The following is a 131,361-nucleotide window of genomic DNA, read 5'->3' as shown; positions in this document are numbered from 1 at the left end:
TGACAGCAGCAGATACTTTTTTCTAATAGTTCCCAAAGCAGGCTTGTACCAGCATAGTTGAGAGGCAAGTGAAAGGGACAATTAGACAGAGGGAGAGGCAGGGAGAGAAGCAGGTGGAGTGATTATTGCCATTTGTCAAGTCTTTAGCATGAAGACATCCATTAATATTAGGCAGGTTCCTTTGTTGTGTTGTTTTCAACGTCTCCTGAAGTTTTTTTTTTTTTTTTTGCTTAGGCAAACCTACCCAAATGTATATTTCACTCATGTTGTCCCCCACCCCATGGATGATTTTTTTAAAAAATGCTTTTATTTTTTATCTATGCCATTTCAAATTGTTATTGATATTAATGTTGTATTTTTAGTTTTAGATTTTATGATTTATGTGGAAATTGTTTTCCATTTGGTTCTGTACCTTTTGATGTGTTTTATTTATTGTTTATGACTTTTGTTATGTTGGTAATGTAAACCGGGGTAGGCAACCTAAGGCCCGTGGGCCACAAGCGGCCCACATGGGTCATTTAACCAGCCCACGAGTCGCCCCCGAACCGAGCTGCCCACTCGGCGAGTCCCCATGCACTGTGCTAAACAGGCGCAGCGCAGTGTGGGGACTCACTTCCGCAGTGCTGGAAATTGCGTCTGCGCATACTCAGACACTGAAAATCGCATCTGTGCAGACGCCGGAAATCATGTCTGCGCAGACACCGGAAATCGTGGCTGTGCCACTCACACGCGCACACATCACCTGGCCCATGGAGGGATCTCTGCTGGAGTGAACTAGCCCAGGCGAGTTCACTGCTTTTGAATTCTGGTGCTGGAGGAGACTCTTGAGAGTCCCATGGACTGCAAGAAGATCAAACCTATCCATTCTGAAGGAAATCAGCCCTGGGTGCTCACTGGAAGGACAGATCCTGAAGCTGAGGCTCCAATACTCTGGCCACCTCATGAGAAGAGAAGACTCCCTGGAAAAGACCCTGATGTTGGGAAAGATGGAGGGCACAAGGAGAAGGGGACGACAGAGGACAAGATGGTTGGGCAGTGTTCTCAAAGCTACCAGCATGAGTTTGACCAAACTGCGGGAGGCAGTGGAAGACAGGAGTGCCTGGCGTGCTCTGGTCCATGGGGTCACAAAGAGTCGGACACGACTAAACGATTAAACAACAACAGCCCAGGCGAGGTAAACCTTGCCTCCCCCTGATGTAAACCTTGTCATGTTGTAAGCTGCCCTGAGCATTGTTTTAACAATGGAAAGGCGGCATACACATAAAATGATGATGATTGTATCTACAGTTTGATCATCTTGTATTGACTGGTGTGTTTTTTACGTCTATTGATTTGTCAGAATTTCCGATTGGATATGTTCTGTTATTTTGTGTGTGTGTGCCTCTTTAGCAGAATAAATAAAACTGTATTAAAAAGAGAGAGTTCGGTTTTGTAATAGAAGTGGCAGGCTTGCATTCCAGAAAAAAACCCTAAATGTTCTCTCGGCCTTCCCATGCTGACGCTTAACCATTTCGGTCATTAAAAAAAAAAAAATTGCTTGTTGTCTTATTTATAATAAAAACAACATTTTTTAAAAAGTGCAAATCGCACCAGGTATCAGGGACCTTTCTTGGCGACACCTGTCCATCAGCCTTACAGGGCATTTGGTTTCTGCTACAGTCTTGTGGAGTGGAAAATAATATTTAGACAGAACACAGGGCTGCATCTTCCAAAATAGCCTCTCTCCTCTAAGATCCTTACATAACTACTTGGCAGGGACCTCTCAGCCCAATCCCTTGGGCTTTCCATAGCAAAGAGCTAACTCTGTTTCCATACCTACTGTGTAGCAAAATAGCCCTCAAACATCCTCCATGCACATCAATTGTCTCATTAAAAAGAAGAAGAACGAAACACTGAACCTTATTTTCCCTCTCTTCTTTTCTGGATCAATAGCTGTCTTTGCTGCACTGTCTGATGATCAATTGCTGCTCTCAGCCCATTTATCTTGTCTGTCCTAGAAGCACCCCCTGCAACCTGGCTCCATAAACACGGGAAAGAACCTCTTGAGTAATGCTGGGGAGAGTGAATTGCACAACGGAGAAGCACCTTTACCAATCAACCTCATTCGGTTTTGCAAACAGGGCAAAGGCGTGGGACTAGAGAGAGAGGCCCTGGCATATATACTTGGGAGACCAGCAATTTCCAAACTGTGTCCAGAGATAAGGATCGCAATGAGCTGTAGCATACCTGAAGGATGATTAAAAGCAAACAGAGATGACTGGTGCTTTATCATCTGGGAGGGGTGATTCCAAGAATAGCAAGGAGGCGCTGGGAAGCAAGAGTCTGTGGTCAAAGTATTACAGGCGAATAGAAGGGATGTTCCTTGTGCAGTTGTAAACACCGCTGCTAGGGAGATAGGAAGGTGGTTTTCAAAAGGTCAGACTAACTGAGCACCTGAGCCCAATCCTGCCTGCTCCGACTGGCAGAAGCACTTCAAGGTCTCAAGCAGGGATTTTCCCCAGGGCAACTTGGAGATTCCAGGAATATGGGAGGACCTTTTCCCCTGCAAGATATATATCAGGCACAGACAAACTTAGCCCTCCAGATGTTTTGGGACTACAACTCCCATCATCCCTAGCTAACAGGCCAGGGATGATGGGTGTTATGTACTGAAGTTCTCACCCTGGGCCAGCAGGGGGATACTGTAGATAGTTCAGGTCCACATATGCAAATAAGGGATCGAAAGTGACGTTCAGTGATTGGATAGTTACAGAAAGTTGTTACAGTTACATTGTACTGGAGCTCTATATAAGGAGGCTGGCTGAACCCTTCAGTTCAGTTCTGTTCTGGCCTGTGAATAAACAAGAGCTGTTTGAAGAATTGCTGTGTCGTCTGAGATGTTCACCCACAACTTAACAATGGGAATTGTAGTCTCAAAACGCCTGGAGGGTCAAGTTTGCCTATGCCTGATAATATACTCTACTGCTGAGCCCTTCTCACACTTAGGGTTGCTGCTTGAGTTCCTCACCTTCTTCAGGGATAGGGAGTTTGTGTACCATCATTGTTGGACTCCAATTTGGAACCATCACACAATAAAGCCACATACAGCAGAAAAAATAGGACTGGTGATGCTAAATTAAGGAACAATAGACACCCCCCCGGGTTATCACTCTAGGTTTGGGTCACAGGCCTGTTTCTCACCTGGCTAGTGGGGCTTCCCTTGCACTCGTGATTCTCCATAGTGGCAGCAGGGCATCATCCCATTTGCAATAGGCTGGGTTTGTTCTTATCAGCCAAGCTGAGGCTGAGGCCCATGAGCACACTACTAGCTGTAATCACTCAAGCCAGCAAAAAGGCTCTTTTCTGTAAGCAGAAGCTGTTAAACTGATGCAGAGAACAAGCACCTTTACTGGCTGAGAGGGAAACTGGGCAGGCACCAGTATTTCCCAAACTTCTGATAGGGTTACTCTGAATCACAGGCATGCTTTGTGCTTAAAGAGGTTGACTTGCAGAGGGTGTGGCAGAAGAATGGCCTAACGTCAGAGGAGTCTCCCATTTTTCCCTCTGTGTGTCACTCCTAGTTGGAAGGAGGCAAATCTAGAACAGTGACTCATGCAGAGACAAGCAGGGGTGCAGGGGGTGACCAATTCTGCTGTGTCCCTGTATAAATGCTCCAACTTCAGTCAAAGCAGACAGGTTAGCATTATTATTGCCCAGCAGACTTTGAGAAGACACAGGGCTGGTAAGAGCAGTGACTCATGCAGATACTCAATGGGCAGCTCCTCTGTGGGTTGAGGACACTGGGCTCACACTGACCACTAAATTGCTTTAGTTTTTCAAAAACTGTCTGCTAACCACCTATGAAACGCAAAAAAGAAAAAGGAGAATTGGCGATATATGAGAAAACAAATTGTCATCTAGCACATTAGCGGTTTTCCCGCCACAATTTGGGAGGGGAGCTGCTGCTTCAGTCAGGGCTATGAGACCAATTGTATAATTGAGGAATTGATTAAATTGTGCCCTAGGTGGCATTGCAGCACATGCATCCCCGATGCAAACTTGTGTCTCCTACAAGAGCAGTTCCCCTCTTAAAAGTTCCAGTTGGAAATTTGTATTTTCTTTGACCTATTGTTGCATCAGTATATGGGTCATCAAAAGAAGCTGCCCTCTCAGGGATGTTATGGGCACTTAGAAACGAGAAATGAAAGCTTTTTGGCTGGGCCTCACAGTATGTGAGAGAGGAAGGGAAAGTGAGGCCTTCTCTTTCCATGCTCCCAAATCTTAAGTGAAAAACAGGCACTTGCGTACCGAAGAAGTCCAATGTGACATAATGGAGTTTACTCCAGAGTAAGTACATCTAGCCTGCAGCCTAACTCCAAGGGAATAGGTTAGTCACAACTAACTTATATCCCAGAGCTTTTCATGGAACAGCAGCATGATTTACCTTTGCTGGCATGGTAAAGGTAAAAAGGTAAAGGACCTCTGGACGGTTATGTCCAGTCAAAGGAGACTATGGGGTTGTGGCGCTCATCTCACTTTTCAGGCCGAGGGAGCTGGCATTTGTCCAGACAGCTTTCCAGGTCGTGGCCAGCATGACTAAACCGCTTCTGACACAATGGAACACCGTGACGGAAACCAGAGTGCACTGAAACACCATCTACCTTTCCGCTGCAGTGGTACCTTTTTATCTACTTGCACTGGCGTGCTTTCAAACTGCTAGGTTGGCAGAAGTTGGGCCAGAACAATGGGAGTTCACCCTGTCATGCGTATTCAAACTGCTGACCGTCTGATCAACAAGCCCAGGGGTCAGCAAACTTTTTCAGCAGGGGGCCTGTCCACTGTCTCTCAGACCTTGTGGGGGGCTGGACTATATTTTGGAAAAAAAATAATGAACAAATTCCTATGCACCACAAATAACCCAGAGATGCATTTTAAATAAAAGGACACATTCTACTCATGTAAAAACACGCTGATTCTTGGACCGTCCATGGGCGTTAGAAGGTGATTGGGCTGGATCCAGCCCCCAGGCCTACCCATGGGCAAGCCCAAAAGGCTCAGTGGTTTAGACCACAGCACCACCCGCTGGCATCAGGCCTTCCTCTGTGGGTGTATGCATGGGCACAAAAAATAAGCAGCACACACCTCCCTACATGAGAGGTACATGGCTCTCCACTACTCAACCACGGACAGCACAATGTGCAAAGAGGAAGCACATTGGTTTTGTTGCTTTCCCATAATACGAAGCTGCCTCTAGCCTGCCTCAGGTATGGACTGAAAGTCTAGTGCTCATCTTTTCACCCACCTTCTACAATGGGGAAAAAATATGCCCATGTCTATGTGGTTATTTGAAGGATTAATTACACTTACAAAATTGGCTGTGCATGCCAGAATTCCAGGTTATTTCAAGGGCTAGGTGGAGAAAGACTAAACAGCAATTTGCTTGCAAGGATTTCATGGTACTGCCTTTTCACGCTGATTCACAAGTAGCCCATGGGCAGTCAATGTGTATATTCTTGGAGGCTGCTTTAGGCCCCATTTTATGGGTATGGCTTCATAAGATAGTAGTAGTAGTAGTAGTAGTAGTAATACCTTTGTTGTCAATGTACAACCTGTGTACAATGAAATTAACTGAGCCTCCCCCCCCACAACACTCAATCTCATTGCACTCTGTGTGCTTGTCATACAACACACCAACCTCGAAAGTCAGCTGCACAAATTATTTTCCATTCAGCAGCCTAACAGCACACGGATATAAACTGTTTTTTAGCCTGTTGGTATTACTGATTATACTTCTATATCTCTTGCCCGAGGGTAGAAGATTAAAGAGGTGCTGGCTGGGGCATGAATCGTCCCTTGGAATTTTTCTCGCTCTCCTAAGGCAACAATCCCTTGTGATGCCATCTAGCGGGTTCAGGGGACAGCCCATGATATCATGTGCTGTGTTCACCACCCTCTGTAAAGACTTTCTGTCCGTGGCTGTCAAGCCAATGTACCACACTGTGATACAATATGAGAGGACACTTTCTATTGTGGCCCGGTAGGAGGTCATCAATTGTTGTTTAACATTGTTCTTTCGCCAGACCCTGAGAAAATGGAGTCTCCATATATATCGAGCATATGTTGTGTATATAAAGTGAGGAATTCCTCCCTCCCAGCTTTTCTAAACAAGCTGATTTCCCTTCCAGCTGAAAATGCGGGCGAAATCTTTACCACATCTCAATGGAAGCATGACAGAGTCACAGGGAAGGTGGATGAGAATACAAGTTCCGCAGGCCTAATCTGGCTTATGGGCTGCTTGCTAGCAGTCCACACTGAGCCAAAGTCATGGCAAACACTTGATCCGAAGGGCACTGCCAACAATGCGACATCCCCACAACCCCCTTTGCTTTCAGATAAGAAACACAAGACAAGTTTAAGTTTTAATGAGAAAATAAGTGTATACTTGCATTGTATGCCTCACAGTCACTATAAAACAGAAGCAGGGTACAGCAATGAAGTGGTTAAACATATACAAGAAGCCATGTTATTTTGCAGCGAGAGTGGTTGGTCATTTGCAACGACGGAGTTGCCACAGTATTCTGCAATGGATCCTTCTGGACTGGGGGTGAAATGGTCAGAACTGGTCTGAGGAAACTGCTCTGCAGTTAAGATTTTGGGGATAGAATCCTGGACATCGTCACAAAATTGCAATCCTTAACTATTAGTCAATGCGCAGTTCAATTTTATCAGTATTTCCTTCAAAAAAGTAATAATTCTTAACTCTTTGTATGTGCCTGGAAGCAAAGCTTATTCTGCATTAATTTGTTGTTGTTGAATATATTCACATGTACTGGCATATATTTAAAGACATTAAGCAGTGGTGGTGGGAATAATGAAGAGATGAGTCCATTGCTCCATTATCAAAGCACTTGCTGAAAATGGTAGCTAAGGTTCCGTAATTCCTGAAAAAGAAACTGTCCTTTGTCAGTAGTTTACAATAATAACCATCAAAAACTGTGTTGTGGGAATAGCATAATGAATCAAGCCTCTCGTTCCTTTTAGCAAAGTTATCCCATGATGCCACGATATTCATCTCAGATTTTGCTGCTGGGGTGAAAACACCGGGGGGAGGGGGAGGAACAAGATACGTAGAGACAAATGAAATGTATGTTTTGAAGTGGCTTTTTTATTTTTGCTTCTAGAAAAAAAGGGGATTTCCCCATAACAACTCCTTGCTCTTTTCACCTTGAGTTAACTACAACCTTGTAACGGAGGAGAAAGCATCTCATTCCAAGCAAATGTATTATATCTTTGGCTTTACCTCCCCTGTAAGAAAACCACCATTTCTCAGCAAGGGTTGTGTGTAATGTAAGCTGATCACCCACCTTCTCCATGCTCCATCTTTCAGAGCATTTTGCCTACTGCTGGCTTAAAAACATCTTCAGCACAGAATCCACCTGCTTCGTCATAATCCTGAGAATTTTTTTTTTTTGTAACCTCCCTTTGGAAAGACACAGTCTTTTGGAGTAAAAAAATAAATAAATCCCAACTTGATTGTACAGACAGTTTCTGCTAAAAGGTTCAGAAAACAGTGAAAAATGTTGGGTGGCCCTTGCAGGCAAGAAAGAAAGAAAGAAAGAAAGAATTTTCTAAATTCTGGCCTCTGGCTTTTTCTGGTTTCGAATCCACTGTGTTGCATCTCTCTCCCTCTCTCTTTCAACATACCTATTTTTCCTTTCATCCCATTAGCTGGATTCCTCTTTCCTGTGCAGCATTTAAGCCTCGGAAAACACCTATTGCACAACCCAGCCAAAATTAAACACAAAGCAAAACCCTCCGCTGATTTAAATAAGCAACAGCTAAATGCGTAGTCCTATGGAAATCTACAGGACAACAGCAACTAACTTTGGCTGGTTTGTGCCCCAAATTCTCATTTTTTTAAAAAAGTAATCAGAAAAGTGTGCTAACCACTAATATAAAGATCATTTATGTAAAATATTTTCTGACTGGATTTTCTGATTACAAAATCTGCAAAGGGAATAGGATCCACCATGTTTTCTAATGAGGTAAGCAGAGGATAAGCAAACCCAGGAGTGTTGCCGATGCACAGAATGTGGATTCTCCTATTGGCAGGGAAAGCTCCCGTTGTATATGCAAAACTCTTATCTTCAATTCTTTATGACTGGCTCCTCCATATACGTGAGGAGCTTGGTTTGGAGGTTTGCATCAGAATTCGGTACAGATGTTATCCAAGCAGCTGGTCTGTGTTATAGCCAAATATTTCTACTTTAGTTTCTGCACACAGTACAGAATCCTTGCCAAGGCTGTTGTGTTCATACTACTCTGTTTATATTTAGACATTTACCAGGAGGAAATTAATGTATTTCAACATGAAATCTCCTTGTTCGTCTAAACAGCAGAATACAAAGATCCTGTACATAACATGAAACATAAAATAAAATGGAAACAGAAGAGAAACTTGTGGAGGGCTGGCTTTTTGTTTTGCCTCCTCTTACAAATCAATGAAGAGTAATTTTTAGTTAAGATGCATGTACCATTCTTGAGTTGCCTAAAATGTGACAAGCTCTAGTCCAGAATTTTTTTGGGATTCCATCACTAAACACATTCTACTGCATTTCTTGACACAACAAGAGAAAACCAGCAGCTTCTAACACTACGCCAGACAGCAAAGCATAAGAATAAATACCGCATTTCTTTTCTAAATGTCAAGATTACAAAACTGTTCAATACTTTTGGAAATGTTAACTCATGCAAATACCATGTCAGTTCAGCTTAGTTATTAACAAATACTGCATCAGTTTTAGTGCCTTTTTTATATCCCTTTTCATAAAAGAAAAAAAACACACACGTTTATACCCCTAGAGCTGGCAAACAGCTTTGGAGAAAATAATCTCTACACCCACATTTCTTTGTCTTCACCATTCTACTTCACAATCACACAAGCAAACACACTCACAACCACTCCATATTCCTTTGTCACTGATTCCCACCTTACACTCGAACTAAAGCTGCAATATTATCTTTTAGCTCTGAAAACACTGTTTGAACAGCAAAAATAGTCCTTTGGCCCTGGCTCCCCTCTTCCCAACTCCCTCCGTTACCTTCTCCAACTTTTCATTTTCCTGGTCACGCAAAACATTTCTGCCCTTCCCGCTCTATTAACTAAGACCTTTACATAGCATAAATATAGTTAAAGATACCATTATTTTTCTTTCATTCCTTCTCTGTAACATTCTGACTCGATGTGTCAGTTATTGCCTCAAGTAAAAATATTTTCAATGGTTCAGATGCTCCCCATATCTTTCCAACTCAGCCCAACTCTTCTTCCAATGGTCCTTTTCATGTTAAACACAGATGATAATGCCAGTAAGCGCTGAGAAACAAAGAGGAGGCCAAACTGCTCACTTCAAGCATATAGACCCACTAAAACTAAGATAACCTTATTTGGCATTTCTCTCTTCTATGCTACCTATGGATTGTGCAGCACTGTTAAAAGGAAACATTATTAAGCATACTGATTATGTGAGGAGGAATAAATGGGATGGCAAATCTTCAACAAAAACCACCCCATTATAAGTTAAGAGAAAAGCGAACAATCTGCCATCTTCCCCCAAAAACCTTTCAAAAATAAACAGAAAAAAAAATACATTGTATTTTATGGCTAAATGTATGGGATTGTACATTCACATTTGCAAGTTAACAGCCTCTGTTTTGTTGCTTTCTAAAAAAACAACAAAAACTTTTAAATTAACAGAAAGCCTTCCGAATCCCCCCCCCCATTTGTTAACAGCAAAAATAAAAATAAACCTTGCTATATTATGGCTGTCTAGGATATATCAGAGTAATAGCCCTCTTCTCAGCGCTACACGTGGGATGATGAAGAGCTGCTATCAAGCTCAAACAAATAGCTTGAACAATTGTTTGTTTCCATGTGAGGTGCCATCTTGTGGTGAAATACTGTCTAGGCCAAACTCTTCCTGTTCCACATACAAGGCTGGGAAGAAGACAATATTCAGAAAGGAACACGTGTTCGTTCTGCTCGCTCTGAAATGTGTCCTCTTGGGTTGCTGCTGCTGCTGCTGCTGCTGCTGCTTCTTCACGTCCTTTTTCTTTTTGGTGTGTGTGCGGGGGGCGGGGGGTGGAGTAGCAGATGGTTTTCCTTAGTATAACTTTTCTGCGTGTTTTGTGCGTATATCTATGCATATATGTTTAAACATGGGTTGCAGAGATCGATACACTTGTAATAAATACCGGATTAAAATGCTGAAGCTTTCCTTTTAAAAAAATTAAAACTTTGTTCTTCTATTTGGTTTCTTCGTCTCTGCATTGTTGTTTTGTTTTTAACTGCTCTTTTATTTTGCCAAGAGAACTATTCATTTTCTTCTCGGTTAGCATAAATGCCTGCTTCCCACCGCAGAGCCAGGGCACTCTTCCTGCGGTTGACTCTCGTAGCCTCAAGGACCTGAAGAGGGGGGGGGGAAGAGAGCAAGAGAATAGTTTATTCGGTTACCAATCTCAAATTCTCCTGAAAAGGGCAGCCACTGAACAGTTCTGTGCACTTAAAAAGTTTGCATCAGTAGAGCCTGGTTAACTTGAAAGAGATATCCACCTTGCAGCATTCTGCATTTCTTACTCCCTGGTATGAAAAAAGCATGTCCGCACAGCTACAGGCTAAAACGTTTGAATTTAAGCACGTCAATGGAAAAGCCAACATGCAAGGAAGAGCACAGCAACATTGGGATGAACTGCATTTTCATTGTGAAACAACACAAGCAGTGGCGGGCACAAGGCATTTTGCTGCCTGAGGTGGAACAGCAAATGTCACCCTCGCCCACCGCCGATCCTGTATCAAGTTATTTTGGCACCTGAGACAGAACAGCTAACAAATGCCTCTCTTCTTCCCCGGCTGTAAAAGGCAATAATAATATATTTAAGTAACTTAACAATTGGCTCCCCTTTCCTGACACTCGAAAAAAAGCTGCCTGAGGTCTGCAGCTCATTTTGCCTAATGATAGGGCTGTGGCAGTGTCAGGCTCAAAGAGGAACCCAGAGTTGCTGTGGCCTTAATATACAATGAATGCACTTCATCCGTAGATGATCAAAGCCCAAGACGAAGAACAGCAGAAGGCTTTTCTCTCCCCTGTTCCATCTGTGACTTTACAAAGCCTTTTGGAAATACTCGATCAGGTCTTAATCATGCTCAATTTTTTTTGATGATCACAGTTGCTTTTGTTTTTAAACCATGAAACGAACTTCTGAGGCTGGGACAAAAAAGTAAGCAAGCATTGCGTCTACACACTTTAGAGGAGAGCTGAGCTGTTTGCAGATGGGCAGCTACTAGCATAACTAATTATTGTTCTTCTGCTGCAAGCTAAAGCTGACTTGCAATTGACCTTCCATGCTATTTGGGGGATGCTGTACTTTTTCTCTGTGTACAACTATGTTCCATCCATGCCAATGGGTGTGCAATATCGGCTGTGGCTGGAAAGTGGGAGGTCCAATTCACTTGAGTGGCCATTAAAAAAGAATACTGCAAGAGACTATTATTTTTTTAAAAAAATTAACTACTGTACTGCCCAAATACTACTTTACTGAAACGTGATGGTAAGTGAGACTGGCAATGTTTAATTGCAGGGGTGTGTGGGAGTTCTTAACACGTCTCCATTGGTTTATATGGGAAAGGAAAAGGCTGTATCTCTAAAAATGATGGTTGGTGGGACCAAAACTCACCATCCAGCAAGGAACTGCTTGTACCAAAGGTCCTCGCTGGTTTGTGGGTCTTTAACCCCGTTTGCCATTTTCAGGGGCACAGCCTCCTGGCACCCAGTGGATACGAATGAATGATGGCATCATGGGGATGCCCCATGGGAAGTGAGGGGGTAAGGGGCATGGCAATGCTATGCTAGTGTGTGAGGAGTGCTATTTCCCAGTAGTGATGTATGGAAGTGAGAGCTGGACCATAAAGAAGGCTGATCGCCGAAGAATTGATGCTTTTGAATTATGGTGCTGGAGGAGACTCTTGAGAGTCCCATGGACTGCAAGAAGATCAAACCTATCCATTCTTAAAGAAATCAGTCCAGAGTGCTCACTGGAAGGACAGATCCTGAAGCTGAGGCTCCAATACTTGGCCACCTCATGAGAAGAGAAGACTCCCCGGAAAAGACCCTGATGTTGGGAAAGATTGAGGGCACAAGGAGAAGGGGACAACAGAGGACAAGATGGTTGGACAGTGTTCTCGAAGCTACAAACATGAGTCTGACCAAACTGCGGGAGGCAGTGGAAGACAGGAATGCCTGGCGTGCTCTGGTCCATGGGGTCACAAAGAGTCGGACATGACTAAACGACTAAACAACAACAACGAGGAGTGCTAAGAAGTTGGAAAGTGTTATGTATTGAAGTTCTCACCCTGGGCCAGCAGGGGGATACTGTAGATAGTTTTCACCCAGGTCCACGTCAGTTATTTTAGGCGGGAAACCCTGGGTTGTTGTTGCTACAATGTTGACAGCCGGCTGCCTATAAAAGCAGGCCGGCTGAGCTGTTTGCTGTTCAGTTCTGTCCAGCTTACAAGTAAAGAGCTGCTCTGGAGAAATCGCTGTGCCATCTGCTATGTTCGCCCACAACTTAACAGAAAGTTCTGGCTTAAAATCTATTTTGACCCACAAAATCACTTGGAGGCCTTAGGTAAGCTACTATTTCCTCAGTCTCAGCCCTGGCTCCATTTGTAATACGGGGGCAGGGGGAACCCACTGACTTATTTCACAGAGTAGTTGTGAAGGTTACTGAGTCAGTACCTAAAGTCCTTTAAACAGTTCAGAGCACCATATAAGTTGTTAAGTACTATCATGGTCTAAACACTTGGCTGGATGGAAACAGGCATTTGCCTTTTTGTCTCTGGAAATTTCATTTTAAACTCCGGTAGTCTCTCATTTCTATTATCAGGCCATTCACTTTAGCCAGCAACAAAGCAGAAAAGAGTTGGGATGAGGGCTGGAGCCCACGGGATCCCAAGATATGAAAACAGGTAAAAACGAGAACGAGGGATGTTGCCTGTAATAGCTTTGTTATAAATGTTACACACCCCTGAGACACAACACCCTGGCATTTTCTTGGGAATTTCCTGCGAGGGAAGTTCTCTAGGGCAGCTTATTGTATTGAGAACAGCTTTTTAAAAACAGGAGACCGACAATGCTTTTCAAGATTGCAGTTCTTAAAAACGGAACTTAATCTGGGCGAACGTTTGCAGGATTGCACTGTTAGTATCTTAAAAGGTGGTTGCTCATGTGGTATGATCATCTCTGGTCAAGCAATAAACCTGGCAAAATCTTGCTGAAATCGCACGAGCATGTGCGACCTTGCCAGAAACTGGTGTGACCTCATCCAGAATTGGCGCTGATGCTGACGCCAATTTCCATTTGCCTCATGCAGCGAAATGGGATGTGTTGCCCCCAGTGTGTGTGTGTGGGAGAATAAAATTTTAAAGTGGAGGAATGCATTTCCCCCCTTTTCCCCCCTAAAAACAATTTGCAATGCTAAGCTGGGAAAGCTATGAAATCATACAATTTGGAAAACAAACTTTTTTTGGCTCATTGTACCTAAGTGAACTTTGGGTTTCTCATTGAGTGTGTCATGTAGAGGAAGTTGCGGCCAAACACAGCTTCCAGTCAAAGGGACCTGCATAATAGGTGTGCTTGTAGACAAGTTGCTGTCACACATTAGATATTTCATGGCATGCTTAAAAGCATCTAGGTTGTGAACCTTGAGCATAATACATGAAGCTGTCAAAATAAAACCATTTGGTCTAACTAATTACACTTGAGTAATGGAAGTTTTGTCGCCTGTTGAATAGATTGTTCTGCCCTTTGAAGAAGACTCAGATGCATCCTTTTAGTAACATTTATAGCTTGTGGCTAGAAGACTCAATAGAATTGTTGAGTTGTAACGGGACGCAATGGAATGGTCACCTAGTCCAACCCTCACCCAGCAATGCACAAATCTTTTGCTCAACATGGGGCTCAAACCCACAACCCTGAGATTAAGAGTCTCATGCTCTACCAACTGAGCTATCTTCTACGTATGTTGCAATGCAGTCCAGCCACAGTTAAGCAATGAATGAAGTCCCATTCATTTCAGAAGTAAATGCATGCATTTAATATCTTCCATTACAATCAATGGTGCTTACATCTGGCTGAATTGTGCTTATGTGTTGTTGGTTTTTTTTACATTTTCAAAATGCTGCATTTAGCAAAAGAATACTACTGTTTACTATATGTGATAAGCTCTAAAATTAATGCAAATAACTATAAGGTACGATTAAAAATTCAACAGCAAGCAGAAATGTTTCTGAGAGGGAGGGCCATAACTCTGTTGCATAATTATCTGCTTTGCATGCAGAAAGAACAGGTTCGAGCCCTGTCATCTCCAGGCAGGGCTGTGAGAGACCTCTGTTGGAAATCCTGAAAGAGCCACTGATATCCCCAAACTCGGCCCTCCATATGTTTTGGGACTACAATTCCCATCATCCCTGACCACTGGTCCTGTTAGCTAGGGATGATGGGAGTTGTAGTCCCAAAACATCTAGACAATACTGAGTGAGATGGTCTGACTCCATATAAGTCAGCTTCCTCTGTTCTTGATCCCTGCTGCTCATAACCTGTTCAATGAACAAATGAGAAGGTTTGGCGGTTTGAATCCCCGCGACGGGGTGAGCTCCCATTGCTTGGTCCCTGCTCCTGCCAACCTAGCAGTTTGAAAGCACATCAAAGTACAAGTAGATAAATAGGTACCGCTCCGGTGGGAAGGTAAATGGCGTTTCTGTACGCTGCTCTGGTTCGCCAGAAGTGGCTTAGTCATGCTGGCCACATGACCCGGAAGCTGTACGCCGGCTCCCTCAGCCAATAAAGCAAAATAAAGCCGCAACCCCAGAGTCGTTCGCGACTGGACCTAAAGGTCAGGGGTCCCTTTACCCTTTTTACCGGCCATAAATTCATATTTGTGCCGTGCCCTGCAGTTTGCTTCCGCAAAGGAAAGAACGAGATAGCTCAAACAAACTGCAAAAGGTTGGTTTTTTCAAGTCTGTTGCCTGGTGGCAGTATGGAGACAATGCAGATGAACCCTGGTGGTGGAAAAAAACAAAACTTACACCCTCACCACCCAGCAAAGCAGTCCAACAGGTTATGAAAAATAAAAATATGGAATTTGACATTTGAGGCCCGATTAAAAAGTCGTTTGTCGTTATACCTTTTCTGACGTTTAGGGGATTCTGATTTGAAGAAATGCTGCAAACTTAATCCATCTAATTTAGGTTGGGGCAGAGGCTTATAGGCTTTTCCACCAAACTCCACTGGAAAGTTCAGGATCCACCCCCCCCAAGACCTCTGCCTTTCCATTGCCCACATATATGTGAAGCCTACCAGAGTTACTGTAGTAAATCACAAGAGAGGAAATGGACCTACACAATCTGAAAAACTCGTGAGTTAGCAATGCAGCATTTCAGTTTCAGAACTGAAGAGTTGCTACTCCTGCTGAGAACTTTTGAGAGCAGAGAGGTACCAGACCTGGTGACGCTGAGCTTTGTCCAAAAGTGGTGCTCAGCCCTACCTCCTTCATTTCTATGGGTTGCCAGGATGCTATGTAAGTGAAGTGCAAAAATCTTCTGCTTGAGCCACACGGCTTGCCCTTTAAGGACAGCTATGTTGCAATAAGGGCTGGGCAGCCATTAGTAATTTTAATAATAATAATAATAATAATAATAATAATAATTATTATTATTATTATTATTATTATTATTATTATTATTATTATTTACACCCTGCCCATCTGGCTGTGTTTTCTTAGCCACTCTGGGTGGCTACCATTAGCATGGCAGCATCAGTGATTGCTACGACACTGCGGTAGGAATGCAATCAAGTTCAAGCACTATCGCAATGACAACACTGGAGCTGAAAACACTTTAATTACTTCGCTGGATGGTACACATGGGGCTGTAAATCTAGTGTACAGTTTACAGACACACACCCCTCGCTTTAAATTGGGGAAATCAAGGCAGTGCCCTACAGCTTCCAACAACGCCAGCCAGTATGACAATCAAATAGCCAGGAATGATAGTAATTGTATTTCAGAGCATAAGGAGGGCATCACTCTTGACCACTCCCCACATTAAGTCATGAGGATGAACACCACAGCACACAACACGACTGCAGTCATAGTCATAATTCAAATATTGTGATCTGAATCTTGAAAGTGGTCCTATGTTCTTCTTGCCCCATCGTAAACAGAATCCCAAAACTGAGGCTAGGTACTAGTTGCCATCATCGTTTACAGCAGACATGGGAAACCTGTGGCCCTCCAGAGATTGTTGGACTACAACTCCCATCATTCCTGACCACTGGCCATACTGGCTGGGACTGATGGAAGTCCGAGTCCAAGTATCTGGAGCGCCACAGGTCCCTAATGCCTGGTTTAGGGGCAGTTATACCTGGGAACCAGCTGCACTTCCCATCACACATTTTGTTCAAATTCATTGCCTAGTCACAAAAAAGGGGGGAAAAGAAAAGAAATTTAAGGCCCAGTTGGGTGAAAATGCTCGGTGTGGTGGTGGAACGGTATTTTGGACAAAATAAAGGCCTTCATCTTTCAAGCCATCACTTCAGTGGTTATGCAAACAGCAATGGAAAGCGAACTGCAGCAGCATGCATTTGAAATCCTCATGCAAAAATAAAAAAAGATGTTAAGCAAAGGCAAGTGCTTGAAAAGTACCTCAGAGGTCACCTTGTTAGACAGTAATTTACAGGTGTACTGCCAGAAAGGGAAAAGACCATCATTAGTTCATAAAGAAAAGACAGAGAGAGTTCAAATTAAACTGAGAACTGGCATCTATCTCACAGTTCAGCTAAATTAGCTTTACAGTGCAATCCTATTCATGTCTACTCAGATGTAAATCCTACTGAGTTAAGTGGTGCTTACACCCTGGTAAGTATGCACAGGATTGCAGCCTGGATTGTTACCCCCCCCAAAAAAAACCACCAGCCTAAAAAAAAATCCTGCTTGGACAAGCAAAATAGTAGCCAATTTAAGAATAAAAACAAAACAAGGAAGCTGTTTGTCAGTCACCACTGCTTTAACTGTTTTGGCAATCTAAATGATGAATTCTGGTACAATTAAATTTATTATTTTAGTCTATTCATTATTTGAAATAATAATAACAGTAGTAGTAGTAGTAGTAGTAATATGCCTTGTACCATTTTATCTGATTCCTACAGAAAAGGCAGGCAGAGATCTCTTCCCTTTAGCTATGGAAGTGTTTCAAATGTCCAGTATGTGCTTTGCATCCAGCTGGTGCTAAACATATTCTTGGTCTTGCTAATTGTGCCACAGCAGTTATTTCTAACTGAACAGCACATATAAACAGGGGGTCTGGCGGATGGACATAGCCCAGGGAAGACACATTGGTACATGAGCTCCCCGCTCTCAGGTGCATCTCAAAATCTACTTCTCATGAATCATTATATTCACCAGTTCCACTCACCTCCACGAGGAGCACATTTGTGAAGCTCCCTGTGCCAGGCGGCTATTGATTTTGTACTCACTAGACTTCAGCTGGCACTGTTCAGAAAATTCGCTGTCATTCTGCCAACATAAAAAGCCAACTTCCTACAAGTAAAAAATCACCAGCGACTGCACAAGGCAAGGAACATGCAGCAAAACCCTCCACTGCTGCTCAAGTATAAAGAACAGAAGTACGGATTGCGTGCAGTAAATTTTAAGGTCAACAACGGCTCTGCTGCAGTTTTCAACTTGAGCTTTCAAGAAAAAGGCCATCTCTATGGAATTTTGCCTTGAACTTAACACTGGGTGTGGTACAAGCTGTGATGATAAAACAGGAGGGTTGTTTGGGAGGAGGTAAACAGACAATATTTGTGCTGTAGTTATGTTGCTCACGGCAGGGTCTCGTAGCTTTGTGCCTCGGTCCCAAGCGCCCCACTGATTTCACAGAAACATCTAAGCGAGAGGATCCGTCTGCATCTAAGTATGGCATTTTAGCTCCACACTGGAGTCACGAGGGCAGTGGAGAACACAGTGTTACTGCTAGGACCCCCTTCTGCCCTGCACAAAAGTACACAATCGTGGGGGGGGGGTGTCAGCCATATTCAATGTGCACTCCTCATATCTGAGAGGGAGAGAAAGGAAAAGGGTTCCTTGTGGACATGCTGCAAGGTATGGTTAAGGGACCAAATAAATTCATACTTGATCCTACAGCCACAGGAGATGGCTTTGATTAAGAGCAATGTCCAATAACCTTGGCAAGCTTTTCAGGTATTAGTGCTATCACTGCTTTTTCTTTATAAAAGCTCCCAACAAAAGGGTACCGTTTAAAAAGACCCTTTTCAGAACGGAACGCATAATAAGTGTGCCTGAAACTGGCCCTGCACATTGCCTTCTTGTGCTGAATTCTGGAAAGGTGATTTAGAAAAGTTTTAGAAACTTGTTAATTTTTATTTTTTAAAAAACCCTACTGCGTGCAAAAAAGGGGGGGCATTGGGGACGGAGGAAACAGAATATGCTTACGCTGCTCTCATCCATCCTCTCCCGCCTCTTGGTTTTGTGACTTTCATAATCTTCCATAAGAGTCTGCATCAGGTTCTTGGGTCTTTGGGATCCTCCCGATTCGTCTGATGCGGAGTCGGAATGCGAGGGGGGGCCTTCAGCGGTTGGGGATGGAGGTGGCTTGATCTTCTCTATTTTACCTGCAAAGACCCAATCAGAATTTCCTTCTCTAGGTAACAGACTCGCAAGCAAGATTCTGGAAAAAAAAATCCCCCAAACAACACCACCATATTTCCAAAGGAAAGAGAGCTGAAATTAAGCATGGGCTGAAGAGATAATTACTGAGTCAAGGTAGTTTGCTCTCCTGAAGAAAGAAGGGCCAGGACAGAATTTTTGCATTCAGATTCTCAAGCTTTTTTTTTTATTTAAGAAAAGTTTCTGTGAATCTTGACAGACGCTTATGGTAGTTTAGATCAGAGGCAGGGCTGCCTTTGGAGTTGGTTATGGTATATAGGCCTTCACTCCTGCCTTCCCCTCAAGTACTATGCTACTGTTCCAATGCACTTTCATATACAGTGGAACCTCAGTTTTTGAACTTTATCTGTTCTGGAAGACTGTTTGACATCCGAAAACCGAGGATGAAAGAGCTGGCTGCAAAGTCAATGGGAAAAAAGGAAAAATGCGCCTTGGAAGCCGTTCGACTTCTGAGGCATGTTCTTAAACGGAAGCAATTATTTCCGAGTTTTCGGTGTTTGGGTTCCGAATTGTTCAGCTTCCAAGAAACTCGACAACTGAGGTTTGACTGTACAATGGAACCTTGGTTCTCGAACGGCTTAGTTGATGAACAAATCAGGTCCTGAACGCCAAAAACACGGAAGTAAGTGTTCTGGTTTTTGAATGTTTTTCGGAAGCTAAACCTTCCATGTGGCTGTTGGCTATTGTTTCCGGGATGCCTGCGCCAATTGGAAGCTGCGCCTTCGTTTTTGAATGTTTCGGGAGTCAAACAGACTTCTGGAACAGATTAAGAGAACCAAGGTTCCACTATATACCAGAGTGCACTGGACTCTGCACTAGATGTTGCCCTCTCAATCAATGAATTTGGCATGCCTGCCTGGAAAGTGGGCTACCACTGCTATAATCTAGGAAATACCAGTCACAGTAAAGTCTAATGTACACAGCCACAAATGGATAGAAGTGACATTCTGCCACCAAGGTTGAACAAGTTTAAATGCCACAACAAAATTTGCTGATCGTATCACAGCAGGGGAAACACCACTACAGTATTTTCACTGCTCTAAAAATGATGGATTGTTGTGGATTTATGCTTCCTGGATAGGACATTGAATGTGCTTTTGTGTGTGTTTTTTTTTGCATTTGAGCATATAATAACTGCTTGCTAGGTTCATTGGCCTCAGTGTAGGGGAGGCCAAGTTTGCTAGCGAGGTTTATTTCCCTTATGTTGTTTATATGCTAGGCTAAATTGCAAAAAATGCAATGTATGCAACATGCTACTACTCTTTAAATAGTAATTTGAGATGCTGGTAAATCTGAGAAATGGAGTCTGAAAGAAGCGGAAGGGAAAGACTCTTCCCCCTTCCCAATATGGTGCCCCTGTTGCCTTGGTCATCAGCTTTTGCATCAGTGGTGGGAAACCTGTGACCTTCTAGATCTTATTGCACTCCAGCTCCTATCACCACTGGCCATGGTGTCTGCAGCTAATAAACGAGTTTAGAGTCCAACATGATTAGTAGTTCACATGGTCAAAAAGGGATAAAAGAGTTTGGATTTGATATCCCGCCTTTCACTCCCTTTAAGGAGTCTCAAGGTGGCTAACATTCTCCTTTCTCTTCCTCCCCCACAACAAACACTCTGTGAGGTGAGTGGGGCTGAGAGACTTCAAAGAAGTGTGACTGGCCCAAGGTCACTCAGCATCTGCATGTGGAGGAGCGGAGACACGAACCTGGTTCCCCAGATTACGAGACTACCACTCTTAACCACTACACCACACTGGCTCAAGCTTCCATTACATTTCCCTGAAGTTAACAGCAGACATCTATCTATCATCTATCTATCTATCATCTATCTATCTATCTATCTATCTATCTATCTATCTATCTATCATCTACCTGAATAGGTTAACAAATTACCCAAGCTACATTTTCCTCATCTCTATGCACCCAACGTACACAAAAATCTTAAGAGAAGCTCATCCAATGAGCCAGAATGACTATGGCCACTAGAGGTCAGGGACAGAGCAGAAACAGAGAAATATCTGCTTAGAATGAATAGTCGGTTTAAGAAAGAAGTGAACATCATCATGACTTACAGCTGAGGTTCATTGCTTTTATTTACTACCACAATGGGAAGAGCTCAGCTACATTGATATAAGGTTTCAGATAATCTGGATGGAACTAGCAAACACCATGGTTTTAACGAAATGCAGCCTTGAATTACATAGGAGACCCAGCGTGCTTATGTTTTAGTTTGTAGATCAGATACAGAGAGCCTACAGATGTTGATGAACTCCCATCACCCCTGGCAAGCATGACCAATAGCCAGGGATGGTGGGAGTTGTAGTTTTGCAACATCTGGAGGGACAAAGATTCCCCACCCCTGCTACAGGATTTTGAAATTTTGCTACCAGAAGAACTGCAAATGTCATCTCCTCCCTGCCCCCACCCCCACCAAATCAATCAATGGATTATAAACAAAGCAAGTATTGGTACTCATCCTGGGAGGAAACTTGCACAATATCTTTAGAAGATTTGCCTGGGAATTAAATTAAATTTGATTGACACAAAAGAAAATCTGATTTTACAGAGATCTTGGGCCATTAAAATTGTCTGTTATACTCTGCCAGTATTATATCTGTGTTTTTGCAGAATCTAGCCAAGGTTAAGAATGTTTAAGTGCCACAGATTTCAATGGGCTAAGTTCATGCTTTGTTTCCCCTTCCAACTGAAATTAACCAAACTTTGAAGTGTTCAACCTGAAATGGATTGTCTCCATTGGGACTAGGATAAAAATAGCAATAAAGGTGTGTATCACATTGGCAAAAATATGCAGAGATCAACCACTGGAGGACCACCTAGTTCTTGCTAATTGCTGGGATTCTTGGAGAACAGAAGAAGTCTAGCTTTGGTGTTGAATAGTAAGGGGAACCTGTGGCCCTCCAGATGTTTCTGGGGTACAGCTCCCATAAGCTTTGACCATCAACCATACTGTCTAGGATTTCTAAACTCCTACAACCTCTGGAAGGGCCAGTTTCCCCATCTGTGCTGTACTTTTGCATAGTATCATCATGATCCACTGATAGGCATTATCCTTAAAAAGCAAGAATACGTAATTAGAATGTCTTGACAGTCTAGGCAGAAACAAATCTGCATTTAAGTGGTCCACAGTATGCAACTCTTGCTGAAGGTATTAAGAAACACTGCAGTGGATCAGACCAAGGTCTGCTTAGACCAGTATTCTCTGCAAGAATCCCAGCAAACAGAGGGCTGTGCATGGTTTACTAACAGCCTGAAATATACCTCGTGCTCACCTCCGCGGCAAAGAAAGATGCATACAAGGGAGACGTGAACTCGTTCCCATCATTTTACATACCAAAATAACCTAGCAAGAATGGAAATTCAGCAGCAGAAAAATAATGTTGAGCTATGGCTGAATGAGCTGGTTTGTTCAATGCACACCTAAGTTACCTGGCAAAATAATGAGAATCTTATCCCTGTCCCTTCAAGACCCTTCTGGGAATTTACCTTCCACTCGCATCCTTTGATCTCTGATCTATTGGGATGGAGAATGGCAGTCCCAGGGGCCTCAGGACTCTCCCCAGTCAATTAATTAATTTATAGTACAACAGGTGTCTACTGGGAAGTATGCATGCTTGAGTTCAGTGGGGCTTTATCCCAGGTAAAATGGGTATATAGGATTTGCAGCCTTAGATGTATGTACACATGGGGGGTGAACTGAAGCCGAAGCGAAAACGGCAACCTGCTTTCTGTCTTTGTGAAGCAACTGTTTATTCATGAACACTAATAGGGGTCATAAATGGAGGCTTGGGGAAAGCTACAGCTGCCATGAGGCATCAGTCATTTCCTGTTAGGAATTTCCTGGTGTTCACAGATGAGACATCTGGTACACATGGATGGTTTCGTCTCTCACTGAAAGCTGCACAATGCCCTGAGTGTAACAAAAGAATACAGGGTAGCAAATTCTTCCTAAGCTCAGTTATATCTGTGAAGAAAATAATACCAAGATCAGAGAAAGTAGCAAAGGCGTGTTATGCGGTTAGCTGGAGGGTGCGAACTCTATAGACACCGTAAAATGTAGTCCAATAAGAGCAAGGCACTAAAAGCAGCAAAGAACTGAAAATGAAATAAGGGCTTATCTGGTTTTCTGTAGAAAATTATACTAAAATAGTCAACGTGTTTGAGCTGGAAGTTGTAGTAGTTCAAGCTGCACCTGAAGAAGTGTCACGAGAGTCCATGAAAACATCTTTCAATACATTTGCCAGCCTTTAGATGCCAAAAGGCGCTTGGTTATTATTACAGTGCAATGCACTTGATAACATCTTCTAGACATTAACTATTCTAAAATAATTATAAATCCCATCCCGAAAGCAATAATAGACACACACAAAAAGAACAATAATTTCTAGTGATTCACAAGATTTCTAATAAGCTTGTCCCAGTGCATAACAAAGGCAATTTTACATCAAAACTTCTATTACTTTGTGTCTCTTCTTGGTGTTTAACAATATCAGTAAATTTTAGAATATATGCTACATCCAAAATTATTAGTATCCAGTTTCTCAGTGTTGGGTTACCTCTCTGCTTCCAGCAAGTTTTTTTAAAACATGGCCAGCATGACATTTAAATCAGGCCTGTGAACGACTACGGACTCAGCTATAATAGTAAAAAAAACCCCAACAATTTGAATGCACTATGAACATGCAACACCAGATGGTGACAGAGAGCAGGAAATTTTATACGCGATTTCCCATAGGGATTTTTTCTTTGATTATAACAATCTAATTTTTGACTTATTTATAGCGTTTTTTCCCTGTGTCACACAGAACTTCTAAGGAATGCTACAGAGGGAGGATAAAAGCACTACATACAGAGGTATAACCACCAATATATACATTACTTTTCTGTTCACTTCACTCTTGCATTCATCCTATTTGGGTTTGTCTTTCTAACCAACCTGTATATTTCCCCAGAACCTTCACTGTTCTCTAAATAAAGATGAATCCAGGTTTACTTCCCTTTCAACCGTATCTCACATTTCACCAGCATTTTACTAGCATCTAGGTTTCCTGCAAATTGCAAAACAAAACAAAACAACCCTTCCCTGACTTACATAATCTGTGCAGTTCACCACTTTCTTGAAACCTGAAAATATGACTGAGCAGCAAATTCCATTCCCAACTAGCAAAGAGATGTATGAGGCTTTATAGTTAGCCATTTGCCAGGGTAAAAAAAAAAGATGATTTATTCACCTTCTTTGTTTTTTGCAAAGTTGTGAAATAGAGTGAGAATATTTATTAGCTTAAAGGAATAATGCAAGCCAGGGCCGGATTTAGGTCTGATGAGGCCCTAAGCTACTGAAGGTAATGGGGCCCTTTATATTTCCAGCTGCCTTTTGTCAACAATAAATTGTCACTGGTTTTTTTGTGTTGAATATATGCTATATGGTAATTTATGGACCTAATAGGTATCTAAAGCCATTTGCACATAATGAAATATGTATTTTATTGAAGTAATTGTTGAACTTAACTTATATTTTGGAAATGTACATCCAGTTTTTGTTCCCTTTAAATTTTTTGGGGGCCCCCAAGAGAGTGGGGCCCTAAACTATAGCTTGTTTAGCTTATATGTTGTACCGGCACGGATTCAAGCACATGTTTGGAAATGCTATTGAAGATGGATCTAGCAGTCTTCCCAAAGTTGCTGACACTGAAATGCAGCCAGCCAGCTTGCCCACTTTTAATCAGGTTTGTTCTCAAAGCAGAAGCTCGCAGTTCCAATTTCTGGAGGTTCCTTAAAGTTGACATCTTACAACAGATGACATTAAGGTCAGGAGTGAATGCCACATGGAAAAAATAACTTTGAAGACGCACCCACTCCTTTGTAGCCTATTTCCCTCCCCTCTATCATTTGATCTACAGTGTACACTATTGTTCTACATCTACATCATTTATCTTTTCTAGGAAGTAGCACAGATAGTTATTAGATCTACTGATATCAATAGGAAAGTTACGCCCATGCTTTCCATCCCCTACTGGAATCAAAGGAAACAAAAGTACCCAAAATTATTGGGATGGTGGACCACCACTTATTTACATTTCAAAAGCAGATGGCAATGATATAAAGTGCCTTTCCCATATGCACCTTCCCATGCCATAATATATTCAGTTGAGGCTCTTCTTGCAGTTCCATCATTCATACAGGCAAGATATTCAGCAGTACGCAACAGACTCTCTGGAATTCCTATTCCTAGGGAACTCAGAGAGATCCCCCCACCCCACTGCAGATTAGCCTACCCCCTGCCATAAGATGCAGTGGGTGACTTCAAAAAACAAAAGCAAATGCAGTGATCTATCAATGGCAACCAGCCATGATCACTCAACAGAATGGCAGGATCAGGGCCAGATAATGGAGACAAACAAATATGGAGGGGGAAATAACGTCATGTTCTGTCATGTGCACCCTAGAGGCACCTGGATGCCATTTTTGCTAACAGGATGCAGGAATAGGTGGGACCCTTGGTCTGATCCAGCAAAGCTTGCTCTGCTAGAGGAGTTCTTCGTCAGGGTGAAAGTTTGCAACCAAACAGAAAGGCTGTAGTCTGAGAGCAACCTAGTCTCCACCAGCGATAGCCAATCTGCTGCCCCAACCCAGATGTTGGAGGACTACAACCCCCATCATACATGGCCATTCTGGCTGGAGCTGACGGGAACTGGAATCCAGTAACAAGCACATCAAGGGTACCACGCTGGCTGTCACTGGTCTGCATCTATTTTGCTGATTAAGGAAAAAGTTAGGCTCTTACCTGGTGCAGTTCTGTAAGACACAGTTCTGGTGGGTAGAGGAGGCGCACTCTTTGCAACAGGGCTGCGTGCCAGCTGCATACCCTGCCTTTGTCTTTTCAGTTCTTCCTCTCTTTCTTGGGCTGCTCGGATTTCTTCTTCTATCATAGACAAAGTCCTCTGCTTTTTTGACCTTAGTTTGAAAGGCCCTACTGTCACCTCCGCTTCTTGCATAGCCAGAATGGAAGCCGTGCTCCTTAGCTCAGCGGCTTCTGAATACTTGCTGAAATAGCTGACTTCTGGCTTGGTTTCCTCCACAGTGACTGGTCTGGTGGTGTGAGCAACAGGAGATGGCTGTGGAACTTGCCTTTCCCTGAGTACAGAGTCTTGAGCTGCAGAAGTCTTTGGTGCTGAATCTCGCTTTTCTTGCACAGGAGAGGACACCTGAGGTGGCTGAAATGTTGGATTGTGCCGTTTCTCAGAGCATGGTGCCTTGACCACCTCCTCCTCCTGTTCCTTGACTTGGAGGTTCTTTTGCTCTGCAGCGGATTGCTTAAAACTTGCTTTGTCAGCCTGCTCAGCTATGGCTTGCTGAATGGCGTTTTGGACCAGTAGGCCAGCCTGGTATTCCAACTGCTCATCAATGAGCATGGAGTCAAGCAACGGTGAAGATGGAGAATAAAAGCCGTGGTCGCTAAGTGACTTGAAAATACCGTCTCCTCGACAGTCGGAAGGAGTGTTAGCCTGAGGGGTCTGGGGCAAGGAGAAATCGGTGAGCGAATTTTCTTGAAGGGCATTCATTGTCTCATTGGAGGCACCACTGTCACTTATATTGTCCATGCTGAAGTCATTGGAAAGTGTTTCCAAAACGGTTGTATCCTGAGATCTCACTGACAATTCATCCAGCCCAGAGTCCAGTTCCTCTGGAGGGGAAGACACATTGACTGACCTCGAGAACTGATCTAAGGTGCCCTGCTCATCATCTCTCACCACTGTAAAGACTGCCTTTGCACTCATGAACTCGCCATCATCTGACCATCCCTTTGTAGAATGGCCATGTTTCGTGGCATCACTGTATGGAGAGACTCTCACTGAGTCACCAGAGATGTTCTGAACGCTATTGTCATCTAAGATGCAAGACACCTTCTCAGCTTTTACAACAGTAATATCGTTGTTACCAACTAGCAAAGTCTGCCCACACGGAGAGACAGGCTTTGTAACTGAGGCTGTTCGCCGGTCCATTTGAGATGGACCTATTGGTTTGTAGAAGGGTTGTATGGTGAACATTTTGGGGGTCCCTGATCTCTTGGGTGCTGCTGTTGTGTTATTTGGCGGGCCTGAATTTTCCATTAACTGGAACTGCTTCCGTGCAGCTGAAAAATCTATTTGCTCTGTGACAACATCAACCTTTTTACTGCTAGCTGGATCAGGTGCTGCAGACAAATGTGAGACATGTTTCACGGGCATTGGTGGTTGCTGCTGCTGCTTCTCTTTGCGTTCCTTGTATTTTTTGTGAGACTCCAAGTGTTCCTCATCTAGCTGCTCCTCCAGCGTCTTCTCCTGGGGTGGGTTCCACCACTTTGCTGCTATACCTGGGTTCTTCTTGACAGCCTGGCTTCGAATGAGCTCCCGCCGCTCTTTCTCCAGCTCCATCATTTCCTCGGAGGGCCTCACTTTACGCACTCTGTAATTCTCCCTTGGATCCTCCTCCTCAAAGAGCTTTGATGGCTTCTTGTCTTCATGAAACGCTCTAAGCTCAAACTTAGCCTCTTTCTTAATGGTGGCCAATGTCGCTTCTCCATCCTTGGAAGACCTCGAGCTTGTGGAAGAGCATGGACTCACTGGCACTTTCAGGCTGTCACAGTGTTCCTCTTGCAGGGTGCCCATGGAGTGGCCATTTGGCTTAAGCTTCCCAGGCGCAACGTTTATTCCACTGTGCTCCACAACTGGAGCCGCTTGCCCACGAACTACAATGGTGCTGCTTTCGTTGGGTGCTCTGGAATCATTAGCAAGGTGAACAGATGGACCAGAGCCATCCACAACAATGGATGGGCTTGGCTCAGGGGAGGAGGAAGTCATCCCATTAAAGGGGTTATCAGAAGCCGAATCGCAACAGTTTGCTTCTAGCACTTCATCAAGGTACCTGATCTCTTTAGCAACCTCACTGTCCAACGATTCGTGCCTGTCTTTAAGTCCATTGTGGCTTGCAGCAGGGGAAGTGAAGTGAGTTTGGTTGTCCGCTGCGCGCGCTGAAGTCCCCACTGTGATGCTTCTACGTTCGGAGGCCAGGGCTTCTATTTCCATCCTCTCTCCCTTTGCCGCATGCACACCAGCAGGGTCCAGGAAATTGGCACGATATCGGTCTGTCTCTTTTCTCAACTTGATGTCATCCTCAGAGAGTCTAGATGATTTCTAAAGAGGAAATAGAAAGGGAGGGGGAATCAACAATGAAGTTCTGTGGAAAAATAAGATTCCTTGTAATGCAAAAAAATGCCTAAAGCAACCATCACCCCCCAGCAACCCCCCCCCCCTGTAAATCATTATATGAGAATGGGAAACAAATTCTTCTAGAAAAGAAAGAGAATATTATGCTTTTCACATGATACAGTGGTACCTCTGGTTACAAACTTAATTCGTTCTGGAGGTCCGTTCTTAAGCTGAAACCGTTCTTAACCTGAGGCACGCTTTCGCTAATGGGGCCTTCTGCTGCGCGCATACCTCTGGTGCGTGATTTCCGTTTGCATCCTGGGGCAAAGTTCGCAACCAGGAGCATCTACTTCTGGGTTAGGGGAGTTCGTAACCTGAAACATTCGTAACCAGAGATACCACTGTACATGCAAAACGTTATAATAATTATAAAGCCACACTTGAAATCCAGTAAAATATCCACCTTCATTATCTCCCACCTGCGCTCGCTATTGTTGCTACTTACTAATTGCTAGGTGCAACAGCTTGTTTTGTCACTGAGCGCCGATATGAGGGTGCTGACCAACTTAAAAACAAAGAACTGTACAACAACAGTTGACTTTTGCATTTCAATATTTCATAGCATTTTTGAGAAGCAGTGAATTAAAATGTGTTCCGCAGCTGAGGAAGAGGAAATGCACACAGTTCATTGTTTTAAAGTGACAGTGAGATGCAAGGCAACTTTTTTTTCTTATTCATTTCATTTAAAGGCATTTATAAACTGCTCATTTTTTAAAAAACCAACAACACACCTCTAAGCAGTATACAACATTAAACCAATAAAAAAGATTAAAACAGAAATATAGCACAAAATTGTTAAAACAGCAGTATAAAAAACAGAAAAACAGAAAAACAGAAAAACCTGTTCTTATAGATCAGGGAAAGCCTGGGCAAAATAATATGCCTCCAAACGAGACCTGAAGCACCTGATGCTTCAGGTATGGTAGAGGGAAACGCACCCCATAATACAGGGACAACAACAGGAAATGCCAGTTTTCAAATCACCACCTACAACATACCATATTTTTCCATGTATAACATGGCCCCATGTATAAGATGCCCCGTTTTGGGGGACTACAATTTAAGAAAGTTGGGGGAGATGGCCCAGAGTTGTTGAATTTTTGGGGTGTGTGTGTGCAGATAATCACTGACACGAATGGAGAATGCTGCAAAACACACCACCATCTGCAAGATCGTAGGCAGCAGCTGCCAATTGCACGCCCACTGGGCGCAACGGAAGCCAATCCACAGCAGCCCTTGACACAGCCAACAATAACCCACCCAATTGCCACAGCAACAGCCAATCCAAAGCAGCCCTGGCCACATACACCATTCACCCAGCCAATCACCACGAAAAAAATCCTTCTCAGGGCTGCAACCAATTGCCTGTCCCAACTCTGCACTATCCATGTATAAGTCAGAACACCCTCCCCCCATTTTTAACAATCTTTTAGGGTAAAAAAAACCCGCTCATCTTATACACGGAAAACTACAGTACCCTCCAACATTTCTCCAATAAAAATAGGAACGCCCCATTCAAGAAGAAGAAGAAGAAGACCCCATCCATCAGAATGGGTTGCCCCAGTCACTCTGGGCGGTTTCTTTTATAAAAACGGAATAAAACATTAAACATTTAAAAAAACCTTCCCTATACAGGGCTGCCTTCAGATGAATTCTAAAGGTTGCATAGTAACCTATCCCCTTGGGTCAGGAGTCACACAACTCCGAAACCCGCCAACATTTCTCCAATGAAAATAGGGATGTCATAAGGGAAAGTGGGAAATTCCGGGATCTAATCAGAAACCAGGACGGCTTCTGTAAATCCAGCAACATCCCTAGAAAACAGGGACGCTTGAAGGGTGTGCTTTAATATTTTGTAGAGTGCAGTGCCACAAAGAGAATTTCCCCAGATGATATGTGAGATCTTACAGGGCTATGGGGCAGCCTTTCGGGTATTGTCACTTTGAGAAATTACAACTTGGGTTTCTGAACTTTTGCATTATAGCATGGATAAATACAATAGGCCAAAATCCACAGTACTACTTTAGGCACACCCAAATTCTTGAACACTTTCTTTAAGCAACAGGCCTCTATCTTTCTCTCTCCCTCCCACCTCAAACTCCATCACAATCACTTTTGAGCACTCATGCAAATTTCAAACGTGGTTTGCTGGGCTGCTGTTCAAGGAAGGTAAGCACAAAGCTCCTCTGGGCAAGTGGATCAGTGGTCAAGGATGATGGGAGTTGTAGTCCAAAACCAGCTGGAGACCCAAGTTTGGGAAACCCTGATTTAGAAGATTCCTCAGAACTAGAACCTTAATTTACACTTCACAAATGAGGAAATTATTCCAGAATACGGGATAAAGGATGGGATCTGATTGTTCCATTCTGTGAATGGAAGGGCATTGTGCAAAAGAGAGGTAATTTTCACATTCACCTTCCACTTGTATCATCCTCCAGACCCTGAAAACCAATTTCATGGGATTGTGGAAGGTGGTGTAAAAGTCTGCAGAGGAAGTCAGCAAAGATCATTTCCCCTTTCAGTTAACAGAGGCATTTATTAAATCAAAAGCTTTTCTGTTTATGGAAAGACTTTTTCCTTTCACATAAGGGCACAATTAGATAGAATGCATTGCAAGCACTCACCTATCTGGTCACCTGTGGTGAAAAACAAAGTCTCCAGGTGACCAAGCAGGAAAATTCTATTTATTCACTTCTCTCCTTCTTTAAGGCTACAAATGATTAAATTAAGTATAGGTAGGTTGGTTTAATGAAACTTTTTAATGGGCTGATAACATCTGTTTACTTATCTGAAAGACTGGTATTGAAAATGCTGCATTTTGATGTTCGGGGAAGAAATATGAGATTATCAGGATAAGCACTCAAATATAACTGAAAAATAGCACATGCTGAAAAAGAATTAATCTTTTAGTGTAAAGGTTTAGAACCCACTACAGATTTATTTACATCCTGAGGGAATTTGGCATGGCTAAGGAATTAAAAGGTTTCAAAATTAAAATGACAAGTTAGGACTGTGAACCACACTGCTGATTCACAATAGCTTCTTTATTATGAACTGCGACTTCTGTAACTATTAATAAATATGGCACAAGGTCTGAAAAACACACACTCTCTCCTTGATTTATTATGCCCCTACTAAATAGAAAGGAAGGGGTGGCTGGTGTTTTTTTTTAAGGCAATGAATGAAAGACCTATATGTTAAAAGTGTGCAGTAACTTGCAGAAATCAGGACATAAATTAAACATTGCTCTTTTGAAAAGTTTTATTACAAACAAAATAACAAAACTAAAAATGCGGCTTGAAATTAGAACCGAAACAAATCAAGGAAAAAACCTGCAATTGCAGAATTTGTTTGCATTTAAAATATTCAATTTGCAGTTGTCACATTCTTTGGTTTCCCCCCAGTTTAGATACTGGATGCCAAATATGGCTATGATCTAGCGACAGTTAGCAAACTAACAGTTAAAACGGACATTACTTTTATTTCATGTTTAGCAACCATGTCTGGGATTTAATTTTATTTGTAGTGCTGAGGGAAGATTCTTGTTAGGACAACAGTGTTGGAGAGGGGGGGCGTTAACCTTCCAAAGCATATTCCTGACAAAAATCCCCCCTCTGCAATGAACATAAGAAAAAAGCTGCATTTAGTGCAAATGGGAGCTTTTAAGGGAGGTTCCCCCTGCCACCGCTTATTGCAACAGAGCAATTTTTATCAGTTTGAATGCTGCTCATATAGCTCAGCTGGTAGAGCACAAGACTCTTAATGTCATGGTTGTGGGTTTGAGCCCCACTTTGAGTGAAAGAGAGGTTGAAAAGAGATTAACTTTGTGGTCCTTTCAAACTCTAGTGTTCTGTGATTTCTATAATAACGAATATATAGTCTTGCAAGATCTGAGAGTTCTGACGCTTCTACAGATACTACGACTATAAAGGACCATGAGGGGTTATTTCCCTGTATCCTTTTCTGGACATGTTGCGTTACAGACAAACCTGCTTCCGTATAAACATTCACAGTTTTGACATGTTCGCAGAGCTCCCAGTGACGCATCAAACATCACCTTAGCCTCTGGCCAATAAAGCTATCAGACCATTGTTTATATAGAACTAAAACTCTCATCAGTTTAGAACTGTGATCAAGAACAGGCACACTGCAAGCTGGAAAAAATATATGCTTCCTTAGCGCTTGAACACACTGCAGCAAAGGCGAATGTGCACTGGGCTGTAACACATTACTTCTCTGAGCAAAAGAAGTGATGAATGCTATTCCCTCTGCTGCCCACTGTTTGGCCAGTAATATCACTACCTAAGGACACTAGAGAGAGATGCGGGTGGCGCTGTGGGTTAAACCACAGAGCCTAGCGCTTGCCGATCAAAAGGTCAGTGGTTCGAATCCCCGCGATGGGGTGAGCTCCTGTTGCTTGGTCCCTGCTCCTGCCAACCTAGCAGTTCGAAAGCATGTCAAAGTGCAAGTAGATAAATAGGTACCACTCTGGCAGGAAGGTAAACGGCGTTTCCGTGTGCTGCTCTGGTTTGCCAGAAGCGGCTTAGTCATGCTGGCTACATGACGCGGAAGCTGTACGCCGGCTTCCTCAGCCAATAAAGCGAGATGAGCACCGCAACCCCAGAGTCGGCCACGACTGGACCTAATGGTCAGGGGTCCCTTTACCTTTACTTTTTAAAGGACACTAGATGAGATGCTTCTCAAGGTTCCTTTCCTCCCCGCAAAAAAAACACTGAATGATTTTTATGAAGGACTTCGGGGTTTGCTTATATATACATATCAATGGACTCTGCCTGCAAGAGACCTATGGACAAGCGGAATCCAACTGGTGGTTCATACCTAGCATGGACATAGACAAGACACAGCATGTGTAGGCAGTGGCAAAGGACTTGTGGATGCACCCCTTATGACAGGAGAAGCAGCTGAAGCAGATGTTAGGTACAGTAAGGAGAAAGAACTCTGATCAGAATAAGCACATGCACACATAATGCTAAATCATGGTGAAGGTGATGAAAGAAGCAGAAAGAGAATTTACACCAGAAAGGGGAGGAGGGAGGGAGAGAGAGGGAGCTTGCACCCCACTCCCAATCTCTTATCCGTGGGGGTGATCTGGAATGTTATGTCTTTTTTCCCATAAGCACCCTCTAGATGTTCTCATCTACAGCACCCATCAGCCATAGCGAGTATGGCCAATGAACAGGGAGGATGAGAATTATAATCCAGAACAATTGGAGGGTATCAAGTCGCCTACTGCTGCCGAATACTGTTCTTCTCTATCGGTGTGACTACACTCAATAATTACATTGACAGAATTACAAGTTACATACATGGTGTGTGTGTGAGAGAGAGGGAGGGAGGGGGGAGAGAAGGAACCTCCTCCGACCACCATTCCGCTCAAAATTGCCTCTTTCTGAAATATATTTTCTCTAAGAAAAACAACCATGTAATACGTGGTTTCATCCTAACAATGGGAAGACAAGGCCACTCTGTTCACAGAGAAAAGGTCATCTGCCCTGCTACCCAAGTCTTGGTGCAATATGAACTATTAAAATAAAACAGATGTTGCTTTGCAAGCTTGTTCCATTTCCCTGATTGCTCTTGTTGCCTTACTAAAATATGATGCTTTGCGGTCATTTCACAACTTTTGCTGTGTTTAGCACACAAAGCAAAAAGGTAAAAGAGTTTGACTACTAGTTAGTGAAATAATTAGAGAAGAAACCTCATACTGATAATATTCCCATTACATAATTTTCTCATACACATCTGACTACCTAAATTTTAGACCCTAAAATCAGGACATGCAATTATAGCATTACACAGTTCCTGAAGGTCATGCCATTGTGACCATCCTTTTAATTAAAACATATGTTTACAAATCCAGATGTACAAGAGGCTAATGAAAATAGTTGCCCAGAAACCTCTAACCAACACAAGATTAAAAACAGCAGATACAGAGGTTGAATGAATAAATAAAACACTGGTTTTTTAAAAAGCAAACATGAAGCAACCAGAGTTTTCTATGTCATTTATTTCAATGGGAGTGTTTAGGGCATGTTTAGCCATTGTGATGTCTCATAGATTTCTATGGGAAAGATTTAAGTCTGACTCGACCATGCCCCATATAAATGTGACATATTATTGGGTCAAAATAAATACCCAGGTAAAGTGAGAAAAATAGGTCCTAATATTAGCTATTAGAACCCAGTAAAATAAATGAGAATTACTTCTGCATAGTAAATCAGAACTCAGCTATAGCACCATTAAAGCAGCTTCTGCTATATATATATATAGGCAAAGGACCTCTGACAGTTAAGTCCAGTCATGAACGATTCTGGGGTTGCGGCGCTCATCTCGCTTTACTGGCCGAGGGAGCTGAAGTTTTTCTGCAGACAGTTTTTCGGGTCATGTGGCTAGCATGACTAAGCCACTTCTGGCGAAACCAGAGCAGTGCACGGAAACGCCCTATACCTTCCCACCAGAGAGGTACCTATTTATCTACTTGCAAATATTAAAAACACGATAAAACATCAAACATTAAAAACTTCCCTAAACGGCTGCTTTCAGATGTCTTCTAAAAGTCAGGTAGTTGTTTATTTCCTTGACATCTGATGGGAGGGCATTCCACAGGGCAGGCGGCACTACCGAGAAGGCCCTCTGCCTGGTTCTCTGTAACCTCACTTCTCGCAGTGAGGGAACCGCCAGAAGGCCCTCGGCGCTGGACCTCAGTGTCTGAGCAGAACGATGGGAGTGGAGACACTCATTCAACAGTTAGGGTTTCTCTTTCACACTGTCACATAGACTCTAGAGTTGGACCATGAGTATCTAGAAAGGTGCTCTTGCCATAGGAATAAGAAGGAGGGATAATATAAACTTTTGAGAATACACAGGATGAGGCTTGAATAATGTATCAGAAACCCATGCTTGAACATGCTTGTAATTACTAATTAGGTCAATGGGGGCGAAAGTCCCTTTTGAGAGTTCACACTTCCTTTCCATCAGTTAAAAAGTGATGCCAGTGATAGTAAAACAAACAAAAAATTAATCAGACTTATTTTTTTGTCCTTACGGGAGCCCATTCCTGAAATGGAAATCCACCTTCCCCTCTGAACAGATCATGCAAACAGACTAGTTTCACCACATTAGCATATAGCTTCAGTGCTCAAAAGTTCTACTGATGCCATCTTGAAGTAATCAGAATTAAAACTCCGTAGGAGTTATTTTTAGTAAGTGTAGCATATTCCACACTCACATGCCTTGTTTTGCCTTTTGATTCCAGCTGCTATGTAGCAGTGACATTTATGCAATGTACTGTAGTAAAACTGCAACTATTTGTGGCTTTTGAAAACTATTAGCACATTCCCCCCACCCCCCACTTCTTGGAATTCCTATTCTACAAAATGTTAAGTGTCTGAGAAGCAGAGCATGTATGGAAATCAGAACAGAGGTAGTACAGGGATCAAAAAGCAAAACAGCCAACAACTTTGAATTACTTGCAACCTCTTGTCATGCAGGAACCTGTGTAACCTGGGTCTTGCGACTGCATCCAACTGTTTCAATAGGGCCACATTTTTGGAAGGAACTTCCAGTGATCAGGATGGAAGAAAAAATCCGCTGCTTGGACATTTGGGACCTTAAGGTCAAACTGTTGCGCTTTCCAGAATGGACCCAGCCAGGAAGTAATAGGATGAGGGACATCCAGCCTTCAAAGCAAAATGGGTACATGGGTGAAGGAAGCTAAACTCTTCCCCTCTCATGACTTGTCTCCATTCAGCATCTCTTCCCAAGCCCCTTTGTCTTCAGTCACTTCTGGTATTGGGAGTCCCAGCATGGGAAAAATGGTCCGAGAGGTTTTTCGTTTGCCCTGTCACTTTCCCTGGGAAAACCTGCTATTTACTGTTGAATTGTAACAAATGCCAATCAGGTTTTCTTCAGATGGCAGTTTGTTCTGATTCAGAGGTATACAGTGGGTTTCCCCAAGGGAAAGTTGGTGAGACAAAAGGAAAACCTATCAGGGTTAGAAACTCAGATATGTAAGCTAGGGGCCAAATGGCTCCTTAAACCAAGGCTGCAGTCGCCAAAACAGAATGTCTAGTTGCCATTTTGGGGAAGACAGCTCTAAAGTCTTACTTTTAAAATGATGGATTGACTTGTGATTGGTTCTCAGTTAAACATCTGGCTAGCTCGGATGACAACCTTGAGCTAGGTTAAGAGCTTTGAAAACTTAAAAAAGAAAAGTCACTTGATCCAGGGACAGTCCACATTATATATTGGCCTATTCCAACCTCTATTTTTTAATTGGTGACGTAGACCATTCATAATGTAAGAATACTCTTTACAACTGTGAGCAGACAAACTACAATAATTGATTATAACGTTGTTCACTGCTCAGGCTGCACAGAAAAAGCAATTTGGTTCCAGAAATTCATTCTGATTGTGCAGACAAAACATAAGTGATAGAATTCAACAGGATGTGTTGCTAGTGTGTGAAAACAGTCCAGATCCAATGATCCCCAGGCATGCACCTCCAGATGGTGGAGATCTCAGGTGCTATCCTGGCGCCCAGGAATCTTCACATGTTCAGACCCACGCCTATAAAATCACAAGACAAACTGAAGAAATCATGGGACAAATGGAAGTGTAGATGAGTCCAGAGTCTTGGCAAAACAAGCCAAGTAGATCTGCTGGACACTGAACTCAGCAAATTGGCATAAACAGCTACTTTGGGCATTCTAAAGAGCTTGCGTATGCTATCATTTCTTTCTTGAAAGGGTAAAAAAAAGAGAGAAAAGCAGACCACATCCTGTGTCACGAAGTCCTTTGGGATCTCACGGTGGTTTCCAAAGCATTTTGTCATTTTTGAGGGGTAGTGGCTGTTAGTGAGAAACTCATATCTGAAACACAAAACCAGCTATTTCTTTTGGGGTGTGGAAAGGTTAATAAAGAATGACTTACAACACTGCTTTCAAGAAGGAAGTATAACAGGATGCCGTCAAATTCTTTACATGCCATTGGTGTATCTGGGCTATAACATATGACCTACCATGTGACGACTAACTAGCAGTATAAGCTCAGTAATTTCCCTATGTTTTCTTAACCATTCGCCTAACCATTCCCCAGGCCAGCTCATTTCACTGGAAGCCTGATTTAGAAACTGCTCTCCTCCTCCTCCTTGTATGGACAAAAGGAACCAAAGGAATCCTAATGAATAAGACATTCCCTTCTCCAACCCACTCCTCCTGCTGCTCCCTCCCGGCAGCCACCGATTCTCCATTTCCTGATGAAAAGCCACCAATGAAGTCAGAAGCAGCACATCTGGCTTATGTTAAGGTACTTATTTGATTAACACATTTTCATCAATGTTGCATTAGGCAGAAAAGGTGGATGATGAAAGGAAGGCACAAACTCAACAAGCATGTTGCAAAGTAACTATTCAGAACAAGAACCTCCTAAAAGTCTGGTAGGGTAATGTATGAAGATTTGGAGGGATGAGTGTAAGTTGAAAGCAAGATGCCCCCACACCAAACCAGCAGAATGAGAAGTTGTTTGAAGTATATATTATCTCACCAAAATGGTTATATGAAAATAAATGGTCTAATCTTCCGAAGGCAATTGTGTTAAGGCAGATGCACACTTTTTAAAACTGTAGACGGTAACTCTAGTTTCCAGAATATTATACAACAAGAAACAACTCAAGACAGATGCTATTTAAAGAAAGTGAGGAGGGGGGAGAACTAAAAACAACTGGGGGGGGGGGAGGAAAGAGGAGAGATAAATAATTTTTCCAGACAAACTGATAACTCATCGGTGAGCAGGTTAAGTGGTAACAAGTAGAACTTGGGATAACAATCCTAAATAGTGTTTTAACTACTAAATTAAGTGAATGAAAAGAAATAGCGAAGCAGTGCGAGGCAGCTTAGAGAATGGTGATATAAAGGCACCATTCTATGCTTGCTTTTTCAGACACAATTAAACACACTCTCTATATCAATGGGTGCATTATTAGAAAGGGAGAGAGCGAGAGAGAAGTCAAAGGAGAAACAGACCTCACAAGTGCTGTACAAACCCAAGAGGCTAGCTACCCCTATTGTGTTTCTCCAGTGTCCATTTGCTGTACTCAAGAAGGTCTCATGTAGCAGAAAAGTATAAGCTGTGTTTTAAAATAGCCCTTTGAAAAGGAGGAGAAAGCTGCATGATCCCGCTGATAACCCCAAGTACATTACACTGCACTGCAGCAGCAGGAGAAGGAGGCTGTTCCGAGTAGCTCAGAAACGGGTCTGCAATCATTTAGAGACCTATTTCTCCTAAAATATTACAGGCTACTTCTGAAAACTGCATGCTGCAAAGGCGCAGAGTATTTCCTCCACTCCTGCTAACTTCATCTAACTGATTAATTTTGGTTGGGACAAGCAAGAAGTGTCTTAAGTTATTAAGGCAGGAAAAGGAAACATAACATTTGCAACCGTTACCGCATAGTTTGCAGCAGACGGGAGCCACATATTCTTTTAAACCTCAACCACGCTGCCTGCAACCTTTATGATAAAATGCACTCTTCGGAACAAAACACTTAACGACAGGACAACCTGTGCTGTCTAGAGTAAGGAAAGAATAAGAAACAGGAGCTTACCTCATTTGATGCCTAGGATCTTTGAAGCAGACGCGTGCCTCTCCCACCCCCCACCCCCTACAAAGACTCCTTTTTTTAGCTCATTGAAATCAAATTCCTTCTCTGCCTCCTTATGGGACTGTGATGTCAGAAGGCTGAGGGCTGGTTTATAGAAAGGGAAAGAGAGGGGGAGAGAGCACGCACAAGCTCCCCCCCCCCTTCAATCCATTCATACAAAGAAATGTTAGAAAGTAAATGTCAGGCTGAGTCTCTGCAGTACTGTATAGCAAAATAGGAACTTCTAGCAAGGCTCACTCTGCCACTGACATCACTTTCCACCTCCCACAAAGGCTGTCGTTTCAGCTCCATTTGTAACCAAACACAATTGAAATAAAACCCAAACCATAATATTTCAAGGTTTGAAAGTATCAGCTTCAGTTTTCAGGATGGTAAGTGATGCAAACTGTTCAGCAAGAGCAGCCAGCATGGCATCCTCCAGATGTTGCACTACAACTCCCATAATCCCTGATCATGCTGAGGCTGATGGGAATTGTAGTTACAGGAGATTGTATCTGCTCACAGTGACCTACCACTGGTTTTGCCACCTTTATGAAACATTATGTTATAAAACAAAACAACTATGTCCACTACTGAATACAAATACATTCTACACTGACACAACTTAGAAATACTTTTAATATGTTAAACCAGAGCTTCATGACACAGTAATTAAGTTTTGCTAGCAAACCAGAGGTTAAACTGCCTTCCAGCCCCTGGAGAAGCGCGGGGAGTGTCAGCACGACACACCTACACACTGCAGCCAACACACTAACCTGTCGTAACACACAGTTTGGAAGGCTATGTGTTAAACGGTCTAGAAATCAATCCATCAACCAACCAAGCAACCAACCAACCTGCTTAGCCCCACAATTAGAATTTGTGGTGCCATTGAAAGCCCAAGTCTCTCTATTTTTTTGTCAGAAAGCATGATGTTACCATGTATAAAACGGACTGCAGCCACAAAAATCACATCATTTTGTTATGTTAAATTTAGAAAGCGACATGGGGGTGCAACTGCAGAGTTATCCTGTTGCAGCCCTGATTCACAAGATTGTACGAGGATCCTAAAAGTATACAGTACTGAAAGATGTAAAAAGGAAAGGAAAGATGCAGGCCGAATGCAAAAAATAATAATAACCCAGAAGTGGTGGCAGTATATGAAGCAAAGAAATGTTAATATCATTATTTTAACACACTGAGGGACGCTTTCTTACAAGGCATGTAAGAGGACTGCCTCTCACCATATAAACCAACCTGGACTCTGTGTTCATCATCTGAGGCCTTTCTTCATGTGCCTTCTCCATGAGAGGTCTGGAGGGCGGCAACACAAGAACACGCCTTTTCTGTATTGGCTCCCCCTTTGTGGTATGCTCTCCCCAGGGAGTTTCACCTGGCACAATCATTATATATTTTTAGGTGCCAGGCAAAAATGTTCTTCTTGAACCAGGCCTTGAGCTGATTAATATTCTACAGCCTTCTAAATGTGCTTGGGGTGGCATTGTTGCTTCTGTTTTAACTTCCTTGGAAGTCAAACAGCATAGTTCCCAAACGTCACAAACCCAGACTGTTCCAGTTTGTGAACTATTTTTGGAAGCCGGACGTCTGGCGAGCCTTCTGATTGGCTGCAGGAACTTCTGCCGTGCTTTGGTTTTTGAACGTTTTGGAAGTCGAACTGACTTCCGGAATGGATTCCATTCGACTTCCAAGGTACAACAGTATTTGTGCTTTTATCTAGTTTTTTGTCTTGTGAACTGCCCTGAAATATTTTGATGAAGGATGGTATATAAATCTTAATAATAATAATAATAATAATAATAATAATAATAATATTTACTCAGAGATGAGTAAAACCCTGTTCAAATACAGCTTACTCCTAGTAAGTATGTTTAGGATTGCCACTTAAATGTAACTCCTCATGCAACTTTTGTATTATGATAGAGATCCACTTACAAAATTGTAATTGCTGTTCAAAATTCAGAGCAACTGTGCAGAGTGGAGATTGGCAAAAATAAATAAATAAAGCTGGTTTCTCCTACTGGGCCGTGTTACTGAGAAAAGATGAGGTCACAGCTTTTATGTGTTTTTAAAAGGTGAAAGCCCCAACTTATACATCTGAACCCTTCTCATTTTATGGTTATCAGGGCATCTAACTTCGTATGATATAATAATAATAATAATAATTTATTATTTATACCCCATCCATCTGACTGGGTTTCCCCAGCCACTCTGGGTGGCTCCCAACAGAATATTAAAAACACAATAAAACAGGTGTATACAAATCATAGTATGAGGGCATATCTACATACAGTGGTACCTCGGGTTAAGAACTTAATTCGTTCTGGAGGTCTGTTCTTAACCTGAAACTGTTCTTAACCTGAAGCACACTTTAGCTAATGGGACCTCCCGCTGCTGCGCGGTTTCTGTTCTCATCCTGAAGCAAAGTTCTTAACCCGAGGTACTATTTCTGGGTTAGCGGAGTCTGTAACCTGAAGCTTCTGTAACCTGAAGCGTCTGTAACCTGAGGTACCACTGTACTAGTTTAAGTCGTGTTGGGTGCCGTATCTTCTCTCTGCCCCTCCAACTTTACTACAGTTCCCAGGATTCCCAGAGGAGAGGGAACGAATGCAAAACCAATTTAAATCTGTAGTGAGTGTCGGCTAGATGAGCAAAACAGTGTGCATATACCGTTGCTTGAAAATAAAGGCTATACAATTCAGCATAGCGAGGGAAACTGAAGCATTCATTGTTCCTAAGGAAAGTGTAGTTCACACAATGCAGTGTGTTCCAATAATTTATATCTAGCAAAACCAATTATGTGAAATCCCTGGGCTATAAATACAAGTTCAGAAGAGAACAAAAAACATTCCCTTTTATTTTCAGTGCCCATTATTTGTTGCTCATTTTCAGGCATAAGAAATGCACAATGTTTTAACTCCTCACCTCGGTCTGGGGTGGCAGGCAAAACAATCCAATGCAATGGCGCTTTCCAAAAAGGAACTGCCCTCGATTGCAAGCATCTTAAGGTGCCTGAAGTCAGTTTAATGGCACAGGAAACCAGGCCATCAAGACATTTACATGCTAATGCAATTATGGGGTAGACTGGAGAACACAAGCCTCTAGAGAATAGCTGTAGATGCTACATTATTTTTGAGGGGTGGGGAGGGGAGAAAGAGAGATTGTCCTGGTATATTCTTTCCTGCAAATCAGTCTATTTGCACTGAATCTGAAATGGCATTCATACAAGTAAAAAAGCACATGTATGGAGAGCTAGCGTCTTCAGAATGAAATGTGGCATACATTGTGCAAAAACACCACTGGAACCATTAACTGAATAATAGGATTTCCCTATAAATAGACATATTTTGCAGCATCCTATATGGTCTTTCTCTTAACATGGACATCAAATCTAATCTCAGGACTGAAAAAGCAAGATGGAGACATATCACAGATTAACCAAGTGTTATTTTTTTAAAAATGTTTCATTTCATAATCAGGTATCAATCAGTGTTGCTTGTTATTCTGAGCTATAGAATGTTTAGGCTGAGATTCTATGCACAGTTACTTAGGCATAACCCGGACATAATTCAATGGGACTTGTTTCTGCGTGAGTAAGTATTTTTGGTCTTCTGTTCATCACTTGCCTTCTCTTCTACCTTCTAAAGTTGTGTGTTAGTTTGAACACTCAGCAGGACTGAATGCTAAAGGCTCTCCTGAAATGACCTACTTCAGGTGCAAGGTTGAATACTTGGCTATGGGCTGGGGGGGAACCTCCCTGCACATAGAAAACTAGGGTATCAGGGATAATGCTCCAGTTATATAAATCTACAGTAACTATAGGATAGACAGGGCAGGACAGGATAGGATAGTAGAGCATCATCCAGGTTAATTTCCACTAGAAAATCTCTGTACTGCTACTTAGGGGGAAATAATATTATTATTGGGTAGTATTCAATTGGGTTTTATTCAGAGTAGACCCACTGAAATTAATGAACATGACTAACTCGGGTTATTTAATTTCAAGAGCTCTACTTCTGTGTAAAACTTAAGCTGAATTGAATACCAGTCAATATTGGTGAACCAGTCCCAAGTTGTTAATGCAGCGGTTCTCAAACTTTTTTTTTTTTGGCTGCTACTGATATCTTGCTGCTTTTATTCATTCTGAAGGCAAGATGTGCCTTAAAATGGGATTGGCAACAGATCATGGCTTTATGAAGTCAGCTATTACTAGTGGTGGTGGTGCTAAAACCAACTGAAAGATTGAATTAGCATCACTTGTATATTTATTTTTAAAATATACATTTATATATTGATTAGTACCTTAAAGGAGGGACGCGGGTGGTGCTGTGGTTTAAACCACAGAGCCTAGGACTTGCTGATCAGAAGGTCGGTGGTTCGATTCCCTGTGACAGGGTGAGCACCTGTTGCTCAGTCCCTGCTCCTGCCAATCCAGCAGTTCGAAAGCACATCAAAGTGCAAGTAGATAAATAGGTACTGCTCCAGCGGGAAGGTAAACGGCGTTTCCGTGCGCTGCTCTGGTTCGCCAGAAGCGGCTTAGTCATGCTGGCCACATGACCCGGAAGCTGTACGCTGGCTCCCTTGGCCAATAAAACGAGATGAGCGCCGCAACCCCAGAGTCGGCCACAACTGGACCTAATGGTCAGGGGTCCCTTTACCTTTACCTAGTACCTTAAGCGTTTTACAAAATAATAAATACCGTATAATGATGAAACTGAGAAACTAAAACATGGTGCAAATACAGTGCAACAAGAAATGTTAAAATCCTAAACATACAAAAACATAGCGGCACATCTTTAGAGTCAGTTATCTGCACTGGAAATACAAGAAAAGAACCTTCCACATTGGATTTTCCATCACCATCTACAATGCAAGCACATCTTCGGTTCCAGCTTTCGAACCTACTTCTTTCTATCATAACATATAATTTCATTTGTAGCATAAACAGGACTATTACATTTTTTGCTCAGGCTATGAAGAGCACCTTTCACCAACACACTTGTACAATGAAGAAGAAGGAAAGGCAAATAACTGCCAAGCAGAAATTTTCTTATAATGTGAGTTATATTTTGGCAAGCTCTAGCTTTTGTTTGCTTGTCTTAACCGAAAGTACAAAGAGCCACAAGAAGCATTGTAAAACAATATGCTATTAAAGTGATCCATTCAACTAAAACAAACGTTTCCCGTCCCATATGTCTCATGTGTTTATTTTATCAGTGCAAACTAATATTCTGATTATGCAATAAGATAGCAGCATGCTACATTCACTCTAACAGGAATTTCTTCTTCCCAGGTCAACAGTACATTCAAGGGGGGGGGGAAATATTTCTGGTTTTATGGGTGGGTGGGGAAATGTAGTTGCTTTTAGTTCTACATGTCTAGGAAATCAGCAAGCACCTTATGGATATTTACTGCTGCATAGAATGTTGGTGTGAAACTTGGACCATTCCAGAGAACCAAACTTGTGAGAAGCCCCTATATTCTGATACAGCTATGAGGAATGAATAAACATATCCTGTCCTGTGCCTTTGAATCCCCACCCACCCAGTGGCTTGACAGAGCTGACCCTGCCAGGCCTTCTTTAGTGTAAGTTTAGAGTCACTAGGAAAGTGCAACTAGGCTCATGGTAATTTTTGGATTGGCCAAAGAGACAACTGCCATCAGACATGGGTCTCACTTTGCCATCGGGTCAAACACCAATCAGTTTTAGGAAGTAGACTGGCTCCTATGGGCTTCAGATTCCCATAAATATGTGAAGTTTTACCCTCAAGCTTTTGCATTCTTGGGAAGCATGTGATCAGAAGTCCCAAGATGGTTCCTCTCAGAAATTTGTCTCTGCAAGGAACTTGGCCAGCTAAGTTAAATTGGCTTTGTAATTTTATTTACAAGCCTAATTGTTGCCTTCTATTAAACTTCTACTGTTAACCCTTCCCAATATAATTTATATTTAGACATCTGACTATAGTGATTTTAAAAGGCAAATATCTGGAACTTCTCATCAATCCCCCCTCCCATGTGCTAAAATGGCATGACCAGCCTACGTTTTGTGTTCTAAAAACACTTCACAAGTTTTGGTGATGGTTTTGGACCGGGAACTTAAGTCCAAAGCTCCTATCGTTGTTTATTTATTTTAGAGCTGGTTTTGGAAGGCAAGGACCTGGGGGAAAGGACTCAAAAACTCCTCCATATGGCTGAATGGACATGGGTATGGCAGGAGGTTTGTCGTGTCTGGTGGCAAGCCAATGTAATTTTGTTTTGCTTTGAGGAAACCCATTTACAGAAAAAGGAGCGGTCCAGTAAGGGGCACCCCCCTCCAACACACCCTGATTCACAACATAATTTTACTTTCCTTTCCTTAAGCCTACTTCGTTAGAGGTTTAGTCTTCCACATAGTACCACTCATGGGTCTTGGCACTCATCTAGCCTGAAGAGAAACTAAATATCTAGCAAAGTAAACTGTTTTGCAAGATAAGAAAACATTTATGGCACGTGACATCATGTTTTCAGCCAGCAGCAGGAGTTCCCCAGAGAGCTTCTTTGAACAGAAACTTATAGATAGCATTCAAGTTCCTTTTTGCACTCATTGACGTTTCCAGTGCAATTCTTTTCCAAGTACTTTGAATGTGTTAAGATTGACTAATGCATTGCTTAGTTACACGGCAGAGATCACCATAAAGAATGAATGCAACCAAAAAAAAACGGATTACAGAGAAAGAAGTCATCCTTTTATTTACACCACAGATTGGCAACCTGTGCCTCAGCAACCGCAAGTAGTCCTAGCTTCATTTTTTTGTGGTTCTTGATGTTTCCAAAAAGCCTCTCCCATTCTTGCATCCCATCATGGTTCCTTCCTCCCTGCCTGCCCATTTCCTCCTTCGTCTTCTCTGGGGGGGAAAGAACTTTCTCCTATAACTCTCTGGAAACAAATTGGTATGTGGCATGTAGTGCCCACTTTCTCTCAGAAAGTGAAAAAGATTGCACCTGATTTACACTGCTATTGTACATTCAGAAATATAACTTATTCTCCATTGTGAAGACAAATAAATAAAATAATCTTTGCAGTCCTGCACTTCTGTTACCAACTGCATTTTCCAAGACTTTTCAAAGTCAATTAAAAACACTAAGCCAACTTTAAAAGTAAATAAAAAGAGCTACTTCTTATTGCACATGTAATATCTAAAGAATTACATAGGACATGTTCTCCTTGCCTAATCATAGTAAAGGTAAAGGGACCCTTGACCATTAGGTCCAGTCGTGACCGACTATGGGGTTGCGACGCTCATCTTGCTTTATTGGTCGAGGGAGCCAGCGTACAGCTTCTGGGTCATGTGGCTAGCATGACTAAGCCGCTTCTGGCGAACCAGAGCAGCACACGGAAATGCTTCCCGCCGGAGTGGTACCTATTTATCTACTTGCACTTTGATGTGCTTTTGAACTGCTAGGTTAGCAGGAGGAGGGACCGAGAAATGGGAGCTCACCCCATCATGGGGATTCGAACCGCCAAACCCTCTCATTTGTTCATTGAACAGGTAATGAGCAGCAGAGATCAAGAACAGATGAAGCTGACTTATATGGAGTCAGACCATCTCACTCAGTATTGTCTACACCAGGCATCCCCAAACTCGGCCATCACCCTGTCGCAGGGATTCAAACCACGACCTTCTGATTGGCAAGTCCTAGGCTCTGTGGTTTAACCCACAGCGCCACCCGCGTCCCTTTTGCCTAATCATAGCAGCAGGTTAATGTCAGCTATTCTATCCGCACCCTCCCCCATATGCCCCATCAATTAATTGCATTGTCCTTTAATTAAAAACATGAATGAAGCATACACAAACAAGGTAGGATCTAAACAGATGAAAAGAACTAAAAGCAAGTTTTATGTCGTACACCACCACCCTGAAATCTGATACGATGAAGGTCACTAGAACCATGCTTGAAACAAAGTAAGTAAAATATATTGGGTGGTAGCCAATATTACTCTTACTCAGAACAGACCCAGTTAAATCAATGAACTTCCATTAAGCTGGTCTAAATCTCTCCCTAGTTTGTGGGTGTAAGGGGGACTGAGACGGCTTTGGATCCAAGCTGTTTCCCGGTCAACCCCTATCAACGGCTGGGTCAGGGCATCCTCACTGTATTCCTTACAACAACCCTATAAGGTTGGCCTGTATTACAGATGGGAGACTCAGAAAGTGTGGCCAAGAACTTCCCAAAGGAAGTATGCCACTTACTTATCTAGTGATTTCTAAGCTCGGCTGAAAAAGTGAACTGCAGATCTCCCAGATCATATTTATGCAGCAGCAGCAGCAGCAGCAACAACAACAAATTATTTGCCACCCATCTGACCAGGTTGCCCCAGCCATTCTGAATGGTTTCCAACAAATTATAAAACCACAGTAGCACTATCTTTTTACTTGGGAGTAAAACTTGCTTCTGAGCAGACTAGCATAGGACTGCCCAGTTAACCACATGATCTCCCAGTCACTCACCACATTAAACATCAAGACTTTTCCAAACTTTCCTGCTCTCCCACCATTCTAAATATATATATATCAGCACTACTGTTGCAATATATATCTTTCATCCACGTGGCCTCAAGGTAATCTGATTTAGAAGGCGGATGGAGTATTAAACAATTTAAGGAACTGAGAAGTGTTCCCTTCTCAGACACTGCCATGCTGTGTGAACTGGAATGGGAGACTTTGCAGTGCCTCAGGAGTTTTTTCCAGACTGCTGCTCCGCCCATCTCCCCTGTCTGGAGCACTGTAGCAGCAAACTATGCAAGAGAAAGCAAGTGAGGAAGAAGAAGAGGAAGAGGAGGAGGAGGAAGAAGAGGAAGAAGAAGAATCCAATGAGCACTGGAGTGTGTGCGTGTTGTGCAACAAGTGCTCTTTCAGAAGTACAATGCTGATCTTGCTATTCCCTAGTCTTCCATTCGGAATTGCAGAAATTGCCACAACTCAGGCAACCCAACTCTTGGCAACTGGCACCGTGAAGCCTTACCCAACCTGGTGCCCTTAAGATGATTTGGAATATTGTACCGCCATCATCGGCCTCAGCTGGGGATGATGTGAGTTGTACAAAACAACAGGAGGCACCAAGTTGGGGGAAGGATGCTCTGGAATATAACCAGTACACTCCTGCACAAAACTCCTAGGCATGAACAGCCATTGGCTTATCTCACCTTTTACCTCTCTTGAGCTGCAGGGAACAACCAGCCAACCAATGATAGTTCTTGACATTCTGTCACACTGCAAACTGACCAAGAAACAGAACCTTGCTTGGGTCAAGGCAGATGAAAAGGTGATGCTACACACAAATCAGCAGGCTATTGATTCTCAAATGGCCAATGCCACCAGGGTCAGGTAGCTAGTATAAGTCTCATTGTCCACAAGGGCACCCCTTAACTTTCTCTTACGTAAGTGAATACTTGCTTGTTATTCCTATGGATGTGCGTAAAGCACTTGGGGATGCTAGCATGGGCAATGACAAAATATGTTATTTCCACAGACACAGGATGGCCTGGCTTTCAGTAACAAGGGGTGCAATGTTCCATGAGTCTCTGTGCACAACAGCCCACCCTCCACAGCATCCCCTTAACACATGAAAACTTGACACAGATCCTGCCTGTCAAAATGATGGAGATTTCTCTGTTGAAACCAACAGAACATAATAAAAACTTGCGATAATCAGAGCTGGTGGGGGATGCGATGCTGTTCTGGAATCTGAAACCTTTTGTTTAAATCCTTGGCACAATGAATTATAAAATTAAAGTATTAGATTAAAACTTCTTCCCCTTTAACAACACTGTTCCTCATTTACATTTCAGATAAGGATCACAGTTTTGTCAGTAGATGTATTTGCTTATATGTGCATAATTGGTGATATTATATAAATATATAATTATTGCAAAATCAAAACCAGAAAGAAAACTGGTTATCATACATCACATTCTTAAACAACAACAACAACAACAACAACAACACAGGCCAACAAATGTTTCTCATAATTCAGAAAATATTGTGATTTCAGACAGCACAAAGCAAGTTATTTTCTTACCCTCAAATCTTGTTCCATCGAAAGGCAGAGTACCTGCCATGGCGCTGTGTACCTAAACATCTTTGGCAACTTCACCAAACAAATGGCAAAAGGCACACTGAATTTCTCAGCTACTTGGGTTGGTTTTCATTGGGAACATTTAACAAGAGGAAAAGAGCTGAAGTTATATTTCTCAAAGGTCTCTTGTGCTTGAATTATAAGCTGCAGTAACAACCATCACACTTGCACCCAGAGGAACTGAATAAGTAATTCACTAAGAGGCTTTTTTTTCCTGGGAAGAGCTTAGCTCAAACTCAATTAGCAAAAATAGGATGATAACCTCTGAAGCTCCCACTTCTCCTAGCTGTAGTTTGACAATAGACTGCATGGGCCAGTTTGGATATCATGATAAAGCATAATTCCTTTTGATGGGGATAAGCTGTGGCCAAGTCTCGAGCTCAGGCAATCTTCCCACTCCTTTTCCACCATGGTTCAAACTGTAGTTAATATTAAATTATGGTTTGCTTCAAACAAGCCAAGTCCAAACTCTGGGTTATGAAGCTGACTTATTTGAACAAACCATTTGAACAAGCCACCCCATCAATGGGGAAAGCCATTGCTGCACACACTCAAGAGAAACTAACTCTTGGCACCTCTCCTCCAACCCTGATATCCAATCCAATTGTGAGGGATATTTACAGAGACTTTTTTCGGGCACTATGGCAATACCTGCTATACAACTTCATGTACATTTTCTGGTACAGAGAAAGGCCAGAGTATGTGTTATGTACTGAAGTTCTCACCCTGGGCCAGCAGGGGGATACTGTAGATAGTTCAGGTCCACATATGCAAATAAGGGATTGAAAGTGACGTTCAGTGATTGGATAGTTACAGAAAATGGTTACTGTTGTGTTCTAGTGGAGCTCTATATAAGCAGGCTGGCTGAACCCTTCAGTTCAGTTCTGTTCTGGCCTGTGAATAAACAAGAGCTGTTTGAAGAATCGCTGTGTCGTCTGATATGTTCACCCACAACTTAACAGTATGAATAAGTTTTGGGTCTGGCCCATGGTTCTAAGATCTTACTGGGCTAGAATTCACCTTAGTTTTGGAGGTAGTATTGAAGTGGGACTGGACAAGACAGCTGGTTAGTGAGGGGGTGAGGTTTACCAAGATGACAAATAGTATTTCTCCCGAAGTGACAACTGTGTTAAGATATTATTAATTTTTTTTAGGCGGGGGTAGGGGGGAAAAGAAGTCAAGACAATCCTATCCATTATGAATGCAGGAAACAATATCCTGAATTGCATGGCATAAAATCCTTGCCCCTACTGCCCCATGGATCCCAGTATAGATACACTTCCTTCCATCTCTAGCAGCAATGGGAGCAAATAACATTTCCCCTCTCTTCAGTTCCTGTTTCAAAGCATTTCCCCAGAATGCTACCAGTGGCTGTTTTCAGTAAAGGGAACATTCTGTTGGGGTTCAACAAGGTTCATTTGCAATGCAACAGGGAAGAGGTCTCTGCAGAGTAAGGATGAAAAAATCTGTCAATTTTGGTTCTCTCGGTTTCTCATTTTCCCAGTCTTCAATTTGGTTCGCCACATTTCTACAGTAATTTGCAAATTGTCTTTTTAAATAAAATCTTCAAGGAAATTCTTCGGAATTTTAGTGCATATGCCTCCTATTAAATGCATTTTTGGGTACGCAGTTTTGAGTAACGCACAGATGTTTTTCCCCTAAGCGATTTTTCCTGATATAATGCATTTTCATATATTATCTTCGCTAATATATTCATTTATATATTCACTTCTACCTAACATATGCATTTTTGTAAACACTGGTTGGTTAGAGAACTGCATTGCAAAGTCTGGATAACTGGAAAACTGTGAGTTTGAAAGGCGTTATGGCAGTTTATGCAGTGCCTGCCTCCTCTCTGACTTAATTCAGATTCATCTGAAACAGAACTAGAAAAAAGTTTTGAGTTTGGGGTTGTTGTTGTTGTTGTTAAAAGACGACTACCCCTCTCTCTCTTTTCCTTTTTAGAAATAGCTCGGTAATAAACACCCTAATCTAGCAGCAGCAGCTGGTTAAGAGTTTAGACATTCTTAGCACTACAGAGACAACATTCCACGCCAGCCTATTCATTATTGAAGACAGATGCGAGCAATGCGCCTTCACGGAGCACTTCTGCATCAGCGTTCCTAGCTTTCCTTTACTTAAAAAGAAAATCAGTAGCCCTCACAGTTGCATCAAAAATAAGTAAAGAATTGTTTGTATTCATAGTATTTTTAAAGTAAGGTTCTCCAAGTGTATATGACTGCAAAAATCAAAGTGATCATTAGGCAATGGAGTGTTGATTACAGCAAAACAAATAAATAAAAAATACAGGTGTCTTCTTGTGATTTTATAACCAGCCCAAACATTGTATCTGCAGATTATGGATGGTCAAGTCATGCTTTTGTTTATGTAAAATGGATGCTTAAGATAGCACTGATGGTGGGAGAAATTAGCCACGGTCTTGGGGGGGTCAAGTTGTTAAATGTTCTCTGGCTATTTTCATCAGCAGATATTCAAGCATCTGCCATGCAAGGAATGGAGGGGAGAGTCCGAAGCAGTTCCCATCTCTCTGTTTACCCACAGGAACATGCAGCTGTTATGACCTCTTGACTCATCTCCATCCTTTTAAGGGAAAGGGCAGATAGTGTCTTCCTCTGGACAAGCCACACACTAAAGTAAATACTAAGGGACTAGATGCTAAATTGGAATAGGCCAAGCATTTCATGTTGCTTGCCAGATTAGCTATTGAACTAAAAGCTCAGCAATAACTAACACACACAAAAAGAATGTGCTTTTATGGATTATGAAGTTTAAAATTGTGAGAACACAAGGAAACTCCCAGATTCAGCAGGCAAGTCTTATAACATTATACAGTCAAACGTTGGTTGTCGAACGCAATCCTTTCTGGAAGCCCATTCGGCTTCTGAAATATTCGACAACTGAGGTGCAGCTTCCTGCACTCAAGCGGAAGTTGCGTCGGAAGTTCGGCTTCCAAAAAACGTTAGAAAACCGGAGCATTTACTTCCAGGTTTTCAGTGTTCAGGAGCCGAAACATTTGAAAACAGAGCCGTTGCGTGTCGAGGTCCCCAAGCCACCCCCCAATAACTCACACATCAATTTTGGTTTGGGTTTTTGGCACGATTTTGGCCACAACTTTATTTAAATACATCCAAGTGAGTGGTTGCTTAGGCATTGGTTCCGACTATCTGTCCTTGCCCAGGGGACAGGACTGGACTTCCGGATTCCAGCGAAAGCCAGTGCGGGAAACAAATTTTGGGGAGAAAATAAAGCTGGGCCTCAGTCCCTCATTTCTCACCCTCATGCTCCTGGTGGCTTGCACGGCCCAAGTCCGATGTCAGGGACAAGGACGAAAAGAATGGCAAGCCCCTGGATTCCTTTAACAGAATTCCCTTTCCGCACCACCATTGGAGGGGTAGGCACTTACCCCTCCACCAATCAATTTGAACCAATGCCTAACGGCCAACCTTACAAGTTGTGATGATTTGCTACGCAGTAGGCAAAACCAAATGGCACCAGCCAATCCGCCAAATGGACAAACTCCTACCAGGCCCCTGCCTCAAAGCAGACAACCCCATGACAGGCATAGCAAGGTCAAGCGAACAACCCCCCCCCCAATACAGGGAGGGTGGGCGGGTGATCCGGTGCAAGCAGCCAAGAGAACGCTCAAAGTTGGGCGAACAGTATTTAAAACCTCTGACCCCTCCTTCAAAATTGGCAACAAGCAGTTCTCCCTAGCGACCCGATTAACCAATACACTGCCTGGGTCCCTCCACAAATCTGCCCAGCAACAATGGGGTGGCTTGTATCCCCCCCCCCCCGCAACACGTGCTCTCTGCTAGGGAGAACACGTTTTCTACAACTGAGGTTTGACTGTACAAGTTCCAGCAAACAGGGCTGCTTGTGTTATATATATGTTATACTTATGCACAGGTTCCCATGAAGATGGAAGTGTATGCAACACTCTCAATCAGGGCAAAAAGGTTGGGAGTATCTCCAGAGTTCTGGTCCAACTGGGACAAACTGTGGTTTGTCTAAGCAAAGCAAGATCAAAAGCATGGTTTCTAATCTTGAGTACTTTGGATAGTTACATCCAAACCAATTCTCTCTGCACTGAGCCTCAATGGTTAGAGCAATTTTACTGTACATGTTACAGGTGTGTCCAACATTGGTTGCACTCCAAATCAACAATGAGCTGCCCAACAGATTCCTATCCTATTTGAAGAGAATTAAACCCCAAATGCACAGTAATAAATACTGTTTGAAATATTGCACTTTTCTCTTCTCAGCAAAAAATCATAAACAGTACAGGATCATCATTCTGAGCAGAACTAGGCAAACTCTGTGTATAAGCTTAGAACAACAGAGGGGATTCATCACAATCAGCACTCAAAACTGCATTTAGCACACACCCAGAAAGAAAGCACATGCATATCTTGTGGTTCTGCAAATTTAGATTATTATGGTGCAGTTATGCAAAATGCCTGAAGGGAAATCTTAAATTTTAAGGGGCATATCAATGCTAGCATTCTGCAGTGGTACCTTGCATCTGCTTCCTTCTTCCAGTCAACCCATAACTACTGAGCTTGGCTATTTATTTAGGGTAAGAGTCACAAGTTTAGTCGTTATTCCCTATCAGACTTAACTGATAATTGCAATGTATTTCATCCTTTTGGCAAATCTGCCTACTATCCTGATGTGGTTTGAGACTTCGAAATGCTGGAAGATTCAGTCTTGCCTGGAGGGGCTGCAGCAACCATTCTCTTAATGATCCATTTACCATAAAGATCAAGGCTTCCTAACAACAGCACTTAGCTGCCTGCATTAGCTCCGCCTTTTACTGGTGACCAATTCAATTATTTGGATTCTGAAATGCCAACAGCAGACAAAGGCACTGTACTATGCTGGTGGAACAAGACCAAGTATTCCACTGAGTTAATTTATAAGATTACGGCATGGGTAGGCAAACTACTGGCCACATGACCTGGAAAAAATGTCTGTGGACAAACATTGGCCCCCCTCGGCCAGTAAAGCGAGATGAGCGCCGCAACCCCAGAGTTGTTCACGACTGGACTTAACTGTCAGGGGTCCTTTACCTTTTTCTTTTTTTAAAAAAAGGCAAACTAAGGCCCAGGGGCTGGATCCAGCCCAATTGCCTTCTAAATCTGGCCCACAGACGGTCTGGGAATCAGCGTGTTTTTACATGAGTAGAATGTGTGCTTTTATTTATAATGCATCTCTGGGTTATTTGTGGGGCATAAGAATTCATTCATTTTCTTTCCTTCAAAATATAGTCCAGTCCCACACAAGGTCTGAGGGACAGTGAACCAGCCCCCTGCTGAAAAAGTTTGCTGACCCAAACTTTTTGGGTTTTGGTTTTTGGGTTTTTGGTTTCAGCCAAAACATGCTTTGTTATCTGGGGTGCACACTGCTTAACTTCCATTGCCCAAACAGCTCAAAACATGGTGACCCTCCTTTACCAGAACGCAAAGCTACAGATGCCAAGCCAGCAGTTGCGGAGAAACATAATGTGCACTGATTCACTGTGCAGATAGATGAGTAGAAAACGGTTCATCGTTCTTCCTATGAAATTTGCAAACTTGGGATTAATGGCATAAAGGAACCGATGCCTGCCTTTGTGCCTCTGAATATGATAGCCTCTACAGATACATATGAATGTACGCAGAGGAGCATGAGTAAACCCCATAACATATCTGTTTATTCAGTGCTGCTTCATGGAACACTTGCCATTTTTCTCCATTCTGCGGATTTGCCAGTCTTGAACTCCACGTTTACAAGCCAAGCAATTAGGTATGCATGGACAGCTGTAAGGAAGCCTCAATAGGTGTCAGTTTATACTAGCTGAATGTTTTGCCAGTGAATGATTAAAAAAACCATGCTGGGTCTGTAAAGGCATTTTTAGTTCAGTGTTCCTCTCTGTATTCACACTCCTCTAACTGCTGAAGGAACATGTTTGTTGTCCCTGGAAATGCAAACCATATTGTGACACTCTTTAGCAAATAACATTTATGACAAAGGTGCCAGCCCACAAAAGTTTATGCCACAATAAATCTGTTGGTCTTTAGCATGAGACATTTGTTCTTTAACTTTAAGGAAGGAAGATTTGCTCTAAATGGCCTAGGTTTTGACAAGCAATAGCTCAGTTGGTTGGAGCAACTGATAATGCCAAGGTTGAAGGTTTGATCCCCATATGGGACAACTGAATATTCCTACATCGCAGGGGGTTGGACTAGATTATCCTCAGGGTCCCTTCCAAATCTATGATTCTATGAATTATAAGCATTTAGCATGCTGGTTGGTATACCCATCCATTTGGGCTGCACTCTCCCTTATACAGGGATGCGGTTGGCGCTGTGGGTTAAAGCACAGAGTCTAGGACTTGCCGATCAGAAGGTCGGCGGTTTGAATCCCCGCGACGGGGTGAGCTCCCGTTGCTCGGTCCCTGCTCCTGCCCACCTAGCGGTTTGAAAGCACGTCAAAGTGCAAGTAGATAAATAGGTACCGCTGTGGCGGGAAGGTAAACAGCGTTTCTGTGCGCTGCTCTGGTTCACCAGAAGCAGCTTAGTCATGCTGGCCACATGACCCGGAAGCTGTACGCCGGCTCCCTCGGCCAATAAAGCGAGATGAGCGCCGCAACCCCAGAGTCGGCCACGACTGGACCTAATGGTCAGTGGTCCCTTTACCCTTTACACCCTTATACAGTGGTACCTCGGGTTAAGAACTTAATTCATTCTGGAGGTCCGTTCTTAACCTGAGATACCACTTTAGCTAATGGGGCCTCCCGTCGCCACAAGATTTCTGTTCTCATCCTGAAGCAAAGTTCTTAACCTGAGGTACTATTTCTGGGTTAGTGGAGTCTGTAACCTGAAGCGTCTGTAACCTGAGGTACCACTGTAAGGGGATATAAGCCATCTGGAAAATAGGCCCCACCCATTAATATGCCCTTTAAAAAACAAAAACAAAACCCAACCCTCCCATATTTAAAAATGCCTATAGTGTTGATAGATTTCTTATGAAGCACACATCAAAACCATCCAATCATAAACCTCACTCTTATTTAAAACATTTATGCCCTTCCTTTCCCAAATGTTCAAGATGGTTGAGAAAGAAACATAGCAGTCGATATACTCCAAAAGAGAACAAACAACATGGAAAAGGAAACTAGCTTCACATATATAAAAAGAACATCTCTGCAAACACTACTTATAATGTCTGGGGCACATGAGTTTTCAGCCTAGCTTTAAGAACAAAACCCAAAAAGGAGAGGGGAGGGAAGCTTGCCAAACGCCCCTCACAACAGCTGTGTACAAGTGTAGCTCTTTCAACAGCATTTCTATGAATGCATGAAGTCATAAAGAACAAGACCTTATCAACAACTGGATATTTTACTTAGGCAGAGCCTTTCCTTTTCCACTTCCTGCCTTGGACTACAAACAACTGATGTTGAAAAGAGAGCACACACTTTTATTATTTATGCTTCACATAACAAGCCATTTCAGCTACAACCCTTCTTAAATAATGACTAGCGTATCTCTAAAGAAAACCTTCAATTAGAAAGCAACACGTAAACACGGTGGTGACTTTAAGACTTGATCCTAAAAGTCAATTATGCCAAAACCAGTCATTTGGGTAACTGATTTGATATGTGGATTGGTTATTTAAGGAAGTGTCTTCCCCAGCTGTTTCAAAAATGGAAATCTTAAGCAGCAACACTGTTATCAAACCCTACCACACTTGTTACTTAAAATCTGCATAAACGAAAGTACTGTAAAACTAATTTAAGTAGGGCGGGTGAAAGTACCTGAGACCTTGCTAAGACAAGCAACTGTTCTCAAAGTTCATCATGGCTTTTCTGTATGGTCTTTTCCCACTTTTACCAAATATAGCGTTCTCTGCCAAATACAGAGCAAAAATGTGTTAGTGTAGAGCAGGTAAATCCAAGGCACAGAACTTCTGGCTAGTGGGCCTAACTAATCCTGGCACAAGTCTCAATTTGGTCCACAAGGTCATTTCCCCAAACCACACACCCCTGATGCCATGTGTGATGTCAGGTGTGCAACAGGGAAAGACATGGCTACAAAGGAACAATGGCTACTGAAAGTGAGTTCCCAATTGCTTCTTTGGAAGCAGGGCTGAACGACATCAGGCCCCACTGGGATTGGCTACACAAAGGAGGTCCCCATCAGCAAATCCCTACTGAAGCCAATGGCACAAGGACATTGGCAGCACTGATCAGGGATTACAGCAAGCTCTTGTGAACTTTGAATTGTCAAAGATGGTCTGCCAAGTTGAGGTGGGTGGGAATTAAGGAGGAAGTCCTCCAGCCAGATCCATTTCCCCTCCTCCTGTTTTGAAGGCTGGCAATATCATACAACTATAATTCTTCACACAATCCTTGGCAGCTTCTCTCTTATGGTGCTATTTCCATGTGCCAATGGTAAAACTCTTGTTGGTGCTGCAACCACATTGTGTGTGTGCTTCTAATCAGCTGGGGCAGCACCAAAGGAAAGCAGATGCCATGCAGATAGGTGGGTCCTAGATGTAACTTATTACCGAACATACTGTATATTAAAACTAGGAGAGAGAATGAAAGACACACAAAAAACGTGTTTTTCGCTTCAGCGTTCCCAGAACCAATTTTTAGAACTCTTCTTCTCGCACATTTTCACTTGGCTACCTAGTTAACTGCTGTGAGCTTATCACTAGAACTGTCAGTCGAGTTTGTATTTTCCATCTTTTTATTCAGCATTGGATCATATTTCACTACAGCTGGACAATCCAGCAACAGTTCCAGATATCCCAGGGAAACCAGAATTAAAACAGGAACAAGTGCAGGCAATTCCAAGATTCAGAAGTTCCACCACAGTGACACAATTTGGAATGCAACCAACATATGGCGCTCCTGTGATAAAGTAGCAATGAGCCATACACTTTGTTCCGGCGCTGTAATATTTTTATACTTAGCACATCATCACGAAAAACAGAGCAGTAACAAATTACAATAAAAATAGGAGTCACCACACTGCACTAGCCATACATATGAGTATGGCTGAAGCAAAATTCAGCTCAGTTGGTTACACAACAGCAGATGTCTGTATGTTGCCCAACCTGATTTGGGAAGCATTATTATTTCATGTAGCATCCGTGCCATGTGTGTATTAAGCTGGGTCACAGCATGAAATGAAGGGCAGATTACAAGCAGTAGTTACCATAACAGAACTGCAAACAGACTGAGAAATGAAGCGAGGGATGTACATATAAAAACCTGTGCCAAAGAAACTTAAATACTGCACCAAGCTGAATTCCATTACCTGCACTGGTAAACTTAACACAATTTCTTCTGTTACTCTTTGGGAAGGACAAGGAGCTAAGAGGGGCCCTGATCCACTACCACTTATAATCTTATTTGGGAAACGGTGTGTCTTGCGAGAAGAAATCAGTTGCTATGTACTCTGCAATGAGGAGGGCTTGTTTTTAAATTTGTTTTTTAAACTTTCTTTTTAAAAAAATAACAATAAATGAAAACTTAGATAAGGAAAGTAATTTCTATGTTCAGAATTACATTCTGCACTTGCGGAAAACTGCAACACACACACACACACACAGCCATGGATAAAGTTAGATTTCACTGCTTTTTTGTTTTCGTTTTTTGAGGGACGGGAGATTAAATATTGGTCAGAGAGACTCTTACTGCTTTCACCATCTGCTACCCAAAAATACTACGTGAAAGAATACTAGGTTAAAGAAATATCACATCTCTACTAATAACATTTTATCAAACTCTCTCTCTCTCTCTGTGTGTGTGTGTGCCTATAAATGAGAAACACGTACCATACTGAACAACAGCTTTTTATCTATGTACTTAGTCCAATATTGCCTATAAATAACTTCTTTTCCCCCAGTAGCCCTTAGTGCAACTTAATTAGACCAGCTGTTAGAAAGGTATTTCCCTACTGTTACTTTGAGATTGTTCTCCCCAATCAACCAAGACGCTACCTGTAATCTTCGTGAAGAATAGAGAGTTGCTGAACTCTAAATCACCAGTAACCTTCCTTGCACCCCACAGTTTTCCTTGGGTGGTTTCCCATCTTGACCCTGCTAAACTTATGAAACCCAGTGACTCAAGAGCCCACCATGGCATGCCTTCCAAATGAAATTTATGCTATGGGTGGGTGATGGAGTTCTTTTGAGGCACCAAAATAATTTTGTATTAAGGAGATATGAGCCCAGGGAAATACGGACAGTGTTGAAAGGACAATCCACTGGCAAGGCAAAGACAAGAGGAAAAAAATCATATGCTTATAGTTGACAAGTTTTAAGTCAGAACATTGATCAATGTGGCCCAGTATTGTCTACAGTGGCCAACAGCAACTCACCACGGTTACATACGGGGACATTCCCACCCTACCTGTAGATGCCAGGAATTGACCTGAAACCTTCTTAGATGCACAGAAGATGCTCTACTCTTGAGCTGCTGCCTTTCCTCTGAAACAGCGTCTCCAGCTGTTTTTGGACTACAATTCCTATCATCCTTGACCACTGGTCCTGCTAGCTAGGGATGATGGGAGTTGTAGTACAAAACCAGCTGGAAACCCAAGTTTGGGAAACACTGCTCTAAAGCATTGTTAAAAAGGTAAAGGTAAAGGTACCCCTGCCCGTACGGGCCAGTCTTGACAGACTCTAGGGTTGTGCGCCCATCTCACTCAAGAGGCCGGGGGCCAGCGCTGTCCGGAGACACTTCCGGGTCACGTGGCCAGTGTGACAAAGCTGCATCTGGCGAGCCAGCGCAGCACACGGAACGCCGTTTACCTTCCCGCTGGTAAGCGGTCCCTATTTATCTACTTGCACCCGGGGGTGCTTTCGAACTGCTAGGTTGGCAGGCGCTGGGACCAAGCAGCGGGAGCGCACCCCGCCACGGGGATTCGAACCGCCGACCTTTCGATCGGCAAGCCCTAGGCGCTGAGGCTTTTACCCACTAACCCACTTGTTATTTTACCAATAACAAGCATTGTTATTATTTATTAAATTTCTAAACGACCCTGAAAGGGTTAATCTCAATACTATCTGCACCTAAGCTAACTTCTGCAGTTGTGGTTAAGCAGCTAGCAAAAAACCGCAATTGCAAGCTGGGAGCTACTTCCTCTTTCTGCCGGCTAGCAGGGAGCTGCAGAAACGCAAGAGACAAGGAGCACACAAACAAGGGAGGGAGGGGGCTTAGCTAGCCATATGCCATATTAGGGAGTAAGCTAAAACTTGCCAGCTGATTGGAGAAGGTTTTGGGGAAGCTTGGGGGAGGGAAGGGTGTTTTCAAGGTATAAGAAAGTTTGCAAATGTGAAATTGGGCGTAGCCAGTCTTTGGAGAGGACTCCACTGGCTGCCTCTGCGCAGATCTCAATAAATCTCTTTTCTCTGACCAAGAAGTCTCTGGAATTGTTTTTCCCCTCTGGCCACGGGGTTGGCGGACCGCTGGACCTCCGGGTACTGCTAATCTAAGGCTTCATTTTGGGGGCTCGTGTCCGGGATGGGTCCCCACCCCACGAAAGGTGGACCGAGGGGCCAGACTCGACCGGGTGAGCAACTGGGACCAGCGCTCGCAATCTCCAGCGCGCACCCTGCCAGTTCGTAGGGGGAGATCGCCACGCTGTGCCTGAGCCGAGACACCCAGTCGGGAGAGAAAAGAGGACGGCCGAAGGAGGGGTCCGCAGCGGAACAGGTAAGCCCAAGGGAAAGGGCGTGGTAGGAAGCCTGATCAGCTTCCCCTGGCCGTGAGCAGTAGAGTGCTGCCAGGAAAGGGTCTGGCTGTGAGCAGTAGAGTGCCGCCAGAAAAGGGATAAAGGGTCTGGCTGTGAGCAGTAGAGTGCCGCCAGAAAAGGAACAAAGGAACTGGCCGTGGCAATAAGGTGCCGCCCCGCCAGACGGGAAAAGGGAAAAGGGGAAACAGAGGTGGCAGTAGAGTGCCGCCAGTAAGGTTGGGGAAAGGGGAAACAGAGGGAAAATTATTTTGGTGTGTTTTGTGTGTTGCATGTTGGAATTATATTGGGGTGTGTTTTGTATGTTGCATGTCAGATACTCCAGTGGCTGAATTGTCAAGTGTGGGCCGGGGCTTAGCGTCCCCTTGGCCGAGCGATTGCAGGGCTGTGCATTTCTTGGCAACGAGAGTTCGCCAAGTCACAGTCTGTAGTGGTTGGTGTGTGAAAGGATCTTAAGCCCGGTTAGGAGCGGAGTATCTGAAAAAAAATGGGGTCTGGGGCAAGCTAACGTAGTCCTCTGAAATGTTTTTTAACCAACTGGAAAGCAGCTACGAAGCATGATGATTGGGTTCAAATTGAGAAGAGAGAGGATGAGGACATTATGTGAGGTTGATTGGCCCACCCAAGGAACTAATTGGCCCTTGGAGGGCAGATTTAATTTGCAACTAATCAACCCACTATATCAAAATATCTTGAACGTCCACCCAGCCCAGATCCCTTATATTTCTACCTGGAAAATCAATGTAGAAAATAATCCACCGTGGCTGAAAGCCTGCCGAGGCGACGCCCCACAAAATACAATTTGTGCAGTCCAACCGGCAGGGAAGTCAGAAAAGCCCCCGGTGATATCAGAGCCGGAAGGAGAGGAAGGAGAAGAGGGGGAAGTCATTAAACCGCCGCCACCCTATGCTCCACCAACTGCCCCTCTAGCGAATCCCCGAGGCCCAGGGCCCCAGGACCAGGGAGGAGCCGGCCCTCAGCCTGAACCCTCCAAGGTTGATGAATTAGAGAGCAAAGAGGAAGAGGATGATGAGGAGTTTATGAAGGGACTAATTGAGTTAGCAAAGAAAGGAAAAATGTGGACACAGTATCAGACAATTGAGATTGCAACAGTATGTACAACCCTATGCGAAAGAAGTGGATGTTAGTTCCCATTTGTTGGCAGCAGCAGGATGTTCCCCAACACAAGGGAAGAAATGGCAGAAGGAATGGATAGAAGCAGCAACCAGGGTGTCCCTCCATAAGTCCCATAAGGCACAGAAAAAGGGTGGGACTGCAATGATGCCTCTACGCAGAGTGTATGACCCACCAGCCCCCCAGGACAGGGTGGGGAAGCACCACCATGCACTTATACAGTCCAACATGTGCCTTTTTCAAGTGCTGATGTGTGCAATTGGAGAAATTAGAACCCTACCTTTGAGGAGAACCCAGATGATATTGCCAACGCCCCATTATAAAGGCTGCCTTTGTAGCTCAGGCAGCGTCCGATATTCGCCAAAAAAAAATCCAGAAGCATAAGGGGTTCATCGGCCATGGGCTGGAATAGATGTTGGAAATAGCTCAAACCACTTACAATCAGAGAGATGAGGAGGCCCAGAGAAAAAAGGAGAAGTATCAAACAAGGAAGTTGATGGCATTACAGACTACCACACCCACCCCTCAGGAAAGAGGAAGTGCCCGGGGAGGAGGGCGAAGCCGCCTGGGGAGGAATCAGTGCGCCATCTGCCGACAGGAAGGGCACTGGAAGAGAGAATGCCCTATTCTATTATTAGGAAGAGATTTGTTGGTAAAGTTGCAAGCCCAAATTACTTTTAAGCCATCGGGAGAAGCCACATTGTCCACTATGTCACTTGGGGAACTGGTTGTGGAGGCACCCCTGAGGGAGTACTGGCGCCTCATGATGGTAAAAGAAGAGGAGGGACCCATCCCCGCCAGTATTCTGGAACAAGTGAACCCCCCAGGAATGGCAAAGAATATCCCACCAATAATTGTGAAGCCCAAGCCATTTGTCAATCCTGTTGCAGTAAATAAGTATCCCATCCCACGAAGGGCGACTGAAGGAGTGTGGGTGCATCTAGAGCGACTGCTCCAACATAGGATCTTGAGGCAATGCCAATCACAGTGAAACACCCCTTTGTTACCAGTGAAGAAAGGAAGCAGGCTATTATCCTGATACCAGAGCCAAAGAACTGCAGAGAACTCCGTGGCTTTCTGGGGTCTGCAGGATTTTGTAGGATATGGATATTTAATTACAGCATCATTGCCAAGCCTCTACATGAGTCAACCAGAGGAACTGAGAGAGACCCCTTTGTTTGAGGCACAGAACAACAGTAAGCCTTCGTGGATTTGAAGAAGGCACTACAGCAAGCCCCAGCGCTTGGCATCCCAAACCCTGAGAAACCCTTTACTCTATTCGTGGATGAGGACCAAGGGACAGCGAAAGGGGTTTTGTGCCAAAAATTGGGAAGCTGGCAACAGCCAGTGGCATACCTATCTGAGCGCCTGACGCCTACAGAACAAGGCTTACCGCCGTGCATGAGAGCAGTTGTGGCAGTAGCCACCCTACTGAACAAAGCAGACAAATTTACTTTTGGCCAAGACACTGTTTGTGTGACCCCGCATGCAGTCCCAGCTCTGCTTGACATGAAGGGTACCTATTTCCTCTCCCAAGCAAAGATGAGAAAGTGTCAGATGTTATTGTTGTATCCGCGTTTGACTACCTAGGTCAATAGGATCTGACAATGGACCAGCCTTTGTCCACTCAGTTTTGCAATAACCCCCCATGCTAGTCAAAATGTGCAGTTTGATAATTATGTGCAGTTATTCTCCCGAGATTTTCTCTCTTTTTTAACAGGTGGACCCAGGCCCACTGCTGTTGAAGTTGCTGACCTCACCCCTTGGGTCCACCACACTTAAGTGAAGAAGGCTATTTTAGATTGGACAGTTACACCAAATCCTGATGATCCTCTGAAGCTAACCATCTCCAGAAGAGCGCCAGACAACCGCCCTGCTGGACAAGTGGATGGGAGGGACGCCCGCGGGCAGCATCCCCAACGTAGAGACTTTTTTCCCCCAGCAAATTTTAAGGCACCGCCAGGACTTTTGATATTGGGGCCAGAACTCTTTGATATAGTCACTCCGTATGTCAGGCCTCTGCAAGGGTGGATATATATATTCCTGTGGGTGTATGTTAATATATGTAGAGGGAGAAGCCCCTTTCGGATACAGTATGTTGGGAAGAAATCATGAGAGTATTAAGCATCCACAAGGACAGGTGGGAAAATTGGTTAAGATAATAGGCTCCTCCTTGGAGAGGTGGGACACAACCTCCCAAGAAGCAAGGCAGCTGATAGAGCACGAGTATCAGTGGGCCCTTCAGCAATAAAATAGATATGCCCCAGATAATAATGTCAGCATTTCAGCCACCATTGATCACATGGAAACAATGATAGCCAGGAACCCGCTGAAAACTACAGGAGGTGATCTATGGGGTTGGTTATATTCCTGGCTGCCTCATGGCAGTTGGCTCAGGCATATTGTGGTATTATTAGCGGGGCCGCTGTTAATCCTTCTGCTTCTTTGCCTCTGTATACCCTGCTTCGTGCAATGCTTACAAGGTGTGATGCAAAAAGAATCATGGCCCTTATTGTTCTCCCCCAGGATTATAAACCCGAGAGACCAGGACGAACCTAGGAGATAGGTTGTCCAAAAGAAGAGGAGGGAATTGAAAGGGTTAATCTCAATACTATCTGCACCTAAGCTAACTTCTGCAGTTGTGGTTAAGCAGCTAGCAAAAAACCGCAATTGCAAGCTGGGAGCTACTTCCTCTTTCTGCCGGCTAGCAGGGAGCTGCAGAAACGCAAGAGACAAGGAGCACACAAACAAGGGAGGGAGGGGGCTTAGCTAGCCATATGCCATATTAGGGAGTAAGCTAAAACTTGCCAGCTGATTGGAGAAGGTTTTGGGGAAGCTTGGGGGAGGGAAGGGTGTTTTCAAGGTATAAGAAAGTTTGCAAATGTGAAATTGGGCGTAGCCAGTCTTTGGAGAGGACTCCACTGGCTGCCTCTGCGCAGATCTCAATAAATCTCTTTTCTCTGACCAAGAAGTCTCTGGAATTGTTTTTCCCCTCTGGCCACGGGGTTGGCGGACCGCTGGACCTCCGGGTACTGCTAATCTAAGGCTTCAACCCTTCATCCAAAGTTTATGATGGAAAAATACATATCCCAATAAGAAACAAAAGAACAATACTCCCCTCCCCCCCCCTTGAAGGTAATAAATTATTTAATTAGCCAAAGACCTGGGAGAAGAGGAATGTTATTTCCCTGGATGGCTAAAGACATGTAATGAAGGCACCAGGGAAGCCTCTCCAGGGAGAGCATCTACAAGCGGGGAGGAGCCACCACAAAAAGGCCCATTTTCATGTTGCCGCCCTCCCGACCTCTCATGGAGGAAGAAGGGCTTCAGATGGTGATCACAGGGCCCCGGTCTGTTCATATGGGGAGAAGCGCTGATTCAAGGTACTGCAGTCCCTGAGCCATTTAAGGCCTTTAGTATATAAAGTACATAAGTACACATGGCAGAGAACAGTATTAGTGCTCTAGCTGAGGTGGAACTGTGTCGGTTCCTGTTCATTATTATTATTTATTGCAAATTCTTAAAACACCCTATTAACTTTTTTTAAAAGACAATTGAGATCTTTCAGAAAGGCAAGTCAGAATGCTACTATTTTCTCCCAAGCTGATGGGAGTAGCAGCTGTACGCTAAGGAAGCAGCACAAGATAAATTCAAGAAAGTGACATTCCCCTTGTCCAATTCATCTTCAGCGTGCTCCTCTGAGACAGACTGACACCATTTCTTACCCTCTATCTGTCTTGCAGGCACAAAGTACTCAGCACTAATGAATGAATGATTAAGCACCAGCTTGTGCTACCGTTTGCCCTGGATACAGTTACCAGAGCTTTTGCCTGAGCCAAATTCCTGGAGCTCATTTCCTTGGCACTAAATGGCAGTGCAAAGAAATAAACACACACATACCAGTTTGTCTTCTCTAGGGCAAATCTCAAATAATCTAAAACCTGAAATAAACAGGACACAGATGGGTTAATACAAGTAAGCACATTCGCCAATCTTTCTCTGAGCACTGAAATTCAAACATGCACATATTTTCATACCCAGGTTCTATGTGATTGGGAGCCAGAACAACAAAATAAAAAAAAAATACAATGCTTAAGATCATAGGAATATTGGGAACATTATGGTCATATACATGGGTAGGCAAACTATGACCTTTAACTCCCCCCCCCCCCCGTTTTAAGGCAACTAAGACCCGGGGGCTGGATCCAGCCAAATTGCCTTCTAAATCCGGCCCACGGATGGTCCGGGAATCAGTGCGTTTTTACATGAGTAGAATGTGTCCTTTTATTTAAAATGCATCTCTGGGTTATTTATGGGGCCTTCCTGGTGTTTTTATATGAGCAGAATGTATGCTTTTATTTAAAATTCATCTCTGGGTTATTTGTGGGGCACAGGAATTTGTTCATTTTTTCCTTTCAAAATATAGTCCGGCCCCCACAAGGTCTGAGGGACAGTGGACCAGCCCCCTGCTGAAAAAGTTTGCTGACCCCTGGTCATATACTTCCGTATGTCCTGCACTTTAAGAAGATAATCCATTACCGATTGCCCCTCTGAACACTAACATACTCCATACATAAAATATATAGTGTACAACAACAAAGAACATACAGCACACATGATGAAGTTGCCTGGATGGTTCAAGGTACAGTGTAAATAAAATAATCAATCTAAGCACTAAACAACAACCCCCATCTCCTAAATCAATAGTGGGGAACCAGTAGTCTGGCAGATGAAGTTTAACGCCCATCAGTCCCAACCAGCATGGCCAATGGTTAGATGGTGTGAGCTGTAGTCCAACATCATCTCCTTCTCCCTGCCCCCCCCCCCGGCAATGTTTTACAGCAAGTTTTTATTGCATGCATTCAGAGCCAGTCTATATATTCACTAGAATAAAGTGGCATTGCTTTTCCTGGACTATACCTTTTCAAGTTGTGTGGGCAGAGTGTTGCACATTTGAAAGCAAAAGGGACGGGGGAGAGGAGACATTCCCTTAAAGCAAAATACAGTAGTAGCATGCCAGGGAGATGGGTTAACATACAAACAGGTATAAAAAACCCTGCTTGAAATTCAGAATGAGCTGCACAGTTCCTTATTGACTGGGGCTGCTATGCAGAAAGCAGAACTACATTCATGACACTTAGTTCCATGCAGTGTGTCCAGACTAGGAGTACAATAACAGATACATGTTCAGAATCAATTTGTTATCGAGTGCCGGTGTTCCCTTGTGCCAGATTTCATGTTTTAAGGAGCAACTAAAGGGTGCAGTTTGAGCAGGCTCACAGCATCCCCCCAGACACCAGAGAACTGTGTATTTAAATCATGGCTCCAGGCATTGTAACCATTCAACTCTCCATTGCTTCTGCTTTGCCAGCAACTTCAATTAGGATTGACAACAGCTGCTGCTGCTACAGCCAAAGATTGTGACTTAAGATAAGGGCTATTTTCATGGATGGGAGTATTAGTGGCATTAACAGCAGCCTGGGGATCCAGTAATGGAATAATTCCCTTAACAGCTCCATAGCTAGGGCTGGCATTCGTTACATCATTTATTATGTGTGCTTGTTTTCTTGCACTCGCCAGTCAGACATTAGGGCAACAGGCAGGTCTGCCACAATCATTCAGGCCGTGTGGCAATTGCACCAGGACTTTGCTTACCCCACCCTAGCAGCCCAGCCCAGGTCACACATTGGTGGGCATTCAGTTTATTGGAGACTTAAGATTCCAAAAGCATCTATCCTATGAGTCTTGAAAGGAAAATGCCAGATGTCAGCTCTTGCTTCTTCATTTCCCAAAGCAACTAATCAATCACACATTTTCGAGGGCCATTTCACACATTATGTGGAAGCAAAGCCAGCCGACAGAAGACACAGCAGGAAGCCAAAATTGAGCAGATGAACTATGTGATGCACATGGCTGCCACATACACAATTCACCTTTTTTTAAAAGAAGTGCACAATTAAAACATGTTGCACTTTGATCATTTAGGCCGAATACTCGAACTATTCCAAATGTATATCTTGAAAGCAAACCTGTGAGGGGGGAAAGGATCACAACAATTCTTGACTTTGCAGCTGGAATCTGTGCTGTGTAGCCGAAGTGCCCTGACTTTACCTCCTAGAAGATGTGTTTATGAGGAAAATCCTGCCACTTGTTGATTAGCATTGTTTAAGAATAGCTCTGCTGAGCCAGAGCGGAAGTGCTCTGTTGGTTTCTAAGGAGAGATTCAAGTGAAATATCATCAAAACAAGATAAACCTTGCAGTATGAACACATTTCTCAGCACGTAATCCCAACTAGGGATTTTTCTTCCCCTTTAAAAAAAAGGGGGGGAGGGGGAAAGTATCCTTCTCAAACTCTCTAAACTTAAGCACACTCCCTGTTATGTACTGAAGTTCTCACCCTGGGCCAGCAGGGGGATACTGTAGATAGTTATGCAAATGAAGGATCAAAAGTGATGTTCAGTGATTGGATAGTTTTAGAAAGTTGTTACAGTAACGTGGTATTGGAGCTCTATATAAGCAGGCTGACTGAGCCCTTCAGTTCAGTTCTGGCCTCTGAATAAACAAGAGCTGTTTGAAGAATCCCTGTGTCGTCTGATATGTTCACCCACAACTTAACACTCCCATCATCTCTGCCTCTTAGGCTTGCAATCCTAAACCCATCTACATATGATGAAATATTATCTCACAGACCTAAAGGAATACCTGAGTACATGTTACTGTGCACAATATTCTAGCCACAAGCTACAATCATGGAAACACTTATGTGGGGCTTACCTGCTGCCAAGACAGCCATAGTGAAAACCCTCTTCAGCTGCATTAGGATAGCTTACCCGCAGGTGTACCCACAGGTGCCAATAGGCTGGCACTCTGCCTCACGGTCCAGCCACACACACAGACCCTCCAAGTGTCCCTATTTTCCAGTGACAGTCCTGGATTTACAGAAGCAGTCCTGATTTCTCTTCTGATCCCAAAATGTCCCACTTTTCCTATTTTCATGGGAGAAATGTTGGGAGGGTATGGAGCTATCCGACCCCCAAGCTACCTGAAGGCAACCCTGTATAGGGAAGCTCCCCCCCCCCAGTTTTATTATGTTTTTATATATGTTGAAAGCTACCCAGAGTGGGGCAACCCAGTCAGATGGGTGAAATATAAATAGTAAAATCACCATAATCAACACCGTTGGAGGATATGCACACACAAAAGAAATGTTCAGAGAAAGGCACTTGTATAATTTCTGGCAGAAACCTGAGACTACTATTGCAGATCAAGGATTCTCAGTAATTCACTTCAGGCATTCAGCTTGGACACACGAGGGCAGAAGTTTGGAGAGGGATGGGGACATGCCTGTCAGCAATAACTCCAAAATCTTCATTAGTGCCTCCTCCACCCTCAATCTTCTCATGTTTAGCACAAAGGCCTGATGAGGTTTTGTAAGGGTGTTCGCCTAAATGTGCTTAAAATCACCCTTACAATGTCAGGAAACCAGCTTACAAACCCCCTTCAGACTTCTCTGCTTAACACATGAAGGTCGCAAGTGGAGGGAACATATTTTAAAAGTTACAGACTATGCAGAAACAGCGATGTTGACAGCAATATAAAGTGATAAAGAGGATGAACTGTTTGTGGAAGAATGGAGGCCCCTTTTTGGACTACTTGGCATAGAACTTAAAACAAATGAAATTGTGGGCAGGGTTTGAGATAGGTGTAGTAGAAGAAAAATGATAAAGGAATTGTATTGGAGGGAGTGGGAACAGATGAGAATTTCAAATAGAAATTTTATATATAAATATATATATATGGGGGAAAAGAGAGTGGAGGGAACATGTCCAGTGCCATTGGGGCAGGGATGACTTGAGTGCTCCCATCCCTCTATAAGGGTATATTTACCCTTAAGTAATCTGGCTGAATGGGAAGTGGGTGGCGCTGTGGGTTAAACCACAGAGCCTAGGACTTGCCAATCAGAAGTCGGCGGTTTGAATCCCTGTGACGGGGTGAGCTCCCGTTGCTCGGTCCCTGCTCCTGTCAACCTAGCAGTTCGAAAGCACATCAAAGTGCAAGTAGATAAATAGGTACCGCTCCGGCGGGAAGGTAAACGGCGTTTCCGTGCTCTGCTCTGGTTCGCCATGCTGGCCACATGACCCGGAAGCTGTACGCCGGCTCCCTCGGCCAATAAAGCGAGATGAGCGCCGCAACCCCAGAGTTAGTCTCGACTGGACCTAATGGTCAGGGGTCCGTTTACCTTTTGAATCTGGCTGAATGCCTGAAGAGGGCTAACATCCTGGCAGAAACGAATTCTGACCCAAGCATTTACACACCTACGAAAAGGAATATTATACAGCTACTAAAAGGAATATTAACTGTTCTCAGCTCTTTAAAAGGACAATCCACTCCATCACTTATCCACCTCTCGAGCCATGTTCTTCTCTAAGAAGTTATGGCCTACAAAACCAACACTGTGCCATCTAATTAAAGCACATGCTCCATTATTTGGAAGTGTTTCAGAGTTTCACTCTTCTGATGGTTAGAAACTGACCTCTAACCTATATTTATTACAGGAGAGCTTTACCAGAATATCATTATGCATTTCCAGTCAAGAAAGGGGATGGGCTGTACAACTCATGTAAGAGTCAAATAAACACCTTTGTTGTTGTTTAGTCGTTTAGTCGTGTCCGACTCTTCGTGACCCCATGGACCAGAGCATGCCAGGCACTTCTGTCCTCCACTGCCTCCCGCAGTTTGATCAAACTCATGCTGGTAGCTTCAAGAACACCATCCAACCATCTCATCCTCTGTCGTCCCCTTCTCTTTGTGCCCTCCATCTTCCCCAACATCAGGGTCTTTTCCAGGGAGTCTTCTCTTCTCATGAGGTGGCCAAAGTATTGGAGCCTCAGCTTCACGATCTGTCCTTCCAGTGAGCACTCATGGCTGATTTCCTTAAGAATGGATACGTTTGATCTTCTAGCAGTCCATGGGACTCTCAAGAGTCTCCTCCAGCACCATAATTCAAAAGCATCAATTCTTCGGCAATCAGCCTTCTTTATGGTCCAGCTCTCACTTCCATACATCACTACTGGGAAAACCATAGCTTTAACTATACGGACCTTTGTTGGCAAGGTGATGTCTCTACTCTAAAAAGTAGAGACAAATAAACACCTTAAGGTCATATAAACACATTAAGGTATCGTTTTTTCTACTTAAATTTATTTTGGATATTGTCATCATTCAGAGATTATTTTCTTTTGAAATAATCCTGCCGCCTCTCTTGTAAGATCATGATTGTCCCACTTTTTGAGTCAATAGGAATTTTGCAACTTTTAGATGGGTCTAGATTCCTTAAAGATGATGAACGGTATAAAAGTTGTGTAAACCTGGGGAGAAACAACAATATTACAAATACCCCATGTTTTGACAGTAACTCAATGTAGCTCAGCTATTTATATATTAGTGTTTTGATCTAGATGCCAACTATTGCGAACACACAATAACTTTCCCTATGGCATTATGCAACAAGCTGTCTCTATATCAGCTGCACCTTAGATGTGGTTCTGATTCTAATTTAAGATCACTATAGGTTTGCAATCCTCAATCCATTCCTTTGAAAGTTTGACAAAATGCAAGTAATGTACAGAGTAGATCAGTACTTTCCAAAGGGTGCATTATAAGCCTCTTGTAGAGCAAGTGTGGGGAAGTTGTGGCCCTCCATAAGATGCGGGTGCCGCTGTGGTCTAAACCACTGAGCCTCTTGGGCTCGCCGATAAGAAGGTTGGTGGTTTGAATCCGCACAGCAGGGTGAGCGCTGTCCCAGCTCCTGCCAACCTAGCAGTTCGAAAGCACGCCAGTGCAAGCAGATAAATAGGTATCGCTGTGGCGGGAAGGTAAACGGCGTTTCCGTGCGCACTGGTTTCCGTCACGGCGTTCCATTGCACCAGAAGCGGTTTAGTCATGCTTTTCCACATGACCCGGAAAGCTGTCTGTGGACAAATGCCGGCTCCCTCTGCCTGAAAGCGAGATGAGCGCTGCAACCCCATAGTCGCCTTTGACCAGACTTAACCATCCAGGGGTCCTTTACCTTTGTTTACCATAAGATGCTAGACTACAGCTCCCATCATCCCTGACTATTGGCCATACACGCTGGTGCTCATGTAGGAGAGCATGGCAGCCATACACATACGGGTTCATTTGGAATGTCATTTCTCGCGTAGCCTGGAGCAAGAACTTGGGGTAGAATAATAATGCAGATAGCCTATTGAATATCTCAAATCTGATGCCAGAGGGCGGGAGACAGTTGCAAAGCAAACATTTCATGTATAGAACCATTTATCATTTTATTCTCCTCTGCATAGAAAGGCAATGGTATTTGCTAGTTCCACCTGCTCTCTTGACATTTTCTGCAGCATAAGTTGGAGGCAGAGCTACAGACAAGTGAACATAGGGATTTCCAGGTGAAGCAGCAGGAACTAAAGATTAGAGCTGAAGAAAAGCAAAATGTCACACTGAAAATTTAAATTTAAAAGGTAAATGCCAGGAGCGATATTAACAAGAAATGGTTATATGGTAGTGTTAGAAAGGTCGGAAGGCCACACGTCAAGGGAGGGAAGAACTAAGACCATGCCTACAATTACAGTTGTTCTCCACACCACACCAGGGCTGGATCTCTAGACACATCAAAGAAGCATTTCAGTTAAACACATTGCCAAACTTTTGTGTGAGAAATCGGGTTAGCAAAAAGGGAACTCCACAGCGCCATCTGGTGTCGGAGTATTAGAATGCACAAACAACACATATAAAGCATTTTTTTTCTTTGCCCATGTAGCTAAGTCCCAAGAAAACCCCAGTAGTTCCATGTTAAAATTCCATGGATCTCAGCAACATTTCTGTATGCTAAGGTTTGATTACTAGCAATAAAAATTGTTTGAATTATCTGTGTCTCATGAGATCACAATGTATTTCTGCCAAGGTATTAATTACATTTACAGAAAAATCCCCCCCCCCTCTGAGCAATGGAAGACCACTACAGGGACCACAGGTCAGTGGCATAGCGCATAACATGCACAAAGAAGGTTCCATGTTCATTCCCTAGCATCTGATTTAAAAGCAACTCATGTAGCATGACTGGGAATGCCCTTGACCATAGGCAAACTAAGGCCCGGGGGCAGGATCTGGCCCAACTGCCTTCTAAATCCGGCCTGTGGACAGTCCAGGAATCAGCGTGTTTTTACATGAGTAGAATGTGTCCTTTTATTTAAAATGCATCTCTGGGTTATTTGTGGGGTATAGGAATTCGTTCATTATTATTTTTCTTCAAAATATAGTCCGGCCCCCCACAAGGTCTGAGGGACAGTGGACCGGCCCCCTGCTGAAAAAGTTTGCTGACCCCTGCTCTTGACTGAGACCCTGGAAAACTTCTGTCAGCCAGAGCAGACAGCAGTGGGTAAGAAGATGAATCAATTGCCTTAACAGGCATGCTTCTTAAACTTTTGAAGAACTTTCAAAATTTCTGAACTTTTAAACAGCTTTCTGATTCTGTTCTAAATTAGATTCATAGAATCAAAGAACTGTAGAGTTGCAGTGGATCCTGAGAATCATCTAGTCCATGGTTTCCCAAACTTGGGTCTCCAGCTGTTCTTGAACCATAACTCCCATCATCCCAGTAGTAACGGATGATGGAACTGTAGTCCAAAAAACAGCTGGAGACCCAAGTTTGGAATAACCCTGATCTAACCCAACCCCCTGCTGTTATGTATTGAAGTTCTCACCCTGGGCCAGCAGGGGGATACTGTAGATAGTTTTCACTCAGGTCCACGTCAGTTATTTTAGGTGGGAAACCCTGGGTTGTTGTTGCTACAATGTTGACAGTCGGCTGCCTATAAAAGCAGGCCGGCTGAGCTGTTTGCTGTTCAGTTCTGTTCCAGCTTACAAGTCATCTGCTACGTCTACCCACTATTTAACACCTGAGGTGCCGGAATATGCAACTGGCCCATGTGGGGATCGATCTTGCAACCTTGACATTATCAGCAACATGCTGTAACCAACCCATGCCATGATGATGATTATAATAAAAAGCTTTTAGTTCTTTTGAACACTGTTATCTTTTGTTCTGCCTCTACACGTTAGCATGAAATGGTTGTTGAAAGGATGGGATATAAATTATGAAAATAAACAATGTGCCACAAATTAAGCCACAAATTGGTTACTTAACAGCCGGCCAGTTCTACCCTAACGAAAGAATTGGTGCCATATCTGTAGACAAAATTAACTGCACTCTAAACCTCTTCCACTGCCCTTGAGCTTATGTCTTTGGTATGTGACCTCCTCCTCACCAAAGAGTGGGCTGCTTAAATCTCTATAGGGCAAGCATAATTTTGGATCAGCCTTTCACATTTAATGCCGCCAGCCGAATTATTTGCTCTTTCAATTCCTATGCAAATTTTTAATTAGCATATTCTCAAAGTCACCAAATCTAATTTGATAAAGAATCTTTTTACAGAATTTGGGACTTAAAAGATTAAGCTAGTTAAGTTCATTCACTATATTTAAAATCAGCGAAAAAATTAGCATTGTATTAGCAAAGCAGATGTTTACAAGAGGACTTGTTTCACATATACAATCCATGTTGTAGTTTTCTCTCCTCTGAATATGAGGGTGAACGATATGGGGGTGGATTCCCCCGCCCCAGTGTTTTATCTTTCTGTGGAAAAATTTCAGCTTTTTAAGTTCCTTAGTAACAATGAACAAATGCCAACTGCAAGTACGATATTAGATAAGCTTGGCAGTGTCAAAGTTTTAGCTTTGTTTACTAAATGCAAGTGAAATAAATATGCTACTTTAGATAATTCCTCTAGAATTACCTAGAAAATTTCATGATGCATATATAAAATTTCCCAGTGCAAAGGATTTTTCCCCTGGAACTGCATCACTGATGAAGGTCAAGCTGGGGTTCATACTTCAAAGACAAAATGAAGTTCTGAATATCCCCAGCAGCTTTCATTCCACTGTGTCAATCTTCAAGGAAGGTGTCACATTATGATGCATTTCACACTTTCCTTAACCCTCTGAAAATTGGTAAGGTGGGTTGAGCTTAGCTAGCATTTTTCCATACCAAAAACGTTTCATTGTCTATTGAAGTTGCTACATTTACAGAAGAAACAAACAAATGCTGAACCAACTAGCTAAACTGATGAAAGCCACATCTGGTTCCATAAAGCACTGAAAACTTTAAAGGAACTTTAGAATCCTGGTTGTCTATAGAAAACTGAACCATATGCATCTTAATAGATTAGACTGCACACATATAAAACCTTTTTTTTAAAAAAAAAGTCAGTGTAGGTATAGAAAATCAAGTTAAGATTTAACCATGAAGGAATTCCGCTATGCTACTCTGTTAACAAAATGTTGTGGGCTCTAATTGCTCAGATCGTACAGTATTGCAGACACTTGTGATTTATTTTATAAAATTGTTTCTATTTTTTAATTTTTTTAATTAATTTCCCAATAATACTACAGTTTTGCCAATTATACAGATTCCAATTAATATCAAAATAATTCCTTTTAATTCCAAATATATACAATTTAATCAAAGTGGTTTCCCACACTCCTTGATCAATGTTTTCTGTCTAGTTCTTATATTGCTGTGGTTCATATTTTTATTAACATCTAATTACATTTCAATTGGTATATTAATCATTAAGATAAAAGCTGTATTTTTAGCGATTACTCTTCATGTTAATGCCTTATCTATCTTTCCATAGGATTTCAAATGAGGTGCTCTAATTATTTTCCTTTTCTCTACATGCGTAAGTCTGAATATGTCCAATTACAGAGTCCTTGGCTGTCCAATTCTTGAAATTCCTCCGATTGCTGCTTTCTCTCAGCGTAACTGTGGCGGGGCTATAATTTATAAAATCATTTATAGGCTGCCTTTTAGGGCACAGCAGACTCAAGGCAGCTCACAAGGTCATGAAAATACAATGTGTACAGAAAGCTAAAACAAAAACAAAAACCCACCCTGATAAATGGCAGCAACATTATCATTTAAAAACATACGCCTCTTGAAACAAAACAAAACAATACAAAATCCCTGCATGTATAGAGAGCTATTTTAAGATGGATAGCTTTTCTAAAAAGGGGGAAATCCAAACTTAGCAAAAGTTAGCACAAAATAAAGGGTTTAAAAATACAGTGGTACCTCGGGTTAAGTACTTAATTCGTTCCAGAGGTCCGTTCTTAACCTGAAACTGTTCTTAACCTGAAGCACCACTTTAGCTAATGCGGACTCCTGCTGCCGCTGCGCCGCCAGAGACCGATTTCTGTTCTTATCCTAAAGCAAAGTTCTTAACCTGAAGCACTATTTCTGGGTTAGTGGAGTGTGTAACCTGAAGCATATGTAACCTGAAGCATATGTAACCCGAGGTACCACTGTACATTTTAAACATTTGCATCAGAGGCATTGATAACTTAACCATTTATTTATATAACTCAATTATCCAGCCAGTGGGACTAAAGGTTGGGATATAGTTGGTCTCATGATCCCGTGCTGTTGTGATATGGAATGTTCTCAGCCTCTCCTACCGGATTCCTTGTACATAGAGTTACATGATCCAATCCGGTCACCAAAACAGTTGCTTCCTGTCGTCATCATCCAAGACTGTGCAAGGAAACACTCACATTTCCTCTAATTCGGTTCCTCCCCTCCACCACCCAAAATCAACAACATCTCATTAATTCTGCATCTGCAGAAGGCCTTTCTTTGGTACCCCACCCAAAATGGAGGAAGCGTTTTATTTGTTTGGGTCACAACAGACACACCCCTGGACAAAAACCATGATATACTATTTATTTCAAGCAGTACAAAAGGCAAATTTTAAACATAATTCTCTAGTGGTTGTGAGTTGGCTTTTCTGTATGTCCAGAGGCTGTGGATAATTAATTGTAGCAAAGTGATTTCCCACCCTCATTAAAGACAACTTGGGGGACCACTATTCAGGGCTGAAAAGATAACAGAAATCCTGTCTTAATGCGGTGGAAGAGGCCGAAGGGTTACTTACCATTTGATGTTGGCTGTATGTCAGTTGGCATGCAATGGTGCTTTCCTATTGGATTTTGCAATCTGAGAACTGACACACACACACACACACACACACACACACACACACACACACAAAACCATGTTTCTCACATGGCAGCTCAATTTTGCAAAACAGTTACCAAATTTCACCTGCCACAGTTTAGCAGGTGAACAACATGAAATATTGTTTTGTGTTTCATCAAAGCCAGGAAATTATACTGTAGTTTAATTTCTTCTTACAAGCCTGAATATCAGAATCAACCAGTGGATTGGGTAGCCTGGTTTGGTGTTGGGAGTTGAACCGCAGTTCCTCAGGTGAGAAGGTGAAGAAAGCAAATTGTGCATTCTCAGTCTAATAAATCATGCTTTATTGGACTGAGATCAGAAGCAAGGTTCCCAAGTGAAGATCTGAAGATCTGATGAACTTCCACAAAGTAAGTCCCAGTAGGACAAAAGTGAACAAATTCTAATGGATTGGTAAAGTATCAAGAAAAAGGGAGATACAGGAAGGTTAACTAAAAGAGAAGCAAGGCATGGAAGAATTGAAATCAGGCATGGCAGAAAGAAAGGTATACCTATTAGCATATAAAATTACAATTACACTAATGCAATGTGCAGATTTTAACCAAAGATAAGCAATACACAACAAACTTCAGAGACATATATTTAAGCACAAACTTCTATCGTTAGAAGTTGCCACTCTGATGCCATGTCAGTCAGCTTCAGAGGGGATCCAGTGCAAGCAACATGTCATACCTAGTCACAACTGTACACACTATGTCAGTGGTTTTCAACCAGTGTCCCGTGGCCCCCTGGGGTGCCTTGAATGATGGTCAGGGGTGATGCGGGCAACACTGACCTCTGTCCGTCTTTCCTTCCCTCCTTCCTCTGATGCCCTCTCACGTCTCTGCCTCCCAAAGGCTTGTGTGGCTATTTGTTGCGGCAGCAGCCCTGGCTACAAGCTCCCCAGGCAAATGGTGCCACTGGGACTGGCAAAAGGGTGCTGGTTGCCAGGAGCAGAGGCAGCTTTGGAGTAAGCAAGCAAGCAGGCAAGGAAGCCCAGCCAGCCAGTCTGCCAGCCCTTGCTGTTGGGAATGAACAGACAAGTCCCAGGCCCCTGTGGGGCTGTGTGAAGAAGACTCCCAAGGACAGGGGAGAGGAGAGGAGGCTGAGGGAACACTCCAAAAGTGAGGGGTGTGAGAAAGGGTGAGGGGCTGCCAGCTCTGCAGGCAAAAGGTGACATAACAGGGCTCCTGAGCCCCACAGGGGTGCCACAGAAAGAATGTAGTTGGTCAAGGGAGCTGTGGACTCATAAAGGTTGAAAATCTCTGCACTATGTGGTTCCTCACTGAGTACCAAATGGCAGGAGAGCGAGGCAGTCATCTCCAGGAGCAGATGTGGGGTGGTGGGAAGAAGGAGCAGCAGCAAGGTATTAGAGCACCCCCTGCATCCTCTAAGTGAGCTTGCTGCCCTCAGATACACTTTCCCAATGCCATTGTTGAGGTAAAGACTCGGTGTCCGTTCAGGCAGCTTCTGTACAAGGGTGGGAATCTTGTCTGCCTCAGGCAGCAAAATGTTTTGGACTGGCTCTGCTTAACTTACATCTTTCCCCTTTTCATCATTTTATACAGTGGTACCTCAGGTTACAAAGGGACACAGGTGGTGCTGTGGGTTAAACCACAGAGCCTAGGACTTGCTGATCAGAAGGTTGGCGGTTCGAATCCCTGCGACGGGGTGAGCTCCCGTTGCTCGGTCCCTGCTCCTGCCCACCTAGCAGTTCGAAAGCACATCAAAGTGCAAGTAGATAAATAGGTACCGCTCCGGCGGGAAGGTAAATGGTGTTTCTGTGCGCTGCTCTCATTCACCAGAATGAGATGAGCGCCACAACCCCATGACTGGACCTAATGGTCAGGAGTCCCTTTACCTTGGGTTACATACGCTTCAGGTTACAGACGCTTCAGGTTTCAGACTCTGCTAACCCAGAAATAATACCTCGGGTTAAGTTCTTTGCTTCAGGATGAGAACAGAAATTGTGCTCCGGTGGCGCCGTGGAAGCAGGAGGCTCCATTAGCCAAAGTGGTGCTTCAGGTTAAGAACAGTTTCTGGTTAAGAACAGACCTCCAGAACGAATTAAGTTCTTAACCCGAGGTACCATGTAATTTAATATTTCCTTGCTGTACTGGGGGGACGGGTTGGGTCGACAACACTTATTACTTATTACAGTGGTACCTTGGGTTACAAACACCTCGGGTTACAGACTCTGCTAACCCGGAAATAGTACCTTGGGTTAAGAACTTTGTCCCAGGATGAGAACAGAAATCGTGTGCTGGCAGCGCAGCAGCAGTGGGAGGTCCCATTAGCTAAAGTGGTACCTCAGGTTAAGAACAGTTTCAGGTTAAGAACGGACCTCCGGAACGAATTAAGTTCGTAACCAGAGGTACCACTGTATTTTGATAAGCGTGAACTAATATGCAACTCACGTAAGTGACACATTGTTAATATCACATTTTTAGCAGAAATTTTCAATACATGTTTAATTTGGTGGTTACAATAAAAATATTGGTACCGTACTTCAGTTTTCAAAACACTCTACTCTTTTTTGTTAAACTCCTTAACATATTGTCTATCCTTAACATATTCTTCGAGGCTTCAAAGCACATACATTTCAGTAATCCTTGAGTGCCAGCCAGGCACACAAAAAAAATGGCAACCAGACTTTTTGAGGTGCATGCAAAGGGAGAATCTTCAGGCGCAAATGAGCCTGGCACACTGCTAATTTCAAACCCTGGATCCTCTGCAACATGATCCTATGTAATTTGGCATTAAGATGAGGACATGGAATTGAACTGTAATTTGGATACCCCTGTCAAACATCTTAAAAAATAAATAAATGCATAATGCTAATTATTTCTGTCGAAATGCGATTTTATGGAATTCTGGACATAAAGAGCACAAATATAATATTTAATTGGCACTGGAGCATGAAATAAGTAACCAAACACTCTAAAATTAACAGTAGCATGTGCCCATCCAATTCAAGTGGCTTCTTGGTAAAAAAAATAAATCCCCAACCATTCAGCTATAACCATGTTTTGTTTTTGTTTTGTTTTTTTAAATGTTTTTGGCAAGAATTGTAACCTTAGGAGCTTCAGACTGAAAACACAAAGCGATATCCTGAGGATAAGTGAGACCTCTCTATTCCTTCCTCCCTCCTATGCCTTTTCGACAATATTAGATTACAGCTTAGCAACGGCGAGGGTGGAGGAGGAAATTCCTTTATTCTCACCTTCCAAAAATGACTTGTTTAATATAATGCATATATTTACTATTGTTTCTTTAAATGATAGCAACTGTCCCTCCCCCCCACTCCCAAATTATGAGTTTGAGTTTTTAGTGCAGTTATAGCTTGGATTAAAAGAGATGAGTCTAAGGCAAATACTCGAGGAACAGGAAATTAAACTAGGAATTCAGAATTAATGAACAGTGAGCAGATATTTTGATCAAACAAAAGATAGCTATATAGCCTTTTTCTCATTCTGTGCTTCTAAACAACCCTGTGATTAGCAACAGGCTGAAGATGCAAGCCCATCTCCCCAGCTTGTTTCTAATTCACTTTTATACATGTATGCCTTTGTTTTCAGCTTTTTCACACTGAAATGAATGTGGAAGGCCTGTGCATAGAGGAACTCTGTATGCCTTGCGGTGCACATGCACCTCTGGACTGAAATGAAATATTAAGAGCTTTGTTCGAAGATCCATTACTCGCATTATCGAAGGGCATCATAAATCAGGAGTGGCGAACCTGTAGCCCTACATAATGCTGCTGGACTACATACTCATTTGGCCATGCTACCTGGGGCTGTTGAGAGAGCAAGAGTCAAACAACATCTGGAGCACCAAAAGGTTATCCACCCCTGCTATCAGGGTTCTGCTCTGTAAAGATCCGAAACATCCATTATTAGGATGTGAAAATACAAAAATGGCCCCCGTTTCATATATCCAGTGGGGATGAGCATAAAATCAGAATGCTGAATAAGAGGAACAGTCTCTGTACCCTGCTATGCCACATCTGTGCAATTCTTCCATTCTTTTTAAATTGTACAAACAGAACCTCTGCACAACTGAGCTTCTGTATGGAGATGCCAGTTGCACAAGGAGTTACCGTATTTTTCGCTCCATAAGACGCACTTTTTCCCTCCTAAAATGTAAGGGAAAATGTGTGTGCATCTTATGGAGCGAATGCAGTGGGGAGGCAGGCAGAAAAAGCCCCCGCGGCTCTTGGGGGCTTCTCCTCAGGAGGGAGAAGGGACTGATGTGGCCAGTCAGTCCCTTCTCCCTCCTCGTAGAAAAGCTTGCAGGAGCCGTGGAATTCCCCCACCTCCCGCAAAAGCACGCAAAAGCCGCACGCTCTTGGGGGTTTTCCCCGAGGAAGGACAAGGGACTGACTGGCCATGTCAGTCCCTTCTCCTTCCTGGTCGAAAAGCCTGCAGGAGCAGCACGGCTCCTGTGGGCTTTTGCGGGAGGTGGGGGAATTCCCAGCAGGTCTGGGAGAAGGTCTGGGAGAAGCGCACAGGCTGCGCACAGCCTGTCCGCTGCTCCCAGAGCTGGGGGGGGGATCATATTTTTTCCCCTCTGAAAACTAGGTGCACCCTATGGTCAGGTGCGCCCTATGGAGCGAAAAAGACGGTATCTATCTGGTGGCCAGGAAATGTGTGTATTTTCTTTGCGAGGTTCTGGTGAACGTGGCAGCTACGCTGGCTTTGCGACCAATTTACTGACCATCTAATTTACTTTAGTGGCCATATTGCATGTGCAAGCCTGGTCCTTGAACTTCCCCACTAGTCTTGCCTGGCATTAGAGGGTATCCTTAGTTTCACTTCAGTATAGAACCAGAGCCTTGACTACACATGCAGCAGAATGAGATGGAAGTATCCTGAAATGCACCAGGGAGAGCGATTATTTTTCAGGTCGCTCTCAGTCTCCACTGTGCCCTTTTCCTAAATTTAACGGGAAAATTGGGGCAAACAGCAGTAATGTGTGAGATGGATGGAATGGAAATGCTGAAACTCATTGGGACAGGGTGGGGTGGTGGCAACATCAGAGGAGCTCCCAGGCTGGCAGCATTGGTGTACTACAGGTGTGCATCCTGTTTTCACAGTAGCCAATCAGATGCAAATGGGAAGACCACAAGTAGCATGTGAGTTCCACCAATGCAGTGTTAGAAACTCAGATATATAAGCTAGGGGCCAAATGGCTCCTTAAACCATGATTATAGCCACCAAAATGGAATGCTTAGTTGCCACTGGGGGGCAAGATGGCTCTAAAGCAGCGGTTCTCAACCTGTGGGTCCCCAGATGTTGTTGGGCTACAACTCCCATCATCCCTGAGCTCTGGCCTTGCTAGCTAGGGGCGATGGGAGTTGTAGTTCAACAACATCTGGGGACCCACAGGTTGAGAAAGGCTGCTCTAAAGTCTTATTTTTCAAATGACAGCTGACTGTGACTGATTCTCAGTTAAACATCTGGCTAGTTCAGATGACAACCCTGAGCTAGGTTAAGTGCTTTGAGAATTTAAAAGAAGAAAAATCACTTGGTTCAGGGACAGTCCACATATTCCGACCTCTATTCCGACCTCTTTTTCTTAATGGTGACTGCTCCTGCTCAGGCAGCACAGAAAAAGCATTTTGTTTCCAGAAATTCATTCTGACTGTGCAGATAAGACATAACTGATAGAATTCTACAGGGTGGGGTATTAGTGTGTGAAAACAGTCCAGATCCAATGAGCCCCAGGCATGCACCTCCAGGTGGTGGAGCTGTGAGGCGCCACCCTGGCATCTTCACTTGGCTGCAAGTGATCGAAAGGAAGGTGCACAACATGTCTGGTGCCTGGCTAATTTCAAACCCTGGCAACCATTTGTGTCCCAAAGCAACTGGCATTCAGAAGCATAGCATCTTTGATACTAGATGCAGTACACAGCCATCATGACTAGTAGCCACTGACAGACTTTGTCTTAACCCCTTTAAAATCCATCCAAGTTGGGGGCCATCACTGCACCTTCTAGCAGTGATGTCTGTAGGCTCTGTGTGAAAAAGTACTTCCTTTTGTGTGTCCGGAATCTACCAATACAGTGGTACCTCTGGTTGCGAACGGGATCCTTTCCGGAGGCCTGTTTGCAACAGGAAAAGAGCGCAACCCGCAGCGGCACGTCTGCACACGCACGGGTTGCAATTCGCTGCTTCTGTGCATGTGCGTGACATCATTTGGCGCGTCTGCACATGCGCGAGCGGCGAAACCCGGAAGTAACCCTTTCCTGTATTTCTGGGTCGCTGCGGGACGTAACCTGAAAGAACGTAACATGAAGCAAATGTAACATGAGGTATGACTGTATTTGGCTTCCCTGGATGACCCTGAGTTCTTGGTATCGTGAGAAAGCGAGAGAAATGTTTCACTCCCCACTTTCTCCGTACCACACATAATATTGTACAGATCTTTCGTAAGAGGAGGCTGGTAAATAAAGCCAATGGCCCTTCTAGTCCAGCATGCTAGTCTCACAGTGGCCAACCAGATGCCTCTGTAAAGCCCAAAAGCAGGACCAGTGTGCAAGAGCACAACCCTCTCTGGTGGTTTCCAGCAACTGGCATTCAGAAGGATACTGCCTATGGAGGCAGAGCACAGCCATCATGGTCAATAGCCACTGAAAGAAGTTACCTCCATGAAATGCTTCATCCTACTCCTGAATATATCCAAATGTAAGAAAATCATAGCCTGGAAACTGGGGCTGGATCTGGACACATCACTGAAGCGTTTCAGTTAAATGCATTGTAAATTTAAACAGGGAAAACAGGTAGAGAGATATAAGACTCCACAGAGCCATCTGATGGTACAATGTTATATCACATATAAAGGTAAAGGGACCCCTGACCATTAGGTCCAGTCGTGGCCGACTCTGGGGTTGCGGCGCTCATCTCGCTTTATTGGCCGAGGGAACTGGCATTTGTCCGCATACAGCTTCCGGGTCATGTGGCCAGCATGACTAAGCTGCTTCTGGCGAACCAGCACATGGAAACGCTGTTTACCTTCCCGCTGGAGTGGTGCCTATTTATCTACTTGCACTTTGACGTGCTTTCAAATTGCTAGGTTGGCAGGGGCAGGGACCAAGCAACGGGAGCTCACCCCGTTGCAGGGATTCGAACTGCCAACCTTCTGATCAGCAAGTCCTAGGCTCTGTGGTTTAACCCACAGCGCCACCTGCGTCCCTATATCACATATACAAAGCATATAAATCGCTTTTTCTTTACCGATCTAACTCAGTCATCATTATATGGTAGGGGTGTTGCGATTGTTCTGACTACACTGAAGCATAAAAGGAAAGTTGCAGGTAAAAAGGAATTTGCTGCACAATCCTAAACATGTCTACTCAGAAGTAAATCCAACTGTGAGGCTTACTCCCAGGTAAGTGGGTTTAGGACTGTACTCTTAGGTGAGATTCCAATCAGGTTTAGGAACGAGGTTTGCATCCTACTGAAATTTGTAGGAGGTATTTGTTGTTGTTGTTTTTAAAAAACATGTTCATAGACTCATGGAATTGTAGAGTTGGAAGAGACAACGAGGGTCTTCTAGTCCAACCCTCTACAATGCAGGAATATTTCACCCATCATGGGACTCAAACTCACAACCCTGAGATTATGAGTCTCATGCTCTACCAACTGAGCTATTCCAGGTTCTTTAAAAGTAATTGTTCTAGACATTTCCATAGCCAGCAACTTCAAACACATTCGCCTTCCTTTTCTCTTTTTTTACACGGGATTAAATGTATTACTAAGATCACATAAAGCAAAAAAAATTTGTTACTGTTGCTTTGTTCAGCGTTTGTAGATAGGACCTGTACTGTTTTTATTTACATTAGCATATGTGAGGAAGTTAAATAAACTGGAAGCTATGGTAGGCAACATCTAAAAGGAAATAAACAGAAGCTTGCAATAGTTAGACGCCTGAACAAAACTGTTCATTTTGTGACTGAAAATGAGTTAATTGCTGGTGTGCCTGAATTGTCTATCTGCAAATCGGTATTTCCAAGGGAATGTTGAAAAGGAAAAATCACAGTGAAAGTGGCAATAGAAGAGATAATTGTGGGTATTGCACTTTGCATGTTACAAAGGCATGTCATTTTCCAGTGAAGCTTGCCATAAATAAAGTATATGCACAGCCTACTAATACAAAGCTGTGCGTTCAGCTTACATACTGACTCCCAATGCTGAGACAGCTTTGAAAAAGTAAGACTTAAATTAATGAATCCTTTCCCTAGTGATTCTAAACAGGAACTGCCCGCCTGACGTACCGGGTGAGTTTACACACATAAGCTCCTCTGCAAACAGTGTCCTGGATTATATGTTAGTATCTCATGACATATTCCCCAAATTTTCCCACTTTAAAGTTGAAAATATTCAACTGAGCGACCACCTACCGTTGGTCGCCACAATGACTATAGACTGGACCCCAGATGGAGAGAGACACCCAACACATTTGATTACGAACTCAGCATTGCAAATCAAAAGTATAAAATGGTCCGAACTACAGGTCCAAAAATACTCAGCATATTTCCAACAACGACTAAAACAAGCATACTCAGGCTTAATCGAGGATTATTATGATTATGATCAAACTCTAAGACTATTCTCGAACCTGTCGGAAGATCTAACGTCTTTTTTCTCTGTCCCGACGCATAAAATAAATCGAACACAAAGGAAGATAGGTGCACTGTGGTTCAATAGTGCTTGTAAACAGGCTAGACAACTTCTTGGTAACATATACAATGAATCCTTTCCCTGCTTAAAATTGCACACTGACTGGCTAAGGAATCCCAACAGGCTTTATCAGTTACAGAGCAAGAACTTGACCAATGTGTCCATGGCCCAGAATTCAGTTATCACTTTTGACCATTTTCTTATAATCTGCTTTCTAGTTTGTGGCAAACCACAGTTTGCAGTTGCATCCAAAACAGCAAACCAGGGTTTCCATTTTCTGGTTTGCGATCACAGCTTGCAGGGCAAGCACCAACCACAATTCACCAATGCAGGGGTATTGACAAACAAGGAAGTAGCTATTTAAGGCCAGTGCAAGGGAAGAGATGAGGGGGATAGCATGGGTTCAAGGTTCAGTCATGCATTGCCTAACCATGGTTTGAAGTTACACGTGAACTTATGCATTATAACAACTTCCTTGATTTATCCCACGGGTAAAGTCCACAGCTCCTGTGACCAACTACATTCTTTTCATGGCACCCCTGTGGGGCTCAGGAGCCCAGTTATGTCACCCCTTGCCTGCAGAGCTGGCAGCCTCTCACCCTTTTTCAAACACCCTCCCTTGTGGAGTGTTCCCTCAGCCTCCTCTCCTCTCCCCTCTCCTTGGGAGTCAAGCTGGGCAGCCGCTGCTGCCGCTCCTGGTCTCTGAGCTGCCCTCCCTGTCCCAAAGAGAGGTGCCTCCTCACACTGCCCCACAGGGGCCCAGGACTTCCCAACAGCTGTCTGGGCTCACTTGCCCACTTACTTGCTTGCTTGCTTACTCCGAGGCCACCTCAGCTCCTGGCAACCAGCACCCCCTGGCCAGCCCCATAGGCACCATTTGCCTGCAGAGCTTGTAGACAGGGTTGCTGCAACAAACAGCTGCACAGGCCTTTGGGAGGCAGAGATGCAAGAGGGCATCAGAGGGGGCAGAGGCCAGTGTTGCCCGCAGCACCCCTGACCACCATTCAAGGCATCCCAGGGGCCCATGGGAAAACCACTGCCACAGGGAGTAAATCACCTGAAGAGAAAACTATTGCCAGGGCCAAAGAGCTGCTACAGTATAGAATGATAATTAAGGGACTGGAGTTCTGAGGCAGGATATCCTGGGTTCTAATCTCACACATGACATGGCAGAAAACCTCAGTTTGCCATTCAGTGGGTGACCATAGGCAATGTTCATCTCAGCTTTTCTCTCTTTCTCTCCCTCCCTTCTTCTCATATGCAGTATGGGATAATGACTGTGACCTGCCTTACAGGGTTCCTGTAAGGATTACTAAAGTAATGTATATGAAGAAAACTAAATACTATGTAAGCATTATATAAATAAATGCTCAGTATTTTTACTAGAATTTTACTAGCAGTATTTTTATTGCTACATGTGAATAAGCTCTTGAGATGTTCAGGACCTTTGGCAGTTCCTCATATTTCTATCCAGCATAATAAACATTGACACCCCACCTAATGCTTTCTAGATACACTTGAACAAGTCTCTTGCTTTCTGTCTCTTCCATCTTGCCATAGTCACATACTCTTCTAGTACTCGACTGATCCCATCAGTGCCCCTTCCTATCATTCAAACAAACTCAAACCAGTCCAGTTTAAGCTGCAACTGAAATTACACACGTTTGAAGGAGAAAAGAAGTCTGTACATGCTGAACCTATGAACTTGTACAGCTTATCTGTGCTATTTAAAGGAATGTGTAAATATGGTTAATTTACTTAGCAGCTCACCTGGATGATCTAAAACAGCAATCAAGACAGGTGCTTTAAAACCCAACAGGAAACACAACTGTTATCTTAAAAAGAAAGAAAGGTGTAACTGGTCTAGTGTTCCAATTACAGAACAACAACATTAAGGGCAAAAGCATCCTCTGCTAAGCCCCATATCCCCCAAATGGTTGGCAAAAGCTTGCAATGAAGCATCATCACCAGTTACATCACTTGATCTCCAGAATTGTCTGAAATCAATGAAGCCCCATAGTCCAGGGACCCAGCTAGACCAGTAAAGAAAAAGCAATTTACAGTATATGCGTTGTATATGCGATATAGCATTGTGCCACCAGATGGCGACGTGGACTCCTGTTTTTTTCTACCGGTTTCCCCTGTTTAAATTTACAACGCTTTAAAACTGAAACGCTTCTTTGATGTGTCTAGATCCAGCCCAGGAGTTGGAAAAGAAGTAGATGTGGTTTCTACTGGAAGATCACTGAACAAATTTGCAACCGTTCAGGAACAAGAAAAAAGGTAGTTCCCCTCCAACTGCATATAACTGGGCGTACCTGGATGTGAATGACTATAACTTGGGATACAGACCATGGCTAACCAATTGTATATTATCTGAAGTTCTGGCAGACATTTAAACTTTTCTCAATAGGAGAAACATGGTAATAAAAGCAACAAATTTTGCCCAGCTTTTGAAACAGAGGGCACTCCAAATGCAGTTTGCGATATGGAGGGTTATCTGCTCAAAGGTTGGGGGGGAGGCAAAAATGATTTTGCCTCCCCCTAAGGATCAGATTTGCAATTTCTGTGCATGTGTTGGGGAGGGACTACTTTGGAAGCCTAAGTAACCTCAGTGTCACAAAACTATTTCCGCCAATGCCAACTAAGGTCACCTAGGCCACAATTATTACTGCTCTGCCAACATCCTTTTGTATATTGTATCTGGGGCTGCCTGTGAAGCTGGTTTATAAATTTGGAACAAAATATGGCTGCTAAATTACTGAACAGCACTGGGCACATACCACCAGTCTTAACATATTTGTACTGCTTACCAGCGCATTTCTAGGTTTAGTTCAATGTTCATAACTTTAAAGCCCTAGATAGCTAGGACCAGGATAACGTCATCTTTTCCTACATGAACCAGACCATTACTTCCTCAAAGGCAGCCCAGAACAGGATCTTCTCAGTTGTGGCACTAGGTCCAAACCTTTTTTGGGTATCAGGTAAAGACCTTTTCATTCACGTTTTACATCTTTATGCTTTTACTTGGGTATTAAATTCTGCTTGGACACTGTAATAATAATAATAAATAATAATAATAATAATAATAATAATAATAATAATAATAATACTATTTATACCCTACCCATCTGGCTGGGTTTCCCCAGCCACTCTGGGCGGCTCCCAACAGAACATCAAAAACACGATAAAACATCAAACATTAAAAACTTCCCTAAAGTTGCCTCAGATGTCTTCTAAAAGTCAGATAGTTGTTTATTTCCTTGACATCTGATGGGTGGGTGCAACTACTGAGAAGGCCCTCTGCCTGGTTCCTTGTAGTTTCACTTCTTGCAGTGAGAGAACCACCAGAAGGCCCTTGGAGATGGACCTCAGTGTCCAGGCTGAATGATGGGGGTGGAGACACTCCTTCAGGCTGAGGCCGTTTAGGGCTTTAAAGGTCAGCACTAACATTGTCATTCTGTTTCTGTTTTTACTGTGCTTTTGTATTTTTCTGTTGTCATGACCCTGTTAGTTTAAACACTGTTCGTTGATCTGGAACATATTGGTCTGAAAGCAGGAACTCAACACCTTAAGTCAGGTATAAAAGGGAGAGATGATATGAGTTGGAGCCCAGAGTGTGGCGGACTGCAGATTCCCCATACCTGTCCCAAGTAAGTTTAATAAGCACTATCTGTGAGTCTATATAGTTCTTTCAATCCTCAATATAACTTGCATAGCTACTCCAATAGATCTATTGCTTAAATAACTGATTGTGTTATTTCTCGTGGCTACAAAAATAACTTCAGCTTTTTTTAAAAAAAAGCGTTTCTTACAGTCGGTGAGGGGTATGAATAAATTTGGGACATTTGCTGTAAAGATGGTAGCATGTCAACTTAAAATATGGCACTTTCTTCTGCATGCCCTCTCCTCTCCCCCCCCCCACATTTTTAACAACATGAGGACCGTTTCCCAGACTTTGTAGAAGCTTGTGGTTTCTCTAAAATATATATCTAAAGGTGCAGCACCATGATTACATGGTATAGAAATATATTTTAGGAAACTAATTAACTGAATACAGTGGTACCTCAGTTTACGAACTTAATCCGTTCTGGAAGTCCATTCTTAAACCAAAACTGTTCTTAAACCGAGGCGTGCTTTCCCTAATGAGGCCTCCCGCTGCCAGTGCCCTTCCACTGTTCGGATTCTGTTCTTAGACCAAGGTAAAGTTTGCAAACCGGGACACCACTTCCGGTTTTGCGGAATTTGTAAACTGAATAGTTTTTAAACTGAGCTGTTCTTAAACCAAGCTACCACTGTAATAAATTTTTTTATTTATTTAATAAATCATTGGCTGCTGTACGTTTAAGTTCAGATAAAAGTATTTTTGGTTTTTTTAAAAACATGCAGGAAGCAGTCCATGCATTGACTTTTTGGAATATGTACACCGAATACTAAACACCTTAAATGCATACGTCACCAGCATTTCAGCCACTTCTACATCCATTGACTTAAAACGCATTGTGAACTAGGAATATATGTATTATAGTGCACCCCCCCCCACCCAAATGGGGTGGTTGGGTTAGGAGTGGCTAAGCAACAGAATAAATACTTTCGTAGAATGGGCATTGTTCCTTTGGCTGTCGAGTCAATACAAAATACAGCTGTGAGAATGAAATAAATCCCTAACAGATATGAGAAGCCTCTGCAAAACATTCACCAGGGATGAATACCAATTCACATGCCCAAGCGCTGAGATAGTGCTGGAATCTCAAATGGGCTCCATCACAATGCTGAAATGTTAATCACGTTTTCCAATACAGAAGACAACAATCTCCTATCTCCATTCTGTTGAACAGTCGTTTTATATACACAGAGGTATTCAATCTCTCCCCACACCCCAAGTTGCAGAGCTAAAGTGATTTAGTTAAAGTGTGACCACAATAAACAATTCACATCATCAGTGCCCATTCCGGACAAGGATTTTAACACTAATGTGCAACTCTCCTTTTAACTTAAATTTATAAAAACCACTTAATATAAAAAACAAACCACTACATTGCTTACGTAAAATGTAACAGGAAACCACTACATTGCTTACGTAGAATGTAACAGGAAAAGTAAAGCCATATAAAGCAGAACATCAAATGACACTTTTCAAAAGCTAAATAAAATCCGAATGACATCATATGCAGTACCATAGATAACAATGAGCAACGCACAAAAAGAAAAAGAAATAGTTTTAAGAATTAGGAATCAGAATCCAGGTAAGCTTGGGTAAACATGTTTGTCTTTTAAGTGGCATTTAAAGCTGGTTCCTGTTTCTACCTCTTGAACTATCTAGAGAAGGGTATTTCAAAGGGTGGGTGACACCATTAAGGAAGTCTGCTTCCATAGTGTCACTGTTTCCATGTCCCCACCAAAGAATTAACAGCAGGGTTTCCTTGGAAGATCTTAAGACTTCAGAGAGATAGTTTGCTTCTAAGGAATCCTTCAAGCCTTTTGGTAAACAGTGTGTTCAGTTAAACACAGCCCATACAACCTTAATATTTGTGCTCGTGTAATCTCACTGTATACAAGTTGTACAAGTGACAATAAAGTATTTCAATATTTCAATTTCAATATTTGCAGAGAACACAGGTACTAGAGATCCACCGATCTTGGAATTTGTTACTCGTTTGGCATTAATTTGAAAGAGGAGTTAAGCACATGCTTAAATATCTCTAGTTGGAATTAATTGTACTTAACTTTGGCTTGATCTTTCTTTTTTGTCTATGTTTTTTGTGCATTTTCTGATTGTTGTTATTACTGGACAGCATCCTGGGAACTGTTTGGTTCAAGGGCAAGCTAGAAAATTTTTATAGACTAAATAAAGTGGTCTGGTCAACAGACTGAGCTCTGAGCTAGGAAATCGCCAGCTTAAACATTGCCTCATGCCATGAAGTCACTCTTGTGGCTGTAGGGTAGCTGCTGTATCTCACGGTGAACCTCAGATCTGCAATATTTATCAACAGGAATGTGGTTTCACATAGTTAGGGATGCGATACAATCCCTTATCTTTCCTTTTGTGCCTATGAACTCCAAAGCAATCCCATTGAAGAAAAACTACCCTGGTTTTAGGTCTTTAAATCACAACATCAGATTTTTAAGGTGCAGCCACCCAAAGTCAAGCACCTGCTTAAATCTTGACCACTAAAATGCTGACAGCTTTGGCTGAATTAAATAACCTTTCTAAGGGTACAATCCTATTCCTACTTACCTGTGAGTAAGCCTCACTGGACTCAATAAGACTTAATTCTTATAGACGTGTATGAGATTGCAGTGTAAAACTACATGCAGAAATAAAAGTGAAGTCTATATTATTTTCAGGTCCCTGGTGCTAATTTATCAAACCTAAAAGGTTTTAAAGGGAAGTCAGACTTGGAAATAAAACATAGCTTGTTGAACAGAAATTCTAAAAAGGCAATGAACTTGGAATATAGGTAAAGCAAATTACCATGGGATAGAAGCAAGTCCATCAATAAATGGAAATGACAGAAATGTGAGTCTTCAAACTGTTCAGAGTTTCCAAATATTCCAGTAAGTTTTCCTACTCACTTGCTAATTAATTTGCTATTTGATTGTGCACATAATCCTTTTCATGCCACTTCTTTGCAACCCATGAGCTCAGAAGCTCCCTCTTCAGGGTTCACACATGCTTGCAAATCCCATGGGCATGGAGTTCCAAGGGTAGGGTGGGGCAATTGCACCCCCACCTCACCAGATGAACCATAATCTCCAGGTCCCAGGTATCATTAAAAATAAATAAATAGCAAGTTTCTAGCATTTGTAGAACCTGAGACAGGAGGAAAAAAGTAAAGGCACGATTCCTCTCACTTTTTCTGCGTGTGATTCTCTCAGCCTGCTTCCTCTTTCAGTGTTTCAGTTTGCCCCCACCCTGAGAAATTCCTGAGACCACCCTTGCCCAAGGGCGGAGGAAGGTGTTAGCTACTGGGAGGAGGAACCTGAGCAAGGAAGAGATAAGGGAAGAAAAGATCACACATCCCTCACCTGCTGCCTCTTTTAGAAAGGCCCTTAGGGGCTATAATGACTTAGCTGTATGTAACCTGCCCTTTGGCTCACATTCTAACACCTTTCCTAGAGGTGAAGAAATGAAAGGCGACTTGCTTGCTCAATAATTTAAAGAGGCAGGAATATCTAAACAAAACCAAAAATAATTAACTGTCGTGCTCACTTCACGCCAGCAACACAGGGAGCAAGTGGGATCTAGTGGTGACATTCAGAAGGGACAAGCCGTGTAACTGCAGGTGTTGCCTGGAATTTGCAACGGTCAGAAAACCTCCAGATACAACCTTCGCTTTTTAAATGCTTCTTATTTCAAAGCAACTGGTTAAGGATTTGGGAAAACGGCACCCAAATACGCTAGTATCTGTGGACATGGCATTCTATACAGAGAGGAAGTGCTTTGCATTCCATTCTGTCCTTCATTTCCCTGTTCGCTTCATGCGGAGAGATGAGGCAATGTCCTGGTCCTTTTTATACTGAGCACTTCTGAACCGTTTGCTGTTCTTTCTCCCCTCTAAAGAAAAAATAAAATGCAAGGTTCCCCAAAAAGCACTCCCCCTACCTTAAATATACGTTCCCCGTTTTGAGAATGGAAGTTGAGATCTCCCTTACCTCCTGAACCCTGCAAACCACAACCAAAGCCTTCAAACTGTGATCCTCAGTGACCACACACACACATACATACACACACTGTCAAGTTGACTCTGATACTCCCAAGCATCAGATGCCCTTCCAGAATCCCAGCTACCTCCTCAGCACCCAAGTTATCTCACCTTACTTCTCTAGTTACCTGTGCTCTCTCTGAACTGTAGGGGGATGCGGTTTTCTCACAATTCCCCTCATATCTGATGGGGAAGAGGCCAATGCAGTTGCAAAGTCTAAATGAACCATGGTAATGTTCACAGCCCATGAAGCCACCGCTCCATGCACATTGACTTGTGAAGGATCAAGTCATGTTTCCACCAGCCCACTCAAGCCTTGCGTGTCCCCACAGACCCCATAAGCAGTTGCAGTTACTACGTACACAGTTCCCTCCACCATCCAACCTATTACATTTGGACCCCTAAGTGTTCATACCCCCCCCATATTTGCATGTGGGTGGCCGAGAGGAAAGGAGCCGCGTCGAATGACTTATTCTTGGGCGCACTCAAGGTTAAAAGGGGTGTGTGCGTCCTTTTTCACAGCGGGTGTGATCGCAATTATTTTACCCCTCATGATAACTATGGCAAGGTCATCCACATAGGACAGAGTTTATCCGATGCCTGAGCATGCACACATCTCTCTCTCTTAAAAAAAGATAAGAAAAGTAAAAGGTTTTGTACCTTTGGCATGCATACCTGATACGTGCCTATCAGTTAATGCTGCAATTCTTACCACGGAGCAAGTCGCACTGAGCTCAATGCAGCTTTCTTCCGAGCAGACAGGCTTCCAAGGCCCTGCATGCACATCCTTGCGAGTCAATCTCAGTGTGTGAGAAGTGTGAGGCGGCCACAGATCCAGAGCCTTTGGGGTGATGGCAGAGAGGGGTGGAACTGCACCGAAATGGCCCCCCTGCTTCTCCAGCACAGCTTCCCATCAGGAACCCGGTAATCGCCCCCCTCCTCATACACATAGACACACACACACACCGAGAGAGAGGGGTGCCAACTTGAATAAAATATTGGGGGGGACGACAGGTAAGCCCCTTCCCACATAATCGATCACATGATGCAGTGCACACACACAAAAAATGTGAATGGCAATGCCCATCAACTTGGAGGGGGGCTGGCTGGCTTTCTCAAATATTTTAAGGGGGTACCGAAGGAACCTCGATCCCTATGCGCGCGCGCGCACACACACACACACACACACACACACACAAGCTCTGTAGCTGTGGCCACACCAAACCAACCCCGACCCTCCTTCTCCCAATGCATGCGAGAGCTTTGCAGGCAGCAACTGCTCCCTTGCGCGCGCACAGACCCCTCCGCTCCACCACGCGGAGGAAAAAGATGGACGCGGGGCAATTCTTCCTTCTCCCTCCCGTCCCCGTTTCGCCCTCCCGTTGCCAACAGTTGCTCCCCTCCACCGCGTCCCCACAACAAGCCCCGAAGCGAAGAGCACGAGGCGGCAGCGTTGGGCGCCCAGGCGGAGGGAAAGGAGGAGGAGGAGGAGAAAGGAGCGGGAGCTACCTCAGTTCTTCCTCTCGCCGGCTTCTCCAGCAAGCGAGCCAAGTCTCTCAGCCCGGCGGCGGGGTCTCTCTCTCTCCTCTCTGGCTCGCTGCGCCAAGGCGCGCGCGGAGGGAAGCAGGATAACGCGCGCGAGCAGCCGTCTCTTTCCTCCGCCTCCTCTTTCTCCAGCTTGCCTCCGTGGCCGGCTGCCGCTTCCAAGTTTAGGAAGTGTGGCAGCAGCAGCGGCAGTAACACAGCACACACTCTCCGGTCTGTGAGGCAGGGAGGTGGGCGTGTTGTGAGGCAGCTTCACCGCAGGACATGGAAGCCGGCTGCGAACGCGCGCGCTCTCTCTTTTGCCAGCTCGCCACGCTGCTGCCGCCGCCGCCGCCTCCTCTCCTCAGGCTCGCGCCTCTGCTGCTGAATAATAAATAAATAAGCGAACCGGAGCTCGCTGCTTTCGGCCTCGTTCGCTCCGTGCAGCCGGGGCGGGGTGCGGGTGGGGGGCGGCGAGAGGCAGCAGCAGCCGCCGCCTCCGCCTCCTCTCAGGTTACCTCAGCATCCATTCGAGACTCGCGCCGCGCCTGCAGAAAGAGCTGCTGCTGCTCTCCGCCCTCCCGCTATGGCGGGGATAAGGCCAACGAAAAGGCTCCGGCCAGCCTTCAAGGCAGCCGCGGTTGGCCACCAGGGGAAAAAAATGACATGAAATAAAATCCATCTTAGGGCAATATCTTTCATTGGCTCCTAGGTTCCAACTCCTAGAGGCTGGGGTCCCCTCGCCCCAGCCTTGGGAGCCAAATATTAGCCCCCCCATAAAATAATTGAGAGGGCCAGTCCCCCTCAATGTTGATGGGAGTTGCCATTCAAATGATGTGCATGTGCTACACCTTGTGGTCGATTTTGTGGGGCTGAGGGCTTACGTGGTTTCCAGCCGCCCAATATTTTATTTAAGTTGGCACCCCTGGTACCCCCAATAAAATCCATCATAGAGCAATATCTTGCATAGGCCAATAGAAGGGTTATTTGTGGGTTCCAACCTGCCACTCAAAGGATTCAACTCCTAGAAGCTGGGGTCCCCTCACACCCTCTTTGGGAGCCAACTACTAGCCACCCCCAATTGGAGAACAGCCTTTACCAAAGGTGTCATGGGTTTTGAAGATGCTCGAACTCAGGGCGAAAGGGAGAAATGAGCTAAGAGGAAGGCATGCTTGGCAAACCCTCGCCATGATCAACTCCTGCCCAGAAACCTATGTCCCCACTGCAGAAGGACATGTGGATCCAGAACTGGCCTCCACAGTCACTTACAGACTCACTTTTAAAACCGTGTTCATGGAAGACAATCTTACTTGGCTACGAGTGATCGCCAAAGAAGAAGAACTAGCCCCCCAATAAAATAATTGAGGGGACCTCCCCAATTGATGGCCATTGCCATTCAAATGGTGTGCATGTGCTGCGTCTTTGTGATCGATTTTGTCTTATCACACACCCCCTCCAATATTTTATTCAAGTTGGCACTCCTGTTGCCCCTGCCGTCTCAAGTGGTTTTTATGGCTTAGGGTGCTTTATGCCCAGCTTAAGTTACGGACTGGGAAAGCCTGGCCTCAAGTGCCCCTGCTTCTTGTGACCTCTCCCCTGGGCTACTGGAATGCAGCCTGTCTGGAGCTGCCCTTGATGACCATCTGGAGGCTGCAGCTAGCGAAGGAGGAGGCTGTTATGTTGCAGAGTGGGTAAGCGCAATGGAGCCATGTGACGCCCGTCCTTAAAGGGCAAGTCAAAGGATATACAGGATAAAAGGAAGGAGAGCTCTGCTACAGCACTGCTGTGCACTACGCAGCTACTGTTCATTTCCAATAGGGAATGCACAAGACGACTTCCTAGTGAATTGTGTGCTATGGTGGGTCAACTCTACCTCACATTCAAAATCTGTTGCCAGAGACAGATGGTGCCGCTTGGGGCTGGTTTCACTTCAGCAGTGAGGGCTGGCCTGGCGCAGCAGGCTCCATTGGAGCATGAGAAGGATGCAACAGCCATGCGCCTTTGATTGCAGCCTTCTCATGCTGAGTGGCTTTGCAACACTGGGACAGAGCTGGCTTGGCAATTGCCCCAGAAGTCCTCCCTACGTTACCCCGCTGTCTTCAATGGCAGGGAGATCACCTAATTAATAAGCTTCAACTATTTGATCACGGGATAGCTCAGTTAGAGCAGTGGTGTCCAAACTTTTTTCAAAGAGGGCCAGATTTGATTAAGTGAAGGACCGTGAGGGTCAATCAAAGGGCCGACCAAAGTCGTTAACCTTTTTTTAGGGTTGGAGTTGAGGTTTTGTTTTAGGATTTTACCCCATCAAATAAACTGCCACAGGGGCCGGATTAAACCAACCAGCAGGCCGGATTAGGCCCCCGAAATGGATTTAGGACATGCCTGAGTTAGAGCATGGTGTTGATATGCCAAGGTTGTAGATTCAATCCCCGTATGAGACAGTTCTAAGATTCTATGACCCACTTCCCCAGTTTATCAGAACTTAATGTTGGTGGTGCTTCTTTCTTGGCCCACACAATATAGCAAGCTATCTCCCATGTTCCAGTTTTCCTATTTCCTATGTGAGGGTGTGTTTAATTAATACTAATTAGGCAGGAGGCTATTAATAAGTCACAGAGGAAATCAAGTGCTGTTTTATCATGCATATTTTAGTAACTCTTGTTCATTGCCTGTGATTTGCATTTCAAAACACTTGCAGCAGCGGAACAAAATTTGTCTTAAATGCTTTTTAAAAAGTTACATTTTCTTAATGTTCACGTCTTGCTTTTGGATATGCACTGAAAAATAAGCAGAGACATGGAACAATTCCTGGATCATTTTAAGAACCAGGCATTCTGGAATGTGGCAGGAATGCAGATGCAAAATTAGGTAAGTTATGGAAAACGGATGATTGGCAGTTGTTATTGCTTATTAAGGATTCAGATCTGCAAAGTACATGTCCCCCTCATAGGTGACACAAATCAGCATGTAGAGATATCTGAAGCACGTAGCAGGGTGCAGCAATCAGCTGATTTCCTGCATAAAACTCAAAGGCTTCAGTTCTTCCAGGTCTACATGGTACTGGCCACTAAGAATGTAAGAAAAGTTGGCCGGATCTGGCTAATGACCCAACTAGTCCAGCATCCTGTACTCCCAGTGACCAACCAGATGCCTTCTTCATCTTCTTTGGTGATCACTCGTAGCTGAGTAAGATTGTCTTCCATGAACACAGTTTTAAAAGTGAGTCCCTAAGTGACTGTGGAGGCCAATTCTGGATCCACACATCCTTCCACAGTGGGGACATGGGTTTCTGGGTGGGAGTTGATCATGGTGAGGGTTTGCCAAGTGTGCCTTCCTCTTAGCACGTTTCTCCCTTTCGTCCTGAGTTTGAGTGTCTTCAAAGTCCATGACAAGTCCATGAGTTCTACAAGAGAGGGATAACACCCCTCCCCACTGCTACCCTCATTCTCAATGCCATACATAATTTTATAAACCTCTGACATGTCCACTCCTACTTGCCTTTTCACTAAACCCGTGCTTTTCAACCAGTGTGCCGTGGCACCTGGGGATGCCTTGAATGATGGTCAGGGGTGCTGCAGACAACAACTGGCCTCTGTCTCCCTTTCCTTCCCTCCCTCCTCTGATGCCCTCCTGCATCTCTGCCTCCCAAAGGCTTGCACGTCTGTTTGTTGCAACAGCCCTGGCTACAAGCCCTGCAAGCAAATGGTGCCTCTGGGGCTGGCTAAAGGGTGCTGGTTGCCAGGAGCAGAGGCGGCTCAAAGACCAGGGGCAGAAGCTGCAGCTGCCTAAAGGACTCCCAAGGAGAATGGAGAGGAGGCTGAGGGAGCCCTCCACCAGGGAGGGTGTTTGAAAAAGAGTGAGGGGCTGCCAGCTCTGCAGTCAAGGGGTGACATAACTGGCTCCTGAGCCCCACAGGGGTGCCGCAGAAAGAATGTAGTTGGTCAAGGGAGCTGTGGACTCAAAAAGGTGGAAAACCTCTGCTCTAAACTATAAATCCCTAAATGCTTCGGCCTTTCCCCACAGGAGAGTTGCCCCTTGATTATTTTGATTGTTCTTTTCAGAACCTTTTCCAATTCTACAATATCCTTTTTGAGGCAAGGCAATGAGAGCTATATGCAGTATTCCAAATGTGGCGGCACTATAAATCTGTATAACGGCGTTATGATATCAGCAGTGTTGTTTTCAGTTCCTTTCCTAACGATCCCTAGCATGGAATTGTCTTTTTCACAGCTGCCACACACCGGCTTGACTTCATAGAGCTATCTTCTATCTCATTTCTGGTCAGTCACCACCAGTTCAGACCCCATAACTGTATATGTGAAATTAAGATATCTTTGCCTAAACATGCGTATCTTTACACTTTGCCATTTTACTGCCCATCCACTCAGTTCATTCCATGTGGGGGTTCTTCAGAATCACCCCCCCCGTCTTTATCGAATCCTGAGCAACATCAGCAAACTACTATGCTACATCAGCATCATAGTAGCTTAGCACAACCTCCATGTGCAGAAACAGTATATCTGTGGGTGTCAGATGCTAGTACAAGCTGTGGGGTGGACCATAGTCATCATAGTCTGTGAGTTTCCTAAGGCAGACCATGGTCTGATCCTGCAAAGCAACTCATATATCTTAACACACATATCTGAACAATTCTTTTCATCTTCATTGGGGACGAGGGACATATTTTGGTTCCAAAAATAAATGGAAATTTAGAGATCTCCTTTTTAGGCTCTTCTCCGGATACAATTATGTGGAAAAGGGAACACAAGGATTTGCGGAAATGTTTATGTTTGAAGGAAACAGAACTCCGAGGCATTCTTTGTGTGTTTCATGAAAGTCTAATGAACCTAGGCAATCCATCAGTCACACAGCAGAGCTGTGGGAAATGTGGAGGTCACCTTCATACACACTTTACATTGCAACATAGGAATATCTAATATCACAAGCACGCAGGGTAGCCTGGTATAAGAGAAGCAGTATGGGAGGCAGGAGACTCTGGAAGGACACCACATATTCATTAATAAATTCTGTAGAGATGTGAGGATTCTCTCTAGGGGGGTGGCCACTTCCCAGCTGTGACTTTTACAACCCAGCCCTAAATATATAATTATGTGGAAGTCTTGCTATAGTCAGCAGAACTTACAAGGCAGCATATGCTTAGCTTAGCAACCCCAGAGGCAAAATGCAGCCTCTATTGCTGGTTGTACCAATTCTCCAGAATGCAGGTGAGCAACTACAAGGGAAATCCTATACACAGAACTGGTGGTGTGGTTCCCCACCACCACCAAGAAAAATAGGTACTGGAATTCACCATGACGTTGTTCCAGTAAGTCGCAGGGGACTCAGGGCAGTCCTGAACAGCTGCTGGTTTTACAACAGCCGCGTTCACTGACCGCAGAGGTGCTTAGAACTACAGCAATCTGTTTCTCTAGCTGGTTTGGAGGTCACCCCTGGTTCTGGTGCAGGTCAAATAAATGCGCCCCCGTCTCCCTCATTCTCTTATATTCAGGCAGATGGCTAGGGCAGCTCAGAAGGGTCCTTGTGGAGACATGCACATGCACAACAGTAGAAGCTTGGCTGGAATGCTTAAAGCCTGCCACTGCTACATGGAGACAGATTGAAGAAAAAGAAGTACGAATTGGCCCTGCCCTGACTAATCATGACTAGGAATGGCTAGGAGCTAGGTCATAGATCTAAAAACAAAGTATAGACTCGCACATGCTGGCCAGATTCCGTTTTGGCTTGAAATGTTCTTTTTGGGCTTCCCAGAAGTACGGAAAATCAAGAAGCCGGTGGGGGAATGTTGGCCTGCAATGGAACCCACCTGAGAGGTGCCGGAACTGCACTCAGGTACATTTCTGAAAAAAAGCACTGCATACAACATATCTACTCACACTGAGTGAGTGGGGCTTCGCCCTAGTTAAGTAGGTAAAGGATTGCAGCCTAGAAGTTTGAATGGTCTATAATGGTGTTGTTTTTTTAATCATCTTTGCATGTTCCAAAAGTGATGCAGTCCAGCAACCAACATATGACATGGGGCGTCTGATCACAACGCAATAGCCTTCCCCCTAAGTCAGGGAAAGAAAGTGTCAAGGGTGATTTCGCTTACTAAGAATTCACGTATCCCCAAATTTGAGAACATAAAAGGAAGGAAGAAAACAGGGCTCTTCGAAATGGACAAACAGCTGGCATCTTTTCACGCCTATATTTGACATGTGGCTGAAGGCAAACCTCCCTTGGACAGCTGGTCCCTATAAAAGCCACTGTAGGCGAAAGAACAGCTGCTCCTTGCTGTAACAGGTGTCGCTGTGGAGAGTTTAGGTGCTCCCTTTCCATCTCTTTCACTTGCTTATAACTTGCTGGGATGAAGTCTTTGTAGGAATTCAAGGCAAAGTGACTTTTGAGTATAAGCCTCCCTAGCTGGCTAGTCAGAATAATAGAATGCTGGAAATTGTAGAGTTGGAAGGGACCCCAAGGCTCATCTAGTCTAACCTCTAGCAATGCAGGAATCTCAGCTAACACAGCCATGACAGACAGCCATCCAACCTCTGCTGAAAACCCTCCAGGGAAGAGAGTCCACAGTCTCTCAAGGGAGACCATTCCACTGTTGAACAGCTCTTACTGTCAGAAAGTTCTTCCTGATGTTGAGTTGGAATCTCCTTTCTTGTAACTTGAAGCCATTGGTTCAAGTCCTACCCCCCAGAGCAGGAGAAAACAAGCTTGTGCTCTCTTCCATGTGACAACCCTTGAGGTATTTGATCTTTGGGATCTTTCCCCCCCCCAGTGTGCATCCATTTGAACTAACTTCCATTCGCCATTTTGCTGCCCGATGTCGTGAGCCCTGTGGAGGTGTCTTGGAAGGGTCTGGTCAATGGAGTTATGGAACAAGTGTGCCAAACTGGATCCTGGGGGGGGGGGCTATTGATCTAGATGCCAAGGAGGGGCTGAGCAGGTTGTCAGGGGAGAGTCCCACTTCAGTGTCACTGGATGCCTTGAGCCACCTGACCCAACCCAGAGCAATTGCAATGCCAAACCACCCCCACCCCAACAATAAATGTTGGCTAATTGTCTGGTAATGTCGAATAAAGTCTCCCATCCCTTGCTACTTCCTCACGTTCTCCAATAACAATGAAGAGGTAGGCTTTGTAAATGAAAGAAACTAACCTATAATTCACATAGCAAGCTCTTCCTTCATTCTCCAGTCTGCTAAAGCCTTTGGGGAAAAAAGAGGAAACCCATTAGATCAGTGATGGCCAAACTTGGCCATCTAGCTTTTTCGGGACTACAATTCCCATCATCCCTGACCACTGGTCCTGTTAGCTAGGGATGATGGGAGTTGTAGTCCCAAAACAGCTGGAGGGCCAAGTTGGGCCACCACTGCAGTGATGAATCCATCTCATCCAATGCAGCTGTGACCACCTCCAAAATGAATACCGAGAAGAGAATTTCTTATGATAGTTGTTAGCACAATGCAGGGGACGGACGTGGTAGGAAGCGCCATCCTGTTCACAGCTTACAGACAACGAAAATGATGCTTGTGCATAGATGTTTAGATAGATTAGACTTAAAGTAACTTCTTCAGTGCCCTGAAACTGCCACTGAAAAATCAAAATCCAAAAATCAGGAACCAGAAAGAGACAAGGGAGTGCTATTTACTTCAAAGGCATCCACTATAATCATAACTGTGGGACCTAGAAAGAGTGATGGGATGAAGCATGTGGTTTATGCATGCGCAGTCTATTGGAATGCAGTAAATCTACTGGTCATCATATGATCTCTGAGGGAGAGGCTTTTTCTTGTGTGCTCCTCTCTGTTCTGATCTCAGGCAGACACAGATTAGATTTCCGTTCCGCAACCGAAATAGCAGGCTGCACACAATGAAATTAGCTTAGTGTCTCATAAACTGAGGATTCCCAAGACACTACGGCAGAGGCGTGTGTTAACTCACTCTTTCCCAATCGAGTAGGTAAAAAGGGATGAAATAACTGAAATAGATGCCATGCGTCGCCTACAAGTTTCCTTCCTTGTTTCTGAACTGTAGCTTTTGCTGTCTTCCAGAAATGAAAGCTGAATTGCTAATAGAACCCTAAAGATACGACAACCCAAATCCAAACCTACACAAGCAAATCTCCTGGGTTAGATGCTCTGAACCCTGCCAACCAGCTGTTCAGCAGGGGAAGAAGGGGAAATAAATACAGCCTTCTACCCTGAAGGAGGGTTGCGGGTGACGCTGTGGGTTAAACTACAGAGCCTAGGACTTGCCGGTCAGAAGGTTGGCGGATCGAATCCCTGCAATGGGGTGAGCTCCCGTTGCTCGGTCCCTGCTCCTGCCAACCTAGCAGTTTGAAAGCACATCAAAGTGCAAGTAGATAAATAGGCACCGCTCCGGCGGGAAGGTAAACGGCAATTCCATGCGCTGCTCTGGTTCGCTAGAAGTGGCTTCGTCATGCTGGCCACATGACCCGGAAGCTGTATGCTGGCTCCCTGGCCAATAAAGCGAGATGAGCGCTGCAACCCCAGAGTCGGTCACAACTGGACCTAATGGTCAGGGGTCCCTTTACCTTTACCCTGAACAGCCAATCTTCAGTCAGTGCCCCTCCATCCCTCAACTGCCATCACAGCGCCTAAATGGTATCCCTGAACTTAACTGGGGAATGTGAATTTCTCTGTCCTTGGGTGTATCAGTATTCTGCAGACAGTGCTCCACAGGCCAGCAGTACAGTTTGCTACCCACAAGGAAAGGGAACCTGATGGCTTTCAGATGTGGCTGGAGTACAATTCCCATCATCCATGCTCACTGAGGCTGGTGGGAAGTAGAGTCCAACAACATCTGCAAGGTCTCTGGTTTCCCTACTTGCTTTAACAGGTGGTCTTCAATAAAACTGGTGTTGTTTAACAGAATCAGTGTCACCAGTGCGGTGCACATGCGTTCAAGCATGGCTAGGCAATCTGTGGGAGCACACTGCTGGGACAATCAGATTGGCTCTGCTGGTGCGCTGCACAACCCCAAACCTGCCCCCTTCCCCCTCCTAGTAAACACAAGTAACATACCCTCCAACACTCCTCAGATGAAAATTGGGACATTTCTCACTCCCCCTCAACGGACCTTCCTTGAACCCCCATTTTTTTGTCTCCCTCCTCCCCTTCAGAGCATTTCCTATCTGAGGAAGGGCAAATTTGCCACCACAACTACACAAAGAGAACACACACACCCCTCCACTGTCATGAGAAAACCCCTTAATCTCAATCTTATTTTATTTTATTCTTTGGTAGATTAACAAAAAGAAAACACGCTCCAACAAACAAATTTTAAAGAGGGGCAGGATTGTATGTGGACGCACAAAACATATATTTTTTAAAATCAAGAATCCTTGCGCTCTGCTCCATTCCCCCTTTCTTCCTGCCCAGGACAGCCCTGTCCTCTGCCCGCCCCTCAGAGCTGGTGCATCACACAGGGCAGGGCCTCTCCTCCTCCTCCTTCTCTCCTGCTCTCCATCAGCTGCTACGAGCTGCCCAAGGGAGAAAGCAGGCAGCAGCAGCCATGGAGAGGCAACCAAGTGCTCAGGAGCATAGGAAGGGGGGCGTAGGAAGGGGGGCTGGAGGGGGCAGAGGGGGTGGGGTGCCCCGGGTGCCACTCTGGGAGGGGGTGACAAGATGGCTCCTGCTTCCCCCCAGCTGTAGAGCGGCAGAGGGCACACACAGTCCATACAGGCCGCCGTGCAAGCGGCAGCCCGTATGGCCGCCGTGCGTGAGTGGCAACCCGTACAGTCTGTGCATGTGTGGCATCCCGTACGGAGTGCACGTGCGTGGGATGCTGCACATGCACAGTCTGTACAGGCTGTGCCACCCCGGGTGCCGGAGGGGGTTCCTCCGCCACTGAGAGTGCTTCCTTGCAGCCATGCATGACAAGCGCTGGCTTATCCTCCTCTCCGAGCTCAGCAGTGGCTACACTGGCAGGGGAAATAGGGACATTCCGGGATCAAATCAGAAGCCAGGATGGCTTTGGTAATTCTGGGATTGTCCCTGGAAAATCGGGACATTTGGGGGGTATGCAGTGGTGCTGCTGCCAGAAGGCATTTGCTGCAGCCGAGCCCCACCCCAGCTACCAACTCTGGGGAGCAATAGAGGGGACTGACCAAGGGGCCTTAGGAGGAACAACCAGGGGCCGCTGCCCCCTTACTTCACTATACCCAATGACGGGCCATCTCTGAACATTGCAGTGGCACCGACACTCAACAACTCAATCAACAACTTCAATCCTAAAGAAAGGTCAACAACTTTGGGCGGCCCTTTCAGTGGCCCTCATGCATGTTCACTTCATCAAATCTGGCCCTCTTTGAAAAAAGTTTGGACACCCCTGGCATAAAGGATGTCTTGTGGTACACGGAGGGAAAAAAGAAAACACTTCCATCCACATGCAAGTGTCATCTAGCTGCTAAACTTATTGCTGTATCCAGCATTTCAGATGCATCCATGTCAAGGGCATCGTTGTTTCTCCATAAAAACAAAGCCCATCAATTTAGTTGTTTGATAAGCCAAACAACAATGACAACAGCATGTTAATTAGGCATGATCTGCTGGATAATGCGGTCTAACCTCTTCAATATAACGTGTGCACAGTTAATTAGACTGTAGTATAGTAGATGAAAAATCATTCTGTTGGCATGCAAATTCGGGGGTTGATCTGAGTAACTTTACAGTGGTACCTTGGGTTACAAACACTTCAGGTTACAGACTCCGCTAACCCGGAAGTAGTACATTGGGTTAAGAACTTTACCTCAGGATGAGAACAGAAATCGCGCGGTGGTGGCAGCGGGAGGTCCCATTAGCTAAAGTGGTACCTCAGGTTAAGAATAGTTTTAGGTTAAGAACGGACCCCTGAAACTAATTAAGTTCGTAACCAGAGGTACCACTGTATTATTATTATTATTAAAATGAGGCTTTGGTTTGCTAGCAGGCCTCTGAAGTTGCTCCACTATTCTGTTTGTTTTCTCTGCAAAAGTGTTTTGCTGATTTTGCTCACATCACATGAATAACACTGAGTCAGCTTCCCTATTGGAAAGTGTTGCCAATGTAATTAAACCTCCTTATTCAATAAAGGCTCTTTATTAAAAAGCGACACTTTTGGAAAACAAACAAACAAACAGGGGAAATCCTTCCAGCAAAAGACCCCGGCATGTGAATGTGCTGGTGTTCCTCTCCTCTTTTTTCAGCTGCCTTTTTATGGGAGTATGGGAGGCATAACTGAAATACTTTTCACTAATTTGCGATTCAAGGCTGGCTTTGAAAAACTTACTCCCCCCCTCAACTAATTGGAAAAACGTTAGCACATTTGACAGCTCACATCACGCCCCTGAAGGGCATCTAACTTCCATTGATATTCATAGTTGAGGCTTAAACCAGTAGCTGGCAATATTCCCAAGTTGTTTCCCTTCAGAGAAAAAGTGGGGCACTTAAAATATCTCAGGTAGCAATCAGCAGTTTGAGAACTGACAGCACTGTGTGCCCTGCAAATGGATGTTTGTGCGAGTGCGGCTTTGGCTGTTCTGCAGGAAGGGCGAGAGAGCAATTGTGCTTCCCTCTTAAAACTTCTGGGCCACGTCTACAGAGAGAGAGAGGAAATATGTGTCTTATCAATGCCATGAGTGTCAGAAGCCCTATCATCATCATCATCATCATCATTGATTTATTAATCACCTTCTAAACAACCTGCTCAAAGCGATGTACACTACAGATCATTAAAAGCAGCTCAAAACAGAAACAGCAAATACATATAAAACACAACTAAAACCGAAATAGACAGTCTGTCAGGGATGGAGTCACATGCAGGTCAGCAGATCTCTGTTGACAGTGAAGTTAACTCTTTATTCAACATCCAGATTGTAATATTATAGAAGCTACAAGGCAAAAAATGTCCCTTACTCAATACGGATTGCCACAGGGCATTTAGGAAAACATACATTTACAGACTTACAAGAAGGTTCATATCAACTCACCGTGGCTGCCGCTTCCACCTCAGCGCTTTCAGTTATTTCTTCACGCCATACATTAAATCCCTTAGTTTCTGTGAAGAAATATATATTTTTAAATATAAAAAAAATTGTTCTATTTGTAGGCCATTAAAAAACCAAACAGAAATCAGCAGTGCAACAACAGAAATCAGTAGTACATATTAAAAACAAGCAGAATGAGTAATATTAGCAGATATGTTGGGCTCACCCAAAAATTATGGTGGCCTGTCTAGATCCAAAGCGTCGTACTAGTTTTGTACAGCCATGGTAGTTTTAGACTTGCAGTTTCTCAAAATGCAGCAGTTGCAAATCTACATGAACCTCTTTTTCTTTTTAAGGGAGGAGAGTTTCAAAACCAGGTTAGTCATGTGGTATGCATGGGACACAGCTGTGCAAAAGAAAAAGGATAAAAACTGCACAAGGTATGCCCAAACCAGAGCTCTTCCTGCTTATTCTTATGGATATATAATTAGAAAAGGACTATGGAACTTTGTTTCAATATATGTTTACGGCGGCGAGACTATTGTCTGCAGAAAGATGGAGAGACTCACAATTACCAACAATGGAAGCATAGTTTTTAAAATGGACAGACTGCACTGTTTGAAACATGGCAACCCTAACATATGAATTTGGGGACTGAAGATAATGTTGGTTTATAGAAAATGGTTTTGTTGGGTGTTATATTGGGGCAGATGAAGTGACTATTGTTTATATATAGCGGACAGATGAAGAATGGGAAGTTCTTTAATTTCTGTACTTTTTATTTTCTAGTCTCTCTTTTAAAGTCTTTTCTCCTCCTTCCCTTTTCTTTTCCTCTTTTCCTCCATGTTTTTATTATATTTAACATTGGATAACAATATATATTTGGTTTTGCATCTCTCTTTATAAACTCCAATGGAACTTATTCCAGAAAATAAAATAAAACAACCTAACATATGGCCTTTATTTCATTAATCACAACTCTTATTTGTCCTATTTTCAATTGCGGTTTGGAGAGTCTGGCATTAAAAGGCTTACAAAAACCTTTGTAAGCTTTTTATAATTTGTAATGAACATTTTAAGGGAAAATAAGGAAGTATATAAAATTTAAAGTTAGTAGAAGCACACAAACAAACAAACAAACACCTGTATCATGGACCATAGAATCAGAAATCTAAACAGATTAATTTCAAAAATTGCAGGCTGAATGAGCACCAGCGCATGTTACTGATGTCAATTTCAGCTCTCTTTTCATCCGGCCACATTGCAGGGAAATTAAATGAGGCGTAGCTCCTGTAGGGCAGCTCAATCAGCACTAGCTAGCTGGGCAGCTTTTGATGCTCACTAGCTTCCCTTACACTGAGCACACTGCTGACTTACTTGTTTCATTTGATTCACTGTTGATTTCAGCCCTGAATAGTGCTTTGGATGGGTGATGGGGCAGCAACAATCAGAGAGAGGGGACAACAGAATAGAAACAGAATTGAGGTAGTAGCAGCTCAGTTGGCAGAGCGGCAGAATGTTGATCTCAAGGTCGTGGGTTCAAGCCCCATGTTGGGCAAAAAGATTCCTGCATCACAGGGGGTTGGACTAGATGACCCTGGTGCTCCCTTCCAACTCTACCATTCTATGATTCTATCTCTTCAAATGCAAAGCAGACGTCCAATGAGAGGGCAAGGAGCCTGCTAGTTAAGACTGAGGACCGGCCAGATCTGACTCCCATGCTTACAACCCCCTCCCTTTATTAATCATATATGAGGGTCAACATTAGATTTATTGGATTTTTTAAAAATATGGAATTTGTAACACTATTGTTGATAATACAAGGATGGTATTGGGGGGGGGGCTGATATTTTCCTGAAACACATCCCTCAAATCACTTGGGAGGGATGATTTTTATTATTTAAAAAGACAAAGGACAACACCTTCTTCACATCAATATAAGGCAGCAACTGTGTCATTTAAGGGCAATTTTAAACACGTGGGGATCATTCACTACCCAAATACCTTGGGCAAGTTGATTTTCACCTCCTCATTCACCTTAATTGGGTCCTAATTGTCTCCAAGGTCATTTTAATCAAACATTGAAAGTGTGTTTGTCTTCAAACGCCATCAAACAATCCTTTACTGGGTAGGATTATATACTGCTGGTGAAGTACAGTGGGAAAGTTTTATTTATACTCCTTTGGGGTCAATTGTGACATCCAAGGGATGGGAGAGCTAAGCCAAATAGGCACAAGAGCTTTGATCCTAAGATGTGAGCTTTTAAGACCTGGCATCTATTTCAGTGCCAAAGCTCAACAATACCACATAGGAACTAAGAGTAGATTGAGATGCCTCTGAGCAGGTGCAGAGTGTATTTCCCTCGCCACTGAGTAACACCAAACATAATTTATCCTAAGAGCAAATGGACACAAGCCTGTGACACATCAGACCCTATGATTTTTATGTATGTGTGGACAACACCACTTATACCAATAAATGTTGAAAAGGTGTGTTTGCTGATGAGTATTCAGATATTTCAGCTGGACTGGAATGCAATCATGTTGTTCTCATCATATGTACTCCAGACACTCCACAGGACACACTCAAGAAGAATCATACCCTCCAACATTTCTCTGATGAAAATAGGGAGGGTCCTATTCAACAACAACAACAATTTTATTATTTGTTCCCCACCCATCTGACTGGGTTGCCCTAGCCACTCTGGCCAGCTTCCAACATATATAAAAACATCATAAAACGTTATAAACATAAAAAAACTCCCCTATGCAGGGATGCCTTTAGATGTCTTCAAAAAGTTATTTATCTCCTTGGCTTGGGGGTTGCATGGTGCCATACCCTCTAACATTTCTCCGATAAAAATAGGGGCGTCCTAAGGAAAAGTGGGACATTCTGGGATCAAATCAGAAACCGGAACAGCTTCTGTAAATCCGGGACTGTCCCTGGAAAATAGGGACACTTGGAGGGTCTGATGAGATCTTCCCAAAGGCTCAATCAGCAGTTACCTTTATGATATCAAAGAATTCATCAGAAGACTTTTGTGTAAGGAGTTAACTTATTAAAAAGAAATCCAGCAGCTAGATATTGGTTTATAAGCTAAACCAAGTGATGTGGAGTGATCAGAGAGTGCAAGCCCTTTACCATGCCTAGTCTAGGTAAAGGTAAAGGACCCCTGGATGGTTAAGTCCAGTCAAAGGCAACTATGGGGTTGCGGCGCTCATCTCACTTTTCAGGCCAAGGGAGCCGGTGTTTGTCTACAGACAGCTTTCTGGGTCATGTGGCCGGCATGACTAAACCGCTTCTGGTGCAACGGAACACCGTGACAGAAAACCAGAGTGCACGTAAACACTGTTTACCTTCCCACCGCAGCGGTACCTATTTATCTACTTGCACTGGTGTGCTTTCGTACTGCTAGGCTGGCAGGAGCTGGGACAGAGCAACAGGAGCTCACCCCATTGTGAGGATTCGAACCGGCAACCTTCCGATTGGCAAGCCCAAGAGGCTCAGTGATTTAGACCACAGTGCCACCCACATCCCTAGTCTACTGCAGAAAGCACCTAGCAATGGAGGAAGATCTAGGTTGAAGGTAACTCTCTACTTCCTGTCTCACATCATGGTCACAAGGGCTTCCTTTTTTAACACTACAGACACCATTATGATAGCGTCTGCATTGACCCGCAACTCACTTCAGAGCCAAGTACTGGAATTTACTTTTAATACCCTGAACCAGGGAGGGGGGAACTGTGACCCTCCAGATGTTGGACTCCAGCAAGCACAGCCAATAGCCAGAGGTGATAATCCAAAATGGAGGGCTACAGGTTCCCTATTCTTGCCCTAAGTAACCTGCAACCTGAATATACTACTGCTGCTAACTTCATTATTTATACCTTGCCCATCTGGCTGGGTTTCCACAGCCACACTGGGCATCTTCCAGCAAAATATAAAAACATCAAACATTAAAAAATTCCCTAAACAGGGCTGCCTTCAGATGTCTCCTAAAAGTAGCGTAGTTCTTTCTCTCCTTGACATCTGATAATAATTAATAATAATAATAATTTATTATTTATACTCCGCCCATCTGGCTGAGTTTCCTCAGCCACTCTGGGCGGCTCCCAATCAAGTGTTAAAAACAGTACAACGTTACATATTAAAAATTCCCTGAACAGGGCTGCCTTAAGATGTCTTCTGAATGTCAGGTAGCTGATGGGAGGGTATTCCACAAGGAGGGCGCAAATGCCAAGAAGACCCTCTGCCTGGTTCCCTGTAACCTCACTTCTCACAGTGAGGGAACTGCCAGAAGACCCTCGGAAGTGGACCTCAGTGTCCGGGCTGAATGATGGCGGTGGAGATGCTTCTTCAGGTATACTGGATCGAGGCCGTTTAGGGCTTCAAAAGTCAGCACCAACACTTTGAATTGTGCTCGGAAACGTACTGGGAGCCAGTGATGATCCTTTAGGACTAGTGTTACATGGTCCCGGCAGCCACTCCCAGCCACCAGTCTAGCTGCCGCATTCTGGATTAGTTGTAGTTTCCGAGTCACTTTCAAAGATAGCCCAACGTAGAGTGCATTTTGATAGTCCAATGTTTATCTCTTCCCTTAAGACCCCACATACATGCTTAGATCTTCAAAGTTTCCTACCACTGGTTGAGATACAGCAAGTTGCTCCATGGGGCATGGCTTTCTTACTGGTTGTCTCTCAGCTGGCTGGAATTATTTGTCATGGGAGTGTCCAATGGGCAGAATATAAATAATAAAACTATTCTTAATTACTATTACTTAACGCATGAAATGCCACTGGTGCCATGCGCTCATGAAGATGACTTAGGCAAGCCTCTCTCTCCCATAGCCTCCCCTTGATTCAGTCTCTGAACCCTCACACAGAGTTGCTGCAAGGTTCACTGAGAAAACAAGTGTGAAATGCTTTGAACACTCAGAAGCACTATGTGACTAATAATAAGATTATTTTTTAAATGCTTTGGGGTCTAACCAAGCACCTAATGACATCACACCATCAAATATTCTGTGACTGTAAAATGAAATGTGCTTCTACTCCATTGATAATACAACAGCATTACCTGCTATATTTATTGGCCAGAGATATTGATTGCAGCTGTTGCTCCAGTGAGAGCTACTGACAACAGCAATTGAGATAATCTGCACACTATAGAGTTGCTTATTCTTTCCGAAGGCGTTGCAAGCGGAGGAAAAGAAAAGAAAGAGAAGTTGCCAGGGAAACCCTTTTGAAGTATTTCTGTGGCTTGAAAATACCCTCTGAAAGGATCCCTGCATTCATGGCACTGAGTATCTTTTGAAAACCTGCCTCTTCAGTTCATCAAGTGGCCACAAAGGGCCACGATAACGGTTGCTTCCTTTTATTTCAAAGCCATTATGTGTTAGCGTGTTTTAGCAATGAGATCTCGTGCACAGAAGATCTATTTTTCTTCTTTCAGCAACTACAGAACAGACCAAGCGGATTAGGTGACTAGCAAAATGACTGCCGTGTGAGGACGAGAGTTGCATGTATGTTTCATAAGAAGAAGAAGAAGAAGAAGAGTTTGGATTTGATATCCCGCCTTTCACTCCCTTTAAGGAGTCTCAAAGCGGCTAACATTCTCCTTTCCCTTCCTCCCCCACAACAAACACTCTGTGGGGTGAGTGGGGCTGAGAGAAGTGTGACTGGCCCAAGGTCACCCAGCAGCTGCATGTGGAGGAGCGGAGACACGAACCTGGTTCCCCAGATTACGAGACTACCGCTCTTAACCACTACACCATACTGGCTGTAAGGACACAGGAAGCGATTTAGACAGAGTCCGACCATTGCTCCATCTAACTCAGTGTCATTGACAATGATTAGAAGTCACTTTTCAGGGTTTCATCCCAGGTCTACTTGGAAATGCCTTACCGTGCTAGAGCTATGGTCTTCACCAATGATGGGCCTATACATTGCAGGGACTGCTGGCAGTGGGGACAATTTTTGCATGTATACCCCAACAATGTTCAGCTTTCTTTCTTTCTTTTTTTAAGGGCAGCATGGGCACAGCCTCAGATGTTGAATTAAAATGGGGAATCAGATTTGGCACTAGCATGCAGCATACCTGAGCAAGTGTTGTAGCTCTGGAACCCGCCAGGTGCTGCTGTCCAGCTCGGACTCCGAGGGAGGCACAAAACCCCACAAATTGCTCCCTGCTCCCCTTGGATCACCCTCTGGCCTTGCTACCCCTTCCACAGACCTTGATGGGGCCCAACACTACTGACATCGGGCCTCCAAACCCCTTTATTTTTTGAAGGCCTGCAACACTGATACGAGCACTGCAGCCCCCAACACAGCCAAAATCCTACCTTCCCCACAATGATGTGCTGCCATGAAAGCCCAGGCTCCTGTCAGGATAGGACCATCTGCCCGAAAGCGGCAACAGTACTGAAAGGACTGCCAAGTTGGTGAAAACAGACTCACTGACACAGCAGCCATTTAAATTTCCCCACAAGGGGAACTCCTTGTCTAGAAAAATAGCATGGATTATTTTGATTTATATACCACCTTTTGTCCAAAGATCCCAGCATAGCTGTCAACTTACAGATTTGAAAATAAGGGACCAGCAGCCTCGAAAATAAGGGATCAGCAGCCAAAATAAGGGATTTTAGTCAACCAGAAGCCAAACAAAGCCTCAAGCGGTGGTTCCCACAGCACAGCAACCCACAGCAAAGGGGATGCAGCAAGGAAAACCACCGTCACCTCTCCGCTGGGAAGCGCTGAGCAAAGGCGAGTCCCCAGGCAACGTGGCCAATTTGATCGGCACAAGGCATGCAAGCTAAACCCCCCAGTCATTCTTAGACTCCTTATTGGGTGAGCAACACAGCTAAGCAACAAAGTTGGAGCCTCCCTCCTCCCTGGCCAGCAGGGAGGGAGGGAGAGGAGCTGCTTCCTTTGAAACCCGGGAAATTTAAGGGACATCATCAATAAGGGACAGCAGCGGGACATGGCGCTGGGATAAGGGACTGTCCCGCCAAATAAGGGACGCTTGACAGCTATGCATCTCAGGGTGGTATACAACATTAAGAACATAATTTATGCAGCATAATGATAAAAACATCATACAGAATGCTCTGAGGCTCATTTCCTGAGGCTGCAATCCTATGTCCATTTTCCTAGGTGTAAGCCCCAAGGTGCAGAGTGGGGTTTACTTTGGAGTCAACATGCCTAGGGTTACTCTGCATGGTAGTTTAGACTCTGGATCAACTCGGATTGAAAGGACTATGTTTATAAATGAAATATGCTGCCTCCGTTGCTATTCTCTTGGAAACATTGTGAAATGGGTAACAGAAACCCCCTTGGTCTCAGAGCAAACCTTTCATATTGAATACTTTGGAGCATACTTCTGCCTCCCTCAGTTAGAGATCAATTCTACTTTTCCCTCTTTGAGCACTTATGCAAGCTGTCCTTCATTGTCAAGGGCTGTATTTTGATAAGTGACACGTGGCTACATTTTATCTATTACAGAAACAATGCTCTCCCTCTTCAAAATCACCAACGGCATTAAAACATGTTGCAATAAAATATATATGAACTTTTTATAGGCTTGTGTCTGCTGACACCCATTTTTATGACTCTCGCCTCAGTCATCAAACTTAGAACTTCATTATCTCCATGCTGTGTTCTCAATGTCGTTGGTGAATTCACTACCACCTGCAAGAAAAGCCCTTAAAATTATATGGCTATCTGCAGAGGTGCTGCCATGTGCCCTCCTGCCTTGACTGCCCCACTCTTTTCTCTGCTGCTACTTACCGGCTTTCCCCCCTTACCTTTTGCTTGCCATCTTGGTCACACTGATCTCTCTCCAGGGCTAGCAAGCCTATTTGCTACCACACCATGCAAGGGGAAGTGCTGAGATAGTCAACACCCCTCCATGTTTCCCACCATGTTAACTTAATTAGCTGATTGGCTGAGCTTGCTGCCACTCTTGCTCTTTGAGGAATGGTTTAAATTAAGACCATGGGCAGCTGGTGCCTTGGCTGCAACCCAGCAGTTTCCTTCCTAGAACATCCCTGCTGTTTCCTGTCGCAGGGGGCTTTTGGGGGGTGGTGATTGGGGAGAGGCTGAGCTGTGCAGCATAAAGCCCTGAACTTGGGCCCCATAGTGTAGCCTTCATGGATCAGTCTGGCCAAATTGTGTGGAAGAGTCCGGCCAAAGCTTGACCACTTGAGTCGGCTGAATGTATAAATTCGTCCTCAGTTTGGTTGATATACTATATTTTTCTGTGTATAAGATGCCCTCATGTATAAGATGGAACCTCCCCCCCCCCCTTTTAACCTAGAATTAAGAAATCAATATTTTAGGGTTGCCATATCTCTAGAAGTGGAAATCCAGAAGGGCGGCAGCAGAGGTGGAGAGTTGTTGAGCTTTTTGGGGGCAAATGGACGATTGGGCATAATGCAAGCCCCAATCCCCAAACCCGAGTGGTACCACGGGTTAAGAACTTAATTCGTTCTGGAGGTCCGTTCTTAACCTGAAACTGTTCTTAACCTGAGGTACCGCTTTAGCTAATGGGGCCTCCAACTGCTGCCGCGGCCGCAAGATTTCTTTTCTCATCCTGAAGCAAAGTTCTTAACCCGAGGTACTATTTCTAGGTTAGCGGAGTCTGTAACCTGAAGTGTCTGTAACCCGAGGTACCACTGTATTTGCAAAAAAATAATAATAAATGAGAAAATCCCCCCAGCGACCTGCTTTTAAATGGCTGGCAGAACTGGTTCCAGCAGCTTCTTCATGGCAGCCGCAGGAAGCTAAGCATAGTGGTACCTCGAGTTACAAATGCCTCAGGTTACAAATGCTTCAGGTTACAAACTCCGCTAACCTGGAAGAGTTACCTCGATTTGAGAACTTTTTCCCCAGGATGAGAACGGAAATTGTGTGCCGGTGGCGCAGCGGCAGCAAGAGGCCCCATTAGCAAAAGCATGCCTCTAGTTAAGAACAGTTTAAGGTTAAGAATGGACCTCCAGAACGAATTAAGTTTGTAACTAGAGGTACCACTGTAGTGGGTTTTTATTTTTATTTTTTACCCCTGTGCATTCACCATTCATGTCTAAGATGACCCCAATTTTTTACTCCCCCCCAAAAAAGCATTGTCTTATACATGGGAAAATACGGTATTCCTCTTTTTCAACAAGGAGTCTGCATGTGGCATTTGTTTCTCTTCCATCTTACCTTCCGTTGTCTTCTGTGGGCAGGCCACACATATGGTCCTCTAAGGAGCCACTGAACATACTGGTGGCATCTCAGTTATTGCAAGCACCATGAGCAATGGCAACATGACCTTGGTCTGAAGATCAATCTAAACTATATTTCTGCACATATATGCAAAGAACATGACTGCTCCTCTTTACTTTGGTGTCATTTTGAAGTGTGTACCCTCCATTGAGTCAGGTCCCCTTGGGCTGGATCAAGTAGATTATAAACTTAGAATTACATGTGCTGTACTGTTAAATTTGTTTGTTGTGTGAATTAGAATTACAGGTGGGATGCATAACTTCAGGTAGTGAGTGCATTTTAAAAAAAATCCAGCTGTTATCAACTTCCTTTTTAAGTTTTCTCCTTTGAAATATATTTTGCAAAATAGCTGGCTGCATCAGTCTCCCTAGCAAGGTGGATCAGTCTCCCTCAGTATTAACTTTAAGCTGGAATTTAAAAACTTTTTTTTAATCTATCCAGGCATTTGATGACAGAAAGACCTGTCCCCGGTAACCCTGATATTATTAGATTTGACAGTAGGTGATTAGTTTTAGGAGTTTTAAAACTTCTTTATAGAAGTTTGAAGTGTATTGTTTTAGCACTAACACGTTTGCTAATTTGGGTTCCTTTGGAGGAAGGTGTAAATTTAAACAAAACTAATAAGAAGAAAAATCTCTATTTGCACTCTTAATGCATTTGGGTTTAGAGCAGGGATGGCTAATATAACACCTTCCAGTTGTTGCTGGAGCACAACTCCCATCACCATGGTGACTGATGGGAACTGGAGTCCAACATCTGGAAGGCATGATGTTGGCTACTTCTGCTTTATAGCTTGTGACCCACCAAGCCAGATCTGGAGAAAGTAGCTGACGGTGTGTGTGTGTGCATGTGCTGGTTTTGGGGATCATGAGCTCTTCCTCAACCAGATCTAAGGTTTCAGCAAGCTATTCCTAAGGTAAAGGTAAAGGGACCCCTGACCATTAGGTCCAGTCATGGTTGCGGCTCTCATCTCACTTTATTGGCTGAGGGAGCCAGCGTACAGCTTCCGGGTCATGTGGCCAGCATGACTAAGCCTCTTCTGGTGAACCAGAGCAGCGCACGGAAACGCTGTTTACCTTCCTGCCAGAGCGGTACCTATTTATCTACTTGCACTTTCACATGCTTTCGAACTGCTAGGTTGGCAGGAGCTCACCCTGTCGCGGGGATTCGAACCGCCGACCTTCTGATCGGCAAGTCCTAGGCTCTGTGGTTTAACCCACAGCGCCACCCGTGTCCCTTAAGCTATTCCTAGTTTATATCAAAAATCTTAAGCCCAACTATGTGTTATGTTAAGTGTGAAAAAGCAGCTGGAGAGGGGCTGATTGACTGTGGGGGTGGGTGCAAAGGGGAGATGCCAGGAACCAAAAATGATGGCTGCACAGATGAGAGTTGGCTCACTTAGGTGAGCTCGAGGGAAAAATGCATCCCAGGCAGTTTTTGACATGAAGCATTAATTTTTTTTTTGATTAAAGAGTTTTCTCCAAACACATTTGGAACCAATTCTATTTGTGCAGCTGTCTTTTTGTTGTTGCTGTTCCTAACTTTTTCTGCAGCTGTTTTTGATTCACTCTGATGGGAGTGGGAAGATGGGGTTAACCCTTTCTCTCTTGCACCACCAAAAATGACACACACACACACACACACACACACACACACACATACATGTGCGTACACACATACCTTTAAAGCACATTTGAAGCACATTCCCAGCAACCCTTAACTAAACACAGTGCCCAGAATTCTTTGAGGGAAAATGTTATTCGAATGTGCTTTAAAGGCACAGTGTGTATGTAGTCCCAAGAAGGGGCTATTTGCACCTGTAAATCTTCTTTGCAGCAAATAGCTTCAAGGATGGTATGCGACAAGAAAGGGGTGAGGGGAAAGAGTTAAACCTTTCTTCCTAATCCAGATCAGGATTACAACCAGCCTCTTGACTGTCCCCCCCCCCCCAAGAGATATCTAAGCTGGTGACTCTTTGAATGAGAACGCTGTGCTTGAAAGACCTCATGCAGCAGGGCAATTCTTATGTTCGTAATCATCTCTTCATTTTTGGACTAAGGGTGCTTCCAGATGGGTGCTCCTCACACATGCCAGCATTTTGTAGCATCTGCAATAAGGTAAAGGTAAAGGGCAGTTAAGTCCAATCAAAGGCAACTATGGGGTTGTGGTGCTCATCTCGCTTTCAGGCCAAGGGAGCCGGCGTTTGTCCACAGACAGCTTTCTGGGTCATGTGGCCAGCATGACTAAACCGCTTCTGGCGCAATGGAACACCGTGACGGAAGCCAGAGCGCATAGAAACACCATTTACCTTCCCGCCGCAGCGGTACCTATTTATCTACTTGCACTGGCGTGTTTTCGAACTGCTAGGGTGGTAGGAGTTGGGACACAGCAACGGGAGTTCACCCCGTCACGGGGATTCAAACTGTCAAACTTCTGGTCAGTGAGCCCAAGAGACTCAGTGGTTTAGACCACAGTGCCACCCGCGCCTCCTGGCATCTGCAATACCTCATTGGCATAAAAACGCCAGTCGATACCCCCCACATTTAATCCAAATTTATGCTTTCCAATGAAATTCTGTAAAAAAAACCCAACCCAATTCTGTTGCCAATGACCCATCTCCAATGTCTCAGGAATCCATCTGCAAATTAAGGCCCCATCTGGAAGCACCTCATGTAGTCTTATTTGGTATTTGTGGGGCAGTCCACACTTTATACACAACAACAAATTCAAGTTTGCTGTTGGGTGTATCCTCAATGGAAACTGCAGCCCTCTTCCAAATTTGGCAAGTACACCTCTGTGATATACAAGTCTTCAAATTCCTGTTTGTAATGTTGTCTTTTTTGCTTTGCACTGAACAAATCTTAGGTGCACACCAAAAAGTAAAATAAATTGGGGGGAGGGGCGGGGGTGGTTGCTGACACACTCCTGTCTTTCACTGTTCTGACTGCTCCTGCTCACTCTTCCTTTGCTCTCCATCCCACTTCCAGCACATCATCACTGTGGCAAGAGGAGCCGCATAGCGTGTTATGCAGAGCACCCCTGGGGAAGGGATTGGGGAGTGGGAAAAGATTGCAAGAGTACCAAATCCGGTGAAGGGTTAATTAGGCGTGAGAGCATTGAGCGGGGCTCCAGATGAGTAGAAATAAAGCAGCAGCAGAAATGCAAGTTGGGTGGGAGAAATGCAAGTTAGTACTTTGATATTTTAGTGAGTGGGGTGGAGAAATGTTTGGATGCAAAACTGTCGGGAGATTATAGAGCATCTGGAGGAGTGAGAATTACAGAGTAAAAAGAGGACAAAGACACAGAAATAGGTGCAGTGAAAAGGCAGTTTTATTTACTTGTAATACTATACAGAGAGAAGGAAAAAAACAAAACCCAAACCCAGAAAGTAGCCACAGATACAGCATGGCTGTTGCTGGCAGTGTTCTGAAATCTCTTTTTATTTTTTTTTGTCTGTCTGTCTTTGATTTTTTTTAATCTGAAGAAAACAAAACAAAAAAGCATATACAGTCTCAAAAAGTACACTTCAGGTTACAAAGGACAGCAGCTATTTTCAGCAATTCTAATCCAGTAGTTAGCACAGCAGTTTATTGTCGTTCTTTCTCTCCTCTGCAAAATGGGATCTTTTAAACCTTTGCTCACATAGAAAGTGGGCGTGTTTAAAAAAGAAAAATCTCACCCATACTCTACGTTCACCAGAAAACTGTATCTCACACAACATTTTCTTGAGCCCCTCTTTGTAAAAATAAAAATAATTTCAAATCTTTATGGCACACAGAAAATCTTTTAAAAGTTAGGTGTTTGCCCTTCTTCTGGCCTGGCTTTGTACTTGCTGATGAAAAGGAAAAACAGTTTTTAAATGGATTTGTCTCTTGCCTTGGCCTATACAGTGTGTACAACCTCAGTTGTGCTGGCTGGTGCTAATGAGAATTGGAGTCCAAAACATCTGGGAAACCAAACTGGAGGACTTGGTTAAACCCGGGAAGGGAGACATGAGGTTCTTCAGATGTGTCTGAACTACAACTCCCATTATCCTTGAACACTGGCTATACTGACTGGGGCTGATGAGAATTGGAGTCCAACAACATCTGGAGAACCAGAGATTCCCAAGCTAAACACTTGAATTCAGTGGGACTGACTTACGAATAAAAATGTAGTGGTCGGCAGAAAGTCTATGCATACTTACTTGGGAGTCTGCTCTGGGAAGCAATGTTATGTTTTTGTTTACATTGCAGTAGTTATATCTAAATTTGCATATATACACATATAAATTAGCAGATGCAAAATTTTATACCGAACCTGCCATCTTTTGCCCACTTTTCCAGCGATGCATAACTACATACCACGCAACTCTGCCATTTTAATTGGGACACTTACAGAATTTACAGAAGCTGCGTTGGCTTCCAATTCCAATCCTGGATGTCCCATTTTGGCTCCCTTGCTCTGGCCGCACTAGAATATGGGACCAAAAGACATGCCTTTTTTCTTTTTTTGGTCCTGCACTGTCGTGTGTGTTAGTTGGCTCACATCAGAGCACAGGACCAAAAAAATAAAAATAAAATAAAAATGGAACCCAAAGCCAAGCCAACTTACCTTGCCCCCTCTGTGCTGCCCACTTTTATTCCTCCTTCCACCGCAGCCTTCCAGCCAATTTACTTCTAGAAGCCGGTCTCCACTTCCGAAAGTATGGCAGCAGCGGCGGGGGAGGTTGCGGCAGTGGCAGGCGAAGGTGCGAGGGTGGGAGCCCAGAGAGGGGAGCAGGGCATGAGTGACAGGGACGGGGCTGGAGCGAGAGGGAGTGTGTGGCCTCCATTGAGGTTGTGTTCCTAATCTGCCACACTCTGGTGTTAGAGGATATGTAGCTTGCTGCCCTATTAGTTGGGGAGGGCAGAAGTTGCAGCCTTGTGTTTGTTTATGCACAGGGGACTTTTCCAAAGATGGCGTAGCTTAACTGGATTGTGAATCAAGCTGTCAGTCAGGCCATTGCAAACTGATACATTTTTCGGGGGGGGGGGGAGAAGGCATGCAAACTGTATATAATGCTTGATCCTGTTGTAGTTTCGATCCCATAAATGCCTAGCTATGTGCTGAAGACTACATTCCCATGTGTACTTGCTTGGGAGTATGCCTCACTGAACTCAACAGTGTGGGATGTGATACATAAGTAGCAGTCAAGTACAACATTCCTTGTTTTCCTAGAGAAGACATGCGGGGGAATGTTTGGTCCAGCCAGACAAAAACTTCCTGTTTCCTCCTGGCCTGGAGCATCCTTCCTCTTGCATGTGACTAGAGGTGGGCATGACCTTACCTGCCCAGGTAACAAAATGGCAAGGCACGCAGCACACTTCTTTCTTTTCGACTCTTTTTCCATCTTCCTTTCGTCGTGTGAACTGCAGTGACTGCCAATCTGCAGTCACTGGGATTATCCCCCCATATGGGGTAGATCCAAATGTATATACTTTGTAACCAAGTCTGCCTTCAGGGATCCAACTGTGAACTGATGATGTGAGTAAACTTCTTTTATATACTTTAAACAAAATTGTGGCATGTTTATTCTTTTTAAGAGGGATTAAAAGGGAATTTACCAGGAACATACAATTCAATACCGAATTGTATGATAGTGAGAGGCTTACACAAGCCTGCAACCAGCCATCTGCTGTGCGTTTATAAGGGGAATGTGAAACTCTGCTAAGTAAAGGAACTTGCTAGCGCAAGTTAGGAAGGATATTAATATACAATATATCTTCTCCTGCCTCCCTGAATATTCCCACAAACAGGACTTGTGAGCAAACATGTTTAGGATTGTGCTGTATATTATTTGCTTATCAGCAGGGATAGCTCATGTGCTTAAAGTTAAATCAGTTAACCAGCTATTGCTGCACTCTAAGTATGCTATCTTACAAAATGAATGTTATAAGGTCAGGATGTTAAGTTGACTGAAGGGCATCTCTCCTGTATTTTAAATGAATTGTGAGTTCAATCCAACCCAACTTTAAAATCGCACCAATTTTGCCATCATCAATGGGTTTTTGAAGTGCTGAACTTTGGCAGGATTGGGCCCTAGCATTTTAAAGTCAGTATATTTTGCTAACCCAGAAAGGCTTAATGAATTGCTGTTTGAAAAGCCTCATTTGGAATGCAGTTAATCTGAAAAGCTCAATTTGCAGAAGATTTTCTTTTCAGAGTATAATTTAAATGGATCCCATTTTTTATTGGCGTGCAGGAGTTCTCTCTCAGTAGACTTGGAGAAGTCTTATTATAAAACCAGGTGGATATTATGCGTAAATAAGATTGGTTATTTACAGCAGTGAGATATTTTGTTACATGCTCAATAATATTTATGAATTAAGATGTGTGTGTTAGGGATAGAAGTTTATGTCAATTTTGGTTATCTCAGTTTCTCTTATTTCCAGCTTTAACTTTAACTTTTCCACATTTTGCAGCAATTTGTGGTTTGGTGTTTTTTTTTTAAGAAAATCTGCGTGAAAATTCACCAGCATTTAAGTGCAAATTTCTCCTAATGTACACATTTGTGCATGCAATTTTGACTAATGTACATCTTTTTTCAAGCATTTTTTTCATAACCTAATGCATTTCAGTGTGTTATTTTCACCAATACATTAATTTTATGCACATTTCTCTCTAATGTATGCACTTCGTCAGCACTGTTTGGTTGGTGAAAGCGAAGGTTGGATAAGTGTGAATTTTGAAGCTGTGTTTTGGTTTCCCTATTGTTTTGGAAATTGCAAATTTGATGGGTGGGTGATGTGATGGGTGGGGAGAGAGAGGGAGCTCTGTGAGCATAGTCAGTTGAAAGTTAGAGCGGTTCTACACATTATGCAGTGAGAGATGGTAGATGGAACATTGCAATCCTATACGTGTTTACTCCTACATGTAATGTCTTACTGATTTTGGCAGAGCCTGCTCTCAAGTGGGCAGATAATTATAGTTAAAGATGGCAGAAGCCTGACTGTACAATTTTGGGCACAGACTGCAAAGGAACCCTGAAACAATCTAGAAGAGGTGAATTGCATGAGAGTCTTGTCAATTGATTCAAAATCACATCCAGTAGCAAGGAAAAGCAAACACCTGAAAGCGATGAACTTCAGTCTAAAAACAGCAACATTCAGCATTTAGTAGTAAGTAATGTATTCACAGCTTGAACCTCCACTAACTTTAAACTTTGCATCGTTTTACTATTTTCTTAACAGGAAGTAGTGCAGTGGAAAGGGGAACATGGAGGAATGTAGTTCCAGTACGTTTTTTTCAGAGCAGAAACAATGCTGCCATCTGTCAGAATAATTAACAGACAGATAATGAAACTTCCAAGTTTGTTGCAGATTAGCATAGAGGAAGGAGGAGAATGAGGAAAACAGTGAAGAAGAGGCTGGGTATGTTGTCACTTTTCTTTGATGGGATTCCTGCTTCATACTAGTAGTTTAAATGGTAACATTTCTTTGAAAGGTTGCTTGCCTTTCTAATTAAAAGCTGACTGTTGCTATTCAGCTAGCTGAAGATATTTTGTTAAACCTGTCTAACAAGTTGAAAGAACAGTCCGATTTGGTTTACAAACTCCGCAAAACCGGAAATAGTGTCTTGGTTTGAGAACTTTCCCTCGGTCTAAGAACGGAATCCGAATGGTGGAAGGACACTGGCGGCGGGAGGTCTCATTAGGGAAAGCGCGCCTCGGTTTAAGAACAGTTTGGGTTGAAAAATGGACTTCCGGAATGGATTAAGTTCATAAACTGAGGTACCACTGTATATATATATTGCATGATCACCTCAGCTGCTGCCTGCATTTTTAGATTTTCTTTGAGGACATGGCTGTGGACTCTCCGGGGATGCTGGTGGGGTGTGTGTGTCATGATGAGTTCCTAACACTACACCACTGCTAGCAGGTAATCCTAAACCTCTGTTGTGAAGGGGACAGAAAGTAAAAACAACCATGCAATTCCCTCTGCACCCAGAACTGCCAGATGCACTATTCAAGGCCCCAATGGGCCACTGTCTTGTTTTCTGTCAACGATCTATAAATGAAAAGACCTTTAAAAAATTAAAGAATATTTGATAACTGATCGCGCAAAAGCGCTTCTATGCTTGAGCGCTGGTCACAATTTGCCCACGTCTTTCCTCTTGACTTGACTAAGGATAAGGATCAATCTGTTGTATAGCCTAGCTCCCCCCCCCCCCATTTGTTATATCAGAATTCTGCAATGCCCCAACATGCAGCTGGGAAGATCGACTCATGAGACCATATAGGATGCAGTTAAAGTCAGAACAACACTATGAGAAAAACAGGTACATAGGGGTCCCAGATTTGCAGACCATGCCATATTAGTTATGTTTTTGAGAGATGCATCATGCCCTTTTTTGGATCGAATAGGAGACTAAAAGCGAATGTTGTGTTCATACAGCTTTGGGGCGCAGCCTGCATTGCTGGAGGTCTCCGGGAGAGAATGAGAAAGAAGAGAGTGCTAAGGCATTTTGTCCAATGGCACATCATAACTAGATTTTGTCATTCATTTAGATAATATCACAAAGGCAAACTGGAGGAGTAATGTAAACATATACTATACAGTACATCAGCCACAGGAAACCCAAAGAGAAAAACAACCCTGTAATTCTTTTCTTTCTGTATTGATACTCCTTTAACTGTAAGGGGATGCTTGGTCAGTATGGTGGTTCCGTACTACATCTCTTTCTTAAAAAAAATAATAATCAGATAAGGATGTAGTGATTTTTGCCAGGATGGGGACAGGGGAATCCTCAAGAAAACTTAGGTGAACTTGTAGAAACTTTGAAAATACAAAATATAAAAAAAATGTACAGGTTACCTTTTTTTTTAATTCTAAGAAAACATGCTGAGAAAATTTTTCTCCCTTGTGTATTTTTAAAATTTATTTACAAAAGTTAAGGCGAAAACATTAATTGTGCCACCCAGTCATGAAGCTAATCCTTTCTGCCTACATTTACTTAAACAAAAGTGTTTTTCTGTGCTGGAATTGCAAATAAGCAATCATTGAAAGAACATCTAGGTGCTCTGAGGGTGTATCTACGTTACAGACTTGCAACTGGAAACTGCAGTTCTGTGAGAGGCACAGAGATTGAAAAGGAATTGTCAGCCCCCTCCCCAGTCTGCAGTTCCCAGGATACTTTGAGGGAAGTCACTGAAGTTGTAAAAATGACACAAATGTGTAATCTAAGTGATAATGACCACTAGGAAAACTCAGCAGGGAATCTCTCTCTGGTTCTTACACTGCCTAGGCTCTTTGTTCTTTTTAACCTTTACTTTCCAGGCCTATCCTGTTTCCAGCATAGAAGAAAAAAATTTGAAATAAAATTAGTTTAGCAACATAGGAATATGTCTTATACCACATCAGACCATTGGTCTATTTCTAGCCTGGTATTGTCTGTTCTGATTGGCCGCAGCTCTCCTTCGTTTCTTCCCTGTCCTTACCTGAAAATGCCAGGACCTTTGCCATGCCAACCAGGTGATCTACGACTGAGCTATTGAGCTATATGGTCCCTCCCTTAAAAACACTCCCCCCTCCACCTTGAAACTCAGTTATTCTAGAACAATATGCATGCCCAAATCTAGATGATTCAGTTATTATTATTGTTATTATTATTATATTTACTAAATTTGTTAGTTCCAGCCCAAAGCAACTTACATTTTTGCTATGCTTCATTCATTTTCATGTGGGTAGATTCTTGAAATGTATGCAAGGAGCATTGCCTGATGTACAACTGATTGGGATGGCCTCTGATCACCTCTGGTTCATGCGTGCATTGGACCCTGTTGAAAGTTTGGGGTGCAGCCAATATATTCACTCATGTAAACACGACTATTTTGGGCTGCAGAGTTGATCAGATATCATGGCTTGGAAGCAAGACTAAGTTATTCGAACTGATTTCCCTTTGAACAATGGGACCCAAGTTCAACTAACTTTGCTTGGATCCGAGGGGATGCTCTAATACTTTTTGAGAAGCCAGCAGGGGTAAACCCATATAGCTCAAGTCCCATCTGTTGACTTGAATGCAGTTCAGGTGTGCTTAGCTGAATCATGTTTACTGTAGGTTGTGCTTGGTAGGAAACTAGTCTCTCATATATTTTAAAGGTGCCATTGCAGATACCTCCATGAAAATGATCATTTTCCCCCCTGGTTTAACATTGACGGCATACAAGAAGAAGCCCAGGAAGATGACTTCTCAGGGCTTAAACTGCAATGACTGAAACTCAGTTTTCTGTATCGGGGAAAAAAAAGAATGCTTTTGTGCTCTCTTTCTAACCATTAAGGATTAAACTTTGCTGTGCCCTTATATCTTAGAATAAGGTCATCTGAAGCATTTTGATGCTAAATGAATGAATTCCTAAACCTTTTCCATACCTATGCAACTTGAAAACAAATACCTAAACCTAATAATATTTCCCAATGCTACCTATGCAAGTCAGAGCTGCAAATGGTTACCCTTTTTATCTCCCTTTTGCCATGTGAGACATAACATACAACGGAATTCTTTAGTTCTCTAACTGGGCTACGTCAAGGACACTGAAGCTAAAAAGGGCATTGGATTTGTTTGGAACTGGCAAAAAATGGAATTGCAGGGGTGTGGAAGACACCAGATGGATGCTGTGTGGGAAATTATGGGCTATGCCACACTTAACCTAACAAACCAAAAATAGAGGGAAGAATATGAATATTAATAATTAGTTTTTAAGTAGATGGAAGCTGCTATCCATTAGAAATGCAGGGATCAGTTGGAAAACTTGCTTAATCTCTTTGCACTTTTGCAAGTTTATTTTATTGTATTGTTTATAATGTAGAGTTTGGATATTCAGCATTGGTTTTGAAATTATCATACCCCTCTTAGCAGAAAATAAAATAGCTGCATGAGAGAGACCATCCTTCGAAGAGATCTTTTTAAGGCTGTGATCCAATGCACACTTATGTGGGAGCATGTTCCATTGATATCAAGGGCAACATACTACCAGGTAAATGTGTTTAAGACCAGGATATGATATAATCATGCAAATCCTGCTGTGGTCGTTTGGTATTCCCGACATGAAAGTTACCATGCATGGCACAGAAAGAAAAGAGTTAAGAGCGGAAACATCATTCAACACAATGTTTAAAGCTAATAGTTAATACAGTGAAAGCACCACGAGAGAGAGAGAGAGAGAGAGAGAGAGAGAGAGAGAGAGAGAGAGAGAGAGAACAGGTACATTGTGAGAAACAACCTCAGATGCTGGCTTTGCCATCGTTCTAAAAAATGAAATTCCTCCTTGGTTGAAATCATTTTAATGCCTCTAGAAAATATTGTTTCTAATTTGAATGTCACACATGTAGCTATCAACCAGAAATATCTCCACTGAAAAAATAGCTAGTGGGATACAGAGCCTAAGCAAGGGTACAGATGTTTTCCATCCGTCTCAAATTACTATAGTGGCTTAATTTGTGCCTCCTTCCAGTTTGAGACTTCATCAACAGGCTGTCTTTTCACATAAGGGTGCCTTGAAGAGGACACCTATCACTTGCATTAGTCAGAAATTGCCACTGGGTGTCATGGGCTTAAATGAGTAATTCTGAAATTCTTACCACCGCAGAACCCCAATGGACTCCGAAAGGGAGTTCTACAAGAGTGCAGATAGAAAAAAGCTGAATCGGTACATGTGTAAGTTCACCACAGGTTCATTGTTAATCATCATCATCATTGATCGTGAGATACTTGTTTGGAACAATGGGCCAGCTCAAATGCCTTCAAGGAGGGAGTGGCAGAAGGCCTCTGGCTCACACAATCTCCACGGTTCCGCCATTTAATTCACTGCGGGAAACATGAATGACCAAACAGGAGATCCCACTGTTGCTTGAATGTGGGGTGTCTTATAAGCTTAAGAGATCAAATCCTCTGGATTTAGAGGGTAGCATCTTTTAAGGTCAGAGGAGAACTCACAGACAAGCAATCATGGGATTTTCCGTTTTTTCTTCACTTTTCCTCGCAGTGAGAAAGTAACATAAAAGGATCATGTGAACTCAAGAACCAGTCTTGTCCTCTCCCCTCAGCAGCTATCCTGAGGGAAAATAATGTCTGACTATGCCCAGTGAGACAAAGTAGGGAAGGACCCTCTGTTATTCTGCGACCTTTATGACTCACAGAGCATTCCTTCACGACGAAATGAGAGAGTGAAAGGCTATTTTGCTGAGCTTTTGGAAAACAAGGAGGACTATGAGTCACCTTGGGTGAATGGGTCCCTAATTGCCTCCTCTTGGTCACCAGCCATTGAAGCGCAATGTTCTTGAAAACCGTTCCAGTGATACAAAAAACCAGCATCTCAATTTGGTCTACCCTTATGGCTTACTCTCATTTCTTCCTGAAGAAAAACTTTATGAATGCTCTGAGGCAACATGAACGCAAAAGCAGAGCTTACTCCAATCTGAAGGCATCAGCTTCCTCACTTTGCTCCCCCCGCCCCTTCTGGGACAAACTTGATAACGTACTCTAGATGAAACTTATCTAATAACTTGAGAACTGGGCCTTTTCTCTCCTTAGGGAAAACTGCAGCTTTCCTAACCGCTTTTGATAGGAACAGTGATCAAACCATGCAATCGTTATATCCTTAAGTCAACTGCAAACGAATCTTTCACATACCAGGGTTACAGCAGGCCACAAAAAAATAAAAAATATGGAGGCACTGTTACCAAAAGGCAAGTCATTAAAATCAGTGCCTGTGCTTCAATCATGGATCTGTTCCCCCCAACATGCCTACTTCCGTCTTAAGGTATGGAGCTGGAGCAGGTACACAATACTGTAACCTGGAAGATTTAGGGAAGGCCAGAACCCAAGTGCAAAACCATCACTCTCAATTCTCTAGGCAGAAAAAGAATTCCATTTCACTGTCAGCTGCATTTGTTGGCGTGAACCATGTTGTGTTTCTGTTGTTGTAAAATATACTCCAGGTCTGTAAGACAGCTTTTGCCAACCCGGTGTCCTTCAAGATGGTTTGGACTACAAGCCCCATCAGCCATGGTCCTGGTTGAGGCTGATGGGAGTTGTGGTCCAAAACATCTGGATGGCACAAGGTCGTTGGACGCTGCTTTGGCCAACACACAGCTGCACACACACAAGTCCCATTGAAGCCAATGATACCACCTACATTGAACTCTCTTCTGAGGAGCCCAAGGAGTAGCTACAGCTCTGTAGCTACTGTGGAACATTAATTCATAGCAGTGAAGCTGGCACACAACCCCATGAAAATGAATGGAGGTTGCACAGGAGCAGTGCTTTGCTGAGTCAAACTCACTTGTTTGTGACCCACCCGCTAAGCACAAGCCCCAGCAGTTATGTTGGAGGTTTTATGGGGGCAAGTCTTGCTGAAAAACTACTAGAACAAAACAAAGGTTGTGAAGCTTTTTGGGGAAGGAAGAGCCCAAATGCTGTAATATCAAAATACTAGCATGATCATGTGCTCTCCCCTTGCCCCAGTAAAAAATAAAACCTATTTTTTGTGGGGGGTTTTTTGTTTTTTTTTAAGAAAACACACACTCACATTAAAAAGCAGTTTAAGGCTCACATGTATGTGAAACTTAAAAGAGTCCTGCAACATCCTTGGAGGCTGATCATACCTGCTAGATATATAAAGTAAAATTCTTAATATACATTTATAAGTTTCATAAATATATGCAATATATAAATATGCATATTCACACACAGCCATCGATGCATATTCATATATTATATATTTATATAGATATATAGATATAGATAAGATCTGTTTCAAATACGAAAGTGATTTTGTGTGTGTTCACTTTCCGTTTCTGTCTCACCCTTTTTAAAAAATAATCCTAAAACAGTGCATTTGGTGAGAAATCACAATTTCACGATTCATCTCCCTTGAAGAACTAGAAAAAACCAGAGAAACCCAACTGCAAGGCAATGGAGGCAGTCACTTCCAGTTCACAGTATTGCAGTTAGAAAAATACAGTGAGGTCTAAGGGAGTGATGGAGCACGAGCTGCTCGGAAGAAGAGGAAGAAAGGAAGAGGTGGTCACATGACAATACAGCATTGACAGCGCTTTTTCTTTTCTGTACCTGGGAGTTTTTCCATTGGTAGACTTTCCTCCTTCCCCTCTGGTGAGGAGGGCTCAGTTGTGTCCGATAAGGGCCTCCCAGAAACCAACTCTGCGGCGTTTCCATCCATGGTTGAGACATCCGTCACAGTCTTCTCACGTAGCGACTTTTCATCGTCTTCGTCGATGAGGACCAGTTCGGCTTTGATTGTCTCATCATAGCCCAACACCTTTTTTGTCTCATCTTCATCATCAATGTTTTGGTAACCCATAAATATCATTGTTACAGGGTGATCTGCGGTGGCTTCTGGGACTTCATCCCCAGAAAGTTTCGCTTGGTGTCGTGGGTTCTCGGAATGCCTTTTGCTGGATTTGTGCACCATCTCTAGTTTGGCCTCCTTGAAAAGCATCTGTTCCTTCATATGACTGAGGTTTCCGTCCGCTATCGACACAGTCCCTCCTTTTATGCTTGATTGTCCAGCCTTCTGAATGAGTTCATCTACATCCTTTGAGCTCAACTTGTGCACTCCGTTTTCTACCACCGCACCCCCAGAGTGCATCTCATAGACTACTTTGGTACCATCGTCATAGACTTTGATTCCTCTTTGAAGGGCAGCCTCTGGGCCAATGGGGGACGTAGAGAGAATCTTGGTCTCTCCTGTCTGTTTGTCTTTCTCCACATTAATTTCCATGCTGTACAAAGCTTGAATGGAAACAAGAGAGGAAGTGCATGTTACAAGAACAAGAAGCATGTGAATGGTTAATTGCCAAACAGACAAGCAGACAACTGCGCCCTGCCCTGCCCTGCCCCCCAATAAGGTGTCGCCTAAAGCACCAAGTGATCTATGTTAGAGGTGTGGTGCATACTGTGAAGAAAAGCAGTTGTTAACCTACAGCGCTCAATGACACTGGTGCGAGCCATATCCTCTATCAACTTGAGCAGAGAGCTTCTTAATATTACCTGTGTTCAAGGGATTCTGTTAAATCAGGGAGGTGACAAACAAGCAGGTCTACCACCATGTCTCCATGGCCAAATGACTTCAAACTCTTAGGACCAGTGTACATGCTCACCTGACTGATCTAGATAATGAGGATATTATATACAGCACTGAAAGTCAATCAAGAATTTCAACAGATATGGAGTTTCCTCACCACTGTCAGACATTCCCTTGGGTGTTTTGTTTTGTTTTGTTTTGTTGTGCAGGAGAACCTCCACTTTATCAGGAGAAGACATCCAGAGCGTATCATATCACCATGAGGAA

The 131,361-nt window shown here is 43.6% G+C and overlaps 2 protein-coding genes across 10 annotated transcripts in view; both read right to left on the bottom strand.

Annotated features, from left to right (window-relative positions):
- Nucleotides 1–10,073: 10,073 nt before the first annotated feature.
- On the bottom strand, nt 10,074–106,834 carry LOC128405290 (A-kinase anchor protein 2-like). 9 transcript variants are annotated; one of them, XM_053371794.1, is made up of 5 exons: nt 106,774–106,834; nt 25,579–27,967; nt 18,544–18,722; nt 16,735–16,773; nt 10,074–10,441 (listed from the first exon to the last, which is right to left on the bottom strand). In XM_053371794.1, exons 2-5 carry the CDS (start codon nt 27,857–27,859, stop codon nt 10,349–10,351), a joined length of 2,592 nt encoding a protein of 863 aa, XP_053227769.1. In that variant the 5' UTR covers nt 27,860–27,967; nt 106,774–106,834; the 3' UTR covers nt 10,074–10,348. The 9 variants fall into 9 exon arrangements, with proteins under 9 accessions (XP_053227769.1, XP_053227764.1, XP_053227766.1 ...); XM_053371789.1 differs by lacking the exon at nt 106,774–106,834 and adding an exon at nt 94,763–95,049; XM_053371791.1 differs by lacking the exon at nt 106,774–106,834 and adding an exon at nt 93,966–94,054.
- Nucleotides 106,835–128,706: 21,872 nt separating this feature from the next.
- Nucleotides 128,707–131,361, bottom strand: part of LOC128405292 (paralemmin-2-like) — a 113,346-nt gene continuing 110,691 nt past the window's right edge. Inside the window, exon 7 of the mRNA XM_053371795.1 lies at nt 128,707–130,802. Coding sequence (XP_053227770.1) covers nt 130,078–130,802 — 725 coding nt within the window. The 3' untranslated portion in view covers nt 128,707–130,077. The remainder of the gene's footprint in view (nt 130,803–131,361) is intronic.

Source organism: Podarcis raffonei, chromosome 17 (assembly GCF_027172205.1).
Source record: "Podarcis raffonei isolate rPodRaf1 chromosome 17, rPodRaf1.pri, whole genome shotgun sequence".
NCBI classification, from domain to species: domain Eukaryota; kingdom Metazoa; phylum Chordata; class Lepidosauria; order Squamata; family Lacertidae; genus Podarcis; species Podarcis raffonei.
The sequence above is the reverse complement of the archived record's forward strand: the minus strand, read 5'-3'. Positions and strand labels throughout refer to the sequence as shown.

Excerpts from the sequence above, each read along its gene's own strand:
- LOC128405290 (XM_053371794.1), bottom strand. The coding sequence starts at position 27,859 with ATGGAAATAGAAGCCCTGGCCTCCGAACGTAGAAGCATCACAGTGGGG. Across the intron at positions 16,774-18,543 it reads AGAGGATGGATGAGAGCAGC|TACACCTGTAAATTACTGTC; the intron begins GTAAGCATATTC and ends CCTTTCTGGCAG. Across the intron at positions 10,442-16,734 it reads CTAACAAGGTGACCTCTGAG|GTCCTTGAGGCTACGAGAGT; the intron begins GTACTTTTCAAG and ends CCCCCTCTTCAG.